We start from the raw sequence: 144,179 nt of genomic DNA, 5'->3' as shown, positions 1-144,179 counted from the left end.
AAACATTATGCTCAATGGACAGGACTTAGCTATATAGATTGTTAAACAAAGATTATCATTATACAGATATTCATAGAGCCAGAAAATACTACAGGACAAATGCAAAATATTAAAAGTACATGTTTACTTACAATTTTAATTATTATGAAATATAAATCCCTTACAAGGCAATCATTTTGTGTTGTACATCTATTTCTAGGCAAGAGGCTTGCCCAGGGTTGGCACATGTGTGCACTCACCAAGACGATGGTAACATGCACAAGGCTTGTTCACACTCAAGCCAGATGGGGTCCAGCGTTGACAAGGAAAGTCAGACACAAGCCCTTAACTCTAACCCAGATGGCCCTTTTTAGACCATTCATGTTGAAACTAAAATAAATTAATTGAAAGAATACTTCATTTTTCTGTATGTTTAAATTTAAATATAAGTTTTATTGATATTTTGGTGATGCTTTAATATTACTTTATATTATCTCACTTAGAACATATTTCCTTTATACTTTCAAGTAATATATACTGATTCAACTACATTGTGAAAATGTTCGCTTACAGCTTTTCCACTGTAATTTTTACATATTTTACTTCTGTATGTGTTTAAAATAAAGAATAAAAACATTGTTTATATTTTTAACTGACATTTGGAGGTCGAGTTGTATAGTGTTAAAGCATTTCCTCTTCATTAAACTATTAGATAAATAATGGCCTATTTTCTAACTGTATAGTCTGGTTTTTATTGTCTTATTTAGCCAAAGGCAATGTAAACTCATCCACTAAATTAATTAGTTGTACTACAAAGAAAATCAAATTCTAGTTGTGTTATATATAGTGGTCCCATCACACAAACATAGCTATCTAGCTTCATTGTTTTTAATTTGTATAAGGAAGCATAAGTAAGATACTGGTAATAGAAAAATATTTTTTTTTTAAATCTGCCTCTATATGTGTAAGCCTCTGGCCGGGCCCCTCCAAAGACAACCATGACATGCTCATTTTTTTTTAATATTCTTATTTACTATATTCTTTGTTTACAGCCACAAATACCCACACATACATTAAATAATATATGCTTAGAATCAAAAAATAATGAGATTATCTTTCTTTGTTAGATGCATGTATGCATGTGAAGACAAAATTTCATAATTTTTTACTCAAATATTCACTATAAATTATATATTATTGATGTTTTTCCACATATGCACTAAAATTATAATGACCATAAGTTTCTCTGTGATACAAAAACATCATTTTATTCTAACCAGAAAAATAAAATCACATTAAATACAATAAATGGACAGTCATATTGGACAGATCACAGGGCTACAAAGCAATTAAATTCTATTAACAATTTAAAGTGATAAATATCAGACATTTTAATATCATGGAAATATACTGAATCTTAGCATTTTCAGGAGTATACATAATATGTTGTACAGACATAATGCTGTATCATTTTACAGTTGATCTCGTAGCATTTTACTAAAGCTAACAATAACCATAATAATCGCTATCTATGTTTCTATGTATCTATGTATCTACGTACTTACCTATCTATCTATCTACCTACCTAAAGTTTAATTTTGAACTTGTGTGCCTAATCACTATGATAATGCTAAGTGTAGTGGTTTAGATAGAAATGGCAGCCACTAGCTGATAGATTTGAATGCTTTGCCACCAGATATTGGTGCTTTTAGGAGGTGTTGCCTAGCTGCAGAAGTTGTGGCATTGTTGGAAGAAGTCCATCACGTTCAGGTGGGCATTGATGTTTCAGAAGCTCAGGTTAGGCCTAGTGGCTCACTCTGTTTTCCTGCTACTTCCTGATCAGTATGAGACCTCACTTCCAGCACCACACCTCTCTGCCCACTACCACATTTCCTCCATAATGAAAATGACTGAACACTGAACTCTAAGCCAGCTCCAATTGGATGCTTTAATTTATAAGAGTTGCTATACTCATGTTGTATCTTCACAGCAAGAGAAACCCTAAGACACTAAGTGTACATAGTCAGTACTTAGTATGGAGAAAGGTGGCGTTATTTTTCAGTTACTTTATGATTTAATTGCCATCTTATATCTATGGCCCTAATCACCCCAATTATCCTCTCTCATTACTTACTCTTGCTAACTCCCTTTGTCTTGGGTAGTCCCATACTTCCCCCATGTTCTTTTGTGCATTAAGGCCTTGTAAACTTGAAAGGAAAATTATTAGGACCCCCCAAGACCAAGTTCTCTCAGCACAAAGGAGAATTATTTGTCTCACAGGGACAAAGAGCAGAGATAAGGGACAAAGAAGGGGAAGGGAACAAAGGGTAAGAAATGGGACAAAGGAGAAGGATGAGAGGTTTTTCATCCTGGAGGGGACAAAGGACCTTCTCTGAATAAAGAGGAGACAGACACGATATATAGAAAAATGGCATTTTATAAAGGTATAAGGAAAAACCCTGTGATAGGATTAGGCATTTAATTTTAATTGAACATGTTAATTAGGTGATCCAAAAGGGGTTTTTGATTATTGGACTTCAGTATTTTGATTGCTGGGCCTTTTTAATTAGCCTCAGGAGGAGGAGTTGGCCAAATAAGGAAACAGACCATAGGAGCTTAGCTTGCTTTAGAAATCCAATCTAAGAGTTTTTAGGAAGACAGCGTATTAGAGAGAGCACAAGGCCTGCCAGAGTCACGCTTGCCACCCTTCATAGGTGGCCATGGCCAGAGGTGTGATTCAGCCCATATCCCCTAAGAGGTTCATCCCATATCCCCTAAGTAGCATTTCCTTGTTCTCTTCTCCATGCTCCAGGCCTTAAATAATGTTTAGGAAGAAGTTTGGTCACAGGCTTATTTAACAGAACATCAGTAGAACGTGTTCAACTTGGAAATTTGTTATCATTGATGGTTATGTGTGATAACACAATTTGGAGTTGAACAGATCAAATCACAAATATTAAAACATAACATCAATGCATATAATCATTCCCCAAAATCGATATAACAAATTTTACTATCAGATGCCAATGTAACACATAATATTTTAGCAATGTCTCAGTTCTTCCTCAAATAGTAAGAAAATTAATAGTATATTAAATAGCAGTAAAGGCTTAAAATAAAACTGGAATACACTAATGTTTCAGAAATTACTTTCTGTCTTAATTTGGTATGAGGACTTGAATGCTACAAGTTTCCAAGGCTAAATATTATTTTTTGTAATCTGTTAGGGTGTATCCAGATGATATTGGCCACTGAATTGATTAATAGCGCGAGAGAGTTACACTTCTAACATGTCTGCATATCAGGAGAGCCTGATACAGTGAGGGAGTCACATTTCTAACATGCCTGGGTTTCATCAGAGTCTGCCAAAATGCACTAAAGTGCTCTGCTTCCTTCCAGTCAGTTTCAGTAGGAAATCTTATCCTATCTTCTCCAGCCTTTTAACTCATTCGTATGCAAACATTAGCTTCTCAGATTTTCAGATGGTCCAGTTTTTGTGGGTCAATACCTTCCTCACAGCAGATCATGAAACTGCTTAGCCTCTGTGACTCCCCCTGTAGAATCCCAAGTAATAAATTTCTTAAGGGTAAGTGCCCCATTTCAATTTACAACCCTGCACAGTCATAAAATACCAAGCTTTGTATTCCATCTCTTGTTAAAAAAACAATAATAAACAATGTTTAGATGAATTCTAACTTTTTTTTGAAAAAAACAAATGTTTTACTATGTGTTTTTCTTTGTTTTTATTTTTATACATGCTTTATATTGAGTTACGTGCCCTTTTTCAGTGCTGCCTGCTACATGAGCATCCTCCATGTATGCGATTTTTACTTTTATGACAATGCAGTGCAGGCAAGAAAACAGCTCTTTTCTTAATTTTTTATTGACTGCAAATTTTATACTAGCATATAATGTATTTTGATCAATTAATTACACCATTTATCTCCCTGCCCTAGTTCTTCCCCTATTCTCACAACCTTTATTACTTACTAATTTTATATTTTCTTTACTTTTTCATTTTGTTTTAGACCCTAGGAGTCCACTTACTTCTGTAAGTGGACATGGGTATGTCATAGTATGTATATATTGTCTGAGTTCATCTAAGGGTTTACAGGGTTGATTTAATCTGTGTAATTTTGTTTTGTTTAAGAAGTCCTTAGTAAAAAATGCTTTAAATTCTTTCATCTTTCATGATAAAGAGTTCATTCTTTGATAGCTGAGAAATATGTCAGTGTTTAAAGATGTTTTATTTGTCCACATACTGAAGGGAAATTTTGTGGACAAAATTAAGGCATGCCTGAAACTCAAGCATTGATTTGTTAAGGAAAATACCATTAAAATTTAAATGTTTTAAGAATATCACCCTACTTGTTGCTGAGATGGCTTACCTGTTAAAATTGTGTATAGCTGTTGTATATGGCTCTATGCTACTTGTATTTTATATTAATTATGCTGTCTGAGGAGAGGCTGTCTGAAATGATGAATGAGTCAAGTACTCAGGTGGCTTCTTGTGAATCAATCCCCTAATGAATAAAGGAGCCAATCACTGGGTGAGTAGGTGGGACTTCTGGGTTGGATTGGGGAAGAGAGAAAGCAGGAGAGGATTAGGTGCTTTTGGAACAGGGACAGCATATGGATAAGATGTACCTTCAAGAGTTTCCTTGTATCATAGCAGATCCTCAAGGATTAGCTGCTGGAATAATTAGATTTTAATAATCCTTACAGATTAGGTTTTAGTTGTTGCACCCAGAGATTGAATCACCAATGTTTCTGAGCTAAGTTTTATGTTGTATTTTCCTTCACATGGTGGTGGCTCATCTGGGTTCAAGAGAGAATGGTACAGCAGCAAAGCAGATGTCACCACAAAGGCTATGGGGAATTTGAAGCATGGGGTTGTAGTAGTAGGTACCTTTAGTGGGAACCTAGTGAGGTGGGTGGAGAGATTGTGAAGTTTTCAGTCAGAGTCTCCAGGAGATAAAATCAGGTTGGCCATTGCGCACCACTGCTGGCTAGGCTGCAGGGACAGAATTGGAGACAAGAGCACAGAAATGTTGCAGATAATTTTTTAATATTTGCTGTAACATACAGCTCTTGCAAAGGACCTGAGTTACTTCTCTGCACCCATATCCTTAAGACGACTCACAGATGCCTTTCATTCCAGCTCCAGGCCACCCAATCCCCCAAACCAATGAATATTTATTCACAACATATCTGTGTTGATAGGGATCCATTTCTTAGATAGGACTGATTGTATTCAGCATATAGAACTAAAGAGGAAGCCGGTCTCACCTTCATTAAGAGGAATTGTATCTTTAGGTTTAATATTCTTGTCCTTGAAACACATACTTGGCCTCTCTTCTTTGATTATAGCCACCTTGGTAGCACAGACTGGGGTGTGATTTGAGGGCAATATTTCAAATAACAAAGATTCCTCAGCTATGAGAGAAATTTCAAATATTAAGGCACTCTTCCCAAGGGAAGCTCTCAAAGATGAACTAAGATCTTTATTGTAGTTAATATAAACCATTTACCAGAATTATGTGTGATTTCATCGTTAGTCAAAACATGCCAACAAATAAAATACCACAAAATCCTTCCTGGTATAGGGAGGGGGCTGACTGGATTAGTCCTCAGATCCTCACATACACATTCAAGATGTAGCATGGGCACCCTTCCACCCATACCCCATACTTTAAATACTAAGTTCAAAATGTATATAAACATTTAAAAATAAGTAGAAATATATTATCAACTCAGAGTTAAAACATTTCTACACTAGAATATGCATAGCTGTCTTGTCCTCATCTATTTCTAAAATGAATGATGCTCTAATTATTCTCAGGAACAAGTAGCATTTATATATATATATATATATATATATATATATATATATATATATATATATATATATATATATACACATGTGCGTGTGTTTGTGTGTGTATATATAAAGATATCAACCTTAAGACTGAGAGTAAAATATCTTCTCCAGAAGAAAACAGTTACATTTCAGCCAGCTTTATGATAGCAGCCAACAGATGTGGAATTCTGACAGGAAGACTAGAAAGGTGCCTAAGACTATAGTAGGCAGTACAATTTTCTGTGAATACAGAAAGATCCACGATTAACAGTGTCCATGTGGATTCACTGAATGGACCTGACATGCTCCTATGAGGAGTATTCAACATGAATCCAGGTTATAACTGTACTCTTTATCTCTGTGGAGGGTTATTCCCTATGCTTTGATTCAGTGGTGTAAATGAATTTCAGAAAGTCTGGATAAAATAGCTAAGAAAACAATACATAAATGTGATTGTTATCAAAATGTAGTAGTAAAAGAAAGATCCTAAAGGATTCACTTTTAAAAATAATGTGATTCTTGTATATTTGTTTGGACGTCATGGGTCTCATGGATTTGCATAAGAAGGTGTACCAATACAATCTTCTACCAATACAATCACAACAGTTTTCACAGTTCTATTTAACAAGAGTACCATTCACAGACCCTGGAAGCTAAGGGTGGGGCTTTCAGCTTTCAAATTCACATACTGAAAAACCTAGGAGTTTTTGTCAGATTCCAGTGGCAACGAAATTTCAGAACCTCAGCAAATAGTGAACTTTTAATGAGAATATAAATTCTCAGAAACACTTGGTCGGTGGTCAGATAGATTCAGCGAGCAGCAATATACCTGGTTATATTCCTTTAATGGTTAGGGAACTCTTTCCTAGGTGATTCTTCCATTTTGAACACCATCTGCCAATCAGCATTATCGCTCAATGATAACAATCTCAGAAGAGCAGAAATATTTGAAATTCTATGAAGACTGTTATCCCCAGATATAAAGAACTGCTTTGTGTATTTATTAGGGATTGTGGAGGGCTGGTTGACTAATCCCACATATAATTCTTTTGATTTGTTTTTAAATTAAAAAAAACTATAGGCACTAATTTCAATATAAACTTTTCCATCTTCTTTCTTTCTACCCTAAAACTATCCCAGTTTTAACACAGATGCTAGGCTATAGTTCTTGCAAAGGACCCACCACACCTGCAGCACATGTACTCATGCATTATCCCCAAAGAAAGGCCCACACTGCTTTAAAAACAAACAAAAAATGAAATACTTACATGATAAAGAATAACAATCTATAATAAATCAAATATACTGCCTCATACTTTACACATTGGCTATGCTTCTTTTAGGTACTGTGATAAAAATAGGGATTTAATGATTTCTGTAAGACTAATTGGCAACTCCAGAGTATCCTATACTTTTAGTCATTGAACAGTGAATAAAATGACAGAAAATAATGACTTTCATGACTTTTAAATCTTAAAGTCATACATGGATTTTGAAATGTTTTAGAAACTTACATATTGTCTTTCAGTTCAAGACCTTTCTTTATGCTCTGAGATTTAATTATATTTCTGATATAAACCTCAAATGTCAAACTCTGTATTATTTATTTGGAGAGGTAGACAAGAGATTTTCTCTTTTATCTTAATTCTTGAAAAAAGTTATGTTATTGAATAATTGGCTTAACATTTTGTCAACTTTAACAAAGGTAAAATGTACAGATATTCTTAGCCACAATAGGAAAATGTCAGGGCACCAGGCTTTGGTCTATTATATTCATCATTATTACAACTTAGTAGATTGTGAGAGATGGAATAGAAAGGAGAGTAAAAGCTTCCATGGGAATTCATGTGTAGTTTGAAAATAAGCTGTAGTTATTGATACTTTTTTTCATTTTTATCACATCCAATAACATTGAAAGGTACAACTAACTTAAATTTTGAACACTTTATATTTGAAGCAGTGACTAAACCTGGGCCTGGGCATGAGGGCATGATGACATTCCTATAACTATAGCACAGCAGAGGCTGAGACAGGGAAAAAGATCAATCTCTGTCTTCAGTATTTATTTATTTGTTTTGTTTACACAACTATTGTTGGAGGTTGTGGTTCCATGGTCTGCCTCTACTCTGGCAGTGTCTGGACACAGCCATTACACTGGCTTAGAGAAAGCTGGGCACATTTTTGAATGAGGAGTCCACAGTCCACATCAGGCATCTCAATATGCTAGACTGAGGAAGAAGAAGCATCTGAGATGGAGGTTCCAGAGGGCTCAGACCTTGCCAGCAATGCCTAAAGGGAGAATAAAGAGATTTAGGGGGCCTGTGAGGGCAGATATCCAGGATCCAGGATCCTATGGTGGTTGCTGTGGTGATGACAGCTGTGGCAGTGGCCATGTCAGCAGCCAGCATTCTGAGAGGAGTCTTTGCCATAAAGGAGGGCCTGGCCTGGTAGGTGAGTAAGAGATTTGCCGATAAGTACTTATGGTAGAATGCCTTCCACAAAGTGTTACAGCAAAGTAAAAACAGCTACTCTCCAAAGATCCTTGGTAAAATAAGCCGTGAACTTTATTTCTGTTGGCTGAAGTTAAGATGCTGGTGAAGGCCTGAGGCACAGGGAAGAACTCCAAGTGCTGCATTACTTGCCTGACTCTCAGTAGTCACCTCAGGGGTCATGGTTATGAGATCCAGAGCAGGCACAGAGGCAGGGAGGGGACAGCTCCACTACTGCCCTCTCAGATTCCCAGGATTTGAATATGTCCCAATTCACCAGTTCTTATGTATGTCTGGTGGCATGGTCCACTTGCCCTACAAGAGGTATGCAATATATTTAAACCATGAGTCACATGATATAACTCTGGGAATAGGAAATGATAATATTCTTTATACTAGGGTGGTTATCAGTTATCTTAGACGTACATGACTGTTCTCAGAACCTACATAAATTTCTGTTACCTTACTGGTTTAGGATTTGCAGTATGACAACTCTGGATATAATAATTGTCGAAGCTAGAATCTTTGGGAATCACAAATTTTTGAACTGTTCTATTTTGTTTTAGTGTATTTGAAAGGCTTGATTGAATCTAAGATATTTCTTGTTAAGGATGTGCATTCCTTTGGTTGTGCCTATAGTGTCCAGGAAAATTAGCTCTGAAGCCTCACCTGGATCTCAAGCCAATTACATAAAACATCCTTATAATACTTCTATATTCTACAATGAACGCTAGGTGAGAAGCATAGTCACCCAATAAAGACCGCACAAATGTTCAAAGGCCTCACCAAGGAAGCTTTGAGCTACTCAGCAATAATATGAGCTGCAATTAGCTGAAGACTCACAGAGGACAAGGAGGGGGGATGAAGACATAAAAAAGATAAAACCAATCAATAACCACACTTCGGTAGTATTCTGAGTTTATTTCCTTTGGCTTGCTTTTGAACTTTGATCTGTTGTCATCAACTTTGAAGTTAATTCTGTATCTTTACTTTTACCTCCCTCTGAGGTTCTTATTTCTGTAAGGTCCAATTATTATTTTTTTTTTTACCTAAAGAAATTGGCTTATTAATTGTGTTTGTGATTTTGTTTTTTACATTATCACTCCATCTTCTGTTTTCTCTTACTTCATTCTCATCCCATAGGTAGTTCATTAACTCAGAAAAAGTAATAAGAGGCCTTCAAAACTAGTTTTACTATCTCATACTATAGAAGATGTTTGAATTTGTCATCTCCTCTAGTATGAGATAGTAAAACTAGTTAGGAGTTTTACTATCTCATACTAGAGCAGATAAAAAATTCCTAGGAGGAAGTAGGAGAGGAATAGAGTGTTAACAACTTACTGTGGTGGTTTGGATATGCTTGGCCCAGGGGGTGGCACTATTAGGAGATGTAGCCTGGTTGGAGTAGGTATGAGCTTGTTGGAGGAAGTACGTTACTATAGGAGTGGACTTTAAGACCCTCTTTCTATCTGCCCATTACATGTTTACTCTTGGCTTCTTTTGCATTAAAATGTAGAGCTTGGGGTTCCTCCAGCACCATGTCTTCCTGCACACTCCCATGCTTCCTACCCCAATGATAATGACTGCACTGCTGAACAGGTAAACCGAACCCAATTAAATGTTGTCTTTTATAAGAGTTGCCTTGGTCATGGTGTCTCTTCACAGCAGTGGAAACAGTAACTAAGGCAATACTGTTGATTTTTTAAAAGAATCCCATAAGAAGTACTGTGTTTTCTTCATTTCCTCCTCTCCTCTGAGATGCCCCTTCACATTCACTTTCAAATTTATGATTTCTTCTTTATTTATTATTGTTATTGTTTATATGTTCATGCATTTACGACTGACCAGTTGGGATTAGATAACCTATCAGTGAACTCATTTCTGGAGGAAAAAAAATCCCTTTGTCAGCTTCTTTGACTGTCAATAGGTACTATCTAGAGATGGACCTTGTTACAGAAATCCACAATTTGTTAAAAGGCAGAGAATTTGTGATTATGAAGTGCCTCTACCCAGTGAATATATATACAACTCCCAAGACTCAGGAAGCCTCCCAAAGCTGGGCTATTGTGGCACACACTTTTAATTCTAGCACTCAGTAGCCAGAGGCAGGCAGATCTCTGAGTTTGATGCCATTTTGATCTCCATAGTAAATTCCATTTCATCCAGGGCTAAACAGAGAAATCCTGTCTCAATAAAATGAAGAAGGAGGAGGAGGGGGTTAGAAGGAGGAGCAGGAGGAAGATAAAGAGGAAGAGAAGGAGGAAAAGGAAGAGAAGGAAGAGAAGGAGGAGGAGGAGGAGGAGGAGGAGGAGGAGGAGGAGGAGGAGAAAGAAGAAGAGGAGAAGGAGAAAGAGAAGGAGAAAATTCATACTATATGGGGTAAAAAGATTGTAAGTGCCAGAGGACCAGAATGCCTACTGCTAGATAATGTCTTAGACTTTACATGAAAGCTGTACCCATGCAGTCTTAATAATTTGGTTTTCTATGTATTACCTGCATAACAACACCACCATAGTCTGATGGACCCCGTTCTGCTTTCTCCCTCAGTGTATCCAGACACTGCTGTACACTGATCTGGAAAGAAGATGGGACTGGCCTGGGTGAAGGTATCAGGATTCAGGTCCATATGAGAGTGAAGTAGTGGTGCTGAGGGCACACTTCTGAGGATTTCAGTGTTATAGATCTTTTAGACTGTACTCAGTGAAACAGTGCTCTTAGATAACCATCAATGAAACAGCTTGTGAACATATACATTTTTAAGCATAGACAAGGAACCTTGTAGAGTGGGAAGGATTTTTCAGGGTAAAAGTAAATCATTGGCTGGAGTTTACAGAAATAGAAATGTCTCACTTGCATATAGAGGCTTTCTAAGAATCCCTGATACTTGCCCTGCAGATTTTTATTGGGAACAAGGAAGTTGAACCTGTAGGTTTGCCAAGGGCTACATGACCTTGCTAGCATAGAGAAGTGGAGATCAGGCTTCCCAGTTAAAGTCTGGCAGAGAAAAGGAACCCTGCTGGAAAAGTGAATCCTCCTTTGAGCTCTGGACATGTTATGGTGTGACCTTAAATGGAAGGGTTTCCCACAAATTTTGTTTCCTTTATACAAAATGATGTTCTATATATAAATACTCAAAGTCATAACTCTCATCCTTCAAATAAAAGTTACCTCCCCATGTCTGTGATCATTTAAGAGAATAAAAGATCTGAAGTGCTAGCTGACATGAGATATGCACAGGAGAGAAGAAAATGTATGAGAGAATAAATGAGTACCAGACAAATTTTCATGGATGGTCTTGGATCAGAAGAACTGCACAACAATAAAAATAGATTCTTCAAACATTGGCCAAAGACATGAATCACATTGCTATCTTTTATTTTCTTATATTTATTACAGTTATTTTCTGTAATAAATTGAAAATATTAGTTATTTTCATCTTTCATAGTTTCTTAACTAAATCATAAAGGATATAGTTAAGGATAAATGATAAAGTTAACCACTATGAGAGCTGCTTTGCTCTCAGAGTGATTAACTTTATCCTCTAAATAAAGGTAAGAGAGACAAAGACCAAGAGACAGAGAGATATCATATTTTACCAACAAAAATTATTTATCTCAGGATCTACATTTTATAGAACTGATGCATTACATCTGACTCTGTACTCACTATTAGGTGATATAAAAATATACTGGTATAGTCATGTTCAGTTTTATTAGTAAATGATTGTCCTGGTTCAATATCATTTCTATTTCTACCTATGATTCTACATAGATAAGAGAGAAATATGCCAAAACTTTCAGGAAATTCTTTTGTCACCTGTGAGAGAACACTATCTGGAAAAAAAAAATGCCTATAATGGCTTTGGAAGAAGCATTTATCTCCATAATGGTAATTTGAGATTGTGTCTCCTGGCTTGGTGGTTAGCATGGTGGATTTAGGGAGTCAAAGGAGCTCTTGAGAGGTAGGGGGTAAATGGGCTGATTAGTTATGCAATGGGCTTACAGAGAAAATGGAAGACTGTAAACTGTCAGAATGGCATGCTTAGGGGGAGGGGACTGATGCAGGAGGGCCAGTAACAGATGAGGGCTGCGCATTCTCTAGGGCCTTACTTTTGTTGTTGTGGCAGATTCACCTTCTAATTACAGTCTGTAGGCACACCATGTTACAAGCAATAAATCCAAGATAAACAATTAGTTAGTCATGCCTCTCTTAGCCAAGGCTCACTCTGCACCTTGTATTCACTAAGTTTAGAAAACAATGGTCCATTTATCCCCTTTCTATTCTACATGCTGGGCAATTCCTTGAGCATTCCTTAGAAAAGTTATCAATCAATCAATAGTAATAGAATTTTATGTAAATACATACATGGATACTTTTTAAATTACAACCTTTAATACTAACAATGTGAATTATTTTCTGTGAATATTGGTAAATGAGGATTTGAAATATTAACTAAAATACCTAAAGGCAAAGCACTGACAAATAAGTTTAGTTTACACTTATTTCTCATATTCTACAAATTATAAAAGCAGATTTTATTCTGCTGAGAGAATTGCCAAAACACAATGTGTTTAGATACATCAATGAAGTAGGTCAATAGGTGTCTGAGAAGGTCCATGGCATGAGCTGTAAAGAGGGAATATTCTTTCTGTCCCATGAGACAAAACTGCCTTGTGTAAGTAATACAAACCAAAGTATGAATTAGTGATTAGAGCAAAGATCTCTAGTTATTGTCACCAAGATTACATGTTTATAGCTTTTTTGCTTTTTATTTCACCATGGAAAATTCTTAATATCAAGTGAGTTATCATGCTTACAAAACTCAAAATTTTAACTTTGAGGAGAAAGTTTGTCTTGGTATCTTTATCATATTAAATATGAAAAGGTCTCTGAAATTCAACTGAGAGACAGAGGTTGACTTTACCAGATAAGAACTTTCACTCTCATGTCACCTGAGATAATTTTAGCTTTTCTTCTGCCATTAGGCTTTATTTACATTAGCATTCATAGAGTTGATTAAATCCCCCGTCACCTCCACTCCTCCACATCTTCATACACATGCACACACACAGACACACAGACACAAAGACACACAGACACACACACACACACACACACACACGCACACACATGCACACGAGCATACATGCGTGTGCGCGCACGCACACACACACAGAAGCAGAGAGAGAGAAAGAGATACAGACACATAGATAAACACACACTCATAAACACATATACACATACACACACACACACACACACAATCACATATATACCTATGCAGACAGACAGTAGACTGATAGAAGCACACACAAAGACACAGATATATATATATACATATACAGGTACACAAAGATACACATATACCTAGATAATAAACATGTAGGGACATATAGATACATACATGCAGATATGCATAGACACATAGAAACACACACAAGCACATACACATGCACAGAGGGGGAGAGAGATAGAGATAGAGAGAGAAGGGAGGGGGCAGGGAAGGAAGAAGGGAGGGAGAGAGGGAAAGAGGGGGAGGGAGCAGTGGAAGGACAAGGGGGAGAGGGAAAGGGAGAGGGTGAATGAGAGGGAGAGGGAGACTTGCACATAGTCATTACTTAGGACCTTTCACTGCCTCTAACTTTTCCAAGGAATGCTCAACCTGCATTAGTCTCATGGCAAATGTTTCTTTGCAGTCTTTATTTGAATCTCAGCATTTAACAATACTTACCTGTGTTGTACTTTCTGAAATTTCATTAGTTTAACAAATATTACACCAGAAATGTTACTTTGTCTACTTTAATTTTTTTACTACAGTTTGCACAAGTCCCTCACATAAATGACAATATATTTGTGTAGTCTTATTTTTCAGTTTGTTTCTTGCTATAATATAAACTCCAAGACACCAAATATCTGTGAATTTTCACAAAAGTTCCATGGTGTCAATATTGTGAATTGTAAGATCAATTATATTTTCTACTTGAGTTACTTATTGTTTCCCACCTAGTCTGTGCTTGCTTCTTCTTGTTTAATAAATTTTAACAATGAAAACTACAACCAAACATTGCTGCATGTATTTGACATGGTCATCACATTAATTCATTTGTGTATTTAGCTTGAATGCATTGTGTGTTGAGGAGTTATCTCCATGGTTCCACAATTCTATTTTTAAATAGTTCATGTGTTTGGATGTTTACTCTTCATCTATGTATGTGCACTAAAGGGCATACATATGTCTGACACTTAAAGGGTGGAGAAAAGGTTGTTCTGTATCCTGGCCCTGTAGTTACAAGGAGTTGTTGGTACAATGTCGTGCTTGCCACTGAACTTAGGTCTTGTGGAAGAGCATCCAGTGCTCTTCAGCTTGGCCCATTTCTGCCAACCTGGTAAGAACATTTTTAAGTGACCATCAACCTTAGCTGTGTCTTCTTCCTCCATTGATGTGGTTTCATTTATGACTCATGTTCATCCTGTGGCTTAGCCACTTCATCTCACTTTTATTCCATGAAATGTATGACAACTGTTTTAGCCAGTAAGTTCTTCCCTCAGTTCTCAATCTTGAGTGAATGTTTGCTGATCAGATCACAAATTATCCTTCACCCCTACCCTGAGTGAATTTGTCTTCTATCAAGTTATCATCTCATGCTGATCCGTATCCTTTATAAAATTCCTTTCTGTGCATAACTTATCCACATTGGGAATCTAATTAGCATCTTGCTAAGCGACTGCACCAGCTAATGAAAAAACTCTCAGGACAGCATGGGACCATTTTCCTTTCACAATACAACCTTACAGAGAATCAAAATTTACACTTGAAGATCTCTTTGCTTTCACACTGTGAGATATGTTTTTCAAGATGAATTTTGTTTGGAACAGGGCTTTGGGGAAAGATTTCCCTCCAAATGATGGAAATGTCAAATGGAAATTTTCATTATGTCTGCCATCATCTTATCCAAGAATCTCAGAACAGTGTATTAATGGAAGCTTTAGATTTTCCTAGTGTGCCCTTTGGGGTGATTTGATTTTATCAGAAAGATATGGCATATATAAACTTTCCGACATTTCCTTTGAGAGATTTTAAAACTAAGCTTTCATGAAAATAATTTTAAAGTCCATGGCTATGGCTTCATGGTTGCAGCACCTTGCAATTGCAGTGCTGCTAATGCATTATTATTGAGCCTAATACTCAGTGCAACAGAAGACATACACAAATAGAAGTAATTCATCTAGGTTTATAAAGAATTTTACAATAAAATTCAATGTTGCAAACCAGTTTTCATGAATGGTAGCAGCTTTGGGACAATTAAACTCTATTTCAGGTAACCATTTTAAACAAATCTACAGTATTTAGTGAAGTTCTTTTAGTTTTCAAAGTTTTGGAGTATTAATGCATAGTAACAACTCAGCCATCTCTCATTCTTAATGTGAATTCCACTAGCATTTTCTATCCAATCGGATGTTCTAATGAGATGGATCCAGGTGCCATCACTGGCCAGGTTAACCAGTGAGCACAAGACAGCTGCCACTGTGAGTTAAATATATTTTCTCTCTTTCCATGCGGGAATTCTGGAAAAGCACATTCAACACAAGGTCAGCAAAACACTTCTGAGGTTCACAGTTCACTGGGGAAATCAGCAGAAGGGCTGGCTACAGCTGGAACATATGCAAATCGTCTTGGCATCAGTTGCAGTTTCCGCCATGAGGTATCTCTGGGTTGCCGCTATTAAAAATGCATCAGGTTCAAGCCTTCACCTTTACCTTGTACCCCTGAAGGCTACTCCTGGGACTTGGATGAGGCAATGCCAAGGGTAATGATAGAGGTCATCAAAGAGGGTGCATTTCATGAGGACTTGCATTCTACAAAATAATCAGGCCCAGGGTGCTTGTCTTTCTTGTTTCTCAGGTGCCATATACCCTTACAAGAATGATGAACAACATACTTTTATCATGCTATTGAGACATATATTCCAAAACTAATTTATCTACTATGAAGTTTCTTGGATTACTTGTTTGTTTATTCATTTGGAATCATTCATTTATTCTGGATCTTTGCATTATGATTAAGTTTACAATGACTACTGCATAAATGAATTGATAAACTGTATAAATACCTTAGAAAGCTTTCTATTTTAAGAAATAAGCACATGTTTAAAACAAAGGGAGAGGAAGAATCTGCTCGTGTGCTTTGTAGCAAGACAGCTATGAAAATGATTTCTAAATAGAGAATACTGGGTTTATGTATGCTGAATAATTCTGTTTTTCCTCCTGATCTCAGTTTTCTTCATTAATTGGAGAAAGGAATCCAACAATGAAATAAAATAAAAAATGTATATTTCTTAGCAAATTAGTGATTTCCCATAGCAGGGGGCCACAAATAAGTGCCAAATGTCCTGGAAAATAAACTATAATTTTCCCCATCATATCATGGCTCATTTGTATTATCATACAATGAAGAAGGTGACCAAATTCTGTGAATATTGTCACTAAGTACAGTATAAAACAAACACTGTTTTAAAACACACTGTGTATTCATTCCAATTCAACTCCGATCCAGTGTGCATAGTAGGTGGAAATGGATCAGGTATTTGCCAAACCATGGCTGCTATGGTATAATAACACATGGACAAGTTGACTTCTAGCTATGTTTTCATCAATACCAACTTCACTGATAAGACAAGGTCTTTCTTCTGAGTGAACAGGACTTATATTTAGTTCCCTTAGTTTTTTTTTCTTTTGGTAAATCCAAGAGGTATATTAATTTTATGCATGCACACACACACACACATACACACAAATATAATATTTAAGTAAATCCTTGTTTTGTGTTAGGTTTGGAACAGTCTTATATGTGTGCAGAATTGTAGTATATGTACCTAGTTGTACTGAGAGTCCAAAATGATCTTCAGTTTCTTAGACATCCTGGGATGGTGGAGCAGGCAACGAGTGAACCTAATACAGAGTGAACTCAGCACAGAGATCTCTTTACAAAGGGATAAAACCTTCCAACTCGTTCATAACACTGACTGCAATGGAATGTCCCAAATTATACCAACACAATTGCTGCTTTAAACATCCCATGTATGTAAATCTTCAGCCATTCCAGTCAAACTTTTAATTTTATTTGCTCTAAATGTAGCTAAATAGAATGCCCCAAATATAAACAGACATTTATGACATACTACATCTCTTTCTATGAGCTAGGTCACCTTTGTCATTGGAAAAGTTCCAAAGAATTGTGTCACTTACCAAATACACCCAGATGAGAAGGATATCCATCTTTAAGGATTGCATGCTATTTCAGGCCAGTACCCCCCCCCCCAAAATATCCCTCTAGATAAGAAGTTCAGGGTCTTCATCCCATTCTGTAACATTTGGTTTTTTCTTTGGCATTATGATTTTCTATGGTGTAAACTTTTTCACAAGACATTACTCGTAATTTTATAGCAGGGTGGGAGGGTTGTTAGGTCACTGAATTTGGCCCAATTATGTCTCAGAAAGAACAAGCCATCTGTGCAAACTATTCAGAGGACACTGTTGTTTCCTTCTCTCCAATCGTGTGGTTTCAGGCTAGGAAGTGAGTTCTGGAATAAGAGGGGTTTTGTTAAGAGTATGCTTATTTATAAAGTTTTTGCAAGATACCCTTAACACACATTTATGATAAATTAGTCTGCTGAAGTCACAGATAGGTAATGAAAGAAGTAGGTGTAAATAGTGAGTTTGATACTCAAAATAATTTGACGGACTAAACATTTGGTGGTTCTCAAAGTTTTCAATGCAAACCGTGATTGGCATAGATATTTATTCCTTTTACGCAGATTTAGTTTGATCAAACTCTAGCTTAACCAACCTTTCTTACTGATCTTTCTTCCATTATGTTTAACAAATATGTTTCACTATGGTGTAAATAGAGATATGCATGTTTGTATATATGTGTGTCTCTCTGTTCATTTCCCTATCTCTGTATTTAGAAAACATATATTTTTCTTTTGTCTTTTTCTTTATATTTTCCAAAGAAAAGTTTACGATTTTTCTTTTATGTGTCTTTTTTCATTGAGGAAGAGAGAGGTAAAGAGGGAGAGGGAAAATTGGAAAGCAATGTAATGATAAATGCTAGGCTATATCTGTCAACATAACTGTTGTCTGCTTTAATGTCTCATTAGAAAAATTAGAAAATGAAAATATGGAAAAGTTAGGCCAATAGTATGCAAATATACTAATAGGATACTATATACTACAGCCCTAAGCCCTACCTCATACTGAGTATAGACACACCAATGTTTTCCTGTATGGTCCAGACCTATGATAATCACATTTTGGTTTTGAGTGAGGAAGTACATCTGCCTATATCTCACCAGAGTGAAAAGAATATATAACAAGAAATAGATGACAGGTGATAGATGAATGAGAGTTAGATGATGATGATGATGATGATAGATAGATAGATAGATAAATAGATAGATAGAATGATAAATAGAAAGAAAGATATAGGGTAGCAGATACTATCAAAACACTAATTGGATACTCACAAAATCCAGTAGAAAGCAACAGAAGAAACCCCTTTAAAGCAGTAGCCTGGACTTCCCAATCTAGAGAGTCCACATAAGAGCAAAGGATCCCCTTTGGTGAGGTTTGCAAAGAGATGAAGAAATAATTGCAGAAAGGTAGCATCATCAAATTAGGAGCTTAAATCATCCAGCAGAAAACAGCGAATGAATTTCCATTAAGGAAGCCTGCCAGAGTTCCTGGTAGAGAGTCCTAGGTGCAGAATGTCTCTTAGCATAAACTTTCAGAGTGGAAGACCAGATACTAACACAAGAAACAAAATCATTAATGTGGATTTCCATAGATTAGCACACCTTCCGGGGAGGCTGAGGCAATCAGTTGGGATTCTCATCCTCGCTTTCTTTCCATTTAATGTGCTTCATGTGGCCGAACTTCTGTTTTTTGGGGTTCTTTTTGGGTTTTTTTGTTTTGTTTTGTTTTTGTTTTTTAATGATGGTGGGATAAACATTCTTCTCTACTGAAAAATGGTCCATCATCTTGCTGTTCTCAAAGATAGCATTTTTGCTTGGGATATTTTGCTGTTTTAGAGAGTACCAAAGTACATCACATACACAATTTGAAGAAAAATAACACAATTTTTGAAGCTTCAACACTTTGTTTTTATATTTTAGTGTGTAGAAAATAAGGTCTTTTCTATTTAGTTTAGTAAAAAATTCACTTTGATTTTCCATCATATGCAGAGTTTATTGCATGTGCCCATCTCTTTAAAACACACAAATGCATTTTATAAAGAAGTGTATAGGCTTTATACACAGACATCCAGAATTTAAATTGAAGTTGCTACTTAAAAATCTGTGTGGCTCTGGACAAGTGTTCCCATCACCAAAGTATCATTTTCTTCATTTCTAATATGGACAAAAAAGTAATTCATCCCCATGTTTATTAGACAAACTTAATAAAACAACATCAACAGGCTTCATTAAATAGAGGCCTGTGGTTCTAAAACATTAGTAAATTTGACTCTAATTATCAACAAGAATACTAATATGAATAGCCTAGTGCATATCTGATAAAATTTACTAAAAAACATTTCAATACATGGAAGCTTCAAACCTGTCAAATGTGTGTCTTACAAGAATGTTACAATTGACTGAATGAGAGGCTCAAAATAAAATACATGACAGTCAGAGACATAAATGTTCAACCCCGGAAAATGCATAAATGCTGAAAAATAGCTGACAGAAAAGTCATAGCAATACCCTGCTTTCAAGTTAATTACTTATCTATTTTCTCTACATTCCTTACTGACCAGTACTCCCTACAGTGTCTAAGATGATAGAAATTCTTGCAAATCAATTCTTTTGGATTTTCAAGAAGTATAATCATAAATATGGAGTTATGAATTTAACATTACATAGTGTCTTTATATTTTTTCTGTTAGGGTGTCAATGATTATTGGTCGAATTTATATGTTGTACTAATGTCCTGACATGAACACTGGAACATTTAAATATCATTAAATGATTCCAAGAATCATTGTTAAAGGTTCAGTCAATATATTGTGAATGCTTGGGAGGGAACATTAGCAGCCAAACAGCCTAGAAAAGGGATCCCAGGAGGAAGAATGCTCATCAGTCTGAGACTAGCAGGAGTTGATGATAATCTTAGCTGGATATTTGAAATAACCTGATGTTGTTATTTGATTCATTAAATTAAATAAATGAATTTAAACTTATTTGAATGCACTGTAATACATATACACATTTAATGCTATAATTTTCATAATTTTAAAACCTTGATACTTTGTTGTAGTTTGAATATGCTAGGCCCAGGGAGTGGCACTTTTAGGAGGTGTAGCCTTGTTGGAGTATGTGTGGCCTTGTTGGAGGAAGTGTGCCATTGGTCACTTTTGCGGGTGAAATTTGAGATCCTACTCTTAGCTGAATAGAAAGTCAGTCTTCAGTTTGCCTTTCAAAATGAACTCTCAGCTTCTCCTGCACCATGACTGCCTGGACACTGCCATGCTTCCTTCCATGATGATATTGGAATGAACCTCAGCATCTGTAAGCCAGCCCCAACTAAATGTTGTTCTTCATAAAAGTTGTCTTGGTCATGGTGACTATTCATAGGAATAAAATTCTAACTAAAAGAGCCATATTAATATTTTCACTAAAACAAATTAATTTAAATGAACTTTGGTAAAACTGAATTAAATAGTCACAAAGGGCAATATAATACAATGTTTTCTTATTTTTTTTAAATAAAACTATTGGAAATGTTTCTGTAAATCATCTGCTGAGGGAGTACCATGTGAATTGTGATCAGGGACAATTGAACATCTTGCATATATTATTTAATATCTCTTATTTTCAGATATCAATGTTCCATGACTGGCTCATTGTATTTGATTAATTATTTTATGAAAAGTATTTTAATTATTATTAGTATGTGTGTGTGTTTGGTGTGTGTGTGGTGTATCATTGGAGGAGTTGTGTGTGTATGTGTATGTGTGTATTTACAGGCACAGGTGCCAGAGTAAACATGTGGATATGGGGACAAAATGGTGGATCTGGTTCTTTTCTTTTGTGCGTCATGCTGTGTGACAAGTATTTATGCACCAGACCATATTGATGGGCCTGTAATATTAATTTACTTTTATTATTTGGTTGTACTTTGCTCAATAGGAGTTTTGAAGTCAATGGTCCCTCACTCATGTACTCAACACTTTTCAGAATGAATTTTGGTATAAATTAAAAATTGTTACAGGAACTAGAGAAATAGAAGACAAAATACTGCCTTAAGGGAAATTACGATTAAAGTATGTGTTTATCCAGTGAATTGTGACACCTTCCTGACATTCTCAATATTGTTGTTTTAAATATGCTGTGACAACAGAGGCAGGAGATAATTTTCCATCAATTTACGTATTTCTTCACTCTACATAAAGGACACAGCACCCCTCTACTTTCAACCACCCCCTCAAAAGCTCATGCCCTTCACCCCTGAGAAGGTACTGGCAGATCAAGCCACTGCAGGACTGGGCACATACTCTTCCACTGAGCAAAGCAGCTCAGTTAGGGAAACAGAATCTACTGGCAAGCAATAGACGCAGGGATAGCCCTTCTTTCAGGTGTAGGGGGACCAACATGAAACCAAGCTGCACATATTGGGAAGGACTTGCTCCAGACAATATATGCTCTTTGATTGACAGCTCAGGCTCTACAAGCCCCCAAGTGTCTAGGTTAGTTGATTTTGTTGGTTTTCTTGTGGAGACTCTATCTGTTCCAGGTCTCTTAATCCTTCCTCTAAATTTTCCATGAGACTCACTGAACTCCATCTAAAGTTTGGCTGTGAGTCTCTGCATCTGATTTAGTCAGCTACTTGGTAGATCCTCCCAGAAGGCAGTTATATCAGGCTCCTCTCTCCAAGTGTAACAGGGTACCATTATTAGTGTCATGGATTGGTTTTGCCATAGGAAGGACTCAAGTTGGGCCAGTCATTGGTTGTCCATTTCCAAAGTCTCAGCTCCATCTTTGTCAGGCAACTTTTTGTAGGCAGGACAAATATTGGGTTGAAGCTTTAGTGGGTGAGTTGGTGTCCTTATCCCTCCACTGGGACTGCTGCAGGACTACAAAACGTGGCCACATCAGGCTCTATGTCCCCCATTGCTAGGAGTCTCAGCTAGAGTCATACTGGAAGACTCCCTGGAGTCCCACGCATCTAAAGTTTCTGGCATGTCCTACAGTTGCCTACACCTTCATCTCCCCTGACCCTTACCCCAGACAATTTTTTATTTCCTCTCTGAATCCTGCCTCCTGGCTCTCCTGTCCCTATTTCTGATTCAACCCTACTATTCCCCTCATCATCCCTTGTCCCACTCAGTTCCCTTCCTCCATCTACCGCCAAAGATAATTTTAATTACCATTCTGAATGAGGTTCAAACATCCTCTCCTAGGCTCTCATTGTTATTTGGCTTCTTTGGATCTATGGAATAAAGCATGTATATTCTGTACTTTATGGCTAATATCCATTTATAATGAGTACATAACATGCATGTCCTTTGGGGACTGTGTTACCTCACTCAGCATGATATTTTCTAGTTGTATCCATTTGCCTAACCATTTCATGGTGACCTTGTTTTTAATATCTGAGTAGTATCCCATTGCGTGAATGAACCTCAGTTTTTATTCATTCTTCAGTTGAAAGGCATCTGGGTTGTTATGATTAAACTGCTTTGAACATAGTTGAACAAAATATCCTTGTGGTATGTTAGAGAATCTTTTGGGTATATGCTCAGGAGTGGTATCCCTGAATTTTGAGGTCAAACAATTACCAATTTTCTGAGAAACTGCCAAATTGATTTCCAGAGTGCTTGTACAAGTGTACAATTACCAACAATTAAAGGACTGTTCCTCCTTCCTCCACACCCTGGTGAGGAGATTTTGAATGGTTTCAGAGAATAGAGGGTCTTTAAATTTAAGTGAAAACTGAGGCATAATATTTAATTTCATCTGATTTTCTTTTCAATCATGAAAAAGAACTAAATTACAATGTAAAACTTAAGTCAAATTGATTTGTATTGCCAGGAAAATAAAATGCATAGGAATTTACAAATGAGTGGTCACAGGTAATAAAAGATGAGGATGATGATGCCTTTATACCATATTTGGATGACCTTTGATAAAGCTGACCTAACTGCAAATGAAATAAAAACAGTGGCGACAGACTGAGATATAAGCTGAGTCATTAGAAAAGGTGAGAAAGAACATTTTTGAGAAAGTATTTGCTTTGCACTGTAGAATTTTTTTCAGACTTGCATTCTTGTAATTCAAAACTTCTGCAGGATCTGAAAATTAAAGCTTACCTTGTGACTGTAGCAATAATTATTGACTTATACTTAACCCTTGTTAGGAAGGATTATTCTTAGAAACAGGGTAATTGAGCAATCCAGGCCTCCAGCTTCCATTCTCTGTTCTCCATGATGTACAATGAGAGCTATGGTCTTCATTGGCATGTCATAGTGTACATGCTCCTGTTATTTGGAAGGCAATGGAGATAATCTATAAGATTCCACCTCTGTGAATCTACGATTCTAGAACAAACAAATTGCAAGTTATACTTTCATTGCTCTTGGTTGGTGAAAAAGGTGTGATCTCCCAAGTTATCAGGAGGGGATGTGCAGGCTAATCAAATAGTTTTACCCTGTTCTATTTTCCTCTTTGCAAACAAATCTCTCACCCCACCATAGTCTCTGTTCTATTTCTGTGAAGAGACACCCTGACCATAGCAACACTTACAAAGGAAAGCATTTAATTGGGGCTTACTTAGAGTTTTAGACATTTAGTCTATTGTCAGCATGGTGGGAATCATGATCACATGGGGCAGAGAAGTAGCTAGGAGTTTAGGTAGCAGGAAGATAGAGACATAGGCCTGACTTCAATGCTTAACCCACAGTTCCTTCATCAAGGCCATACCTCATAATCCCTCCCAAATGGTGACACTTCCAGATGACTAAGCATTCAAATAGATAAGACCACTGGACCACTCTTATTCAAGCCACTATGTAGCCTTATTACCATTTCCCAGATACCCCAGCCTCTATTTACAGATGTCCAATAAGTAACATGAGAAAACTGCCATTTCCAACTTTCTGCATAGTTCACAAAGAGGTTCTTAACTCATATAAATGATATACTGCCTATGACTCTGTGATTACTTGAAAAACCTGAACAAAAAGATAGCTCCATTTGTACAACAGACAGTACAGATGTTTCTTCTGTGCCTACTTCTAATATCAGTTATTTCTAGAAAGAAACCACATGCCAACCATTATCACTATAAACTAATCTTCAATAATTATGGTGGTTTGAATAGGTATGGCTTCTTGGACTTATGTGCTTGAGTGCTTCATTTATAGCAGTGGCACTGTTAGAATGTATAGCATTGTTGGAGGAAGTATATGACTGTAGACATAAGCGTCGAGGTTTCCTAAGATCAAGGTATGGCACAGTATGGCATATGGTCTCCTTCTGGTGCTTGCAGATGAAAATGTAGAATTCTCAGCTCCTTTCCTAGCACTATGGTTCCCTGAAATCCATCATGTTTCTGGCCAGGATAACCACGAAATTCTCTGAAATTTTAAGCCAAAACCAATTAAATGTTTTCCTGTAAAAGAGTTGACACAGTCATAAAATCTCTTCACAGCAATAAAACTGTGACTAAGACACTAATTGATTTTAATCACAGAGCAGCTTACAGTTTTTTTGACTTTTCTGTTTTGGTTTCTATCAAGTATTTTTAATGAAGGGATTATTTTCTCTTGATTCAAGCAGTAATTGCTTTATTTACATGTTTTAAATAATTAGCATAACAGTAATATAGTAAGATGTCATAACTTTTAAAAATAAAATCATTGTTTTGTTTTTGTCAAAATCTTTCAAATGTTTATATTTTCTGGCAATCTGAGTGCAAATAAGGTTCCTCTCAGAAAGCTCAAACTTTATTTCACCCCCAGGTGAGAAATGTTCCTGTGTCTTATTCTTTTACCAGAAATTAGAGCTCTGCAGGCTCTGCCTTTGGTCTTGTGAAGTACTGTAGGAGAAAAGTTTAACTCTGGGTTTCTCTGATGACTAGCTACAGACTAGGAACACACTGACTACCTCAGATCATTTCTCAATGTTCTCTGAGCTGCCCAAATCTATGTCATATTGTCTGCAGTGAATCATCAAAAGACTGTGAACTTTAATATTAAAGAATATTTTTTCTCATCTTTCTTCCATTAGGCCCTTTACATCTATCTATCTCTCTGTCCATCTGTCTGTCTATGTATGTATGTATGTATGCATACATGTATGTATGTATGTATGTATGTATGTATCTATCTATCTATCTATCTATCTATCTATCTATCTATCTATTTACCATTTATCTATCTATCTAATCTATCTATAATCTATTTATGGTGTGAATTTATACATATTGGATGTCTCTTTCTGTGCCTGTGGTTCCTAGTGTAAGTTATCCTGTCCTTACCATATGGGCGATTTATGTTGGCATATCTTTCTCCTCACTTATTTTCCCTCACCTATGTGCTTCCTTGTGACGAACATCTCAAAGACATTTGTTATTGTTTGTTCACAATTGTCTTTTCTCATAGTACTTCACTTGATGCTTAAATTACATAACCATAACTGTATGCTTTCACGTTTTCTATGTAGGTCTTAATATATTAATCATAGCTTCCTAGATTTCCTGTCATATATTTACAAAATTTGTATCCTAATCAATCCATTATTCTGCATGCTTACTTTCTGAAGTTGTGCTGTTCTTTTACCTTTTGAGATCCACAATAAAATGGAAACATAATGTGCAGATTATACAAAAGAGACATAGTATAAGGACACATATGTTATTTGATGTATTTCAAAAAAGACACTTTAACTTTAAGAAGGTATGCTTGTTTGATGTTTGCTGTCAATGAAACTTCAACACCTTTGTTCTTGATCACAGCTAAATTTTGTACTGGATCTTGTAGCTTTTCTAGCCTGGGTGGATTGTCAACAGGACAGAAAACTGTGGAGGTCATGACACAATGTGACCAATGACACAATGTGGCTTGTCTTAGTTAGGGTTACTATTGCTATGATGAAACACCATGACCAAAAGCAGTTAGGGGAGAGAAGCTTTTATTTGGCTTACATATCCTATACTGCAATCTATTCACTGTTGTTATCTTACAGGAGATTCTACCAGGCCCCTCCCAAGGGACCTAGCAATGACTGATGTCATCACATGCCGCCATTACCTGCCACTGTCAGGTTCAGGTGGACTGGCATATACAAGGACTACTCACCACTCCAGTTGGCTCTCTCTTCATGTTCCCGTGTGTTCGTCACCAGTCAATCTTTCCCTATTTCTGTCTGTCTCTGCCCCACCTTCTCTGCTCTCGTGGCTCTACCCCCATCTGTCTGTCTCTATCACATATCCAGGCCCTCACTCCACTCCCTTCCCTCCAATAGACCTCCTTTATACCAAATTTGTTACATGGGATGATGTTTCAGGGGGTACCTTTGCATGGGTCCACCAGATACGCAAACCCTGGATACTCTTATTATATTTCATAACAATTGCAGCCAATGCAGAAACTCAAACTGGGCAGGCACCTAGAGGCTCTGAAGGAGGGTCTTGACTTGCTCCTCCTGGTTTATGCAGCCTGTTTTCTTATAGAATCTAGGGACATCAAGTTAGGAGTAGCAGCCCCCCAAAAGGGTGTTCCCACCTCATCAATAACTATTTAAGAAAATGCCCTACAGGCTTGCCTACAGCCAGATATTATGGAGACATTTTCTCATTTGAGATTCCCTGCTCTCAGATTACTATAGGTTGTGCTAAGCTGACATGAAACTTGCCAGCACAATTGATCCCTTGATATTGTTAAGCCTCAACCTTTTCTTCCTTACTCATTTTAATATCATACATTAATATGAATATCATAATATAAAACATTTTACAATCATAAAATTTCCCACAAACTTTTTCAAATACTGGATGTTAATTCAGTGTCTTTAAAAATCCCAAGTCACTTTTAAAATTCAAAACCACTTTAAGAAGTTTAAGTCTCTCAACCATGTGCTCTTGTACAATCATAATTTGTTAATATGCTAATACTTTGATACTTCAAAGGGAAGAACTAGGGAGCAATCACTGTATGAATAAAGTAAAACCAAGCTCCAACAGTGTAAACTTAATGTCCATTGCATGGAAATCACTCATGATTTTATGATCTCTTCTAAAGGACTGGGGTCACTTATCTGGTTCTGCCCTCCATAGCATACACAGCATTTCTTCTAGGTGTGGGCTACCGCTGTTCCACTGTTACTGTTGATCTTGGAGAACATCTGTCTTAGTCAGGGTTTCTATTCCTGCACAAACATCATGACCAAGAAGCAAGTTGGGGAGGAAAGAGTTTATTGAGCTTACACTTCCACGTTGCAGTTCATCACTAAAGGAAGTCAGGACTGGAACTCAAGCAGGTCAGGAAGCAGGAGCTGATGCAGAGGCCAAGGAGGGATGTTTCTTACTGGCTTGCTTCCCCTGGCTTCCTCAGCCTGATCTCTTTCTTATAGAACCCAAGAGCAGCAGCCCAAAGGTGGTACCACCCACAAGGGGCCCTCCCCACTTGATCACTAATTGAGAAAATGCCCCACAGCTGGATCTCATGGACACACTTCCCCAACTGAATCTCCTTTCTTTGTGATAACTCCAGCCTGTGTTGACATACAAAACTAGCCAGTACAACATCTCATGGTATTGTCATCTTCTACTGCAACTAGACTGTATGTTCTCCAATAGTATCCCGTCTTGTACTCTTTCCATGTTCCTAAGTATCAGCATCTCTCTATGTTTTCTTCAGGACAGAGGCTCAGGCTATACCTTCACTAATGGCCTCTTATGGTTTCAGAAAGTGTCAAACTTCAGCTGATCTCAGTGACCTTTTCATACCTTCAATACCAGTATCATATGGGAGATTTTTATACATTACCAGGATTGGCTGCCAGCACAAATGACCAACCTTGACCACTGAGGAAAACACCTGTGTGCTAACTCTAAGGAATCACTTCCCAGAAGATTTTATCTTAATGATGCTAGTTTCTTCTTAAAAACTCCTAAATTCTCAGCTACAATCAAGCATCGTAGCAAAGGTTTTACTTTTTTACCCTTGTATCTTGGTACCTACAGCAACCTCTTCAACCCCATCTAACTAGAACTATAAACTCTTAAATCAAAATATGTAAAGCCTTTACAGAATCTTTCAGTGACTCTCAAGCTCTCCAAAGCCTTTCTACAACTGCCAAAACCAATACAATCAATCCTTTCACTGCAATACCCCACTTTTTGTATTAGCTAGGATTATTCTTGCTGAAATGAAACATCATGGCCAAAAAAAAAAAAAAAAAAAAAAAAAAAAAAAAAACTGGGGAGGAAAGAGTGTTTTTGTTTGGCATACACATCTTGGATAGCTATCTATTGAGAAAAGCCAAGGGAAGAGCTCGTTCAGTAGAGGAACCTGAAGGCAGGAATTGAGGTAGAGGCCACGGAAGAGAGCTGATTGGAGGTACTTACTCCATATTCTTTCTCAGCCTGCTTTCTTATTCCCAGCAACAATTACATAGGTGGCACCACCCCAATTGTCTGGAACCTCTTCCATAAATTACTAATTAAGAAAATGCCCTTTAATATTGCCTATAGCCTGATTTCAATGGAGTCTTCTTTTCAAATGTGCTTCCATTCTTGAAGACTGTTTTAGCTTGGGTCAAGTTGATATAAAACTATCCAGCCCAAGGCTTATAGAATCTTATAATTAAACCAAATGCTGCAGATCTTGTGTCCAGCAGTCAGAGAGACATGTATGTATCTAAACATATTATTTGTCAGAGCACAGATAGTAAAGTAGCTTCAGACAAAGCGATACCCCATATCTTGAAAGGCTAAGGCAAAAATGTCGTATTGCCAACAAATCAAGTATTTGAATCTAGTGGAGTTATTTCAAAATGGTGATTTTTCTTTCATGCCTGGCTAGGAATTCCAACAGAAATCTGTGGTGTTTTTTGGGGGGTAAGGATGGGGTTTGCTAACTACAAGACTGCTGAAACTGAAAGGCACAAAATTGCAAGGCACTCCAGACAGCTGTGGCCCTCTGGGTCTTCATTTCATCATGCTACACCACCAATGCCTGGCAGTGCCAATAATCCTACTAGGAATAACTCCAGAACCTTCCCGAACCTGTGCTTTTTCCAAGCTACACCTTCCCTAGGCTTTGCTTGTGTGTAGTGCTTTGCTTCCTCGAAGGATGAAATGGTGGACACTGGGTTTTTGGTACACCAGCGATGCAGTTGCCTTTTGAATTTGGATGGTTATTTCCCAAATGTGCCTGTGATTAGTTAGAGTCATTAGAAAATGGAAGTGTCTTAGAAATTAAAGACCTAATCAAGAGCTTTAAAAGATGTTGTTGTCTGTTCAACCCTGTGTATTAAACAATAGAAGTGATAGGATATACAGACAGATTAAGGGTTTTTTTCTATGAGGCAATTTTAAAGACATGAAAGAAATATCATCTATATTGTATAAAATAATTTGCTAGAGGGAATGCCATCATTTGTCAAATGAAGGAACAGGTTTTATAAAAAAGGCTGCAGTATGCTTCAGTGAACAACGAGTGCTGAGCAGAACAGATAAGCAGGAAGATTTAGTTCTTAGTGACTCTCAGATGGCTCTGATGATGATACAGTACAGGTAATTGGAAAACATTACTGGATAAACATGATATGCTGAAAGTGGTGAGCAGAGAAGAGGGATTCCATTTATTCTCCTAAGTTCTCAGCCTGGGCTAAAACTGACATGGACATAGAAATAACAGGAGGGGAAGTATATTTATATATTTTAATTCTAGTGTGCACATTCAGCACACTCACAAAAATATTCTTTTTTTTTTTTTTTGGCTTTTTCGAGACAGGGTTTCTCTGTGTAGCCCTGGCTGTCCTGGAACTCACTCTGTAGACCAGGCTGGCCTCAAACTCAGAAATCCACCTGCCTCTGCCTCCCAGAGTGCTGGGATTACAGGCGTGCGCCACCATCGCCCGGCTTACACTCACAAAAATATAAGACGGAGAGAAGTGTCAGTAAGTGACTTAAACAGCACTCAGAGCTGTAGAAATGTGAAAGGGGTGGCTGGGCCTCCCCCAGGTGTTTAGAGCAAATGATTAGGTAATGAGAGTGAGCAACATTTGGAGAATGCAGGTTACCTTGTGCTGCAGGGAAGCTCTATGTGGTCCCTGAGCAACCTTTTCCCAGATACAAATACTTTAACAAGCAAAGGTTCCTTTATCAGTATAAAATTCTTCTGTAAGGGACAGTTCTGAGGAGCAGGAGCTGGGCTGCCCTGGGCTGTCTGACCACCTGGTAATAAACAGAATCTCAGAGGTGCCCTTGAGATAGCATATTCTGGCCACTTGTCATTTTAAGGTGGTGAGTCTTGAGTACCTGACAAAGTTTGCTTTAGAAATAAGACCTTGGAGGATATGGAGGACACAGGCGTGAACTTTGTGTGTGACTTTTAATCTGGGTTGAGCTTTATGAAACAGGATGGATGCATTGTCTTTTTCTACAAAATCTTTGTGATTGTGTCTCCTCAAAACACCCAGACAGAAGGAACAAGAAGTATTTTGGACATTCACCTGTGTCAGTGTACCTATTGCTACTGTTTTATTTTCAATTTCAACATATTTCCTGTCTAGACCTAGTGTTCTTCCCTTATGCTGGGATCATGTTATTGTCAGTGAATCAACCTCCTTCCCCTCATCCCATATTCAATCTTTCCAAAAAAAGTAAGGATATCAAACCTCTAAGTCTGTCTCAGAGGTACAGCACCATTCAGATTAACCATCTCTGATACCACTAAATATCTTCCATTTCCCCTTCTTCAATTTTAAACCCTACATGATGACACAATTTCATCCTCTGTGGCTATATCCTTGCCTTATAGGTTCATCCTATTTATCACCCAAACTCTACAGTCCTCTTTTGATGTTATTAAACAATATTTTTGAACAACTATTTTCATAATGTTATAGTGTTAGTTCATGATAGTACACCTTGACAGAATGTTTTATGTCTGCATTAATCACAAGTGTAAGCCAGTGTAATGACCAGTGAAATTTATGTGTCACAACATAAATAGATATTTTGGTCACTCAAAATGTTGTTTTCATGCAAACTGGGAATCATCTCTCAGCCTTCGTTTTTTTCTTTCTAGTTAACAATTGCTTTCTTATTGTCTAAAAAGAGAAAATAACATTGCTTTCACTTATTTTGATTGGATTCGGCAGAAAGATTGAAGACCACATGTTCTGTAATATATATAGCTGAGTCTAAGCTGTGCTTAGGGATTTTGAATGGAAACACATCAAGATAAAGGTTTTTCCAGCATCGTGAGGAGTGGGGAGTGCAGATGTTGCACTGAATAGCTGTCGTCTATCATGCCTGGGTCTTTCGTTTGGACATGACTAATGCTTGAGATACTTGAGCTCCTCAACTGCCCTAGGCTCTAAAATGTTAGCTTAATGTTTGTTGTGGTTACTTGACAATTCTTCTGGTAGCAGTAATAGCAATAATGCTCACATAAGTATCTTATATTTTGCTTTAATATGTAATGGAGTGTAGTCCTCCAACTGCGGGATTTGAAAATGTCGGTATTGTGTTGTTGAATCTCTCTATACCTTCCCTGGTTCAGAAATAAAAAAAATTCATATGGAGATTTATATAATTATGAAAACATATTCTTTTTTATAGTCACTTGTATCAAATCAACTTTATTTTTATGATAAAATGCACAACTAAACTAATCTGTGTTTGATTCAAATGTAGACATTTTTATTTAAAGAAAACACAGTGAAAGGCTCAACTAGACTTGAATTTTAGGGTTAGCAAAAGCTCAGCAATATTTATTCTTAGATGTAATTCTTAAATAGGGGAAATGTTCAATGGATATAATAATTAAAAATAAAGTATCATGCAATATTGAATAATAGTTTTCAAGAGTAAAATAGACATGAAACCTCATGAGGCTATTATGAATGAAAAATACTTTTAAAAGAGGAAAACTTCTCAAATTGAAAATCACTAGGCCCTCTCATTTTTTAAGGATCACTTCATCAATTGTTTTCTTAATGTTATTCATTTATCTGAGGACAAATTAACTCCAAGGTCAAGAACACCTAATGCTAGAAGTTTCCAAACAGACATAGTAAGTGAATCCCTATCACTTCCTGGTTCATTTGAAAAAATGCACTCTTGAGAGAGATTTCTCATACAAAGAAATACTGATAGAAAGCCAAAGCTTATACTTGAACAGGGAAATTATTAACAGAACCTGCCAGAACATAAAAATAAAAAGTATGGATTGCACAGAAACAGGATACATTAAATGAGATTTCATGAGTCTTGAGTCTTGCATGAAAAATATATTTTGTGTATATTGTTATCAAAGTACATGTACTTGATAGGTGGGTTCTCATAGGACTCTATTTAAACAGATATAAGAATCACTATATAATGGATTGAATTGAAATCTCCTTTAAGTTGAGAAAATTAGAACAATAAGGTTCAGAAATATAAGCATGGGAAAAGTCATTCACTGGAGGTAATGGAGAAACATTTGTAGAAAAGCAGCATGCCATCATGTGCAGAGAGCAGAGCATCTGGAGAGACCTCCGGGGATCTAAAAGAGGTCCCTCCGGGACTTCAGCTTGGCTGTCATTAAAGCGTGCGGGTAATTAAACTGTATGATGTTAGAGAAAGAATCAGCTCCAAAATCACACAAACTACCTGAGGCCATCTAAGGATAAGATTAGATCCTGTTTTCCACATAGGCACCAAAATCCTCACAAATCACAAAATACCTAACAAAGTACTCAGCAAAGTTTAGTCAGTGAGAGGCATTACTCCCAAGTTAAGCATACTTCAAGTTTTTTCACGTAATTCTTTGAAGAAAAGCATAACAAACAATTATCTGCCAAGTACAAGTAATTAAACCAGACACAAAAATAAATCACGATGCTATAATAACTTAATTGATTATTTACTTGTTTGCATGTGATGTATGTGTGTTGGAATGCGTGTAGACACCTGCTGGAATTGTGCTTTCTCCTTGCAACCTTACCTAGGATCTAGGAACCTAACTCTGGTCAAGCTTCTTCAGCACCACTGAGTGGCCACTAAGCCATCTGACTAGCCCAGCAATGCTGAAGACAAGGTAACTTTCTGGGAGATAGCTCAGTGATTAAAGCGTTTGCACTGAAAAAATTAAGACCTGCCTTCAGGTCCCAGAACCTACATGAAACCTTCCCAGGGTACCTTTAGGAAGAAGGTAGACACAGTCAGTAAAACCCAGTACAGGCTAGCAAGCTTGGCACAAGCAGATGTGTAGTGGCTATTCCTGGTTGTCAACTTGACTATATCTGGAATGAACTACAGTCTAGAATTGGAAGGCTCACCTATTATCCTAATTTGGAGGCTCAGAGATATAAGTTTATGACCTGGATTTTGGCATGGAGACCTCGAAGCATAATGGCTAAGACAAGGAGATCTCTGAGTTCAAGATCATTTGGGATTAAAGGCATGGATGCACACACCTTTAATCTGGGCCACACCCTCTGCTGGAGACCCACACGCCTTTAATCTGGGCTACACCTTCTGCTGGAGATATATAAGGACATTGGAAGAAGGAAGACTCTCTCTCACTCTTCCTTGCCTGCTTGCTTCGTGGGACTGAGAAACTGCTAGATCCTTGGACTTCCATCTACAGCTGCTGCTGAACATTGTTGGGGAGTTGGACTATAGACTGTAAGTCACTGATGAATTCCCTAACTATATAAAGACTATCCATATGTTCTGTGACTCTGGAGAACCCAAACTAATACAGGAGTCATTGACGAATTCCTTAACTATATAAAGACTTGTTAACACTTAGTCAAACAACTTCCGTTAAACCCAGATGATTACAAAGAGGAAGATGACATAGAAGTAGCCATGGGGATTGTGGGGGAGAAAATGAGTTTCAGTGAGAAAGGAAAAGGGATGAGAAAGAGCAGGGGATAAATGAGTAGACTTTATATCCATGTGTGGGGAAAAAGAGTGAGTGAAAAAATGTTTCAAACTGTAAGGCAAAGACATGTAAGATCATTTTCTGACACACATTCACAAACACATGCACAGCATACACACACACACACACACACAGGGGTGGGGGAGAGGGGAAGAAACTTGATAAGAGACTCATCCACCAATTGAAAGAATGGAACAACAAATTCAGCTGTTTATTGAAGGATATAAAATAAAAATTAGGAGAATTATACAAACTATGAGGCAATGTAGTTACTAGTATCAAGAAAAAAGATATCATCAAAATATATATAAAAAATAAGTAATGGTCAATAGAGCTTCAAAGACAAATAGTCAAACCAAATAAGGAATTTGACATGAAGAAAAAAATTAAGTCAGGAAATTTGGTAGCTAAATAAAAATGTAGAAAATAGCCACAGAGGGAAATTATTTTAAGAAAAAACACTAAACTTCCAACCAAAGAGTACACATGGAGCATCTCATAGCTCCAGCTACATATGTAGCAGAAGACGACCTTGTCATGCATCAATGGAAGGAGAGGCCCTTGGTCCTGTGAAGGCTCAATGCCCCAGTGTAGGGGAATAAGAAGACAGGGAGGTAGGAGTGGGTGGGTGGATGGGTGGGGGAGCAACCTCATAGAAGCAGGAGGACAGGAAATGGGATAGAGGGTTTCTTGAGGGAAAACCAGGAAGGGGGATAACATTTAAAATGTAAATAATTAAAATATCCAATAAAAAACACTAAAATACAATATGAAAATTGTAATTTAGTATTTTCACAAAAAGGCCATTAAAAAAATCTTATTTTTAATTTTTAATTTTCCCATAGTTACAAAGAGCAATTTGAAAATTAATTTGAAATAACAAACACCCAGCATAGCGAAAATTATTCTCAACAATAAAAGAACTTCCAGTGCAAACACTATTTCTAAGCTCAAGCTATATTACAGACAATACTTATACAAATTTACACACCTATGGTCACTGTATCTTTGACAAAAAAATCTAAAACCATTCAGTGGAAAAAAAGACAGCATTTTCAACAAATGGTGCTGGTTCAACTGGCAGCCAGCATGTAGAAGAATGCAAAGGGATCCATCTTATCTCCTTATACAAAGCTCAAGTCTAAGTGGATCATGAAACTCCACATAAAATCAGATACACTGAATCTAATAGAAGAGAAAATGGAGAAGAGCCTGGATCACATGGGCAAAGGGGAGATGTTCCTGAACAGAACCATGATAACTTATGCTCTAAGATCAAGAATTGACAAATGAGAGCTCATAAAATTGCAATGTTTCTGTAAGTGTTCTGTAAGAACACTGTCAATAGGACAAAATAGCAACCAACAGATTGGAAAAAAGATCTTTACCAATCCTACATTCTATAGAGGGTTAATATCCAATATATTCAAATAACCTGATAAATTCGATGGCAGAGAATCAAATAACCCTATTAAAATGGGGTACAGATCTAAGTAAAGAATTCTCAAGTGAGGAAACTCAAATGGCTGAGAAGGACCTAAAGAAATGTTCTACATCCTTAGTCATCAGGGAAATGCAAATAAAAATAACCCTGTGATGCCACCCCACACCAGTCAGAATGGCTAAGATCAAAAACTCAGGTGACAGCAGATGCTGTGGAGGATGTGGAGAAGAGGAACACTCCTCCATTGATGGTGGGATTGCAAGATGCTACAACTACTCTGGAAATCAGTCTAGGGGTTCTTCCGAAAATTGGACATAGTATTACCTGAGAACCCAGCTATACCACTCTTGGGCATATACCCAAAAGATCCTCCAACACATACAAAGGACACCTGTTGCACTATGTTCATAGCAGCCTCATTTATAATAGCCAGAACCTGGAAAGAACTGAGATATTGTTCATCAAAATATGGATACAGAAAATGGGCTACATATACACAATGGAGTACTACTCAGCTATTAAAATCAATGAATTCATGAAATTCTTAGGCAAATGGATGGCCTAGAAATATCATCCTGAGTGAGGTAACCCAATCACAAAAGAAAACACATGGTATGCACTCATTGATAAGTGGATATTAGCCCAGAAGCTCTGAATATCCAAGATAAAATTCACAGTACAAATGAAGCTCAAGAAGAAGGAAAAATACTCATGTTCACAAATACAGAGACAAGGTGTGGAGCAGAGACTAGATGAAAGGCCATTGTGAGGCTGGCCCACCTGGGGATCCATTCCATATACAGTCACCAAACACAGACACTATTGTAGATGCCAAGAAGTACATGCCAACAGAAGCCCGATATAACTGTCTCCTGAGAGGCTTTGCCAGAGCCTGACATACAGAAGTGGATGCTCACACCCAACCAGTGAACTGAGCACAGGCTCTCCAATGGAGGTGTTACAAAAATGACTGAAAGAGCTGAAGGGGTTTGTAACTCAGTAGGAAGAACAATACCAATCCCAGGGACTAAATCACCAACCAAGGAGTACAAATGGAGAGACCCATGGCTCCAGATATATATGTAGCAGAGGATGACCTTGTCAGGCATCAATGGGAGAAAAGGCCCACGGTCATTTGAAGGGTTGATGGCCCAGTATAGTGGAATGTGAGGGTGGATTGGCAGGAGTGGGTGGGTGGGTCAGTGGGGCGCACCATCATAGAAGCAGGGGATAGGGGAATGGGATAGAGGGTTTCTGGGGAAACCAGGAAAGGGGATAACATTTGAAATGTAAATAAATAAAATAGCCAATAAGATAAATTAATGAAGAACAGATTAATAATAATAATAATAATAATAATAGAGAGAAGATACCTATTCATATATATATATGAATAGGAAAATGATTTAACACTTTTGGTTAATACTGAGAAAGGATTACTTTCCAGTATATCTGTGATATCAGAGCATGGCATGATTTATAGACATCATGAAAGTAAAGTTAGGAAAGACACATGTACAACTGTGGCCCCAGTTACAACAGGGATATGAATCTTTCTTTGAGATGAGGCTCTAAGTCTATTATTACTTCTGTTCTGGCATTTTGTATTGTGAGCTGGTTCTAGATCAAAGAGTCAATTTTTGATCCTAATCCTTAGGTGCCCATTATATATTCAAAAACACAGTCTTCTGTGACTAGAATAATTTTTTTCTTTCCTACTTTGGAGACCACAGTTGCTAAATTGTGTTATGGCTTGCTACAGTAACTGTAATGAATATACTTCTCAGTAAGTTTCTTCATTATATTTAGATGACAGTCTATAGAGATGGCCCTGCATTATGCTCTTTGGTTAAAGCCTGTGTTTTTCTCCTTGAGATAAATAATATAAGACTCAAAAGACCGTAAAGAAGTCATACTTAAATTCTTACAATTCTCCATAAGTACATTGTGGTTACATACTCCCTGACTCCATTAAATATTTAAAAAACCGATTAATAAATGCTCAAACATTAAATTAAAAGTTTAAACAAAGTCTGATCTTTTTTCTTCCTTGATTGGGACTGTGTCCAGTAACTGGGCTGTAAACTGGCTTGTTACATAAAACAGTAGTTTCAGGGTGAGCATAGGTTGGACACTCATTTTCATGCACAAGAAAGTCATAAAAATCTCTCAGCACCTCATAAGGAAAACAGTATACTCTGTCCACTTTTTTAAAATAGTTTTTGTCCATTTTTTTAACCAGTTAAATAAAGTAGGTGCTACACACATGTTTAGAGAACAGAAAAACAGTAAAAAGCACTGCATTTTGTGTCTATTCATCTAAGTTTGTATCCATGATTGAAAAAGTCCTTTATGCTTGCTCTTAAAAGGCGAACTTTTGCCTGTAATTAAGGTTCTAATTATTATGCTACAGTTTGTTTACAGTGGCGTCTTATGGCCTCTAGTGGTGCATTGTATGTGTGCATTTTGAAGGTGGACTTAGGTTCGCATGCTAAAACACTGCATTCCAGGGTGCAAGAGAATAGATGGAGTTCTACAAACTGACACCTGTTCTGGAATCCTCTGAGATTTTTCTTACTGTCTTACTTTCCACATGTGTTCTAAGAAGTGGGAAACTCTCCCTGTGAAGGTTTAACAGGGCAGTTTGCACAGTTAAAGGAAGGATCAGATCCAGGAAGAATGAGAAGAACATGGCAATTCTGCAGGGAAGAAAGGGAGAAGGTGATTTCAAATACACAAAGAACAAACTACTGGATATTTCTTACTAATAGAAGAGCTACAAACTCTATCGCTGGTGTTCCATTTGCTGAAGAGTACTGAGGTGAAGTTCTTTATTGATATTCAGAGCATTATTAATATTGTGGCTCATAGTATCAACACTTACTAAAACCCTTCCTTCAAAAAGATTCTTTCAATTTTTTTTTGTATCCTTCCTAACAGGTCTGCCATCAGTCTTTGATTACTTAACCTTAGTAAGGATGAGAAAATATAACAGTTTCCCAGTGTAAAAGAATTAATAAGGAGAAGATACAAGGTTTACATGCATGGTTCTGATTTCAAATGTATCTTTTCAAGGGACTGTTCCTATTCTATGATTTGAATGTAGAGTGGGCATGGCCATATTGATCTTGATGTTCCCAGTTCCTTGGTATCTTCTCCTGTAAATCCTGAACTCCAACCACTCCAGTTTTTTTCTACCTGACCAATATATTTTCTTTGTCTACTCTGTCCTTCTTATTTTAAGTACTATTCTTCTATATATCTTGATATTCCTGAAATACTATTTTGGTACGTTAATACTATTTTGGTATTTTAAACAATATTCCTTCAGCAAAGCATGCTTCCATTCCCAAGAAACAAAGTCAGTATGTGCTCATAAAACATGTTTATTAATTTTGTTAACACAAGTATGCTTGACTGAGTCATACAATTCTTTAAAATCAGTATTCTTTGGCATTAATTGTCCATTAATTCATGATGTTACATACCATGAGTATTTCATTACACAAAGAAGCCTAATGCCATTTATGTTATACAATGAATAGCAAATGTCAATGAACATTTCTTGGAATAAGGCAATGATATTTTAAATACCCATGCACAGAAAGATTGCCCATTCTATGCAATGAAAACATAAAACTAGTCTAGTTCTGGTTTGGATACTAGAGTTTCAACTATAATTTTTCTTTAAATGGCTACCTTGGTCTCTGACATCTTTAAACTTATAGCCAGACTCTTGACCCATTAACATTTAACTCTATTTTACTCTCTCAAAAAAGTGAGTGAACATTCCCATTTGCAAAATGTGCTAAACTCATATCTAATAAGCTTATTACTAACTTCTAATTTCCTACCATTGTGTAGAGGTTCAGCTACCAAACAGAAGCAGAATGATATCTTAAGCCTTTCTGACTTGGCACAGACAGTACAGACCTTTCCACATAATCTCAGTGGATTTCCTTGACAGGTAGAAGCAATTCCAACTGTGCTTTAGGGAAAATTCTGTTTGCTAAAACATCAGCACTGGGGGATTGTTCCAGCTCACTGGAATTCTATTATTTAGAGGATAATGCTTAGACCTAGAAAAACAAAGCTTGGTGATATTGAAATGTCACCATTTTAAATTAGCTATAAGCCAAATTCCATGGAGAGTGCTTAAGCAACTTTTGAAAAAGATGCAAAGATCACCCTTCTCTTTCTGTTTGTCTCTTCTCTCTCTCCATGTCTCTCTCTGTATTGTCTCTGTCTCTCTCTCACTTTCTCTCTCTCTTTCTCTCTCCCTTTCTCTCCCTTTCTCTCCCCCTTCTCTCTCTCTCTCTCTCTCTCTCTCTCTCTCTCTCTCTCTCTCTCTCTCTCTCTCTCTCAAATTTCCAAAGACCAGAAGAAAAAGAGAGAGAAAAGGAGCAAGTCAAATATTTTTGGTCATTCACCACAAGGATTCATAATTATATTCTAGAGTTTTATTTTTTCACATGTCTCATTGGATATATGTTTCTTCTATAGGACATGAAATTAGTATAACACTCATATTAACTTGTTACAGTATGGCAAGAGCATATATCTCTATCTCTACCTACATATAATTTAATTGTTCAGCCTTCACAGGCATTTGACTGTAACAAGATAGCTATGTTAACTACATATGATTCATGAAAATAATTTCTGTAGACATATTAAAATATATTCATGTACAAGATCAAGCCAGTCAACATTGCAGCATGGTAGGTAAAGGACTTCCTGACCCTCTTCTGACTGAGAGACTACTGACAATTGATGGCTGCCTGAGAAATGAGATTTGGGCTTCTTTAAGAATGTTTTCTCTGGTAGGTTGAACATCCTTCAGAAGAAGACCCAACACACATATATAAGCAACATTAATTGGACTCATTCATCGGGTTATAAAAAACAAAGGACATGAATTTAAATGTTGATAAGAGAAGGGACAGAGGAGGAGTTGAAGGCAGCTTAAGGAAAAAATATGATCATATACATTGTGTTCTTGCCTGGGAATATTAAAAAAATAGTGTCTTAAGTATTTGAGAAACAAATCAAGGTTTATTTATAATGATTGTTTTGCATTACAAGTTGTCATGTTGTCAGTTGAGGTTATTGATCATCCCCCACATTTTCTATGAAGAAAAGTCTAAATACCTTTACACATTTACAAAATGAAATTAATATTCTCTTTGGTTGGTGGCTTAGACTCTGGGAGCTTCCACAGGTATGGATTAGTTAACACTGTTGGTTTTCCTAAGAAGTTCCCATCCCCATAGGTTAAAGAAATATGGAAGCAGAGTGAGGAGGGAAGACAACACTTGAATGGTAAATAAATAAAATAAGTAATTACAGAAAAGAAAGAAATTATTTTCCCACTGTGTGTTCACAGTCACAATTAATATTTTCCCATATCAGGGGACAATAAGTGCTTCTCTGCAAACACTGACTGATGCTATCAAAACACTAACCTTTGCTCTTCAATTCTGTATGTTCCCACAATACATAGTGTTATTTGCTTTGTTGACAACAAGCAGTCAAGGATTTGACATTATATCACTTTCAATTAAGTATGAAAGAGTGGCAGACAGAAACTCCAGGGAAGACACATTTTGACTTAGTGTCAATATAAAGCACCGCGGTTCTTATTCTAGAAAAGATGAGATATGACATATAAAATCTCTGACACTCGAAAATCAAAGCTGGCATGAAATGTTTTCATATCTTCACACTGGTGACCAGCATGCTTTGGTTTTTCTCTTGTGCTGCCATTCTATTTAAGCCCAAAATTGGAAAGCCAGTCTGTGCATTTGAGCCCCCCCCTAAATATCCTTGCTATTGAAAGAATATTCTCAACTGCACAATAACCAAATATCATTTAAAACTTGTTTTATTATGTAGCATGCAATTGCAGTAACAATGACTACAAGAAATGAATGTCTGCGACCTAGAGTAATAAAGATGAAGACTATGATGAGGAATGTGATGAAGGCAAATATGATTAAGGAAGAGCATGAATTCATTACATCGTTTAAAAATTACATGTCTCAGCCATACAATGTGACAATAAAAGGCTGAAAACTTGACATTTAACAAGCACAGACCACCAAATGTCAAACAAGCAGACTGACTCCACTTTTTCTAACACCAATAGGAGTTTCACTGTATTTTTAAATAAAAATTACCTTTTCCTCCTTTGCTATATTCTGAATGCTCATTGGATGCTCTTTTGGCCAAAAGCTTTCTAAAAGTATTTAAAGTATCATCTGGAATTTCTGCTACTTTGTGTTTATACTTAGGGATCTTCTCACATCTACTTTAGGGCCTTTTTATGAGGGTCATTTTGTATGCACATCTCTCTTTTTTTAATTTATTGATATATTTATTTACATTTCAAATGATTTCCCCTTTTCTGGACCCCCACTCCCCGAAAGTCCCATCAGTCCCCTTCCCTCCCCCTGTTTTCCCACCCAACCCTTCCCACTTCCCTGTTCTAGTTTTGCCCTATACTGCTTCACTGAGTCTTTCCAGAACAAGGCGCCACTCCTCCGTTCTTCTTGTACCTCATTTGATGTGTGGATTATGTTTTGGGTATTCCAGTTTTCTAGGTTAGTATCCACTTATTAGTGAGGTATACACATCTCTTTAGAAAGATGAGTTTGAATATAGCAGATGCCGCCTGCTGCTGCTGCTGCTGCTGCTGCTGCTGCTGCTGCTGCTGCTGATGATGATGATGATGATATTGTTTTTAAGATAACACATTCTGGTGCCTTCAAGCTAATCGGTTTCTTTCTGTTTTATTTCAGAATCAGGTCTATCCTCTTTGCTGTGCAGCTCAGTGAGTCTTGATCCATAGTTATGTATTTATATTACAGTAGGATGTAGAACACTTCCCAAGCCATAAAAACATACCTGGCGCTTTTTACCTGTTCAACCTTTCCCTCTTCCTTAGAGTATAAAGAAATCATTTTAGTGTTTTCATTCCATTGTCTTTCTGGAATGTCATAGGCTTTGATTCATTAAGTCTATAACTACTCAGACTGTTTATATTTCCTAAGCAGTATGCAGTTTTAAATCTCTTTCTTTTCTTAGAGGGTTTTGCTGCTTGCTGATTTTACAAAGGAACAATGCATCATTATATGGATGTTCCAGACCTTATCCAAGCTTACTAATTTAAACACCACTTAGAAATTCTGTAGCTCTGGATCTGCATCCAGAACAGAGGTAACCCCGGCCTTACAGAATGATTTGGGGTGTTTTCCTTATGATTCCAAGGTTTGCAAGATGTATTAAAACAGTGGCATGTGTTACGTCTTAAGCATTTGGAGAGACACCAGTGAGGCTATCTGCCTTACTTCTTTATTTGAGAGTCTCATATATATATATATATATATTGTAATAATTATTTTGTGCACATTTTTCTGTAACAGTATATGTTTCTCTGTGAACATTTTCTTGAATTTCTTTCAAAGATAGTCTCCATTTGAATTAAAAATTTATATTCATGGGCATGAAGTTGTTCATGTTTTCATTTACTATTACTATTCTCTTGCAAATAGTACAATGACAATTTCATTTATTGGGTCTTCAAACTATTTTCTTCTTTTGTTGTTCAAGTTCCTGCAATATATCAATTATTTTGATTATTCTTGAGAAGCAATATTGGTTTTATTGTGAAAGCTTTACTAATGGACTCTTACTTTTGTTGTTTTTGTCTTTTATTTTACTCACAGATGCTGTGATTGTTATCAATTCTTAACTTCTGCCTTTTAACTTTGCTCACTTTTTGCTGTCATGTTTCTCAGGGTGGAAAATCTGTTAACTCTGTTTTTTTTCCCAGCACATGAAATCAACACTATTAACTTACTGTAAATCTTGCTTCTGTTTTCTTACAAAAATAATGTTAGGAGACTGTATATATAGCTTAGCAGATAAGAGCACTTTCTGCTCTTTCAGAAGACCCAGGTCTTGTTTCCAACACAAGATGCCCAGAACTGCCTATAATGCCACTTCCATGTGTGGGACACCTTCTTTGGGCCGATGTAGGTATGTGCACATGCACACATACTTATAAATAAAATTATTTTAATAATTAATTGGTAAAATTATGGTGAAATATGGACAATGCAATAAAAATAAAATATCGATGACTGGCTAGTGCACCGATGATATTGTATAGGGAATTTAATAAGTAGGGGCAAGATAATAGCCAATTATAGTTGATATTAGCAAGAAGAAAAGAATGAATTATGTCCATAATGTGTTGACAATGTGACGGCTTTTTCTTAATATTTTCCTTTTGGTTAGATAACAAAAGGCATATGTATTTGCGTTCTCTCTCTCTCTCTCTCTCTCTCTCTCTCTCTCTCTCTCACACACACACACACACACACACACACACACACATACACACACATACACACACATACACACACAACCCCCCCCAACAGAAATACACTTTTCTATAACTAAGTCCAAGTATTCTTCCCACGGAAGAACACTCCAGACCCAAATAACTTAATTTTTGATTTTTGTGCATATCTTGTGGGTGTATTTTTGTTGTTGTTGTTGCTGTTGCTGCTGTTTGGATTTTAGACAAGGGTCTTGCACTGTGGTCTAGGATTACCTGTGCCTGCAGGTGTGAGTTTCCATGCCTGAGCTACTTGATGAGACTGATCTCTTTAGAGAGTAGAGAATGACACTCCAAAACTCTTTAATGAGAAACATTCAAATGTGAAGGAAATGTGAAGTAAAAATATTACACTGTTGAATTATTTTAAATTGTGTAAATTGTTATATAAAATTACATTCAAAATTATACTATTACATTTTAACTCTATCTTATAGTCTAAAGAAAATAATCACTAAAAATATTGCATGTAAAGTCTAACTAATATGCTAAAGACCAGTTAAGAGAAAGTTAAGCCATTCCACTATGAATGTGCCCATTCTAGTCTGATCTCAAGAAAGGAAGTTAAATGATAATTATAATAATGATGCTCAAACCAAAAGAAGGAAGGAATCCAGGATATACTAATATCAATGGAATAGGTTTAAAGAATGCAAACTGTCCTGGAAATACAATCAAAAGGTATCAATGGTGAATCAAAATGGATTCACCTTTTACAATGAAGATAATTTATTCTGAAATATAAAATGATATGACATGAAAGTAGCAAATGTTTGTTGCTGAATCAAAAAACATTATGAAGAGTCTATGAATGAATCCCTTATGAGTTATTTCTTTTGTATGAAGTTCCGAGTCTAGGTAAAGCTGATTTTCACAGAAAGTTAATCAGATATAATTGATGATGGAATGATTTTGGCAGGGCAGTAAATTCGTGGCTTTGTAAACTTGTCCAAAAGTATTGATGTGTACATTAAAAGTCACTACATGTAAACAGAGCTTCAACACACTGAGATATTTAAAAAAGGTGTATCAAATTTAAAAAGCATAATTTATGTTCATGAATTCTGGCTGAGATAAGAATTATGCCAGAAAAAATATAGATTAGTTTTTACCTAGATGTTGGCTATTACAGATAAACTAGTAAAATGATTGGTAAACTAATTACTTTAGTTGAATACGGTACTTTAAGACACCATGTCACGCTCTCTAACTGTAAGGAATTCTTGTCAATTTATAAAGGGAAAGTTTTTAGCTCTAGAGGGATCACTATACAAGTGATCGCTAATTCTGTCATTAACACACTGTCAGTTCATCGTTATCTCTAGGTTTGCCAGGTCCTCCATCCATTTGTGTTTAGCATCCATGCCATTTTCTTTCTGCGAACATCAATAGAATCTCAGTGGAGCATCAGTACTTTGATTTAGTACATATTTGGTAGATTTATACAAATTCTGACTTGGTAATCTCTTTCATATTTTTTATCAAACCATAAAATCCCACATACACAGAGATACCTGTATTTGCTATGTTCATTTCACAATTTTTCTTTGGCCTCCCCTATCTCCAGGACTTATTTAAGTCCATTTCTGAATGGTGGTAAATATATTGCAAGTGTTCAGTGAGTTAATGCTGAAAGAGCAGATGTGTGCTATGTACTCCCAGTTAACTTGTCTGTTACTTCTAGACCTAAATTAGTAAATTCAGATTTGTCTTTTAAAACACAGACTCTAGAAACTTAATTCTTTTTTAAAATTTAGATCGCCTACTTTCTTTTTTTATTTTTTTATTAATTATTTTTATACACTCCATATTTTATTCTCCACTCCAGCAACCACTGTCCACCCTGAGACTGTTCCACATCCCATACTACCTCCCCTCTCCCTGTCTCCACTGGGATGTCCCTACCCCCCACCCCACCTGATCTCTAAACTTCCTGGAACCTTCAGTTTCTTGAGGATTAGGCACATCATCTCTGAATGAACTCAGACCTAGCAGTCCTCTACTGTATGTGTGCTAGGAGCCTCATATCAGCTGGTATATGCTTCCTGTTTAGTAGTCAAGTGTTTAAGATCCTGGGGTTCCAGATTAATTGAGACTGCTGGTCCTGCTACAGTGTCACCCTCAGCTTCATTCAACATTCCCCAATTCAACTGAAGGGGTCAGCTGCTTCTGTCCATTGGTTGGGTATGAATATCTGCATCTGAATATTTCAGCTGCTTGTTGGGTCTTCCAGAGTGCTGTCATGCTAGGTCCCTTTTTGTGAGTGCTCCATAGCCTCAGTCATACTGTCAGGCCTTGGGACCTCCCCTTGCACTGGATCCCATTTTGGGCCTGTCGCTTTCAACTTAAAACAAGTGGGTTTTGTTTTTGTTGTTGCTAGTAGGGGTCTTGGTGGTAGTGGTAGAATATTTTTAACTCCTGTTTGTTTATATTTGTATGGATGGATAAGTAATAGATACAGATAGATAGATGATAGTCAGGCAGAGAGACAGATAGATTATACATATGTAGATGATAAATAGATGATAGAGAGGTGACCAATAGATAGAACAATAGATCAACAGTCTTATAAGTTGCTAAGTAAAGTCTTTAGAAGATTTTTGGTACCTAGCCAAGGCCTTATAAATACTTACTTCTAAAACTGTAAACCTCACATTGTCTATCTTCTTCAAACAGGTCTACATTTTACCACAAAAATTTCAGTGATAATTTTATATTACCAATTTTACTAATGCTTTTGAGTATAACCATTAACCATATGCTTAAATAATTAAACCAAACTTGAAATATTATTTTAATACAGAAATGTACACATTAATTCATTAGAAATACTAATGACTTTATCCTAAAAAAATTATACCCACCATTATTAACATGAAATACAGTGGCAGTCTCTCTATGTCTGAGGCTTAAATGGTATCTCTTTTCTATCGTAAATATATGAATTTGATTTGTGCTGTGTCTTGGAATTTACCAGGTTTTATAGCCATTAGATTTTCTTTTGTAAGCTTTTACAATTGAATAACTGTTGCAATTCTCTAACTCAATTTATTTAACTGTAAAACAGATGAGATTGAGCTAGTTCAGGGTGATAGAGCCACAGAAAGTCTTCACATTGTTATGTTGGTCCTATTTCTTTTATTATTTTTATTTTTTCTATCATGGTACCATTTTTATTGGCCATTTTATTTTTTTACATTTCAAATGTTGACCACGTTAGCTATTTATCCCCCTCCAGAAATGCCCTATCCCACCCATTCCTTCTGCTTATATGAGGGTAAACCCCCATCCACTCCCACCTCCCCACCCTCACATTTCCTACACTGGGGTATTGAGCCTTAACAGGTCAGAGGGCCTCTTCTCCCATTGATGCCCAATCAGACCATCCTCTACTACAAATTTGGCTGGAGCCTTGGATCCCTCCATGTGTACTCCTTGGTTGGTGGTTTAGATCCTGGGAACTCTGGTAGGTTGTTACTGTTGCTTTTCCTATGGGGTTGCAAACCCCTTCAGCTCCTTCAGTCCTTTCTCTAACTCCTTCATGGGGGACTCCATAATCAGTTAACTGGATGGCTGTGAGCATCCACCTCTGTATATGTCTGATTCTGGTGGAGCCTCTTAGAAGCAGATATATTAGACTCCTATCAGCATATACTTCTTGGCATCCAAAATAGTGTCTGCATTTGGTGACTGTATATGAAATAGATCCTCATGTAGAGCAGTCTCAGGATGGCCTTTCCCTCAGTGTTTGCTCCATACTTTGTCTCCATATTTGCTACCATGAGTATTTTGTTCCTCTTTCTAAGAAGAACCAAAGCATCTACATTTTGGTCTTCCTTCTTCTTGAGCTTCATGAGGTCTGTGAATTGTATCTTGAGTATTCCTAGCTTTTGGTCTAATATTTACTTATCCCTGAGTGCATATCATGTGTGGGTTTTTTTTTTTTTTTTTGATTGGGTTTCCTCACTCAGGATATTTTCTAGATCCATCTATTTGCCTCAGAATTTCATGAATTCATCAATTTTAATACCTGAGTAGTACTCCATTGTGTAATATAGCACATTTTCTGTATCCATTCCTGTACTGGCTGGTTTTGTGTGTCAACTTGACACAGGCTGGAGTTATCACAGAGAAAGGAGCTTCAGTTGGGGAAGTGCTTCCGTGACATCCAGCTGTGGGGCATTTTATCAATTAGTGATCAAGTGGGGAGGGCCCCTTGTGGGTGGTACTATCTCTGGGCTGCTATTCCTGGGTTCTATAAGAGAGCATGCTGAGCAAGCGAGGGGAAGCAAGTCAGAAGAAACATCCCTCCATGGCTCCTGCTTGCTGACCTGCTTGAGTTCCAGTTATGACTTCCTTTAGTGATGAAAAGTTGTATGGAAGTATAAGCAGAATAAATCCTTTACTCCCCAACCTGTTTCTTGGTCATGATGTTTGTGCAGGAATAGAAAAACTGACTAAGATGATTCCTCTGTTGAAAGACATTTGGGTTATTTCCAGCTTCTGGCTATTATAAATATGGCTGTGATGAACATAGTGGAGCATGTGTCCTTGTTATATGTTGCAGCATCTTTTGGTTATATGCAAAGAAGTGGTTTAGCTGTCCACAGGTAATAACTATGTCCAATTTCCTAAGGATCTTCCAGACTGATTTCTAGAGTGGTTGTACCATCTTGCAATCCCACCAAAAATGAAGGAGTATTCCTCTTTCTCCACATCCTTGACAGTGAAAACTATTTTCAACAACAACAGAAAAAAAAAAAACTTCTGGAAGAATCAACAGCCCTGACCTCAAGCTTTACTGCAGAGTAATAGTGGTAAAATCTGCATGGTATTGGTACAGAGACAGCATTTTCAACAAACGACGCTAGTTCAACTGGAAGTTAGCATGTAGAAGAATGCAAATCCATCCATTCTTTTCTCCTTGGACAAAGCTCAAGTTCACACAGATCAAGGACCTCCACATAAAGCCAGATACTCTGAAACTAATAGAAGAAAAAGTGTGGAAAATCCTCGAATCCATGGGCACAGGGGAAACGTTCCTGAACAGAACACCAATGGCTTATGTTCTAAGATTGAGAATTTACAAATGGGACTTCATAAAATTTCAAAGCTTCTCTAAGGCAAAGGACACTGTCAATAGGACAAAATGGCAAACAAAATATTGGGAAAAGATGTTCACCAATCCTACATTTGATAGAGGGCTAATATATAATGTATACAAAGAACTCAAGAAGTTAGATTCCAAACCATCAAATAACCATATTACAAACTGGATGACAAAGTGTAGAGCAGAGACTGAAGGAAAGGCCATCCAGAGACTGCCACATCTGGAGGTTCATCCCATATATAGTCACCAAAACCTGACATTTTTGTGGATGCCAAGAAATGCTTACTGACTGGAGAGGCCCTGTCAGAGCCTGACATATACTGAGGTGGATGCTCATAAGGAACCATTGGACTGAGTGCAGGGTCCCCAATGTAGGAGTTAGAGAAAGGACTGAAGAAGTTGAAGGGGTTTGCAGTCACATGAGAAGAACTACATCAATTAACCAAACCCCAGATCTCCCACATACTAAACCACCAGCCAAGGAATACACATTACTCCAGGAGAGTTTGTAGCAGAGGATGGCCTTGTCAGGCATCAATGGGAGGGGAGGTCCTTGGTCCTATGAAGGTTAGATAGGTCCCCTCATAGAAGCAGGGTCAGGGGGAATGGGAAAGGGGGTTTCTGGGATGGAGGGAAACCAAGATAGCAGATAACATTTGAAATGAATGCAGGGTTGGTTCAATACGGAAATCCATCAATACAATCCACTACATAAACAAACTCAAAGAACAAAACCACATGGTCATTTCATTGGATGCTGAAAAAGCATTTGACAAAATTCAGCATCCTTTCATGCTTAAAGTCTTGGAGAGAACAGGAATTCAAGGCCCATACCTAAACATAGTAAAAGCAATATACAGCAAACCGGTAACCAGCATCAAACTAAATGGAGAGAAACCTGAAGCAATCCCACTGAAATCAGGGACCAGACAAGGCTGCCCCCTTTCTCCTTATCTTTTCAATATTGTACTTGAGGTACTAGCTCAGGCAATTCGACAACATAAAGAGGTCAAAGGGATACAAATTGGAAAGGAAGAAGTCAAACTATCATTATTTGCAGACGACATGATAGTCTACCTAAGTGACCCAAAAAACTCCACTAGAGAGCTCCTACAGCTGATAAACAACTTCAGCAAAGTGGCAGGTTATAAAATCAACTCAAGCAAATCAGTGGCCTTCCTATACTCAAAGGATAAGCAGGCTGAGAAAGAAATTAGGGAAATGACCCCCTTCACAATAGCCACAAACAGTATAAAGTATCTTGGGGTGACTCTTACCAAACATGTGAAAGATCTGTATGACAAGAACTTCAAGACTCTGAAGAAGGAAATGGAAGAAGACCTCAAAAAATGGGAAAACCTCCCATGCTCATGGATCGGTAGAATCAATATAGTTAAAATGGCCATTTTGCCTAAAGCACTATACAGATTCAATGCAATACCCATCAAAATCCCAACTCAATTCTTCACAGAGTTAGAAAGAGCAATTATCAAATTCATCTGGAACAACAAAAAACCCAGGATAGCTAAAACTATTCTCAGCAACAAAAGAAAATCTGGGGGAATCAGTATCCCTGACCTCAAGCAATACTACAGAGCAATAGTGTTAAAAACTGCATGGTATTGGTACAGTGACAGGCAGGAGGATCAATGGAACAGGATTGAAGATCCAGAAATGAACCCACACACCAATGGCCACTTGATCCTCGACAAAGAGGCTGAAAACATCCAACGGAAAAAAGATAGCCTTTTCAACAAATGGTGCTGGTTCAACTGGAGGTCAGCATGCAGAAGAATGCGAATTGATCCATCCTTGTCTCCTTGTACTAAGCTCAAATCCAAATGGATCAAGGACCTCCACATAAAGCCAGACACTCTGAAGCTAATAGAAAAGAAACTGGGGAAGACCCTTGAGGACATCGGTACAGGGAGAAAGTTTCTGAACAGAACACCAATAGCGTATGCTCTAAGAGCAAGAATTGACAAATGGGACCTCATAAGGTTACAGAGTTTCTGTAAGGCAAAGGACACCATCAAGAGGACAGATCGGCAACCAACAAATTGGGAAAAGATCTTCACCAATCCTACATCAGATAGAGGGCTAATATCCAATATATATAAAGAACGCAAGAAGTTAGACTCCAGAAAACCGAACAACCCTATTAAAAAATGGGGTACAGAGTTAAACAAAGAACTCTCACCTGAAGAACTTCGGATGGCGGAGAAGCATCTTAAAAAATGCTCAACTTCATTAGTCATTAGGGAAATGCAAATCAAAACAACCCTAAGATTTCATCTTACACCAGTCAGAATGGCTAAGATTAAAAATTCAGGAGACAGCAGGTGTTGGAGAGGGTGTGGAGAAAGAGGAACACTCCTCCACTGCTGGTGGGGTTGCAAATTGGTACAACCACTCTGGAAATCAGTCTGGTGGTTCCTCCGAAAACTGGGCACCTCACTTCCAGAAGATCCTGCTATACCACTCCTGGGCATATATCCAGAGGATTCCCCACCATGTAATAAGGATACATGCTCTACTATCTTCATAGCAGTCCTGTTTATAATTGCCAGATGCTGGAAAGAACCCAGGTATCCCTCAACAGAAGAGTGGATGCAAAAAATGTGGTATATCTACACAATTGAGTACTATTCAGCCATTAGAAACAATGAATTCATGAAATTCTTAGGCAAATGGATGGAGCTAGAGAACATCATACTAAGTGAGGTAACCCAGACTCAAAAGGTGAATCATGGTATGCACTCACTAATAAGTGGTTATTAACCTAGAAAACTGGAATACTCAAAACATAATCCACACATCAAATGAGGTACAAGAAGAAAGGAGGAGTGGCCCCTGGTTCTGGAAAGACTCAGTGAAACAGTATTCGGCAAAACCAGAACGGGGAAGTGGGAAGGGGTGGGAGGGAGGACAGGGGAAGAGAAGGGGGCTTACGGGACTTTCGGGGAGGGGGGGCCTAGAAAAGGGGAAATCATTTGAAATGTAAATAAATTATATCGAATAAAAAAAATTAAAAAAAAAAGAAAGAAAATATCCAATTAAAAATGGGGAATGGAGCTAAACAAAAAATTCTCAACTGAGGAAACTTGAATGGTCAAGAAGCACCTAAAGAAATGTTCAGCATCCTTAGTCATCAGTGAAATGAAAATCTAAACAACTCTGTGATTCTATGTCACACCAGTTAGAATGGCTAAGATCAAAGCCTTTGGTCCTATTTCTTTTTAGTCATTGACCTCTTACATTTATTTATTTATTTTAAGTATGTGACAATAACAGCATCTATATTGCACTATATTTTAGCTTCAAATTTTCAATGTTTCTTAGTAAATAAGTGTTTGATTCATCCTCTTAATTAATTAGTCCAGGTAACAATTCTCACTGCATGTCAAGAATTAGAATGCTGCAAACAAGGAAATAAAATGATAATAGCATAAACATTCATGATTCATTGTTTTTAATTGCTGATTAGTACTCCATCGTGTATATATACCACATTTTCTGTATCCATTCCTCCATTGAGGGATATCTGGTTTCTTTCCAGCTTTTGGCTATTATAAATAAGGCTGCTATGAACATAGTGGAACATGTGTTCTTATTGCATGCTGGGGAATCCTCTGGGTATATGCCCAGGAAAGGTATAGCAGGGTCCTCCGGAAGTGTCATGTCCAGTTTTCTTAGGAACTGCCAGACTGATTCCCATATTATCCTAAGCGAGGTAACACAATCACAAAAGAATACACATGGAATGCAATCATTGATAAGTGATTATTAATTAGCCCTGAAGCTCTGAATACTGAAGATACAATTAACATATCAAATGATTCCCATGAAGAAGGAAGAAGAGGGCCCTAATCCTGGAAAGGCTTGATCCAGCATTGTAGGGGAGTACTAGGACAGCGAAAAGGGTGGGGAAAAGATAGGAGAATGGATGGAGAGAAGAGGACTTATGGGACATATGGGGAGGGGGGGGGACTGGGAAAGGGGAAAGCTTTTGGATTGTAAACAAAGAATATAGAATATATATATGAAGAAAAAGTAGGATCAAACAAATGCTTATAAAAATGATGATAGCAGTGTTTGAAAATGGGAATTTTAGCTTTCAATTACTTAACTCAGTATATTGTATGCCACATGAGTGTGGCAAGGCTTCCCACCTGGTCATGCTCCTCATGTCTCATTCGACAAGCAGTGAGTATGAGACTCTAGGCTTCACCTTTTTCTTTGAGACACATTCTCTCTACTTAGCCTAGATTGTCTCAATACTTCTGCTTTCAATGCTGGCTTCAAACAAGTGATTCTCCTGCCTCCATTTCTAATGTACTGGAAATAAAGTAGAATGACTCCATACTCATCCTCATGGCTCACTTTTAAATATCAATGTAGTTTCCAATTGATTCTCTTGGAAATGCTCTTACTTCCAGTTTTAAACAAAATAAAAGCAGTTTATAATTTGATGATTATATATATATATATATATATATATATATATATATATATATATATTTTAACACATAAGGAAGTCACTTTATTCAGTGATAGGCATCATAGGGTTGTTTTAAAGATTTTCATACTTGCAGGAACTTTGCTGCAGTGTGACACAGGTCACATATGTAGTATCGTGATAAATGTCTCACGCACATGTGCATATGTGTACCTGCTGGGTACACATCAGACAACATAAGAGGTATCTTACAGAAGGTCCTGGTAGTTCCCAGGCAGGGTCCCCAGGCCACAGCTACAGGACAAGTCCCAGGATACTGCTGAAGGTGCTCCCAGCGTTGCCTATCCTGGACATTCACTGCATTTCACATGCTTATGCTTCTTAATGGGATTTTGCTTTGATTTTCTTAACCAATGTTCTGAACCACTTCGACTACTCTCAAGGACTTCATAACTTCAAAAAGGCATATTCCTCTATTCTTAATGTACGTATGTATTTAGGAAGGTGCAGAAAAAGTAAAATCTCAACTAGACTAGTATTTGTTATAAATATTATCTAGTCTTTCATCAATATAGAATGGTTTTTCTTAGGACCTACACATTATGAACTACATCTCTATTAAGTAGACACAAATAGTCCAGTGTTCTATTCACTAAGCTCTGATATCTTTATTAATGTCCATATTTTCCTAAATCCTAACCTTAAAGACATTTCTCCCTTACATCTTTGATGATTATATTTTTAATTAAATTAATATTACATATTTATGCCAGGTATGGTGGTTCATGCCTCTAATCTCAGCTCTCAGAAGGCAGAGACAAGAGGATCTCCATGAGTTCAAAACCATTCTGGCCTACAAACTGACTCCAGGACAACCAAGGTTGCACAAAGAAACCCTGTCTGGAAAAACAAAAACAACAACAACAAAAAATTCAAAAAGAGATTCCATATTTCTTTCTCACACGTTCTTCCCTCCTGACGCTGCCAGGAACTACACCCATTTGCTCTCTCTCAAATTGATGGCCTCATTTCTTTGTTATTGTTACACATTTCTAAATTCATAAATATGGAAATAGCATCTGCTGAATATGTTAAGGGTTGCTCATATGTGTTCGATTTCAGAGATGACTACTTGGTATAGGATAATTCAATCAGGGCTCATCCCGAAGGCTCATCCCTCTCTCAGTAGCCCTTAGCTACCTGGGGTTGCTTAATTCAAGAGTTGTTCTCTATGAGAATTCACTCTTCCAAACAGCATGTCTTATTTTTTGATATTATTAGAGTCAAAGGATCAATATGCTTTCTTTTATCATAGCTAGTAGCAGAGGATTTATTAAAATGGTACTCAAACCTCTTATTTGTCCAATTCCATATCATATTTTTCTGTTTAGGTTAATATTGATTACACAATGGGATGTGGTCTAAATGCATACAAATCTCTGCAGCTTTATTAGTCACATTCTCATGAATGTTAAAATCCAGGCCACAATAGATGCTGAAATAAATCATACATACATGTAAGTGTGTATAATTCTATATAACATATATATGTATATATAAACATATATCATATAAAGTCATGTGCCACTTAACAATTGGAACACCTTATGAGAAATGTACTTACCTGTGACATTATTGCCATGTAAGTATTTCTTGGTAGGATAGCCCCTACATCTTAGGTTTATTCCTCCTAAGCTAAAGGATACTGCAGTTGAGACTATTGACAACTGTAAAAAGTGGGACTAGTGTAAGCAAATGTATGAAATATAAAAGATGTGTCAGATAAGTGTAAAAACAGGTTAAGAATAGGTCAGCGATTCTGAAGGTACCTTAAGAAGCTTCAAGTTGCCTGCACCTGGAGCTGGGTTACTTAATGAGGGAGTAATGCCAGAAGAGCGAAGCCCATGCCACTACAGTATGCTGAAGACAATGAACATACCCAGACTATTTTAAAATTATTTTTGAAATTCTTTTAACAGATATATGCTAAGATTTTAAATTACAGCTTACAGTACACATTTCCTTGCTTTACTATATACAGTCCTTTTCATTTTGTAGACTTTTATTTCTCAATGTTTTTGTTTTTGAGAATTTCATAGATGTATGCAATTAATTTTTATAACACCCACTATCACTTTTTCTATCTAACCACCCTGGATCACTAGACACCTTGCCTCCTAACATGACATGCTCTTTTAACCTGCTCACTCTGATTAGCAAATCATAGTTGGAAGGAAACAAAGTGTGCAGACATAGCAAAATACTTTGAATCTTTATTCTGTTGTTATTCGTTATTGTTCTAAATTTAGCCATCTTACCTTTAAACTATTTAGGACTCTGAGGGTCAGAGTCATTTTTATCTGTCTTCCATATCTGCTCATAGTCAAAGGGGTTGTTAGCCATATATATGTATGTAAGGTGTGCATTTGCATGTGTGTGTGTGTGTGTGTGTGTGTGTGTGTGTGTGTGTGTATGTGTAGGAGGAAGAGGAGGAGAAGGGTTGCAGTCTAATAAATATCCATATCACAGCACTTACACTGGTCAGTAACATGGTTTATTATCGAATCTTATATAATATCCATGGTTTTGAATACTATATGTATACATAATTGTAGTAATTACAATGTTGGCATCAGCATTACCACAGACATAAGACATGAGCAATGAATACCTTGTACAACATGAGAACTTTGGCAACTTGGAATTCCATGCCAATCTTATGGAATTATCAAGCCTGTATGAAGTACTTGCTAACCTAAATGTGTCTTTATATCTGCTTTTAATCACATTATCTAACAACATTGATTGCACCTTTGTCACTGTCTTAGTCAGGGTTTCTATTCCTACAGAAACAACATGACCAAGAAGCAAGTTGATGAGGAAAGGGTTTATTGAGCTTACACTTCCATGTTGCAGTTCATCACTAAAGGAAGTCAGAACTGGAACTCAAGCAGGTCAGGAAGCAGGAGCTGATACAGAGGCCATGGAGGGATGTTTCTTACTGGCTTGCTTCCCCTGGCTTTCTCAGTCTGCTCTCTTATAGAACCCAAGAGCACCAGCCCAAAGGTGGTACCACCCACAAGGGGCCCTCCCCACTTGATCACTAATTGAGAAAATGCCCCACAGCTGGATCTCATGGAGGCACTTCCCCAACTGAAACTCCTTTCTCTATGATAACTCCAGCCTCTGTCAAGTTGACACACGGAACTAGCCAGTACAATTGACCCCTTGTCAACTTGACACACAAACACATCACTATTAAGCCTCAACCCTTACTTTCTTATTCATCCCCAAGATCTAAATTACTTTAAAAGTCCCACAGTCTTTACATATTAAAAGTTCAATAACCTTAAAAATTCCAATATCTTTAAAATTCAAAGTCTTTTAAAAATTCAAAGTCTCTCAACTGTGGGCTCCACTAAAATACTTTCTTCCTTCAAGAGGGAAACATATTAGGGCATAGTCACAACCAAAAGCAAAACTCAAACTCCAATGGTTCAATGTCTGGGATCCAACTCACAATTTTCTGGGCTCCTCCAAGGGCTTGGGTTACTTCTTCAGCTCTGCCCTTTGTAGCACACAGCTTGTCTTCTAGGCTCCAGCTGCCTGTACTCCACTGCTGCTGCTGTTCTTGGTGGTCATCACATGGTACTGGCATCTCCAAAACACTGCTATCTTCCACTGTAATTAGGCTTCACCAATAGCCTCTCATAGGCTTTCTTCAGGGTGACAAGCCTCTGCTCCTATGCATGACCCCTTCAAGTCCTGGACCATCAATTGCAACTGAGGCTGCACCTTCACTAATGGACTTCCGTGGCCTCTCACCATGCCAAGAGCCTCAGCTGCTCTTCATGACCCCTTCATGCCTTCAAAACCAGTACCATCTGGGTGACTCTTACACAGTACTAAGTCCAGCCACAGCACAAAACACAACTGTGGCTATCTCTGGAACACACTCTCTGTGCTCTCAGAAAACACTTCCAAGAAGATTTCATCTCAGTGATGCTGGTCTCTTCTTAATCACTGCTAATTTCTTAGCTCCAGCTAACCAGCATCAATAGTCCCAGTAACACAAAGGTTTGCTTTAGTGGTTCTGGTATATTGTTACTCACAGCTGATTTTTCAGCCCCAGCTAACCAAAACCACAGAATCTTCACAATCAAAACATGGCAACTTTAAGAGTCTTTAATCTTCCCTCTGAAATTTCACAAGCCAGGCCTCCATCTACTGCACTGTTCGTAACATTGTCTTCCAAGCTCCTACAGACCTTTCCACAGATTTTCTAGCTCAAAGTTCCATAGTCCTTCCACAATCCTCCCCAAAACATGCTCAGGTTGTCACAGGAATACCCCACTACACTGGTACCAATTTCTGTATTAGTTTGGGTTCTCTAGAGTCACAGAACATATGGATAGTCTTTAAATAGTTAGGGAATTTGTTGATGACTTACAGTCTATAGTCCAACTCCCCAACAATGGTCAGAAGCAGTTCTGGGTAGAAGTCCAAGGATCTAGCAGTTTCTCAGTCCCACAAGGCAAGCAAGCAAGGAAGAGTGAGTAAATCTTCCTTCTTCCAATGTCCTTATATATCTCTAGCAGAGGGTGTAGCCAAGATTAAAGGCTGTAGGTCTCCAACAGAGGGTGTGGCCCAGATTATAGGCATGTGGTTCTCCAGCAGAGGGTGTGGTCTAGATTAAAGGCATGTGCCTCCATGCCTTTAATCCCAGATGATCTTGAACTTGGAGATCTCCTTGTCTTAATCTTCTGAAATTCATAGCCACTATGCTTCAATATCTCCATGCCAAGAGCCAGGTCAGAAACTTATATCTCTGAGCCTCCAGATTAGGATAATAGGTGAGTCTTCCAATTTTAGATTGTAGGTCATTCTAGATATAGTCAAGTTGACAACCAGGAATAGCCACTACAATCACCTCTGTCACTACCTACCCCTGATGACTTTTGTTAATATGTTTAAGATTGGGGGTGTCTGAGGATTGATAGCCATCTCTGTTTTGCATAGATATTTACGTATTTTCTAAGACCGTTTCACTGTTACTTTAATGTCCTGTGTCTATGTCACTCACATCCAATACTCTAGCAAGCATCAACTATTGTCAACACTGTAGTCAGTTGATGATGTTTACTGAGCAAATAGATGAAACTATAAAAGTAGTATTAATGCCTCTGTAGGATGTAGGGTTGGTGAAGGTCTTTTCCCAATTTGTTCATTGCTGTTTTGTCATTTTGACAGTGTCCTTTGCCTTATAGAAACATTGTAATTTTATGAGGTCGCATTTGTCAATTCTTGATCTTAGAGCTTAAGCTATTGGTGTTATGTTCAGGAACTTTTCTCCTGTGTCCATGTCCTCAAGGGCTTTCTTCAGTTTCTTTTCTACTAGTTTCAGTATGTCTGGTTTTGTGTGGAGGTCCTTGATCCACTTGGACTTGAGCTTTGTACACGGAGATAAGAATGGATGGATTTGCATTCTTCTGCATGCTGACCTCTATAACCTTCAGCACCATTTGTTGAAAAGGCTCTTTTTTTTTTGTCCACTGCATGGTTTTAATTCCTTCTGTGAAGATCAAGTGACCATAGGTGTTTGGGTTCATTTATGGATCTTCAATTCTATTCCATTTATCCACCTGCCTGTCACTATAATAATACCATGCAGTTTTTAACACTATTGATCTGTAGTACTGCTTGAGGTCTAGGATACTGATTCCCCCAGAAATTCTTTTACTGCTGAGAATAGTTTTAGCTATCTTGGGTTTTTGTTTTTCCAGAAGAATTTGAGAATTGCTCTTTCTACCTCTATAAACAACTGAGTTGGGATTCTGATGGGGATGGCATTGAATCTGTATATTGCTTTTAGCAATATGTCCATTTTTACTATATTAATCCTGCCAATCCACAAGCATGGAAGATTTTTTTCATTTTCTGCGGTTTTCTTCCATTTCCTTCTTCAGAGACCTGAAGACCCTACATCCAACAGGGGGCTAATATTCAATATATAAAAAGAACTCATGAAAGTAGACTTCAGAGAGTCAAATGGCCCTATTTAAAAATGGGGTACAGGGCTAAACAAAGAATATTCATCTGAAGAATTTCGAATGGCTGAGAAGAAACTTAAAAAATGTTCATCATTATTAATCATTAGGAAAATGAAAATCAAAACAACGCTGAGATTTCATCTCATACCAGTCAGAATGGCTAAGATTAAAAACTCAGGAGACAGCAGGTGTTGGTGAGGATGTGGAGAAAGAGGAACTTTCTGGTTGCTGGTGGGATTGCAAGCTGGTACAACCACTCTGGAAATCAGTCTGGCGGTTCCTCAGAAAACTAGACATGACACTTCCGGAGGACCCTGTTATACCATTTCCAGAGGATTCCCCGGCATGCAATAAGAACACATGCTATACTATGTACATAGCAGCCTTATTTATAATAGCCAGAAGTTGGAAAGAACCCAACTGTGCCTCAATGGAGGATTGGATACAGAAAATGTGGTATATTTACACAATGGTATACTACTCAGCAATTAAAAACAATGAATTCATGAAATTTTTAGGCTTGGTTGGAACTGGGAAATGTCATACTAAGTGAGGTAACCCAGTCACAAAATGATACACAGGGAATGCAGTCACTGATATGTGGATATTAACTAGCCGAGAAGCTCTGAATACTCAAGACACAATGAACATATCAAATTATTCCCAAGAAGAATGAAGGAGAGGGTCCTGGTCCTGGAAAGGCTTGATCCAGCAATGTAGTGGTGTACTAGTACAGAGAAATGGGAGGGGGGTGATTGGGGAATGGGAGGAGCAAAGAGGGCTTATGGAACTTATGGGGAGGGGGGAACTGGGAAAGGGGAAAGCATTTGGAATGTAAACAAAGAATATAGAAAATTAAAAATAAGAAAAGGAAAAAAAGAAAAAAGAATAGTATTAAATGAAATAAACATTTTCATTCAATAGACTAAAATAATAATTTTACATTAAATACTTTAATTTATTCTCATAGCAAGAATCAGGTTTTTTTTAATTTTTTTTTATTCAATATAATTTATTTACATTTCAAATGATTTCCCCTTTTCTAGCCCCCCCACTCCCCAAAAGTCCCGTAAGCCCCTTTCTCTTCCCCTGTCCTCCCATCCACCCCTTCCCACTTCCCCATTCTGGTTTTGCTGAATACTGTTTCACTGAGTCTTTCCAGAACCAGGGGCCATTCCTCCTTTCTTCTTGTACCTCATTTGATGTGTGGATTATGTTTTGGGTATTCCAGTTTTCTAGGTTAATATCCACTTATTAGTGAGTGATTCACCTTTTGAGTCTGGGTTACCTCACTTAGTATGATATTCTCTAGCTCCATCCATTTGCCTAAGAATTTCATGAATTCATTGTTTCTAATGGCTGAATAGTACTCCATTGTGTAGATATATCACATTTTTTGCATCCACTCTTCTGTTGAGGGATACCTGGGTTCTTTCCAGCATCTGGCAATTATAAATAGGGCTGCTATGAACATAGTAGAACATGTATCCTTATTAGATGGTGGGGAGTCTTCTGGGTATATGCCCAGGAGTGGTATAGCAGGATCTTCTGGAAGTGAGGTGCCCAGTTTTCGGAGGAACCGCCAGACTGATTTCCAGAGTGGTTGTACCAATTTGCAACCCCACCAGCAGTGGAGGAGTGTTCCTCTTTCTCCACACCCTCTCCAACACCTGCTGTCTCCTGAATTTTTAATCTTAGCCATTCTGACTGGTGTAAGATGAAATCTTAGGGTTGTTTTGATTTGCATTTCCGCTATGGCTGTTTGGAGGTGTTGACCCTGGAGAGAATTCCTTCACAGTTCTTTGCTTGTGTTCATTTCTATACTTGGCACACTCTTGGCTTGTTTGTTGGTTTGTATGTTAAGTTTTTTCCTGCTGTAACCTCTATACTTCCACTAATTACACTCCAAACTATAAAAATATACCTTTCAAATAAAAAGTGTGTGTGTGTGTGTGTGTGTGTGTGTGTGTGTGTGTGTGCACATGCATGCACATGCATTTTTGGTATCAATATTATACATTTCTGTTTGTATGGTCCCATTTCATCATGAGACTGCTTATGTTTCTTTCATTGTGGTGGTTGAATGGAGTGGCAAAAGAAAGGTAGAAGCATTGCTATAATGGTCTACATTTAATGGGTATCTAAGCTACTCATAAAATATTGGGTCTAAATAAAATGTACACTATCTCATTTGAACGTAACAGTAAAGTGCAGAGGAACTGAGAGTTAGTTCATCTTAATTTTGAGATAAATACAGTTACATTTGTATGTAAAAATGAGAAGTTCATCTACTGAATGAAAGTACTCCAAAAAAGAAAGATGGCAGCTTATCTACACCGCTGTCTATTCAGCTGTCCTGTATTGAGTAAGAATGTCCTCCATAGTTTGTGATACTTGAATGTTTGGTTCCCACTAAGTGGCACTGCATGAGGAGGTTTAACTACTACAGTCTTCCTTGGTTCCAATTTACACTCTCTGCTTCACAGTGTACTTTAGGATGCAATCTTTCAGCTTCTGCTCCTGCTGTCATGCCTCCCCACTCTGATGGACTCTCACACATCTAGAAGAGTAACTCAAAATAAACTCTCTTACAAGTTGTCATAGTCAAAGTAGTTTTATCACACTAACAGAAATATATTGAATATACCATCCAAGATTTCAAAATAGATAGCTTATACAATGAGACAAACCTGACTAGAATCCTTTGTCATTATTTCTGAAGTTTTTTGCTTGTGCAGAGTCTGATGGAGCTGAGGCCAGCCTTGAACACAGTATGCAGATGAGACTGGTCTTCAACGCCTGATTCTCAACTATACATCTCCTGGGGGGTTTCAAAGTGTGCATCACTATGCCCAGTTCCTGCAGTGAAGACAACCAAACTCAGACTGATATAAATGCAAGAAAAGAATTTGTGAAATGTGCTACATCGCTATTTTTATGATTATACTTAAAACTTGGAAATGTTATAACTTAGATTTAGGATTAGGGTTTTCCACCTGGGTTAGGTTTTTATGACTTGATTTATATTGAAACTTGAAAGGAGTAGAGATAAGAAATTATTCTATCAACACTAACTGCATATGAGTAGGTAAGAGCATTTATAAATATGGAAGATACTTCAGTCTGAGAAGATGGCTCAGTTGAAAACTATTTAGCATTCAACATGAACATTCAACATGAGGACCTAAGATTTATCACCAGATTTCACAGAAACACTGGGCACACAAAGACAAGAGAGAGATAGTTCTGTGATTCAAAGCACTTCCTGGTTTTCCAGAAGACTTGGGTTCAATTCCTAGCACCCAAAAGGATGGATGCTTACAACCAGTACCAGGTGGGAGATGTGGTTAATCCTGGACAGCGTTCAGGCCCAAGAAAAGCAAGAGTTCTGGTGGGAAGGAACACCCTCTCAAAGGCAAGGAGAAAAAGAATGGGATAAGGAACTGTGGGAAGGGTGACTGAAGGAGGGCCAATGACCAGAATGCAAATAAATAAAATAATTTAAATAAAAAATGATTCTTGAACAAACAAATGAACAAATCTAAACCTACAATGGCAGCCTTTGAGAGCCAGATACAATGAGAACATTTGAACTCAGTCTTCTGTCAGTTTAGTTGAATATGATGTGAATGGAAAATTCTGTAAGGGACCCTATCCAAAAAGGAAGATGGAGAGTCACATTTACTTCTGGCCTCTGCATATGTGGCTTGCAGCTACATATACACCTATAATCATCAGCACACACATATACCATGCACTTCCAAAATTATTTAAATATAAGAATGGTCATAAAATGCTAGTTTTTATCATGAATCAGATACAGAGTATGTACTAGCAGCCTGTTTTAAAGCTATAAATTATGACTATTCACATTTTCAATTTAAAAGTACATATTTTAATCTAGAATTGAAATCCATTTTTCATATATCTCATCCATTTAGTGTTGACAATAATTTTCACATCTACATAAGCTTTACATATTTAGCAAAACAATTTTGAAAATTGATGGGATTGGACTGAAAACATATTATTGAAGAAAAATGATGTTGCTTTTCCAATAATTTAATGTAAAATTAAAAAATATTTTTGCGCATTAAAGCAACACCAGACATTTTTCATCTCTTTGACTTTTTCAAGTGTATGACTTTATTTCATATCTAAGATGCCATACTTGATAATCAAATTGAGAGTTCAAAGCATATGAAAAAGACACAAATAAATAAAATGCATAATGCTTCTACTTGGAGTTAGATTTACTGAGAGTAATTGTGAAAGGAAAGATGGCTTATTTAATAACATACACTCAAATCTATGTGAACTTTAAAGCACAAGGTTTACATATCTGCATAGAAATGCATAACAGCTGCTTCTGAAAGCATAATTCAGAGAAATTGGGAAAACAGTATCTATAATTCTCTTCTAAGAGGCACTATGGTTGTTCATGCTCAATGAATATTTGTTGACAATATTTCTGCAATGACATAATATTTTCTGTATTCAGCTGGACCATTAGCCTGCTGTTCTACATTTACAAATAAATGTTCTCAATAGGGTACTGAGGTTGACAGGCTTACTGTTTAGAAATGATTTCTGACTGCTCTATAGCCAAAAAGCCAGCCAACAATTTTTACAATAAAAACTAATTGATATGCAATAATTTTTTATTGATGCTTATATGTTGCTATAAATAATAAAACTGTTTTCAAAAATTAATAAGAAAAATGTCTTTTCTAACCTGTTTCAGTATTTAAATTTTTCTTTCAAATTGATTTGTGTAAGCATATCTAAGAGTTAACTCAATCAGAGCACAGTTCGAGGACAGTAATCACTCGTATTATCAAGGCAGTATGTCTCTCCTTTGTAATGGTAATTGCTCAATTTTGCTGTAATGTCAAAAGTGCTTTCTGGGTAAACAACTCTGAAAGCATCAGTGGTAACCAAAACATTTTACGATTTGTTTTGTCACCCCTTGTAGAAATATTTCAACACTTTCATTCTGGTGAGTGAAAACTGATAAGTCGTGGGCTCCAGACCTTAGTATACGGAGTGCATCTTTATTAGGAGTGTGCACCATCATTCCACTCTCTCCCATGAATTCATCTCCTGATTTGAAACATTTGCTGAATACTTAATTGTGTTGACTCAGTACTAAGTATTTTGTAAACATGAAGAACATATTCTCTTTTCTATAAAAATTAAAATAAGGGGTGAAGTAAATAAATTTGTAAATGTAATAGCCATGGAAACAGAATGAATGAGTTATATTAGTGGTGATCAAAATGCCTAGTTCTCAAAATCTCTTTTACAAATTTCAACTTCACATACATTGCTGGAAGTAAACAAGAGGATTCTTCAAACTCTAGTTTCATAACCATGCACAGTTAATATAGGCAAACAAATTTAAATTCTATAATGTCAACTTATATGTTGTTTCAATTTTCCTTTTTCTCATTTTACTTGTAAAATCAAGCCGCGTGTATGAAATATGGTCAGATAATCTTATCCTGTTGCTTACCTACTACTTCAGAATTCTAAGGTTTAGACATAAACTGGTTCCAGATATGACTTTCAGGTTTTGTTTCTCATGATGGTATGTCCTGAACCAAGAGTCTTGGACATTCTCAGCTGAAGTTCTGTCATGTTTTCCCACTGACCTACACTTGTAGAAATGGTTCTTTATCCTTTCACTTTGAGATAAGCTTCACTATTTTCTTAGCATTATGTTAAACTCCCTCTGTAGGTTACACAGTCTTAAACTTGCAAATTCTCTGGCCCAGTTACCAAAGGACTTATAATTTCCAGCCTGTGTCATGACAATGACAACAAACACGATAATACTGTCAAATTCCACATTCCTGGAAATGTAGCCTGTCCCTAAGAAGTAAGGTGGATGATATTTATGATGTTTAAAGAGAATAAATGATATTTTTATCAGTGTCTGAGTTACAAAGGAACAAAATGTCTATTTTATAAGACTTACATTTTTTTTGTTTTTTGTTTTTTTTGTTTGTTTTGTTTTGTTTTATTTTGTTTCTTGAGGCAGGGTTTCTCTGTGTAGTCCTGGCTGTCCTGGAACTTACTCTGTAGATCAGGATGGCATCGAACTCAGAGATCTGATTACCTCTGCCTCCCAACTGCTGGAATTAAAGGTGTGTGCCACCACTGCCAAATTTTAATGTGTAGCACAGTCTGGCCTAGAACTCTTGATCCTCCTACCTCTGCCTCCTTCAGCAAATCATGTGACCCCACAACTGGCTAGTTTATATCCTGATTAAGATAATAATAGACTAATTGAATGTAATAGGAACACTGATGTGGGGATCATGAAATAAGGGTACCTAAGAGCTTCATGATGTGTGATCATTAATACTGATTGACAACGTGGCAAGTTCTAGAATCACCCATGAGCCAAGCCTCTGGGCGTGTCTTTAGGAAGGATTTGTGGCTAGGTTTTTTGAGAAGGGTAGACAACCTTAATCTGTATGCTGCCATTCCCTGGGCTGACATTGTGGACTGAATATATAAGAAAAATAAAAGATAAGTGCTGATGATTGTCTCCCTATACGTCCTAACTATGGGTAACATGCGACCAGATTCATCACTAACATGCCTTCCATACCAAAATGCCATGAAAATCTATAGGAATAATGTTAGCCAAACTAAGACTTTTTTCATTAAGTTTTTTCAGGTATTTTATAAAAGAAATTTGTAGAAAAGTAGCTAATATGAGTAGTCATTGGTGGTACAATACTCTGTTCAAAAGTTGAATGGATTGATTTTCATTAAAAAGTATTTTTTAAAAGTTCTGGAATTAGCAATAATGTATTTATAGTTTTCAGATTTCCCAACAACAGTTTTAAAGTTAATCGTTTATAGCTACATAATAAGAGTTATTTTTTTCAGATATTGCAGCTATATGTAAAATTATGTTAGGTGGCTACATATTATGTTAAATATAAAGAGAAGTTATTGACAAAGGTGATTTTCTGTCCTGTGGTCTCTATCATACAGAGATGAACTTGAATAATTAGTATTTAAGAATATAACCAAAGCAAATGCTTATTGCTACCTAGCTGTTAATATCACATGTCAAACTTTAAGGACTAGTAGTGTCAATTTTTTAGTGACTTAGTTTTGTGTTCTTCTGGATGGATGAGTCTTTTAACTTATTAGGAGAGGCACTTTTGATTGTTGCCTAGTCCTGCCTAAGAAATCAGAGGTAGGGCAGAAAACTGAGCATGAGGAAGAGGTCTACCTTAGAGGAACTCTAAGACTCCTTGAAACATTGTTACCTTATGATTTAAGACTGACAGGTGGGACCTGGGAGACGCAGACAACCGAGCAGTGGGCTGCTGCCTGCACCTAGGAAATGGGAGAACAGTGGTACCTCTGTGGGCCGCCAGAAGGGGTACTTTGCCCTGCAGAGAAGGCAGAGTCGCCACCTTTGTTCCCAGCCAGATGAGACAAGCCACCCCAAGTAATGAGCTGTCCCCAGTGTGAGACCTTGGAGGACACAGAAGACCAAGCTGCGGGCTGCCACCTGCACCTAGGAACTGGGAGAACAGAAGTGGCTCCATGGGCTGCCAGAAGCTGGCACTCTGCCCTGCAGAGAAGGCAGAGTCACCATCTTTGTCCCCAGCCAGACGAGACAGGCAACCACAGGTACAGAGCTAGCCTGAGTGTGGGACCTGCGGGCTGCCACTTGCACCTGGGAACTGGGAGAACAGCAGTGCCTCCATGGGTCCCCAGACATGGGTACTCCCAGCCAGACCAGACAGGTCACCCCAGGTACTGAGCTATCCCAAGTGTAAGACCTCAGGGATGCAGACAACCGAGCTGTGGGCTGCCTACTGCCCCTAGGAACTGAGAGAACAGTGGTTCCTCTGTGTGACAGCCAGGCATGTGGCCAGTGCCCTGAGGGTTCTATGCTGCCATCATCTCTGTCTGACAAAACAGATGGGCAGTACCAGGTTCAGTCCACAAAGACAACCCAAGCATAACATTGCTTAGGGCAGGACACACCAGGGCTCCAACATCACTGAAGAAGAGGACAGCACATCAGCAATCTCTGACAGGGGAAACCCAGCCATCCAGTGTTATAGAAATAGCCCTACAGCCTCACAGGAGGCTCAAACATCAGCCAGAGACAAGACCAGCTAAGACCAGAGATAACAAGATGGCAAAAGGCAAACTCAGAAATACTACTAACAGAATTCTAGGCAATATGGAAGCTTCTGAAACAACCTCTCCAACATCAGCAAGTCCTGGTTATGCCAACACACCAGAAAAACAAGATTTGTATGTAAAATCACTGGTCATGATACTGCTAGGAGAACACAAAAAGGACATAAAGGAATCTCTTAGAGAAATACAGGGGAACATGAATGAGCTAGAAACCCATAGAATAGAAACACAAAAATCACTTAAAGGAGATAGAAGCCAATAAAGTAGAAATGCAAAAAAAAAAAAAAAAAAAAAAAAAAGGCAGAAGTCATGAAAGAGGAAACACAAACATCTCTTAAAGAAGTAAAGAAAAACACAAACAAAGAAATGAAGGAACTGAGCAAAACCATCCTGGATCTAAAAACAGAAGTAGAAACAAAGAGAGACCCTTGAGAAGAAATCAGGAGCCATAGATGAAAAATATCAATAACAGAATACAAGAGATGGAAGAAGGATCTCAGATGCCGAAGATACCATAGAAACCATAGACTCAACAGTCAGAGAAAATGCAAAATGCAAAAAGCTGGTATCCCAGAACATCCAGGAAATTCAGGACACAATGAGAAGACCAAACCTAAGAATTATAGGTATAGATGAGAGTGAAGATTTACAACTGAAAGGGCCAGTAAATATCTTCAACAAAATTATGGAAGAAAATTTTCCCAACTTAAAGAGATGCCCATGAATATACAAGAAGCCTACAGAACTCCAAACACACTGGACATAAGCAGAAATACCTCCTGTCACATAATAATCAAAACCCCAAATGTACTAAACAAAGAAAGAATATTAAAGGCAGTAAGAGAAAAAGGCTAAGTAACATATAAAGGAAGACCTATCAGAATCACACCAGACTTCTCACCAGAGACCATGAAAGCTAGAAGATCCTGGGAAGATCTCATGCAGACTCTAAGAGAACACAAATGCCAGCCAAACTACTATACCCAGCAAAACTCTCAATCACCATAGATGGAGAAACCAAGATATTCCATGACAAAACCAAATCTACACAATATCTTTCCACAAACCCAGCTCTACAAAGAATAATAGGAGGAAAACTCCAATACAAGGAGGGAAACTACACCCTGGAAAAAGCAGGATAGTTACCTTCTTTCATCAAACCCAAAAGAAGATAACCAATCAAATATGAAATTAACATAAAAATGACAGAAGGTAATAATCACTATTCCTTAATATATCTTAACATCAATGGACTCAATTCCCCAATAAAAAGACATAGACTAACAAACTGGATAAGGAAACAGGACCTTACATTTTGCTGCATACCGGAAACACACCTCAGTGTCAAAGACAAAAACTACCTTAGAATAAAAGGCTGGAAGAAAATTTTACAAGCCAATGGTCTCAGGAAATGAGCCAGAGTAGCCATTCTAATATCAGATAAAATTGACTTTCAACCTAAAGTCATCAAAAGAGACAGGGACAGACACTTCTTGCTGTTCAAAGGAAAAATCAACCAAGAACTATCAATTCTGAACATCTATGCACCAAATGCAAGGGCACCCTCATTCGTAAAAGAAACGTTACTACAGCTCAAAGCACACATTGCACCTTACACAAAAATTGTGGGTGACTTCAACATTCCACTCTCATCAATGGACAGATCAGGAAAACAAAAACTAAGCAGGGACACAGTAAAACTAATTGAAGCTTTGGACCAATTGGATTTAACTGATATTTATAGAATATCAGTTAAATTTCACCCTAAAGCAAAATAATATACCTTTTTCTCAGCACCTCCTGTTACTTTCTCCAAATTCGACCATATAATTGGTCACTAGACAGAACGCAACAAATATAAGAAGATCGAAATAATCCCATGCCTCCTATCAGATCACTATGGAGTAAGAGTGGCTTTAAATAGCAACAAAAACAACAGAAAGGCCACATACACATGGAGGCTGAACAATACTCTACTCAATGACACCTTGGCCAAAGAAGAAATAAAAAAAAGAAATCAGAAACTTTTTAGAATTTAATGAAAATGAAGACACAACATACCCAAATCTATGGGACACAATGAAAGCAGTGATAAGCAGAAAACTCCCTGAGTGGCTCCAAAAAGAAAATGGAGAGAGCATATACTAGCAGCTTAGCGATACACCTGAAAGCCCTGGAACAAAAGGAAGCCATTTGACCCAGGAGGAGTAGAAGAGAGGAACTTATCAAACTTAGGGATGAAATCAATCAAGTGGAAACAAAGAGAACCATACAAAGAATCAACGAATCCAGGTGCTGGATCTTTGAGAATAGCAACAAGATAGATAAACCCTTAGCCAGACTGACCAAAGGGCACAGAGAAAGTATCCAAATTAACAAAATTAGAAATGAAAAGGGGGATATAACAATAGAAACGGAGGAAATTCAAAAAATCATCAGATCCTACTACAAAAGCCTATACTCAGCGCAACTGGAGAATCTGGAGGAAATGGACAATTTCCTAGACAAATACCAAATACCAAAATTAAATCAGAACCAAATAGATCATCTAAACAGTCCCATAACCCCTAAAGAAATAGAAGGGGTCATAGAAAGTCTTCCAAACAAAAAAGCACAGGATCAAATGGTTTCAGTGCAGAATTCTATCAGACCTTCAAAGAAGACCTAACACCAATACTCTTCAAACTATTCCACAAAATAGAAACAGAAGGAACACTACCCAATTCCTTCTACTGAGCCACAATTACGCTGATACCAAAACCACACAAAGATCCAAAAAAGAAAGAGAACTTCAGACCAATTTCTGTTATGTACATCGATGCAAAAATACTCAATAAAATTCTTGCCAATTGAATCCAAGAACACATAAAAACAATCATCCACCATGATCAAGTAGGCTTTATCCCAGAGATGCAGGGTTGGTTCAATATATGGAAATCCATCAATGCAATCTACTACATAAACAAACTCAAAGAAAAAAACCACATGGTCATTTCATTGGATGCTGAAAAAGCATTTGACAAAATTCAGCATCCTTTCATGCTTAAATACTTGGAAAGAACAGGAATTCAAGGTCCATACACAAGCATAGTAAAAGCAATATGCAGCAAACCGGTAGCCAACATCAAACTAAGCAGAGGAAAACTTGAAGCAATCCCACTAAAATCAGGCACTAGACTGGACCCCCTTTCTCCTTATCTTTTCAATATTGTACTTGAGGTACTAGCTTGGGCAATTACACAACATAAGGAGGTCAAAGGGATACAATTTGGAAAGGAAGAAATCAAACTATCATTATTTGCAGATGATATGATAGTCTACCTAAGTGATCCAAAAAACTCCACTAGAGAACTCCTACAGCTGATCAACAACTTCAGAAAAGTGGCAGGTTATAAAATCAACTCAAGCAAATTAGTAGCCTTCCTATACTCAAAGGATAAGCAAGCTGAGAAAGAAATTAGGGAAATGACAGCCTTCCCAATAGCCACAAACAGTATTGCCTTGGGGTGACTCTTACCAAATATGTGAATGATCTGTATGACAAGAACTTCAAGACACTGAAGAAGAAATTGGAAGAAGACCTCAAAACATGGAAAAACCTCCCATGCTCATGGATCAGCAGGATTAATATAGTTAAAATGGCCATTTTGCCAAAAGCAATATACAGATTCAATGCAATACCCATCAAACTCCCAACTCAATTCTTCATAGAGTTAGAAAGAGCAATTCTCAAATTCATCTGGAATAACAAAAAACCCAGGATAGCTAAAACTATTCTCAACAACAAAAGAAATTCTGGGGGAAATCAGTATCCCTGACCTCAAGCACTACTTCAGAGCAATAGTGTTAAAAACTGCATGGTATTGGAACAGTGACAGGCTGGTGGATCAATGGAACAGGATTGAAGATCCAGAAATGAACCCACACACCTATGGCTAATGATCCTCGACAAAGGGGCTGAAAACATCTAATGGATAAAAGATAGCCTTTTCAACAAATGGTGCTGGGTCAACTGGAGGTCAGCATGCAGAAGATTGTGAATTGATCCATCTTTGTCTCCTTGTACTAAGCTCAACTCCAAATGGACCAAGGACCTACACATAAAGCTAGACACTATGAAGCTACTAGAAAAGAAACTGTGGAAGACCCTTGAGAACTTTGGTACGGGGGGGGGGGGGGGATATTCCTGAACAGAACACCAATAGCGTATGCTCTAAGATCAAGAATTGACAAATGGGACCTCATAAAATTACAATGTTTCTGTTAGGCAATGGACACCATCAAAAGGACAAATCGGCAACCAACAAATTGGGAAAAGATCTTCACCAACCCTACATCAGATAGAGGGCTAATATCGAATATATACAAAGAACTCAAGAAGTTAGATCCCAGAAAACCGAACAACCCTATTAAAAATTTGGGGACAGAGTTAAACAAAGAATTTTCACCTGAAGAACTTCAGATAGCTGAGAAGCATCTTAAAAAAATGCTCAACTTCATTAGTCATCAGGGAAATGCAAATCAAAACAACCCTGAGATTTCATCTTACACCAGTCAGAATGGCTAAGATTAAAAATTCAGGAGATAGCAAGTGTTGGAGAGGGTGTGGAGAAAGAGGAACACTCCTCCACTGCTGGTGGGGTTGCAAATGGGTACAACCACTCTGGAAATCAGTCCTGCGGTTCCTCCGAAAACTGGGCACCTCACTTCCAGAAGATCCTGCTATACCACTCCTGGGCATATACCCAGAGGATTCCCCACCATGTAATAAGGATACGTGCTCTACTATGTTCATAGCAGCCCTATTTATAATTGCCAGATGCTGGAAAGAACCCAGGTATCCCTCAACAGAATAGTGGATGCAAAAAATGTAGTACATCTACACAATGGAGTACTATTCAGCCATTAGAAACAATGAATTCATAAAATTCTTAGGCAAATGGATGGAGCTAGAGAACATCATACTAAGTGAGGTAACCCAGACTCAAAAGGTGAATCATGGTATGCACTCACTAATAAGTGGATATTAACCTAGAAACCTGGAATACCCAAAACAAAATCTACACATCAAATGATGTACAAGAAGAAAGGAAGAGTGGCTCCTTGTTCTGGAAAGACTCAGTGAAGCAGTATTCAGCAAAACCAGAACGGGGAAGTGGGAAGGGGTGGGTGGCAGGCTAGGGGAAGAGAAGGGGGCTTACGGGACTTTCGGGGAGTGGGGGGCTAGAAAAGGGGAAATCATTTGAAATGTAAATAAATTATATCGAATAAAAAAAAAAAGAAACAATGAATTCAGGAAATTCTTAGGCAAATGGATGGAGCTGGAGAACATCATACTAAGTGAGGTAAACCAGACTCAAAAGATGAGTCATGGTATGCACTCACTAATAAGTGGATATTAACCAAGAAAACTGGAATACCAAAAACATAATCCATACATCAAATGAGGTACAAGAAGAATGGAGGAATGGCCCCTTGTTCTGGAAAGACTCAGTGAAGCAGTATAGGGCAAAACCAGAACAGGGATGTGGGAAGGGTTGGGTGGGAAAACAGGGGGAGGGAAGGGGGCTGATGGGACATTCGGGGAGTGGGGGTCTAGAAAAGGGGAAATCATTTCAAATGTAAATAAAAATTTATCGAATAAAAAAATAAATGGAAAAAAATTACAAAAAAAAAAAAAGAAAAGAAAAAGAAATGACTCCCATGAAGAAGTAAGGAGAGGGTCCTGATCCTGGAAAGGCTTGATCTAGCATTGGAGGGGAGTACCAGGACAGAGAAAAAGGGGAGAGGTGATTGGAGAATGGATGGAGAAGAGAAGGTTTATGGGACATATGGGGAAGGGGGAACTGGGAAAGGGGAAATCATTTGAAATGTAAACAAAGAATATAGAAAATAAAAATATATAATAAAACAAAAAATGCTTGTATCAAAGGGTATAATATTTGAAATGTAAAGAAGAATATATTTAATAAAAAAGAACACTTGGATGGATGGAGCTGGAGAACATCATACTAAGTGAGGTAAACCAGACTCAAAAGATGAGTCATGGTATGCACTCACTAATAAGTGAATATTAACCAAGAAAACTGGAATACCAAAAACATAATCCATACATCAAATGAGGTACAAGAAGAATGGAGGAATGGCCCATTCATCTTAAAAGAAAGAAAAGTGTCATCTTAGATAATACTTGATAAAAGTGGTATCTTAGATAAAATATACAGATTAACAGAATGAATTGGAAAAGAGGATCCATCTTCCAGCTGCACCCAAGAAATACAACTTAACATCAAGGATAGGCATTACCTCTGGGTAAAAGGATGGAAAAAGACATCCTAGCAAAAGAATGTAGCCATTTTTTTATCTAGCACTAGTAGCAATGTGGAAGGATACTACATACTCATCAAAAGAAAAACATCCACCAACAGGGCATTGCAATTCTTAATATCAATGTACCAAATACTAGTGTACCATATTCATAAAAGAAATATGACAACATAAACTCTTATTGGCCATCCAAAACATATAATGTGCAAGAATTCAGTGCCCTACTTTCTGGGAGGAATAGAATGAGGAGAAACCATAATTGGAATATATTATACAAAAAATTCTAGTTTCAATAAAAGAAACAAACAAATGAGGTAAGACCTAAAGTCACTTAGGATATGGGTTAATATAGAAGGGTTTGGTGTCTATAGTCTTGCTGCTTTCAAGGCTTTTGAGGATTATCAGAGAAACCCAGATAAAGTTAAATTTAGGCTTCTGCATGGTGAATAACTAAGATTAACAAAAGTAAATAAAGCTAAGCCAGTAGTCCAGTACACAAAATACAAAGATTCCTAGCATCACCACTAAGATTACTATGGATTAGCCCACCTCTATCATGAAAACCCAGAAGCAAATTACAAAGCCATTTTCCAAGGAAGTCCTTCACAGGCATCTTAGTAAAGCAGGGAAAAGGGTAAAGACAAGTTAAAAGTGGAAGTTAGGGTGAATCTGGAACCTTTTGATAGAGGAAACAATTCCATTCCTCTGTCAAGCAGGCATGAGTAATAATTCAAGCTGTAACCAGAGAAGCAGCACAAGCCTAAACAAAGAACATTTAAACACAGACACACCAAAGCACTTTGTAAACCCTTCACAGGCTCTGAAGAACATCTTTCCATACCTAACTTTAGGGTTCTCTCTCTCTCTCTCTCTCTCTCTCTCTCTCTCTCTCTCTCTCTCTCTCTCTCTCTCTCTCTCTCTCTCTCTGTCTTTTTCAAGGCTTGATTCAAGAATGATGAGTCCATAATCTGCTTTCAAGCATTTTGATCATTATTTCATTGGATAGCATTACAGTGTGAAGGTCTGTCCTGGTAGGCTATGGGAAGAGAAAAAGAACAAAAAGAGCTATGAGTTAAAAAAAAAAATACAGCATATCTATCTCTCAAATTTATTGTTGATGGGCTGGAGAGTTGGCTCAGCAGAGCAATTAAGAGCACAACCACATGGTGGCTCACAACCATCCATGATAAATCGGACTCCCTCTTCTGGAGTGTCTGAAGATAGCTACACACATAATAACTAAATAAATCTTTAAAGAAAAAAAAAAGGAAACTGAGCCAAATCCATGAAGTCCAGTATCTAGGCAACAATTCTTTCTCCAAAATAAAATCATCAGGAAGAAATAGTTGTCAATATCATATCTAATATGAATCCACTATCTAGGGAATATGATTACAGAGAATATAAAAAAACATTTAAATTTTGGATCTACTTTTATGTTAGGTGTTTAAGAATATGTAGGTGGCCAAATTAAGCCATTTTTTTCATTCAAAGCCTGTTTATGGACCAGTTTTTAATGGTCAGTTGAGACTTGGCCTTTGACACAATGAACTTTACCATTTACCATTCAGGGCATCTGTTGGAATTATTGAGTGTGTGCTGACCTTGCTGCTTATCTTGCAATCACTGAGGCCATTTTTCTCTGTTTTGGCTTTTTTCCCTTGTAGTCTATGCACTGGTTAATGTCAAAAGTCAGAGAACAGGTTTATTTTACTTGTCAACCTACCAGAACGTTGATTTGGAATGACCACTTTCTGATAAGTTGAAATTTTATAAGGCTGTGGATGTGTGGCCATTGGTTTCAAGAAACAAACAATCAAATAAAGTAAGACCTAAAGTCACTTAGGATATGGGCTAATATAGAGAGGGTTTTAGTGTCTATAGTCTTGCTGGTTTCAAGACTTTTGAGGATTATCAGAAAAACCCAGATAAAATTAAATTTAGGATTCTGTATGGTGAATGCTGATGCTCAAGGAATATCAGATCCTTCATAGCCAGACTTCAGATAACTAGATGGAAGGCCACATTTACAATCAGCAAGTGATTATAATGCAGAAGCTGGCAACCTGACAGCTTAATAAATGATTGCCCTCCTTTCTACAAAGAATCAGGTTGCAGGATAATATAATACTATGGTTGATATATTTTTTCAATGTATTCTTTTAGAGTCAGTTTTATGCCGTCTTCTTGTTTATATTTAGGTCAGGCTCAAGAAATACAGGCATTCTTTTTAAGGTATAAATGCAATGTTAGAATATCTCCTGGATTCCTTCTTTTCCTCACCCCTATTTAAGTCTTCCTTTAGAAATCTCTTTTTCTCTTCCCCTATTAGTAACCATGAGAAAAGAAGGTTTTGTTTTGTTTTGTTTTGTTTTAGTTTATCCATATTTACTCATATGACTTACATCTGTCTTCCCTCCCCACATTGTGACCATGGAGAATGTAAATGCCTTTGAATTTGAGTCATCCTTATGTATACCTTTCTACCCAGTAACCTTGTGTTCTTCATTCTGCCTAGCTTACTATAAGTAAATAAGTGATGTAAAAGAGTCAGAAGAAACTATAGATTAAGTGTTAAGAGTAGTGTGTATTCCACTATTCGATAGTTACTTTGATTAGTTTAGACAGAGAGCCACACATTTCAGGAAGGTGCTGCTTGCCTACACTTTTTGATTAGTAGGTCCTTACAGACTCACAAGTTACATTACAAAACATGTATGATTGTATCTGTCAGAAATGCTAATAATTTCCTTCCTGTAAGGATCTGGAATGATTGAGAGGGAACCATGAAAGAAAAGACCAATCACAGTCAGTGTTAAAACAATCTCTTAAGTTCCCTTTTGGATCGTACAGATGACATTATACAGATGTGTAATCCTTAATAAGGAAACCATTATGGAGTTATGGTGTTACATTCTTAATCTGATATAGGAAATATGTTGGCCTTATTAACTGGTAATAGGCACACTCCAAAACATTTCATAAGCATTGCTGACAACTAACCAAGAACACATCAAAATGATCATCCAACATGATCAAGTAGGCTTCATCCCAGGGATGCAGGGATGGTTCAATATATGGAAATACATCAATGCTATCCACTACATAAACAAACTCAAATAAAAAACTACATGATCATTTCATTAGATGCTGAAAAAGCATTTGACAAAATTCAGCATCCTTTCATGCTAAAAGTCTTAGGAAGAACAGGAAGTCAAGGCCCATACCTAAACATAGTAAAAGTATTTTTATAGCAAACTAATAGCTAACATCAAACTAAATGGAGAGAAACTTGAAGCAATCCCACTAAAATCAGGGACTAAACAAGGGTGCCCCCTCTCTCCATATCTTTTCAATATAGTTCTTGAAGTCCTAGCTAGAGCAATTAGACAACATAAGGAGGTCAAAGGGATACAAATTGGAAAGGAAAAGTCAAACTATCACTATTTGCAGATTATATGATAGTATACTTGAGTGACCCAAAAAACTCTACCAGAGAACTCCTACAGCTGATAAACAACTTCAGCAAAGTGGCAGGTTATAAAATCAACTCAAGCAAATCAGTTGCCTTCCTATAGTCAAAGGATAAGCAGGCTGAGGAAGAAGTTAGGGAAATGATACCCTTCACAATAGCCACAAACAATATAAGGTATCTTGGTGTGACTCTAACCAAACAAGTGAAAGATCTATAGGACAAGAACTTCAGGTCTCTGAAGTAAAAAATTGAAGACCTCAGAAAATGGAAAAATCTTCCATGCTCATGGATTGGCAGGATTAATATAGTTAAAATGGACATCTTGCCAAAAGCAATCTACAGATTTAATGCAATCCCCACCAAAATCCTAACTCAGTTTTTCATAGAGTTAGAAAGAGCAATTCCTAAATTCATCTGGAATAACAAAAACCCAGGATAGCTAAAACTATTCTCAACAGTAAAAGAACTTCTGGGGGAATCAGTATCCCAGACCTCAAACATTACTACAGAGGAATAGTGATAAAAACTGCATGGTATTGGTACAATGACAGTCAAGTGTATCAATGGAATAGGATTGAAGACCCAGAAATGAATCCACACACCTATGGTCACTTGATCTTTGACAAAGAAGCTGAAAACATACAGTGGAAAAAACATAGCCTTTTCAACAAATGGTGTTGGTTCAATTGGAGGACAGCATGCAGAAGAATGCGATTGATCCATTCTTATCTCCTTGTACTAAGCTCAATTCCAAGTGGATCAAGGACCTCCACATAAAACCTGACAGTGAAGCTAATAGAAAATAAATTGAGGAAAACCCTTGAGGACATGGGCACAGGGGAAAAGTTCCTGAACAGAACACCAGTAGCTTATGCTCTAAGATCAAGAATTGACAAATGGGCCCTCATAAAATTACAAAGTTTCTCTAAGGCAAAGAACACTGTCTAAAGGACATCAACTAACAGATTAGGAAAGGATCTTCACCAACCCTAAATTCGTCAGATGGCTAATATCTAATATATACAAAGAACTCAAGAAGGTATACCCAAGGGAACCAAATAACCCTATTAAAAAGTGGGGTACAGAGCTAAACAAAGAATTTTCACATGAAGAATTTCGGATGGCTGAGAAGCACCTTAAGAAATGTTCAATATCATTGATCATTAGGCAAATGCAAATCAAAACAATCCTTAGATTTCACCTCACACCAGTCAGAATGGCTGAGGTTAAAAACTCAGGAGGCAGAAGGTGTTGGTGAGGATGTGGAGAAAGAAGAAGACTCCTCCACTGCCCGTGGGATTGCAAGATGGCACAACCACTTTGGAAATCAGTCTGGCGTTTCCTCAGAAATCTGGGCATGACAATTCAGGAGGACCCTGCTATATCACTCCTGGGCATATACCCAGAGGATTCTTCAGCATGCAATAAGGACACATGCTTCACTATGTTCATACCAGCCTTATTTATAATAGCCAGAAGCTGGAAAGAACCAAGGTGTTCCTCAACGGAGGAATGGATACAAAAAATATGACATATTTATACAATGGAGTACTATTCAGCCATTAGAAACAATGGATTCATGAAATTTTTAGACAAATGGATGGAGCTGGAGAACATCATTCTAAGTGAGGCAATCCAATCTCAAAAGATCAATCATGGTATGCATTCACTGATTAGTGCATATTAGCCTAGAAACGTGGAATACCCAAAACATAATTCACATATTAAATGATGTCCAAGAAGAACAGAGGAGTGGCCCCTGGTTCTGGAAAGACTCAGTGCAGCATTATAGGGGAATACAGAACAGAGAAGAGGAAGAGGTGGATGGGGGAATAGGGGGAGGGAAGAGGGCTTATGGGACTTTCAGGGAGTGGGGAGCCAGAAAAGGGGAAATCATTTGAAATGTAAATAAAAAATATATCGAATAAATAAATAAAAAAGAAGAAATCTGAGTTATAGTAGACTCAATGTATCAGAAGACAGGATGGGAATTGGGGCAAGAGTCCCATTGACTCAAAACAAAAAGCAATGAAAAAGAAAGCTTCAGGAAATTTCAAGGTCAATCACACCAAAAGAGGAAGTTGTTTTGTCTTTTGGGAACACCACAAAATGAGTTCTAATTTCAATTTGTTCTCTTCCTACATATAAATAAGCTGTTATTGTGGCAGAAGCCAATGAAAGAAGCAGAGATGGGAAAATATGCCCAATGAGCAGCTTCAGTATGGCATTGTTTCTTTGTGTACACATGGGGAATCCTATGAAAAGAAAGTATTCAAATGCCCACACTTCATGTGAGCAAGGCTTTGGCTGAAAACAAGCAGGTCTGTGATCTTCTGTATTGGGAAAGGATTATACATCCACTGTGAGCTACAAACAATGAGTAGCTCTGCTCTCTCTTCTTTGAATTTGAGCAGAGATACCTTTGGTTCTAAGTGAATGGTAACTGGAGGAGAGAAGGGGAATCCCTTAAGCCAGGAACAAGAGATAGGGTGTCAAATATAGTACCCCTATCACAAAGCCATCAGGTGCAGAAAACAAGAGGAAAAGAACCCAAGAAGAAAAGACTGGTGACCGGAACTTTGGTAAGGAAGGGGTACGTAGTGCTAGTCTAGTTGGCTACTATGAGGTGTCCACTTGTATCTTACTTGCAGTTAGATGTTTTTGTATAGTTTTCACTGGTGCTTATTCCAAGAAAGAAATAACAAGACCAAAACAAGCAAACAAAAAAGAGTATTTAACTGTGCCACTACAAACCTGTAGCAAGGAAAGAATTGCTGATAAGATCAGGCACATTTCCAAAAGTGCAACTTTTCAAGTCCTTGACATAAAAACTGATCATTCTCAGAAAACAGAGGTAGATGATGGTCAGAAAGCCACACTAGGACCTTTATCATGCCAACTGGTTGTTTCTTTTCCTTCCTTCCTTCCTTCCTTCCTTCCTTCCTTCCTTCCTTCCTTCCTTCCTTCCTTCCTTCCTTCCTTCCTTCCTACCTTCCTTCCTTCCTTCCTTCCTTCTTTCTCCTCTAGAACATGCTGATTTTTTTTTCATTTATTTTTTATTTGATATAATTTTTTATTTACATTTCAAATGATTTCCCCTTTTCTAGCCCCCCACTCCTCAAAAGTCCCGTAAGCCCCCTTCTCTTCCCCTGTCCTCCCATCCACCCCTTCCCACTTCCCCGTTCTGGTTTTGCCGAATACTGCTTCACTGAGTCTTTCCAGAACAAGGGGCCACTCCTCCTTTCTTCTTGTACCTCATTTGATGTGTGGATTATGTTTTGGGTATTCCAGTTTTCTAGGTTAATATCCACTTATTAGTGAGTTGCTATGTTTTCTGTCTTTTATATCTTCATCAAAAAACATAGTAACATTAGCAGAACTCTACATTAGGGAGGGGGTACAGAGGCCTTCAAAAATTACAAATCTAAACAATGCATTTTACTGAACATCTCAACCATCCTCCTATACTTTCTGTTAGTTTCAGAATGAAAAGCCTTTAAAGAAATCTGGGAATGACAGCTATCTACAACACCTGCTCTGTCTCAAGATGGTTGGTGCATGTTTGCTTCTTTATCAAGTATTTTTTTAACTTATCCATTCACTCATCAAAACTCCCAGTTGGGTAATTTTGTTTTCTTTTATTGAAACTAGATTTTCTTCATACAATATATTCTGATTATTTCTCCTCTCTCTACTCCTCCCAGTTTCCCCTCATCTCCCCTCCCATCTGAATCCACATCATTTTGTCACTGCTTATAAAGCAAATAGGCATCTAGGAACAGTAATAAAATAAGATTAAAAACACATGTATACACACAGACACACACACACACACTCACACACAAACCAGAATAGGCCCAAAAATAAAAATAAAAATCAAAGGAAAGAGAAAAAGGAAATAAAAGAAAGAGGAAAAGAATTCAAGAAAAAGGCAATAGAAACAAATACAGATGTGGAGATCTACTAATTTGCATATACAAAAATCCCATAAAATCACAAATCAGAAGCCATAAAATATATGAAAGAAATAAAGAAAAAAAGAAAGGAGTTTTAAGAAAAATAAAAATGCAATAGAATATAAAATTAATACTGGGAGAGAACGAATCTCCATAGTTGCCATTGAGTCCATTTACGGTTGGCACCTTGGAATGCATCCTACACTTAAAGGAATTTTATTTCTCCAGTGAAGTTTCCTTGTAGAAAACTAAAATTTCATTTGTAAGTCCCTCTGAATTGGACATTGACTAGGGATAGGGTTTCAGAGAAGTCCTAGTCCATGGTTAAGTTTCATAAACGGCTGGAAGCATCATGCAAGGCCTGGGAGTTGAACTTGGGATCTCTGAAAAAGCAGCCAGTCCTTTTAACCACTGAGCTATTTCTCTACCACCATGATGAACTTTTTTAAGAGCTGTTTTCCTTGAGAGTAAGGAAATAAATAGACTGACCTTTAAACTGTGAATATTGAGCATCATTGATTGGAACAACACAGTCTAGGATTCTTAATCATTGTTATTATTTCAACTATTTGAGATGGCTGGATAATTAAGTTTGAATTTTAATTTGTCTTGCCTACTAAAATAAAACATTTATTGAACCTGTTGAAAGGCATAACTATTTTGGGTTGCTTCCATTAGCTCACAGAAATGATGTTCAACAGTCAACTGGAAGAAGATAATTTTGAATTTTGACATCCAAATGAGTACCATTATATTGCCTAAGAAGATTGTATTCAGTTACACATATATGTGTATGTATGTATGTATATATATATATATATATATATATATATATGTATGTATATACATATGTATAATAATATTGTATGGATACATATGTAATACATATATGAATATGTATATATAAAACATATATATGCAATTAAAAGGAAAAGGAAAATGTCTAAATTTGAGAGAGGTGGGAAAGGTTGGAGGAGAAACAAGAGAGGGTAAATATAATTTTATTTAATTTAAAAAATGAAAATTTTAATAAAGAAAAAATTTAAACTTTATAAAGAATATATGTACAACTTTCCCAGTGAGATACTATTTATTTGTCTAGTAAGGAGTAATCTGTTTTATTCAATGAATTGCACAATTCTTCTGTTATCAGCAACAGAAGCATAGGTATTGTGCCACATATACCGCACCCTGAGATTTCCCCTAGTCATTTAGGGACCTTGATACAGGCAAATCCCAATTCTTTGTTTTAACACAGAAAAGGATCACAGAACTATAGCTTTAGTGGTGCAGAACTAGGGATTGGTAAGAACAGACTACACACTGTTTAGCCTAACAACAAGAGTATGGCTGTAGGCTTCCCAAAGAAGAGTCCATGTGTTGCAAAGCATTTTTAGCATAAATTTTTAAGCACAGGTTTCAGTGTAAGAGATAAACTGAAGAAAAAAGAAGGTACGCATATGTGGGTGCAGAAATTTTAATGGAGATTCAAAACCGAGTTTCTTTGCATTAGAAATATATAACATTTTGTTAACTCTGAACATGCATTTCAAAATGCTGCAATACAAGTTTTTTTGTTTTGTTTGTTTTGTTTTGTTTTGCTTAAGTGAGAGGGAGGCTGTGGAAGTTCCTTGGATGCGATCATAACCTTTATTTTCCTTTTCAAAAAAACATGAAGAAATGATGCTATAACTAAAGTATTTTACAATACAACACTATGTGCTATGCTAGCTGATTTCAGTGTATTAAAATAGCTTGCTGAAGCATCCTAAGCAAGGAGATGTTGATTTTGATCATCATTTGGGTCCACAGAGTCCATCATTATGTGTACACATGGCAGCAGATCTTTCTGTGGCTATAGGAGCATATGGTAACTGGCTGATCACTTCTCAGTAGACCAGGAAAGAAAGAATAGACCAGGCAGATCATGGAAGTGCAAGCCCCATGGTGCACCCTCTAGTGATATACTTTTTCTAGCTAGGATCGAGCTTACTATCTGTTCTTCTTTTTTTTTTTTATTCGATATATTTTTTATTTACATTTCAAATGATTTCCCCTTTTCTAGCTCCCCACTCACCGAAAGTCCCATAAGCCCCCTTCTCTCCCCCTGTCCTCCCACCCACCCCTCCCCACTTCCCCGTTCTGGTTTTGCCCTATACTTCTTCACTGAGTCTTTCTAGAACAAGGGGCCACTCCTCCTTTCTTCTTGTACCTCATTTGATGTATGGATTATGTTTGGGGTATTCCAGTTTTCTAGGTTAATATCCACTTATTAGTGAGTGCATACCATGAGTCACCTTTTGAGTCTGGGTTACCTCACTTAGTATGATGTTTTCTAGCTCCATCCATTTGCCTAAGAATTTCATGAATTCATTGTTTCTAATGGCTGAATAGTACTCCATTGTGTAGATATACCACATTTTTTGCATCCACTCTTCTGTTGAGGGATACCTGGGTTCTTTCCAGCATCTGGCAATTATAAATAGGGCTGCTATGAACATAGTAGAGCATGTATCCTTATTACATGGTGGGGAACCCTCTGGGTATATGCCCAGGAGTGGTATAGCAGGATCTTCTGGAAGTGAGGTGCCCAGTTTTCGGAGGAACCGCCAGACTGCTTTCCAGAGTGGTTGTACCAATTTGCAACCCCATCAGCAGTGGAGGAAGCAGCACCACCAGCTGTGGACAAATGTTCAATCACATGAGCTGTAAAGAATTTTTTTCTCTCAAACCGTATCACACAGAGGGTTTCATCCTCTCAGTGTTATTACATATTGGGTTTCTTTTGTTGTTTTCTATCTGAACAAATCTCTCCTCCAGAATTTCTTATCAAATGTGGTCTTATTATAAATTTTAAAAAGTGTGGTTTGATTTTTCTATTGGTGTGATAAAACACTATGGCCAGCTGAATCAAATGACCCATGAGGCAGAACATATGTACAGTAGTCTGGACACACTGAAGAGCCTTCACCTATTCTAGGTACCATACATTGCCATCAGTCTTTGATGTTACTTTGCTCATGGGCTGGGGTAGTACACCAGAATGAAGGTGTACTGCCTTCAAAATCCAAATAGGCTCACTAATTATTGTGCATTTTTTTCTGATAAGAAAGACCAGGTAGAACCAGTTATCCTTTGCTGTACAAGAAATAGTTGTGTACCTTTAGCATCCTAGAAGTTTCACTAAGGTAGAAAGCTTTTGAGTTTGGTTGTGTTTAGCTTCCGTCTGATGTTCTTGCTACCAAGTCTAAAGCAGTTGGCTCCTCCTACATCAATACACTGTACCAGTGTGTGATATTTGTGGAAGAGACAAAAGCTGTTCCTCTTAAGATGGCCAGGTAAGCTCTGTTTACAGTGTTCAACAACTTTTCTAGTTCAAAATCTCCGAGTTTCCCACATTCCTCCAACACACTTCATGGTCAAACCTGTCATAGCAAGAGCCCACTCACTGGTAGCAACTTCTGTCTTGGTTTCTTTTTTTCTTTTTTTTAGTGTTGTGATAAAACTCCACAACTAAGAAAACTTTTCGAAGACAGAGTTTATTTGGCTATATAGTGCTGAAGGATTAGACTCTATGACTGTTGAGTGAAGACAGGCATAGAGGATGATACAGCAATCTGAGGGCTCACATTTCAAACTACAGGCAGGAAATTGACAGAACAAACTGGGAATGACACAGGAATGGCATAGTTCCTTCACTTGCTTCTTCCTGAAAAAGGTATTCATGATTTATCTCATTTGCATACACTGTTTCTTCTCTTCTTTTTTTCTCTTTATCCGTCTCATATCATAGGGGCTTAAAGTTCTCATAACTCAGCTGCAACATTTACACAGCCTTTCCCCATCATGTTTTGATTCACAAGAAACAGAACTGTTTGATGTTCAAAACTGAAAGTATTACAATTGACTAGCCATGATAAGGCCCCAGTCATAATCACAAGACCCTGATGGCTGATCAACTTCAGGATTACCTTTAAAGCCAGAAATAAGGTTCAATAGCTAAGGGCCTGAATGATCTTATAGAGGATTTGAGTTTGAAATTCCTACAGCAGTAGCTCACAGTACACTGTAAGCTCTAAATCTACAAGATGCAACAACAACCCCTTCTAGCTTCCATGGACAACTGAATTTACATGAGAAAAGAAAGATGCATACAAGGAATTAAAAATAAAAAATACATCACAGAAAACACTTATTTTTGGGCAGCAATGTAGGCATAATATTTTAGAGCACTGTGTAAAGATTATCCTTGTGTTATTCAAATGCTGAATTCTCTGCCCTCAGGTCTTCTTTGAATCCAGACAGAAATGGCATTGTAATGTTCATGTCAAGAATCTCCTGTCTTAAATTTGTGTGAACAATGCTTTCCCATTTATTCTCTGTGGATAGGCAGAAGAGAGAATAGAGTGGGGCTTCTGGGTGGAAATGGAGATTAGGACACAGTCCACTTTGAGGAAGAAGAGGAAAGAAATCATGAGACTTCAGCTGGAGCTGAAATACAAATATTATGTGGATTCAACTGGGAGGAAGTCAGATTAGTTTAGAGGATTAAAATACATCAATGACTGTCCAGGTATTATGCTAAAGCTTGATTAAATAAATCTTGGTCTCTCTGTATCATTATTAGGAAACTAACAAGAGTAAAGTAAAAACTTTGCTATATTAGTGCACTGTTTACATTTATACTAAAATTAGTATTTATGCAACAATTCTGCTCGTGCTTTGTTATAGGCACAGGCCATAGACAGGAGAAATAAAGCCCAGGACAATCAAAGCCTTGTTACCTCCTGCTATTGTATACTTGGTCTTCCTTTATCTTCTATTTATCTTCCACATAATTTTAGTGAAAACATGGTGAGGGAATGTATTGTTTCCTCCTGTACAGGCTACTCCTTTTATGGACAATATCATATCTATCTTTTATAATGGCCTCATGCAGATACAACATACTGGATTTCAGCCTGTCCTAGGAGCATAGGCTCTTTTACTGGGAGGATGGAGAAGGTGATGTACAAATTGCACAGACACTGAAAGTGGCCAATGGTGCAGCACATAGAAATTGTTCTATGTCATTGTGGCTTCTTGCTTAGCATAAGGGGAGAAAAGCAAATAAAATATGGTATTATCTAATTGAAATTTCTGAGTCTTATCATTCTTTTGTGTTTTTTATTGTGAATAGTTGAGAATGATGAGCAGAAAAATGTTTAGGGAGAGTAAGCAGTGTTCAACTCATGGCTCAATAATTAAGTGCAGACAAGTGATAAGATAACTGATTCCTAATTTACATAGCTGCTTTTTATAGTTACAGGCTTCCATCGATATACAGAGTAGAGTTGAGATAGCAGGAAAACAGAGTGATATGTAAAGGTCTATGTCCACCTGTAGCAGGACTGTAGAACTTGTGCTTAGCATAATGTAATATAAGAAGGACCCTTCCTAAGCATGAACATGGACCATTCGTGTTGATATGACATCACCTTGAATGAGTGGTATCAAAGAGCAGGGTCTCAGTCTGTTCTTCTCTTCGCTGTCAGGCTCATCAAGTGACATGCTACCTGGAGAGTCAAATATCTCTGTGCATCTTGTAAAACAAAGGAGCATGCAGAGCAGTTTGTTTGTTAATTTGTTCCATCCTTTTTTCTGAAATCATAGGGATGCCAGAGAGTTATAATTTTAAGGAAGTATAATATGTTTGTTAAATCCACCCTTGATGAGAGCATAGGGTTGTGACCTGAAATGAAATTGTCACAAATTGATATTTGGATATTGTCACCATTTTTTAATCCATATATCATATTAATATATCTAGTTCTAATTCGTAAATGTCACCTTCATTACCTGTGAAGGAGGTGTGATTCTTTCTGCCTATACTGCTGTGTGCTTGTGTGTGTGTCTGTGTGTGAACTAATGTATTTCCATGTCAACTAATAGACACTGAAATACCTGTGAAATTAAACTGCATGCATATATATATATATATATATGATATTTCTTAAAAATCTCTTTAAATAACATTTTAAGTAAAGAAAAATTGTTCAATATTCAAAATGCATGCATTCAAGGAAGGGAATAGAATACAAATCACAGATATGAAATATATTAATTTTATACTGCTGTAAGTTACAACAAGTATAGTAGATTAACTTCCCCAATGTTCATTGCTTCATGGTTTCTGGTATTAGGAGTTACTGATTTTTCTGTATGGTATCCTAAAATACTGGTGTCAAGGTGCTGTTTTAGGAGATGAAGTGATAGACTCCTTTGAAGATACATTTTCTCCCAAGGTAATTCAATTTTTGTTGGCAAAGTCTGTGTTTTAGACAGACTTCAGTTATACAGCGCTCTGATGCCTCCTGGCAGTTATCCATGGAATGCCTTAAATAGCTCTTTGTAACATAGACTCTCACCTTTGCAAACCACAACATAGCACATTGATTATTTCAAACCTGCAGAAGTAAATAAATCAATGTACCAAAATAAGCTTACTAAAGTGTTACTCAACATAGCAGAACAAGTCATGTCTTAACCATCACACATCATAAATACCCACACATTCAGAAGCAATTATCAGGGATAACAAAAGCTGTTTATGATAGGATGAGGCTGGTATGCATACATCAGAACCTAGCTTCCTATACTTGAGAGTAGCATGTAGGCTAAGGACACTTCTCAACTGATTTTGCCATCAAAGCAATGTAAGAATGTGAGTAACCTCCTTATTGACAGATAATCTTGTTTGTTTTCCATGGAGAATCCCTGGGTATACAGGATAGATTGATGTAATGTCAACAATGTCTACGGTAGTGTTTGAGTGTGAGCAGTGATCATTCACATCCAGATACATGCAGGAGTATTCACAGGAAGTGCCTGTTTATGCTGAGTACAAGAACAGTTATGGGAAGCATTTGACTATTCTGTTTGAAGAGGCAATACAAAGACCTGTTATTTATTGCCTGCAAGATTTGTCAATATTAGATTTATTATGGGAGCAAAGATATTTGTGTGCCCACAGAAGCATTATCATTCTAAACTCTTTGTATTTCCAACTGGATTCATACCTAATTTCTTTGTTTTAAAAATCTAAGCACAGGATCTCACTTTGAAAACATATTTTGTTACTGCTATTTTGGGGCAAGGTGGTGCTTGCCTGTAATCTCAGCCTTCAGGAGATCATGTCCAAAGAATCATGAATTTGAAGCCATGCTTGCATATATAACATGCCTAAGGCAAGCCTGGGCTGCACAGAAACACTCTGTTGAAAGAAAGAAAGAAAGAAAGAAAGAAAGAAAGAAAGAAAGAAAGAAAGAAAGAAAGAAAGAAAGAAAGAAAGAAAGAAAGGAAGGAAGGAAGGAAGGAAGGAAGGAAGAAAGAAAGAAAGAAAGAAAGCAGAGACTTTATGCACTTGGGGACACAGGGGTAGGGGACTTACCTCTCAGAGGCAAAGGGAGCATGAAGGAAAAACTCTGGGAGAGGGGACTGGGAGGGGGTAATGTTTGGGATTTAAATAAATAAATTTTCTTTTTTTTATATTTTACTTTTTGTTTTATTATGTACATAATAAGTATTTACAAGAATACAATTTTCTCAACATTTGAGCTCCTTATTGTTCCATAAATAGGACACAGATTTGCAAGGATGAAGTTTTCTTTCTCCTTTAAGGAATATTTTAGTGATTACCTTTGGCTAAAACACACAACACATTTTCTGCTTGATGTTGTTGGGATCTTGTCCTGAGTTATTTGTCCAGTCCTTTATGTAAGGTTAATATTAAAATGGCATTAATGAAAACAGGAGGGAGAAACCCATTAGACCATTTAGAGTAAAAAAACCCAGAACTAAAAAATATCACTGCTTTGGTTTTTGGCTTAATGACAGAAATGCCCAGTGGGTCTGTAGGCAGCCTCATCTTTGCAGAAGGCCAGAGGAGCCAGAAGTGCTTGAGCTGACCAACAAAAAAACCAGGATAGCTAAAACTATTCTCAGCAACAAAAGAAAGTCTGGGGGAATCAGTATCCCTGACCTCAAGCAATACTACAGAGCAATAGTGTTAAAAACTGCATGGTATTGGCACAGTGACAGGCAGGAGGATCAATGGAACAGGATTGAAGATCCAGAAATGAACCCACACACCTATGGCCACTTGATCCTCGACAAAGAGGCTGAAAACATCCAATGGAAAAAAGATAGCCTTTTCAACAAATGGTGCTGGTTCAACTGGAGGTCAGCATGCAGAAGAATGCAAATTGATCCATCCTTGTCTCCTTGTACTAAGCTCAAATCCAAATGGATCAAGGACCTCCACATAAAGCCAGACACTCTGAAGCTATTAGAAAAGAAACTGGGGAAGACCCTTGAGGACATCGGTACAGGGAGAAAGTTTATGAACAGAACATCAATAGCATATGCTCTAAGATAAATAAATTTTCTAAAGGAGAAGTTCTTCATGCTTCCTTGAATCTGGACTTCTCACAATTATAGTCTGGAAATCAGATTTTGAACTACCACTGTGGTAAATTTTATGTACCTTGCGCTCTGAGACCAATATCAGAAGAGAAATTCAGGTGCAATCCCCTAATTTCCTGCTTTTATTTATGTGTTTGCTTGTGGGTGTGGGTGTTTTGATTGTATATTTGAGGAAAGGATGTCAAGTGTGTATCCCTCCTTATGAAGACAAAGCTCACATAGGAGGATGAACCATCAGACAACTTCTCTGGATCAGTTTATTGCAGATTCCAACCCCACCCATTCCAGTGCTATAGTTACAGAATGTACAGTAATGCCAGCTTTCTTCCTGGCTCCTTCAGATTCACATTCAGTCTTTGCACTTTTATGGTGAGCATTTTATCGCTGAACTCTCTCACTAGCCTTCACTCTGTCTTTGAGAGTTTTAGTTTTGCATTTAAAACCAGTGGCTAATGGTATCAGGACTGACTTTGAATTCTGGATTCTCTTGCACCCATCGCTAATTTCTTGGCTTAGTGGAGTGGAAAAGTCCTAAATTCTCCTCCCACTTCTCAGGTACACATCCCTGACCTTTATTTCACACCACACGCCCAGTTGACACTGTTCTCTCTTGTTCAGGCTGCAAAATCACCTCATAATGTCATCTACTTTCCCTGTGTGGTCACATCTTTGCTTTCAGGATCCTCTCTATAGTTGACTTTCAGGATTTTCATTGTGAGGTAGGTGGTGTTGATCATTTTTCCTCTTTTCTACTCAAAATTCTTATAGCTTCTTGGATGCATAGCTTAATATTCCTCTTAAACCTTTTCCCAGTGTTTTATTGCCTCCAAGGTTTTTGTTTATTTATTTTCTCCTTTGACTTGTGTCGTCCTTTCTGGAAATCCTGCTGTGTATATATTTGAAACTTCAAGGGAAGATTCTCTTCTTTGTGTCTATGCTTACTTCTCCATTCTGTTTTCTTTCCATGAGTCACTTTGACAGAGCTGAAAGTACGGGGCCAGTCTTCTGGTGAGCTCCAGTCTTCTTGTTCCTGTATAAAGCTCTGCTCAGTGACAGACCTCAACTCAGGACACCTGTGTACCCCCTCCATTGAATCTTGCCCAGAATAATATTAGATATTTTGGGTAGACAATTGTTTCTTAACAACTTTATACTCATTATACCTCCTTGAGATGCAAGGTAAATAACTAAATGATCCAAGGTAAATAATTATATAACATACATAAAAATCAAATACTTCTTTAAAGTACTTGAAAAAATAAAGACATTGTCTTTTATTGTGAAACAGTGTCTTACTAATCTATGCGGGCCCCTACCTCACTACACAGCTGAGGATGATGTTGAAATTTAGATTCTTCATCCATCTGCTCAGATCACATACTTCTATGCCTTATTTTTTTAAAAAAATACTCTTAAAAGTTCTTGGCTATGCTTATAATTTTATCATTTACAAAATATTAAAACAAATTTGCATTTTAATCAGATGTACATCCTTATCTTTTTATATTAACAACTAAAACATAGCTGAGTAATTTATGTAGAATTTCTTCAATATTTCTGATATTTGATCAATTTTGCATCTTATGATTTTCAATATTAAGAATGCCATTTTCCATAAATTGGCAGAAATATATTTAGGGCCATTTCAGAAACTGATGGAAATTCTGTTTCATATAACGGGACAAAAATTATAAGATTTTCATAATGAAACTCAAATAAGAAATGCTACAACTACTGCATAATTAAACATTCTAATACAATAGACTCTAAAGTGTAGTGACTTAATAAGTAAATGCTGAGGTTCATGCAAGTATTGTTTGTATTGGAAGAGAAATGTTTGTATGTTTGATAAGAACACTGCAGTTCATTGCAAACAATAGCCTGAAATCTGAACTGAGTAGTTTCAGACTTTATTCAGAAGCATCATGTGGCAAGAGAGCACACTGCTAATGGCAAATGTGTGTTCAGTTCTAAGAACACAGTGCAAGTATGTGATACAACACAGGTAGACATTGCCAAATTTACCTTAGATTCATTACTTACCTGATTTTTGATTTAAGCGTTGGATCTATTGCATACAGAAACAATTTACTGTTACAAAACCTTTAACACTATTACTTGTGGTATCCCTAAAATCATCAGAGCCCACAGCTTACAAGGCTGGGCAACTGAGAAAGCTGTATCACTTCTCACTTGCTTGTGTTATGAACTTATCCTTGTCAGCTCGGCTGGGATGAGTTTGATGCTAGCTCCCTTGTCACAGTCAGATTGGATGGCCTTGGTTAAAACAGAGGAGAAAATCCTGGTCTTTGGACAACACCCATTGAGGAGTATAGGCTCTATAAAGCTGAAAAGTCAGTAGTTTTTGGTTTCAGGCTCAGTGCTTCACAAACTTGAGCAGTTAGCAAGCTTTAGTTTATTTCATACAGTAATTATTTTCTTAACTGTGGGATTCCTTTGGGCTGGAGTTGGCTCATGCACTAAGAGCACTTGCTGTTCTTGCAGAAGACCCGGGATTCATTTTCATAATCTACATAGTAGCTTGAAATCACCTGTAACTCCAATTCTAGGAAATCCTATGACCTCTTCTGAACTCTGAAACTTTCTTAATGAAGACTATGCACATCAACTAATAGATAAATGAAATGAATAAATTACAATAAATAAAATACTTAATTACAGGATACCCGGAAGAAAGCAAGTTTTGCAAGACATTGTATCAACTTTGTTTATGTTTCTAGGGAGAGGGTCTACAGATCTCCTGAATTTATCATTTAAGAAGTAGAATTACTGGCTTTAGCTTTTCCCATTCAGGATATAAAAATGAAGTACATAGCTTGCAAAGAAAGGTTAAAGACCAAATATAATGTTATATGCTTAATGTTTTGTAAGCATAAACAGATATTATAGACTGTAAGTATAAATAATAATTAAATGACATTTAGAAATGTTTATTTTAGCAAATATGTGTCATCTGAATTAATACAACATTTTGAGTATTGCTTTAAAAAGAGAGATATAGGGAAAAATGGAAGGACAGGAATTTGAAATGAAGATCACAGTAGTTTCCATCACCTTTACATTTGGCATGTATATAAAGAAGTTATTTAGAGCCAGGAGCATATTGGCACAGGGAAACATTTCCTGAACAGAACACCAATAGTTTATTCTCTTAAATCAAGTATTGACAAATGGGACCTCGTAAAATTGGAAACCTTCTATAAGGCAAAGGACACTGTCAATAGGACAAAAGAGCAACCAAAAAAATTGGGAAAAGATCTTAACCAACCCTACATCCAATAGAGGGCTAATATCCAATATATACAAAGAACTCAAGAAGATAGAGAAACAAATACCCTATTAAAATGGGGTACAGAGCTAAACAAAGAAACCTCAACTGAGGAATATTGGATGACTGAGAAGCACCTAAAGAAATGTTCAACATCCTTAATCATCAGGGAATTGCAAATCAAAACAAACTTGAGGTTTCACTTCACACCAGTCTGAATGGCTAAGATCAAAAACTCAGGGAACAGTAGATGCTAATGAGGATGTGCAGAAAGAGGAACATTACTCCACTGCTGGTGGGATTGCAAGTTGGTACAATCACTATGGAAATTAGTCTGGCAGTCCCTCAGAATATTGTCCATAGTATACTTGAGGACCCAGCTACACCACTCCTGGGAATATACCCAGAAGATGCTCCAACATGTAATAAGGACACAAGCTTTACTATGTTCATAGCAGCCTTATTTATAATAGCCAGAAGACGGAAAGAACTCAGATGTCCCTCAACCGAGTAATAGAAAAAGAAAATGTGGTACATTCACACAATGGAGTACTACTCAGCTATTGAAAACAATGAGTTTATGAAATTCTTAGGCAAATGGATGGAACTAGAAAATATCGTCCTGAGTGAGATAACCCAATCACAAAAGAACACACATGGTGTGCACTTGCTGTTAAGTGGATATTAGCCCAAAAGTTCAGAATACCCAAGATACAATACACAGACTGCATGAAGCTCAAGAAGACCAAACTGTGAATACTTTGAACCTTCTTAGAAGGGGGAACAAAATACCCATGGCTCACAGCCAACCAATAGACTGAGTGTAGAGTCCCCAATGGAGGACCTAGAGAAAGGACCAAGGAGATAAAGAAGTTTGCAGCCCCATAGGAGGAACAATAATATGTACCAAACAGTACCCCCAGAGATCCCAGGGAATAAACTACCAACCAAAGAATGCACATGGAGGGACACATGGCTCCGGATACATATATAGCAAAGGATGGCCTTTTCAGACATCAACGAGAGGAGAGGCCCATTGGTCCTGTGAAGGCTCGATGCCCCAGTGTAGGGGAATGCCAGATCAGGAAAGTAGGAGAGGAGGTTGGTAAGCAGGGGGAGGGGGAATGGGATAGGATATTTTAGGAGGGGTAATGATGAAAGGGGATACCATTTGAAATGTAAATAAAGCAAATATCTAATAAAAAAGAAGTTATTAGAGAGAAAGATGCCTATTAATCTATTTATACACAAGTTTAAATCAAGGCTAGAAGTTGCTATGAAAATGACCCCATAGATAAAGTACATGAGAGCACAAGAAGGATAATCAAACTCAGAAATATTTGACAAGTGATAGAAAGACTGTGAGATGTGTTAGCTGTGTGGAAGTTTAGTATAAAATTAGCTTTGTTTCATATTTAGGCTTTTTCTAGATCTAAATTAATTTAAATATACATAGTTATTCATGAAAGGAAGATCTTCGAATCTAGTAGTAATCAAAATTCAGGTGAAAACTCACTTCAGCCAGATAATAATGAGAAAGTGGTAACAGTTCAAAGATATTTCCTCATCAGGCCCTTCTTCTATGGACACATCACTAGCCTGCACATGGGTATATAAAGTATCGTTTCAAAAATCCACAAAATTCTAAAACAGAAATTCAAATATTGTTAAAGTTGTGAAATTTTAATATTTAAGTTATCTTTCTAACAGGTGAATATTTAATCATTAAGTTAGATGATATTGGTAGATATGTGAAGATGTGGAAGTAAGCTTATGAATATCAAAAGCAAGATAACTCATCATGTCTATGGGCACCCTATTCCATGGGGAGGAAAGCATTCTATATTGTATGTGAGTTTTCTCCTGAATAGATGTCTAGAGATATGTACTTCATTCCCACTCCTTTCTCTTGTAACCATCATTTTATCCCAATTCTAGATCTCAGAAAGTGGAAATGATTATCTAACAATATTTTTAGTTTTTATTTGAGTTCTGGTTTGTCTTATTGGTACTTTTGTAGTCAGGACTCTTGCACAGGAGCCTGGATTCCTTTTACTTCAAACCTCACAAGTGCTGGGTAATAAGTGTAGGCCATGATGTCTAGATAAAGGATTTTTATAATTCACAAGAGATTCAGAATCATCACATTAGCTGATCACTGGAATTATATTCATTCCCCTTAGTAAATAAACAAGAAAAAATTGAAACATAAAATTCAATTTATGTGTCCAGATTTTTAAATACCAACAGCATATTACTGAGTGATTGTAAAATAAGATGCCCATTTTGTCTGCCAGTAATTTAAACCCATGAATTTTAACTACTGAGACCATAAATGAAAGGATTGTGTAATAAAAATTGGGAAGGGGTTGTCACTCAAGCACAAGATAGAAAACAAGTTAAAATTAAAGTGACCCTGGGAACATAAGGAAATTGAAGCAACTTAAGGATGTTTTTAGTTTTACATGGCTGCACAGATGCTAGCTATTTTCTCATTTTTTTTAATAAACTGCTTGGAATTCTCTTTATTCACTAGGCATGGTAATCTATTTCTCAGAAAAAAAAAAAAAAGGAAACACCTGAGCATGGGTCATGTGTAATGAGAAGAGGTTCAGTCATCTCTACCTTTCCTCCTTCTTTAGGAAGGGCCCAAGGCTGATGGTTTCTCAAGGTCAAGAGCGTGATTATGGATCACTATGTTGAGAGAAGTAACGTAATGTAGAGTCAGGACAGATGGCCCTTTCTTTTGTAACTACTGACTCTCCAGGAAGCTAGAACATGGTTTCAACATTGATCTTTTCCTGAAGAGATGCTCTTAATTGTATATCTAACTACATCCCTTTAGATACTTTTCAAAGCTCCTTCCATCCCAACATGACTATAATATAGGCCAAACTTATAGCACATGAAGCCTTCTGGGAAAAAAATTGATCCCAGTTCATATTTTGTTACTGAGTAGACACTAACATAAAGTTGTTAAAGAATAATAAACAACAGTAGTTAATTCATCATGCTAATCATTCTGCTAACATTACTTTAAAAACTCTCTAGATAGAGCTTGGTTTGACAAATATATTCTATTTGATTTAGTCCTGTGAAAGCACTGGTGAAGCACTGGTGAAGCATTTGTGTATTTACCTCTTAGACTTTCATTTTTTAAAAAGAATTTGCCTGAAGATACTGGCTTCTGAACTGCATTTGGAGTTTTCATGGCTCTGACAAACTCTTCTGAGTAACACTGACAAACTTGCAGAAACAGCTATCTACACTGTGATCTAGAAACTAAGTGAATGGCTCTCAACACAGGTCACTAAAAATAGACAGGAGCTTTCTCTCCAAAATCAGGTTCATCTTCACAGTTTCAGAGTTGAGTGTGGATAAACATAACATGCAAAGGTGTCATTCACCCAATGCCCATCTTTAAACTCACTGTGCATGGCACCTCTTATCAGTGCAGTAAATACCCTTTAGCTACATGACCATTTATCTAAGTATATAGCAAACTACAATATGCACACACACACACACACACACACACACACACCTCTTCATGGTATAGTTAATGACATGAACTGAAAGGAAAAGAATCTAAATGCCATTTTCCAAAATCTAGTGCAATGCTGATTATTATAGATTAAAATTATACATTAAAGGTAAGATTGGAAGCCATGAACCACTAAAAGAAAGCTTCTTTTGAAAGGATAAATGACCCAATCTAAAGTCCGTGGTCAGTTTAACCACAGCTCACTAAAGCACACAAAAATGATTTGTACTCAAGTAACTGATTTTCATTTTAAATGCCAACTAAATCTAGCACTAGAATATTTTAAATTGTGTGTTTGTATATTTTCAGGGCTGACCATTTGGTACTTGAAGAGCGAGTAGACATGCTCCTGTCCCAGTTTCTTTCATTTGCCTGTAGTTTTGTGTGCCTTGTAAGTTTTTATCAATCAATTTTGGGCATGTCCATTGGTGTTCTCCTTGTTGAACTCATAATTGAGCAGCAGTGTTGGAGAGAATTTATGGGTGTAAATTCTGATGTTACTAGAAGATGCAATCTTACAACAAATACACCAATCCTCTGGCTTTGACAATCTTTCTTCCCCCTCTTTGTAATTCTCCCTGAGTCATAAGCATGGGAAACAGGTTAAAATTAGAAATATATATAGATATAGATTGAAATAGAGATAGAGATAGATACAGTAACAATTGCAAAATAAATAGACAACATATTTGAAGGAACATGTATAAGGGTGCAAGGGAGTGTTTGAAGAAAGCAAAGGGAAAGGAAAAATGTTGTAATTATTATAATCTCATGGACTTTAAAAAGATGTTGTGCTATTTAAGCCTTTTAAACTACAAATTATCCTCATGATTCATGTTTCTTCTAAAATTACTGTGAATTAGATAATTTAAGAATAAAGCCCATCTGAGGTGTAATAAAAGAGCTTATATGGGAAACATATAAATGTTTGAACTTATTCATGTCATTTTAGAATAGTTAATAAATTAAGAATTTAACTTTTGGTTATAATAAAGCATATTTACCAAAATAAGAATCTTCTAAAATTTGAAAATAAACATTTTGGTGTTTTGAAGTGTAGAGATCTTGTCCGTGCCATAGAAAAACTAATACAATCAGTGTATGGAATACATTTCTGTAGTCTAATCACTTATTAGGTAGAGGCAGATGGATTACAGCTAATTTCAGGCCATCTTGATCTACATGGGAAATTCCAGTATAGCCTGTACCAGAGAATAAGATCCTATCTATAAAAACTTGATTTCCACATTAGTATGTGCATGCCCATATGATCTAGCAGGTTGTAGTTGTTGTTGCTTGATTAAAAGGATGCTGAAAAGTTCTCATTTTGTCATCTGGACCTCAAATTCATACTCATTCTGTCTTGGCTCCTTGATTGATAGTTCTAGGGAAGTGTGCCACATGTCTGTTTTCTGCTTTTCTTTTCCACAAACAAATATTCAGTTGAGAAAACAAAGGAACATAACAAAAAAAATAATTAATGAGAATGCTTACAAATTGGCTTAGTTGTGATAGGAGATGTGCAAAGGAATCAGTGATGTGCAGAAACATCCTATAGAAAAGAAAAGCCACAGGCCCTGCCTATGTAGAGGACAGCAGTTATAAAGCAGAGTGGTCTTTTTTCGAATCTCAATAATAATCTGAAATGAGGTGAGGCAGCCACTTCCGGATTATTTATGCCAAACATACTTGACACTGGGGTACTCACCATAAGGACATTTATTTTAAAGAAGAAAAAGAAATTAAAGAAAAATTACAAATCTGTTTATTTAACAGATCATACACTTCAATAAAATAAGTAAGGACAAAAATAAACTCAAAAGGCCCAGGAAATAATCAGGACTACATAGAAGCCACATTAGAAGCTGTGCTACAATTCAGAGCATCACCAGGATATACCACAACAGACAGGGAGACTCCAGACGATCTTCCTAGAAAGAACTCCAATGAATTACTTGTAGGAATAATTACATAGTTCAGTGGATCTATAATCATTTTAGGAAACTATACAAGGAAAAGGAAAGCATCATCATATCTCCCACTTTCCTTAAAATTTTAACAAATCATACAGAAGGGAGAGATGATCAAGGAAACAAAGTGGTTGGGTTTAGAGGAAAATGAATAATTTCTTTACAAGAAAGGAAACACATTCACCTTTTGGCTTGTTAAAATGGTGACTAATTCTATTACAAATCAAAAAATGGATGTAATCAAGAGGTAGATCTGTTTGTTTAGAAGGGGAATGTTTACATATAAAAGGGATGTGTCTAAGTATCTAACTGCAATACTAATGATGCAATAACCACAGCTAATTCAATGCTTATAACAAGTGACATATGTATAAATAATTTAAATGTATTAATCCAGCTCAGCAGAATAAAAGATAGAGATACAATTACATGTGTAAATGAAGAACGTGATGTGGGGTAACATTAAATAATAGCTGCAATCTCACTGGCAGTATATAATCTAAATTCATATTCAGTGTATGATTCTTATCCAAATTATTTTTTATAAATGTAAGAGTACACTCATATGAATGGAATAGTTACCAGCTATTCTCTTTCAGTGAAGGCCAGATATAATAGGCAGTACAATATCCATCTACTGATAGTTCTAAAGAAGTCTGTCTAATAGGGTTTGTCATAAACATTGTTAAATACTTTCAATTAATCTTAAGAAATATTTTGATAATGGTTTAATCTATTAGGACTTGGTGAAATAATCTCCTATTTGAATCTTTTTGAAAGCAAAATAAATCTTAGAAAAGGAAGCTGTGAATCAAAACTAAGCCTGATACAGTCAATTCATCTGTGATAGCAATTGTAAGGACAGTACAAGCCTGCTTTATTTGTGAATTTCATTATTTCATTTGGTAAAGTATTGCATTTATTTATACCTATAGATTTTTCATTACTTACTACACCAACACTGTAGTGGGGATTATTAAAAAGAACCTGCCCTGTTCATTCCTGCAAATGGCTGAGGGTCTTAATGGTGTGAGACCTGCTAAGATATTTCACTCTGCAGTGGCCTGCTTAAGCCACTCTCGGGCTTACCTCCACCCAGTGCCTCACTACCCATGAGCCACCAGTTCCCATGGTTCTCTGACTGCAGTTCTCCAGATTACCTGGTAGAACAGACCCTCAACACTTAATAAATTTGCTAATTAGATTTAAATACATTAAACCACAAGTTCAAGATGCCCATACAGTAATAACAGAGCCAATCAAATATAGTAAAAGTTCTATCCCAATATTCTAACCTTTGGAAAAATGAGTATCTGACTCCATTGGTCCTTGGTCTTCTCCCCTGCCAAGTTCCTCTTCTTTTCCTCATGCTCCTGCATCCCCTTCTGACCTCCCAGCCCTTCGTTCCACCTCCTCTTTTCATTCCAATCACAGGCCTCTCACTGCCACAATGTTTTTGGATAGGAAATATCTTGCAACACATCACTAATTTCAAATATGTTAGTAGCATATTTAAAGTTGTCCCTTTGAAGCTGAGTGATAGCTTAGCAGGTAAAGGAACATATTATAAAGGCCGATCACCTGAGTTCAATCCCAGAATCCATGTGGCTGATGATAATCTTGCAAATTATTCTAATAAATTCACAAGTCTGACTCCTTGGCATGCACACAAGCATGAGACAGATAGAAAAGACAAAAAAAAAAAAATGAGGAAACAGAACACATAAGATGGACTTGGTGCCATGATACTAAGTCACTGTTTTTAGCTGGGAGTGACTGAGGGTTTCTATAGTAAGAAGCAGATAAATTTCCTAGCAAGCTGACATTCCACCCAACGTTGGATTTAGTACAGAACTAAGGAAGTACCTTGTCTGTTGGTCTCTGAGATATAGGAGACAACATCTATGACTTAACAAGGGAAGAAACCTGGCATACTAGGAAAATAGAAATACAAATCATAGCATTGCCCAATTTGGCAAGCCAAACTGCCAAGTCTCAATAGCATGCTGCCATAAACATTCCATAGAGTGGTAGAAATATGTGTACTGAGTTCTCAAAGCAGGTGCTAGTGTCCCATACTTCTGTGCTAGAATTATTGCTCATGAAAACTCTTCAGTTTTACTAGAGTACTATAAAAATATACTTGGCTGCCTTTATCAACATTATAGAAATTTTGAAAAGTTAGGATTCTAGAGTGGAATAAGGGAAGTGCAGACAAGGTCAAAGTCAGTTTATATACTACCTTGAATTATGTTAAAATGCACCTAGTATTTAGGTGGACAGTTATTTTAAAAAGAGGGAGGTGAATTAATTTAGGTTTGATGAAATCTGTCTAGCTGTTCTACACTGAAGTCCCAAATAAAAGCATAAGTATCCAGAAGAATTCCATATGGCCATTAAGGCAACTTTTGTCACTTACTTGTGGGAGACTTGAGGTTCTTATGGGATCAGCAGAGATTGCAACCTCATCCTGGGGTCTCATCACAGGTGTCTTTTGATGGAAAGTTGAATGACGTCATTGGATGTTCTGAGGACGACTCAAAAAAGGGAAATGGTTAGTTCTGCTACTGACACCACACATCCGAAATGTCAGTTATCTCCTAGGGATCAGTGTGTGAACAAGAACTGATTAGTACATTAATCCTCTCAGAAAGATAACTGGGATTGTGAAACCTGGGAGACAGTGCTGACACTGATTGGGTCCCATTTGCTATGCCAACTCAGAATAAAGAAGAAGATTACTTGAAAGACATATTCACCCATGATATTTTCTAGTAATTATGTTTCTTGAATAAACCACAGAGCTGTCTGTAACCCCATAGCTGACAGGACACTAATCTCCTTGATGCTAAGTTGAACTTTCCTGGCTAAGTGTTTTAGAAATAAAACATGATAGGAGTTGGCAGACATGCCTGCAGGTGTGGAGCAGATTCAGGTATCACAGATCTACATTCAGTGACAGTTCCATCTACACACACACTATGGACCCTCTTCTCATAGTCCTTAAACTATAAGCACTTATTTCATCTTTGTTTAATGATGTTTCTCAAACAAATAGAATAAAGTATCAATTTCTTTCCTTTAACTATTATAAAATATCATGATAGTAGCCATTAGTTAAAAGTTCTGATCTTTTTATTTTTTTTATATTCCAAAATTTGCCACACTTCCTGGTCCTCCCTTCATGAATTCTTTACCCCATTCCTCTGTCTTACTTCTGAGAGGGTGCTCCCAGACACACCCACCAACTCACACCTCACAAGCACAAGCAACCCCCTGCCTTTCCCAGGACATCAAGTTTCTACAAGATAAAGGGCATCCTTTCCCACTGACACTAGACAAGGCAGTCCTCAGCTACATATGTAGCAGGGGCCACCAACCATCCTATGCATGCTGTTTGTTTGGGGGCTTAGCTTCTGGGAGCTCTGAGGGGGTCCTAGTTAGTTGTTATTGCTCTTCTTCCTATGGGCTTGCAATCCCATTCAGCTCCTTCATTCTGTTCCCTAATTCCTCCATAGGTATCCCTGATTTCAGTTTAATGGTTGGCATCTGTCTCAGCTGCTGGTAGAGCCTCTCGGAGGAGAGTCATGCTACACACCTGTCTGCAAGCAAAACATACCATCAGTAATAGTGTCACACATTTGGTGCCTGCACATTGGATGGATCCCAAGTTGGGTCAGCCTCTGGATGGCCTTTCCTTCAGTTTCTGCTCCACTTTTGTCCCTGCATTTCTTTTAGACAGGAACAGTTCTGAGTCAAGAATTTGAATATGTGTGGGTGACCCCATGTCTCAAATGAGGAACATGTCTGTCTACTGGAGATGGTCTCTTTAGGTTCCATCTCCGTACTGTTGGGAATTTCAGCTAAGGTCATGCCCATTGGTTTCTGGGAGTCTTTCTTATCTCTGGTGTCTGGCACTTTCTAGAGTTCCTCCCTGACCCCTACCCCACAGAGCTGCAAATTTCCATTAATTCTTCTGACCCTCTGGACTTCTCCCCTGTCTCCATGATACATAATCTGCCCCCCTTGTACTCTACCCCTTCCCTTTCCGAACCAGGTCCCTCAGTACCTCCTCTGTCTCCAAAGATTATTTTGTTCTACCTTCTAAGTGGGATGGAAGTATCCATACTTGGATCTTTCTTTTTGTTAAGCTTCAGATGGTCTGCGAGTTTTATCATGAGTATTTTGAATTTTTTTACTAATATCCACTTATCAGTGAGTACATACCATGTATGTCATTTTAGGGCTGGATTTTTAATAGCTGAGTAGTATTCTATTCTGAAAATGAACGATATTTCTGTGTCCATTATTTTGTCCAGGAACATCTGGGTTGTTTCCAACTTTTGGCTATTATGAATAAGGCTGCCATGAACATAATGGGCAGGTGTTCTTGTGGTATGGTGGAGCATCTTTTAGGTATATGCCCAAGAGTGGTATAGCTGGGTCTTCAGGTAGAACTATTTTCCATTTTCTGAAGAGTCTACAGAATGATTTCCACTGTGTTTGTACCAGTTTACAATCCTACAAGCAATGGAGATGTGTTCTTCTTTCTCTACCTCCTCATCAGCATCTGCTGTCACCAGAGTTTCTGACCTGAGCAATTCTGATTGGTGTGAAGTGAATTCTTAGGGTCATTTTTTTGGTTTGTAGTTACCTGATGACTAAGGATGTTGAATATTTATTTGTCAGCCATTAGAGATTGCTCATTTGAGATTTCTCCATTTATCTCTATTACTCATTTTAATTGGGTTATTTGGTTTTCTGGAGTCTAATAACTTGAGTTCTTTGTATATTCTAGATATTAGCACACTATCAGATACATGGTTTGTGAAGATCTTTTCCCAATCTGTAGTTTGGAGTATTGTCTTATTGACAGTGGACTTTGTCTTACAGAAGCTTTTCACTTTCCTGAGGTCTCATTGGTAAATTGTTGATCTTAGAGCCTGAACCACTGGTGATCGGCTCAGAAATATTTCCCCTATGCCAATGCATTCCAGGCTATTTCCCACTCACTTATCTACTAGATTCAGTATAACTGGCATTGTGTAAAAGATCCTGATCCACTTAGATTTGAGTTTTGCACAAGATGATAAATTTGGATCAATTTGCATTCTTCTACATGCAGAACACCAGTTAGACCAGCACCACTGTTGAGTATGTTTTTAATTTTTCCACTATGTGGGTTTGGCTTCTTATGGATTAAGCATCCATAGGTATGCAACTTTCTTTCTGCTTTATCCATTCTATACCACTGCTTGACCTGTGTATTTCTGTACCAATACCATGTGGTTTTTAATCACTATTTCTCTATCGTACACCTTGAGGTCAGGGATGGTAACTCCCCCAGAAGTTCTTTTATTGTTGAGATTTATTTTTTGTTACCCTGGGTTTTTGTAATTCCAGATGAAGTTGAGAATTGCTCTTTTTATCACTGTGAATTATCAAATTGGGATTTTGATGGGGATTTCATTTAGTTTTTAGACTACTTTTGGTAAAAATGACCATTTTTACAATGCTAAGTCTACCAATCAATGTTCATGGGAGATATTTCCATCTTCTGAGATCTTCAGTTTCTTTCTGCAGCAGATTGAATTTTTTATTATATAAATCTTTCATTTGCTTGGTTAGAGTTACACCAAGATATTTTATATTGTGACAGATGTTGTTTCCCCTATTTCTTTCTTGGCCCCTTTATGATTTTTATAAAGGAAGGTTACTGATTCATTTACGTTAATTTTGTATCCACCCACTTTGCTGAAGTTGTTTATCCGCAATAAGAGTTCTCTGGTTGAATTTTTGGGGTCACTTATATATATTATCATATCATCTGCAAGCAGTGATAACTTGACTTCTTCCTTTCTAATTTGTATTCATTTGATCTCATTTTGTTGTCTAATTCCTCTAGCTACATTAAATAAATAGGGAGAGAGTGGAAAGTCTTGCCAGGACTCTGATCTTAGTGGGATTGCTTCTGCCTTTGCTCCACTTAATTGATGTTGCATATTAGTTGGCTGTACGTTGTTTTAGATATGTTTAGCTATATGCCTTGAATTCCTGATCTCTCCTAGACTTTTAACATTAAGGTGTGCTGCATTTTGTTGAAGGTTTCTTTAGCATGTAATGAGAAAAACATGTGACTTTTTTCATGAGTTTGCTTATATAGTGGATTACCTTGATGAATTTCAATATATTGAACTGTCCCTGCATCTCTGGCATGAAACCTAGTAGATAATGGAGAATGATCATTTTGATGTGTTCTTGGATTCAGTTTTTGATAATTTTTTGAGTATTTTTGCATTGATATTCATAAGAGAAATTAGACTGATGTTCTCTTTCTTTGTTGGATCTTTGTGTAATCTAGGTATCAAAGTAACTGTGGCTTCATAGAATGAAGTGGGTCATGTTATTTCTGTTTGTATTTGTGGAAGAGTTTGAGGAGTATTGGTATTAGCTCTTATTTGAATGTCTGGTAGAACTCTGCACCAAAGCCATCTGTCCCTGGCTATTTTGGGTCGGGAGAATTTTAATGATTGTTTCTGTATGGGTCGTGGGACTATTTAGATAGTTTTTGTGATATTAATTTACTTTTGGTACATGGTATTTGTATAAACAATCTCCCATTTCATGTAGATTTTCCAATTTTGTTGAGTATCGTATTTTAGTTACATCTAAATCATTGTCCTCTTTCTTTTAAACCACAGCATATATATTTTAAAAAAATGGGCAGGTGAAAAATGCTAATGAGATTTAGTGACTCTCTGGATTTCCCTAGTCTGGAGTAGGAGTTGAGGAGAAGAACACATAGAATATAGAACAGAAAGGTGTGCTTATGTAGGGGAATGACCTTCTTGCAGATCCGAGTGACACAAAAGCACTGAGAATGAACTCCAGATCTTCCACAGAGTCAAAGATACTTTATCTATTATTGCAGAAGACAAAAAATATATGGCGAAGTTATGCATGGGATGATATGGGGTATTGAGAAGATGTACATCCAAGGCTTAGGTGTTATGAGCAGCATATTCAAAACAATTTTATGTTAAACCTAAAATGCAACTGACCTGAAGGGAACTTTTGTCAAGTTCTTATAATATTTCATAAGTACCAATTTTTACCTTAAGTACAATAAGTATTAAAGGAAACTATACCATAACAGTAAAAATCTAAGGATGCTTTTTAGTAAGCACGTGGCTTAATAATGTAAAAACATCTCTAATCTTAACAAGCGCTCAATTCTCACATCAAGGTGTGCATTCACAGTTATAGTGGAGAAGAGATGAGAAGAATGATGGCTTCAGTGTGGTGGTAAGAATGGCACTAAGCCTTCTACTCAGGGAATTTCACAGATGTATTTCCATGTTAGGTTTCACTTAGCCTGCTGATGAGCCAGCATCCTAGGCCTGGGTACCCTGTTCCTTCTTGTGTGCAAGACATTCTCTCTGCTCTACTTCTAAACATGGCTGAAAGAAACCAGGTAATTTCAAACCAACCAAGATATATGAGCTCTCCCTTTTTTTTTATTCGATATATTTTTATTTACATTTCAAATGATTTCCCCTTTTCTGGACCCCCATTCCCCGAAAGTCACATAAGCCCCCATGCCTCCCCCTGATTTCCCACCCACTGCTTCCCACTTCCTCATTCTGGTTTTGCCCTATTCTGCTTCACTGAATCTTTCCAGAACAAGGGGCCACTCCTCCGTTCTTCTTGTACCTCATTTGATGTGTGGATTATGCTTTTGGGTATTCCAGTTTTCTAGGTTAATATTCACTTATTAGTGAGTGCATACCATGATTCATCTTTTGAGTCTGGGTTAGCTCACTTAGTATGATGTTCTCCAGCTCCATTCATTTGCCTAAGAATTTCATGAATTCATTGTTTCTAATGGCTGAATAGTATTCCATTGTGTAGATATACCACATTTTTTGCATCCACTCTTCTGTTGAGGGATACCTGGGTTCTTTCCAGCTTCTGGCAATTATAAATAGGGCTGCTATGAACATAGTAGAGCATGTATCCTTATTACATGGTGGGGAATCCTCTGGGTATATGCCCAGGAGTGGTATAGCAGGATCTTCTGGAAGTGAGGTGCCCAGTTTTCGGGGGAACCGCCAGACTGATTTCCAGAGTGGTTGTACCAATTTGCAACCCCGCCAGCAGTGGAGGAGTGTTCCTCTTTCTCCACACCCTCTCCAACACCTGCTGTCTCCTGAATTTTTAATCTTAGCCATTCTGACTGGTGTAAGGTGAAATCTCAGGGTTGTTTTGATTTGCATTTCCCTAATGACTAATGAAGTTGAGCATTTTTTAAGATGCTTCTCCGCCATCCGAAGTTCTTCCGGTGAGAATTCTTTGTCTAACTCTGTACCCCATTTTTAATAGGGTTGTTTGGTTTTCTGGAGTCTAATTTCTTGAGTTCTTTATATATATTGGATAGTAGCCCTCTATCTGATGTAGGGTTGGTGAAGATCTTTTCCCAGTTTGTTGGTTGCCAATTTGCCCTTTGATGGTGTCCTTTGCCTTACGGAAACTTTGTAATTTTATGAGGTCCAATTTGTCAATTCTTGATCTTAGAGCATAAGCTATTGGTGTTCTGTTCAGGAAATTTCCCCCTGTACCGATGTCCTCAAGGGTCTTCTCCAGTTTCTTTTCTATTAGCTTCAGAGTATCTGGCTTTATATGGAGGTCCTTGATCCATTTGGAGTTGAGCTTAGTACAAGGAGACAAGGATAGATCAATTCCCATTCTTCTGCATGCTGACCTCCAGTTGACCCAGCACAATTTGTTGAAAAGGCTATCTTTTTTCCATTGGATGTTTTCCGCCCCTTTATCAAGTGACCATAGGTGTGTGGGATCATTTCTCGATCTTCAATCCTGTTCCATTGATCCGCCTACCTGTCACTGTACCAACACCATGCAGTTTTTAACACTATTGCTCTGTAGCATTGCTTCAGGTCAGGGATACTGATACCCCCCAGAATTTCTTTTATTGTTGAGGATAGTTTTAGCTATCCTGGTAATAAGGATACATGTTCTACTACGTTCATAGCAGCCCTATTTATAATTTCCAAGCTGGAAGGGATGGGAGGGAGGACAGGGGAAGAGAAGGGACTATCGGGGAGTGGGAGAGCTAGAAAAGGGGAAATCAATTGAAATGTAAATAAATTATATTGAATAAAAAAAAAGAAACAATGAGTTCATGAAATTCTTAGGCAAATGGATGGAGCTGGAGAACATCATACTAAGTGAGGTAATCCAGACTCAAAAGATGAATCATGGTATGCCCTCACTAATAAGTGGATGTTAACCTAGAAAACTGGAATACCCAAAACATAATCCACACATCAAATGAGGTACAAGAAGAATGAAGGAGTGGCCCCTTGTTCTGGAAAGACTCAGTGAAGAAGTATAGGGCAAAACCATAACAGGGAAGTGGGAAGGGTTGGGTGGGAAAACAGGGGGACGCATGGGGGTTGATGGGACTTTTGGGGAGTGGGGGTCCAGAAAAGCGGAAATCATTTTAAATGTAAATAAAAAATATATTGAATAAAAAATAAATAAATAAATAAATAAATAAATAAATCTTAAAAAAAAAAGAAAGAAAGTGCATTATTGTCAAGGGAACTACAGAGGATGAGAATGTGACCTTATTTATTTTAGGGAAAAGCACTTAAAATTAGATTGTGCACTTATCATCCCGAAACATGTTATACTACCACATTTGCAAAGAAGACTTAAATGCAAGAAAGAGTAACAATCTCACCCTTGTTCTCTATCTGGATTTTAAACACTACTAAAATATATTTTTGTCTCATTTTCCCCATGGTCAATAATATGGCCTGATGTATCTATCTGTCTTTTGTGAATGTTAAACAGAATTGAAGCTAGCAAACCTATTTTTAAGAAAGAAATTAATAGGCATTATGATTTCATACATATCTCATAATATCCAGTGATTTATTATTTTATATATCACTATCAGCCTTAGATATAATTCTAAAGTTAAATAACTCATAAGCGCAAAGATAATGCATTAACTGGTATAACTGAGATTTACTTAGTCATTAGAGCACAAAGAAATACTCAAATATAAAAAATTATTAGAATACAAAAAATACTGTTTTAAAAGTAAAAAAAAAAATAAAATGACAAAATCTAACCTTCGATTGAATTTTTTCTTCTTTTCTTTCTTCCTTCCTCCTTCCCTCCCTTCCTCTCTGCCTCCCTCCTTCCCTTCCTTCCTTCCTTCCTTCCTTCCTTCCTTCCTTCCTTCCTTCCTTCCTTCCTTCCTTCCTTCCTTTTCTTTTTAGTACTTATGTTTTGATGGTCTTGCACTTCTGATTCTTCACTTTGCATCTACTGAGTCTAGGGTGTGCTCCAAGATGCCTGGTATCAGGAAGTGTTGTGAATTGAAACTATTGCTCCCTCCACACTGAGTAAACACTTTACAAGCTGAACTTTGCTACAATTCCATATATATCTCTGAAAATTTGTCTGTTCTTGCTAATTCTTATGAATGACGCCATTCTAATTTTTCAAGTAGGCTTAACTGACAAACTAGTCTATATTTTCATAACCACACTACAATGAATGGTTACAGTTTGAAATGAATTATGTTAAAAAGGATAAAATATCAGTAGAAGAGAAATAAACAGTATAATATTCTTTTAAAGGCAGTTCTGTGTTGATAAATGATCCCTATGCTTTGCTTGAAGTTTAGTTAGTAAACATGTTCTTAATATTTCTGAATATTAATAGGCCTAGTTATACCATGCAGTGTATGTGAGTTTTAATTATTTTATTTTGAATTTCTCTTAAGTGTTAACTAGATTTACTTAAGTTATATGTACTTTGACATTTCTGTGGTTGTTGTTTCCAAGTATAGTTTCATCGTGTTTTGAAAACATACCTTAAATAATTTTAATCCACGTAAATTTATTGACATTTAATTGAGAAAATTATACATATTTATGGTACATTGCATGATGCTTTGATAGTTGAAAGCAAAGAAACAGATAACTGAGGGTAATTGCATAACCATTATCTTACACACTTGCAATTTTGAGAGAATGAGTACACTTAAAAATCTCCTTCTAATTCCAAATGCATAATATATGATTATTAATTATCACCATCAGGCTATCATTAGATCTCAGAAACACTTGGAAGGTGAATGATTGTGAACTTTTAGACTGTTGACTGCAGTCCTCCTGACCATACTATGAATCCCTGAAGGTGTCTGTTCTAGCTTCTTACACAAGTGTAATACTTTAGATTACACATGTGTTTTACATAATTTTGAACTGTTGTATAATGGAATTGGATACTGGGAAGTTTAATGACTGTGACTTCTCACAGTGAATTTCAGTGCAGATGGGCCTGCATCTAACAGAGCTGTTGTCCAGCAGAATACATGAAGTGAGGAGAACATGTTGCATGACAAGGATGAGGTCACAAAGCTCACTCTTCCTGTGATAGTGGAAAGAATTTCACGCATGTGGCATTAGCTTGCATGTTTTTTAATGGCCCAAACTCTCTGAACGAACACTGAGTTTCTAACACCCAAGCATATGGAAGTGCATTTGCACCCTAGCATTATGTTGCTGATCAGTGAGTTTTATTTTCACATATAAAATATTGATTATATTCCAATAACCTCAAACTCATTCCAACACAAAATCAGAAACTCAAAAATCTAGAGTTTTACCTAAATTAGATATAGAATGAATCAAGGCTTTATGCTTACTGAGGCAAACCCATTGGTTCCCAAGGCACTAAGTGCTTTACGATACAATTTGAGTGCAGGTAGGGAAAAAGTAGCCCAATAGCAGCAAAGGAAATAAAAAAGGTGACCTGTTCAACCGTGTCCATGCAATGAGGGAAGACAGTACCATCCTAAGCTTCTTTGGTTCCATGTTCCATGTTCTCTGTGAAGACACGAAGACCTGTGGAGAGATGAACACAGACATCATGGCAGAGATGAGCATCCCTGTTCCCTGCTGGCTGAGCTGAGTTCACTCAGCAACTGTATCAACTAGGTATCTCACACCCACAATTTCTGAAAGGTGAAGAGGCATATTAAAGACCTGCTCTCTGGGCCTCAGTGGGCTTCAGTATATGGCCACTGAGGAGGTCACCATTCCCTGGACTTCATTGAATATTAACTTGTGTTATTTTTTTTTCAGTCTTCTCTTCTCTGTGATTCATTCATTCTATCCCTGGAGCTTTTCACTGGTGTTATTTTTATTTACCTTAAGTTTTACATCTCTACCTTCGTTTTATTTTGAATACTTCCTAGTATTCATAACTTTGTTGAATTTTATTTTGAGTACACTATAGCTGCCTTCAGACACACCAGAAGAGGGCATCAGATTCCATTACAGATTGTTGTGAGCCACCATGTGGTTTCTGGGAATTGAACTCACACCTTTGGAGGAGCACTCAGTTCTCTTAATCACTGAGCCAAGAATTCCAGCCCAAATTCTATTTTGATAATCTGATTTTCCTTCTTACTTCAATCATTGTTTCTTGGTGTCACTTCCTCTGTAAATTCATTGAGATTCTTATCAATGATTAATGTATTCTGTGAATTTTTGAAGCTTTTGGAAGGTTAGACTTGATTTTTAGTCTGTTGTCCTTAGTTTTATCAATGTTGTACCATTTTGGAATTGGTACTACGGGTCTTGGCTTGTGGCAGGATAACAGGTTCATAGCTGGTAGCTGGTGGCTTTGGAGAGTCCTGAGGGGAAGAATTAAGCCTGGAATCAGCAAGGACTTCACTGTGCTGAAAGGACCCATGAGAATGTGCCAAGGGACTAACTAGATGATGCTTTGGGGAGGCCAAAGGCCTGAGGACTGCATGGAGCAAGAGGGGCGTGCTTACCTGCCCTAGAGCAGTGCCTGGAGGTAGAAATGCAAACTGAAGCCATGATCCATTCAGTTCTCAGACATACTGTCAATGTGAGTTCCCTGTGTGTGTTCCCAAGTGATTGACTGTGCACAATACTGATGAAATTTCTAAGTCCTGTCAGGTTTCCTACTTAGGAATACAGGCTGAATAATAAATTTGCTGTTGAGCTGTTGTTTCTCCTTTGTCCCTTGTTATGTGCTTCTCTGTGGAGGCCAGGCTTCACTTTTTGTGTATACTTCACAACACACTCAGTCACAGTGTCTTCAACTAGAATACTTGCTCCTCTACTACCAATTCTAGTTCTGTTTTATTCTTTATTATTATTTTTTTAAATTATACTTTCCTCTTATTCTGCCTTCACCAATTTGTACCTAATGGATATTACTTATAGGTACTGAGAAGTTGTCACTACCTTACCATTTCAGTGGGAGACTGGTGTGATTCTAAGGCAATTAATTGGACTTAATCCACTTTTTGGTTCTTTATTTCTACATAAAGTTATATCATTCATCTATTTTATATTAAATAATTTCCTTTAGTATAACATGATACACCTTTAGACTTTTTCTTAATTTCTAAGATAGCTCTGGACTTCATCTGTCTTATGTTTCATCTTTCTGTGACTTTTATTTATATATGTATATCTGGTTTTCACAAGTTCTCTGTCATGACTTTTAATTCTTGATTTCTTTCTATTTGAAGCTACATTTTTCTACTTACAGGTATATTTTCCACTTCTCTGAATTTTTCAGATTTTATTTGTTTGTTTGTTTAATTATTTATCTCTGTATTTATTTCTTGAGACATATACTCACTGGCCAGGACCATGATGTATAGACTAAGGTTGCCTCAAACTCATGGAGTCCTTGTGCTTTTTTTTCTCTCAAATGTATAAAAACTCCTAAGGTGATTAGTAAAGGATAAATTGAAAAGTGTTATTCATTGGCCTCTGCTTTTTAATGTGTGATTTTAATTGTGATCAAATATAGAATTAAATTACCTAGTAAGTTTGTTACAACCATGAATCATGTTAAAGTTAAAAATAGGATGTCTGTATGTCTGTCTGACTAACCCAACTGAAATCTTGTGATCCATATATCCATGAACAGTACACATTAACAGGCAGTTTCCTAAGAGTGTGGCCTCCTTAAATGAAGCATCTGGTCCTTAGTGTATTCTGCACTATTTCCCGTGTGATGCAGGGTAGAAACCTTCTCCTCTACACATCACTGCCTTCATGATCTTTCTCCATACCACACACCCAGAAACAAAGTCTGATACCTCTGAAACAGAGTTGGAATAAAATGCCCCCATCCCTTACATCCCTCTAGCAAGTACTTTTGCACAGTAATTGAGAATCTGACTACCATATAAAGTTGGTGCTGGTGAACTGCATTCTTGTTGTGACTAAACAACACAACTCTGAAGCCTTTGGAACTCGTTTGAGGAAATAATTCAGAAGGGCTGCATTAAACAGAAAAGAGAGCCAAGAGTGTTTAAGCAGAACTTAGTGGGGATCTTTCTTTCTTTCTTTCTTTCTTTCTTTCTTTCTTTCTTTCTTTCTTTCTTTCTTTCTTTCTTTCTTTCTTTCTTTCTTTCTTTTCTTGCTTGCTTGCTTTCTTGCTTTCTTGCTTTCTTGCTTTCTTGCTTTTTTTCTTTGAGCGGAACTCCTTCTGTTTTTATTTATTATTTAAGTTTTTCATTTATTTCCTTGTCAAATGGTGCTCCCTTTCAAGGTCTCCCCAGCAGATTTCCCTCTCCCCATTCTCTTCACCTTGAGAGAACAGTCCCCTCTCCCCAGGTATCTCCCCCATCCTGGTGTATCAAGTCTCTGAAGGATTAGACACATCCTCTCTTACTGAAGCCAGATGGGGAAGCCTTCTACTACATATGTGTTGGGGGCCTTGGACAAGCCTGTGTATCCTCTTTGGTTGGTGGCTCTGTGACCGGACCAGAGATCCGGGTTAGTGGGTGTTTCTGATAGGAGCTCAGCCCAGCAATATACCAATCAAATCAGAAGATAAAGAATGGGCCCATGCACTCTCAGAATCAGAATACCTTGGAAATCAGATCTAACGTCATTTTTGAAGAAAGAACTTATCTCTAGTTTATATTTTTGAATCGTTGAGTAAGGGTGACTTACTCAACGATTTAAAGTAATAGCTAAACTAATCAGACTGAGAAGATGTTGAAACAATCCAGGAATCATGCTGTGGCTTGGGTATTGCTGGCTGCTTTTTGATAGATTTACAGTGAGGGTTTGTAGTAAAAGATTCAGAAAATGTGTTCTTTGGGATAAAGAAACATTGTTAAAGCTAGAGTTAAGAAAGCTTCTGAAAAGATTATCCAACTTAAACCAACCACATTGCATGAGGACAATAAGAAAGGAGGTATTTGGAGGGCTGACCATATTAGTCAGTCAAGCTAGAGGGGATGTAAGAATAGATTGACTGGGAATGTAGAACCTCAGCCTATTCTGCTCCTATCAGAAAGTGTTTCCGAGATTTGTTTCCGTCATGCTCAAGTGACCAGGTGCCTAGGATCATCCTTAGCCACAGTCTAAGAGGAACTGCCATTGTTTGATCTATGGCATCTTAGTATAGTTATGTCATAATTTGTCATAGCAAATTCTATAAGGTCAGAGGGGATTTTATTATAATTTCAAAGGAATTGGTAGCCTAGGCATTGTATATCAGGGTCAGAATTTCGGTAAGGAGTATTTGAGAAGATGCTTTCCCAAAGCTGTGAGGGAGAAGCCTTACGTTACGGTAGATAAGTCAGAGTGCTGGACCTACTATGAATGTGGAATATCTGCTGAAGAAAGCCACAGAGAATGATTAGTGTGTGATAGAGGCTATGCATGCTTCAAGTGGCAAGACTACTGCTGGAACTTCCAAAGCACACTGAGCTACATCCACAATACCCCATGTCTTCAATCCTGGATGTGAAGACATTAAATGACTTCCCTGCGGGTAGCTCTTCCTGACTCTCCTTGCTTTTTTTGCTCATTGATTAAGGAATATTTACTGTGTCATTCTGTCTTAGAAGTGACAGAAGTCCAATGACAGGAGTAGCACACACAGACATATTTTACTTAATCATAAAAGGAATCTTTATGAACACAGTACTCAGGGTTTGTTTGCTCTAAATTAAACTTCAGTCTTGGTGTCACTGTCTACAACAGAGGGCAGACAATAAGTGGAAATATACCTGAGCCACAGTTTCAGAAATGAGACTGATGGCTGAGCAGATGGATGAGGGAAATTTTTGACTTCTGGCATCTGTCCTTATTATAGGAGTATAATCTGTTGGCTAAAACTATAAGACATATAATTTGAATGTTAATGCTTTGGATCATGAAAACTGTTTTCTTCTTTAAATTAAGCCATTTATTTACTTTACAGGTTCTCCTCCCTCTTCTCCTCCAAGTCGCTCTCTCACACCTCACTTCTTTCCCTCAATAAGCCCTTCCTCCTCCCATTCTCCTCACAAAAGGGTGGCCTTCTCATTAATCAACTAGCCTTTTCATATCAAGTTGCAGTAAGACTAACAGTATCTTCTATTGAGGCTAGGCAAGGTAGTTCAGTTAGGGGAAAGGGATCCAAAGACAGCCACTGTAATATAAAACAGGCCCTGCTTCATTTTATGATTCCCTCTTGAAGACCCAGCTGCTCAATAGTTACATATGAGCTAAGGGCCCAGGCATGCTCTCCGGTTGCCATTATAGTCTCTATGAGTGCTTGTAGGCCCAAGTTAGTTGATAACTCTCTGGCTTCTTCAATCTTTCTTCCACTTCTTACACAGGCTTCCTTAAGTTCAGCTTAATGTCTGCCTTTGAGTCTTTGCATTCTTTCCACCAGTTTCAGAATGAAGCCTCTCAGATGACGGTTATGCTAGCCTCCTTTCTGCATATATAGCAGAATATCAATAATAGTGCCAAGTGTTGGTGCCTTCTCATGGCATGGATCTCAAGCTGGGCCAGTAATTGGTTTTGCCCTTCCCTCAAATTCTGCTCCATCATTACCCCTGTATATCTTGAAGGGAGGGGATTAATAGATTCCTGTGAGTTTTAATTGCCCTAGGTTTTTAGCTCATTCTAGAGTTATCACCCATCCAATCCAGTACAGTCTTCTCCCATCCTACCTGTACCCATTTCTCCTGTTCCCATCTTGTACTAGTTAGGATTTTATTGCTGTGAACAGACACCATGATTAAAGAGACTCTCATAAGGATAACATTTAATTGAGAATGACTTACAGATTCAGAAGTGCAGTCCATTTTCTTCAAGGCAGGAGCATGGCTGCGTCCAGGCAGGCATGGTGCAGGCAAAGCTGAAAGCTCCATTTCTTCATCTGGAGGCTGGTAGGAGAAGAATGGCTCTCATGTTGTTAGGAGGAAGGTCTTAAAGACCATGCCCACAGTTACCCACTTCCTTCAGCCATGCCACAACTACTCCAACAATGCCACTCCGTAGGCCACGCATATTCAAACCATCACACATCGCCACCTCCTCACCAACCATCTCCCCTCCCTCCATCCACCCCCAATATATAAAATATTTCTCTTCCCTTGGGCCATGCTTTTAATAGAATTTCTCTGGATCTGTTGTTTGTAGCCCCATCATCCTGTACTTTATGAATAATATACAGTTATAAGTAAGTACATAATATGTTTGCCTTTATGGGTGTGGGTTACCTCACTCACGATGATCTCTTCTAGTTCCAGCTATTTGTTTTCAAATATTATGATGGCATTGCTTTTAATGGCTGAGTGTACTCCATTATATAAATATACCACATTTTATTCATCTCTTCTTCAGTTGAAAGACATCTAGGTTGTTTCAAGTTTCAAGCCATTATGAATAAAGCTCCGAATGACATACTTGAGCACGCGTCCTTGTGGTGTGGACTTTTGGGTTTGTGGCCAGGAGAGGAAGAGATTGTTCATAAAGTAAATCTATTCATAATTTTCTGAGAAACTACCAAATTGATTTACAAAGGAGTTGTACAAAATTACAATTTTACCAGTAATGAAGGTGAAGGTGTATTCTCCTTGCTCTACATCTTTGCTATCAGGAGCTACCTCTGGAGATTTTTATCTTTGCCTCCATTCTAAAGGATGAAAGTTGGAATATCACAGAAGGTCTTATCCGCATTTCTCTGATGACTAATGTTGAACAGTTTTTATGTGATTCTTTGTTTAGCTTTGTACCCCATTTTTTAATGGGTTATTTGGTTTGATGATGCCTAATTTCTTGAATTATTTCTATATTTTGCATATCAGCCCTCTCTCAGATGTGAAGCTGGTAAAAAATATTTTCTCATTTTGTAGGCTTCCATTTTTTTGTCCTATTGATAGTACCTTTTTCCTTAAAGAAGATTTTCAGGTTCATGAGGTCCCATTCATTAATTCTTGATCAAAGTGCCTGAGCTATTGGTTCTCTGTTCAGAAAATTGTCTTCTGTGCTAACGCACTCATGAATATTAGCCACTTTCTTTTCTATTAGATTTTGGGTAAAAAGCTATAGGTTGATCTATTTTATTCACTTGGACTTGAGTTTTGTGTGGTATGATAAATATGAATCCATTTGTATTCTTCTACATGCAAACATAGAATTAAGCAAGCACCATTTGCTATAGATGCATTCTTTTCATTTTTCAATTGTATGGTTTTTGCTTCTTTCTTAACAAATCAGTGTCCATAGGTGTGTGGGTTTATTTCTGCATATTTGATTCTATTTCATTGGTCAAATTGTCTGCTTTCAGGCTAATGCCATGTGGCTTTCATTGCCATTTCTCTGTAGAAGAGCTTGAAATAAAGGATGGTGATAGCTATAAAGTTTCATTTATTATACTGGATTGTTTTAGATGTCATGTTTTTTTCCAAATGAGGTTAAGTATTGTTGTTTCAAGTTCTGTAAAAAATTGTATTGGAATTTTGATGTGTATTATGTTGAATATGGCTTGCTTTTGGTAATATGAATATTTTTGCTATGTTAATCCTACTGACCCATGACCATGGGAGATCTTTCAGTCTTGTGATATCTTCTTCAATTTCTTTCCTCAGTGATTTAAATTTCTTATCTTACAAGTTGCTTGGTTAAAGTTATAACACTATGTTTTATAATATCTTTTGTTATTGTGAATGATGTTTCTTTTATTTCTTTCTCAGTCCATTAATCATATGTCTGAGGGCTAGAAAATATTACAAGAACAGTCTCTAGGCAACATACTAAAGTTCTCCTCTGAAACATCTTGAGTCAGGTACCTACAGTTTAAATTATCCTCAGCATAACTCTCTTTCATGCTTCTACTAGTTTGGCCCACTAAGTAGCACTTAAAGCATTCAACTGCTTTCCTAACTCGATGTTATCAGATTCACAATCCTTTAATAAAAACATGTTCAGACATATCATAGCAATACTACAGTCCCTGGTACCAACCTCTGTCTTAGTTAGGGTTTGATTGCTGTGAAGAGACACCATGACCAAAGCAAATCTTATAAAGGCAAGCATTTAATTGAGGCTGGCTTAAAGTTTGAGAAGCTTAGTCCATTATCATCATGGAAGCATGCAGGGATGCATGGTGCTGGAAAAGAAGCTAAGCATTCCACATGGTCACACCAGGTATAGCTTGAGCATAGAAGACCTCAAAGCCTGATCCCATAGAGACATACTTCTTCTAACAAGATCATACCTACTCCTTGAAGAATGCCACACCTCCAAATCGTATCACTCCCTATGCTCATGAATTCAAACACACGAGACTATGTGGATCATACCTATTCAAACTACTACAACAATAAATATAATTACATAGATAAATATCAAGTGAAAAATTTAACAAAATATTATATATTTAAACATGCCATTTTAAAGTAGAATAAACAGTATTTTTCAATGAAAATAAACTCTCATTTTCTAACATTTTCCTCATGAAATTAAATATAGAATATATTTAGTAGCAAGCAAGTAGTACCTCTCTGTAACTTTACAGATAAAACACAGAATACATTTTCATAAGCCTATTTTTGTTAATGACTTTTCATAAAAGCTAAGGTTATGATAAAAGGAAACTCAATAAAGAAGAGTTAGTATAATGAAGAGATGGCAGGTTGTCAACCCTTGACATGGAATGCTGCAAATTCCAACAATACACCTTGTGTTTGTTTCAGAAATTGTATGAGTTGAACTAAGTCATACCTAGTAAATTTGTTGACAAATAAGTGAGGGCTTTGGAAAAACATGTAATAGGGTTTTATTCCTGTACTAATACTTATGAGGTCTTATGGGTGAAGAACAGAGGACAGAGAATAATGGAAGAATTATTTACAGACTCTGAATCGTAAAATTCAACCTCATTAAATAGATGAGTTATTCTGAAAAATATTTCTTCCTCACAGAATGAAAAGGAAAGAATTTTAATATGATTACGTACAAAGTAATTTGGAATAGAATGTGTAAGAACATCATAAACTTGTGTTTGCTTTTGTAAATTAATCACAGACCTTGAAAGATAAAAATCAGGTGATAAATTTGAGATTAAAAAACCAGTAGAAAAGATTCAAATTCTTGATTTTATAAAATGTATTATCTCCTGAGATATGGGTTAAGATGTCAGTTCTCCTTTTTAAAGCTCTAAAATATTGTAATTTATTTTGTTCATCTAAATCTGGGATTCTTAGACTTTTTCTGCTTTTATTTCCTTTCTGCCCAGTGAAATTTTACATGACATTGGTACATTGGTAGATAGGTATGTAAAATACAATGCAAATAAAATATTTATTAAAAATGATCTACAAAAATGTTTACTTTAGGACAATTCAGTGTATATATCAGTACAAGAATTAATACAATAAAATCAAATTTGCATAATAAGAATTATGTACTTGTCTTTTCATAGAACAAAGGAATTATTGGTTGAATATTTATTACTGTGGAAAGCAGAATACTTTCAATGTTTTTTAGAGATGATTGATATTTTGATTTATATTTTTAAAGGCTGAGATTATCACTTTACATAAATATGTAATATAATTCTTCCTTCAGTTTGCATCTGTGTCTTAGAGCAGATCCTGTGCTCCAGCACCCCACCCCTGCATCTGCCCATTTCCAGAAGCAGCTTGACCCCCAAGAGATCTGAAACACCTAGCCTCACATGTTTTTCCCATCCCCAAAAAATGGTCTTGGAGACCAGATGATGCAGAACCTCCAGACTTGCTAGAGAGATACTTTCTACCTGGTTTACATCTGCACTGGGAAGAGATCCTGTGCTCTAACCCCACCTTGCCCAAATGAAGAGACAGATTCACCACCACCACCCCAGGTGTTCTGATACCCCCAGGCTCACAGCTGAGTTCTCCCTGCCCTAACTGTCCTAACTGGGACCCCCAGAGGCCCAGAAGACAGATGACCTCTCACCATGCCAGAGATACATCTTTCTTCCCACTTTTATTGTGTAGATCCTGTGCTCCAGCCCCCTTCCACACACCATCCTCATCCAGAGACAACTTGACCCCCAGGATTTCTGGCATAGTCAAGCTGACAGATCAGGCTCTCCAGGTCCCCTCCACACCCAAATACAGCCTGACCCAAGGAGAACAAACATAACCAGGTTCACAAGAGGTACAGGTTCTAGTAAAAAGACATCAAGCCTAGTTAATACCAGAGACAACCAGATGTCAAGAGATGAGTACAAGAATAAAAGCAACAGAAAACAATACTGTTTGACATCATCAGAAAATAGTTCTCCCACTACAACAATCCCAGGATATGCTAACACACATAAAAAAAGAGGATTCTGATCTAAAATCCCATTTCATGAAGATGATAGAGGACCTTGAAGAGGACATAAATAACTCCCTTAAAGAAATACAGGAGAACACAGGCAAATAAGATAGAAGCCCTTAAAGAAGAAACACATGAATCCCTTAAAGAAATACAGGAAAACACAATAAAACAGGAGAAGGAATTAAGCAAAACCATCCAGGATCTTAAAATGGAAATAGAAACAATAAAGACATTACAAAGGGAATAACACTAGAGTTGGAAAACATAGGAAAGAGGTCAAGAGTTGTAGTGGGAAATATTTTAAAATGTATTTTATGCTATTGCCAGCAATGCTCACCAAGTTCTCTCAGGCAGGTCACTACCACTCCAGCCTCATGCTTGAAAATTCACATGGCCTATTGGGGTACACTTCTTGCAAACACATCCTTTACCACTGTACCTTTACCACTGTACCTTTCTCTCTGGAACCCAGTCAAGCATGAAGGAAAATACCACACAAACTTAGGTCTGAACCAATCGTAACTCAATCACTGGGCACAACAAATAACATCCTAATTTATAAACCATTCTAAGTTAAATCCTCCAGTAGTGGATTCAAATGGATCTGCCACCTAAAACGGAGTCTCCACTATCTACATTTTCACCTCCATTTCACCAGCCCACTCTCCTCCTTCCTCTTCTTTTCCTCTCTATGACCTGGAAGTTTTGCCTACTTGCCCAGTGACTGGTTTCTTTATTCACTAGGATAGTAACATGAAGTCCTGAGTATGTGATTCACACCTCATCCCAGCTAGCCCCTCTTGGGGAAGCTGAATTAATATCAAGACACAAACAGCACTAGGGCTATCCAAAATACTTTCCTTTTCTGTCCAATTAAAAGAATCTTTTATCTCAGATATAAATTGAGCACAACTATTACAATTCTGTAATTTATAAAGTATGAAAATCCACATAACATCCAGTTCATCATTTTTTCAATTAAATAGAATACTGTCATCTATCGTAATATAAAGAACTTATAAATCCATGTTATGACCTGGTTTAGCTTGTGTACTAGCTGAAAACCATCTTCTCAAATGTTCTCTCAATGCTCAATAGCTTGAGTTGGCTATGAGACTAAAACTAGATGGCAATCCCATCAGAAATATGAGAATGACCAACATTTTCTGAAAATATAGGAAGCCTAACACAGTTCCAGAACTGAGATAACTGTCAGAGACAGATGACTACCTATACAACACCAGTATGTCAGGAAGTTGGAGCAATGGTCTTCAGCTTCATGGCCCAGGGTAATCTGTCAGACATTTGTAATGCAGAATTTTGAAGGACTGATTACACTGATTTTGCAAAGATGATCCATCAACTATTCTGCATAGTGTGTCCTTTTTCTGGACAGTATTTTTTCTGTAGATAAATAACCAATTTCTACTCTTGCCTACCTAGCAACAATGTATTACCTCGCCTGGAGATAAAGGCATTCAATTTCTTCTTTAGATCCAAAAAAAGGGAGCTACTAAGGGTATATATATATATATATATATATATATATATATCAACAACAAAAGAATACATAACATTAAATGTCACATCCTGCAGATTTCTGATGTTTTCGAAAACCAGTTATCTATGTAGCAATCTGGATTAGTGTCTATTAACTACTCTGAGCTATGTCCAATTAAATTATCTGAAAACACCCTAACAATAAACTCAGAGCCATTAATTTGCTCTCTGGCCCTTAACTCACAGGCTTAAATATCTCAGAAAATATCTTATAAAGGGACTGGGTCCAAGCTTAGTGCTTTGAAATTTTTTGTATCAATAGAAGAAATGTATACCAATGAAAACCTTGATTCTGCATCAAACTAAATTCTGTATCAAAATAAGAAATTATAATTTCAACTTAGTAACTATTGTAAAGATTTCTACCAAATGAGATTATGGCTACACAATCAATAAAAAGACATAGGCTAACAAACTGGATACATAAACAGAACCCAACATTTTATTGAGTACAAGAGACACACCTCAGGGACAAAGACAGACACTACCTCAGAATAAAAGACTGGAGAAAAATTCCAATCAAATGGTACCAGGAAACAAGCTGAAGTAGCCATTCTAATATCCTATAAAATAAACTTTCAATAAAAAGTTATCAAAAAAGTGGGGAAAGGAAAAATCAATAAGAATGAGCTCTCAATATCTGAATATCTATGCCCCAAATGCAAGGGTACCAATATTTATAAAAGAAACATTACGGAAACTCAAAACACACATTGAACTACACACAATAATAGTGGGAGACATCAATACCCCACTCTCACCAATGTGCAGATCATGAAAACAGGAAATAATATAGACACAGTAAAACTAATAATTTACGAACCAAATGGATTTAACAGATACCTATAGAACATTTCACCCTAAAACAAAAGAATATATCTTCTTCTCAGCACCTCATGATACCTTCTCCAAAACTGACCACAAAACAAGCCTCAACTGATACAAGAATATTGAAGTAATCCTAGGCATTCTATTAGATCACCACGGAGTAAAGCTTGTATTCAGTAACAACAGAACAATAGAAAGTCCATATACACATGAAGGCTGATCATCTATATACTCAATGATAACTTGCCCCAGGAAGAAATAAAGAAATAAATTAAAGATATTTTAGAATTTAATGAAAATGAAGGTATATCATACCCAAAGTTATGGGAGACAATGAAAACACTGCTAAGAGAAAAACCCATAACTCTGAGTGCCTTCTTAAATAAACTGGAAAGATCCTACATTAGCAGATTAACAACACATATGAAAGCTCTAGAATAAAATGCAGAATACATCTAAGAGGAATAGACTGCAAGAAATAATAAAAGCCAGGGCTGAAATCAACCAATTAGAAACACAGAACACTATACAAAAAATATTAATAAAACTAGGAGCTGGCTGGGCCATGGTAGAGCACGCCTTTAATCCCAGCACTTGGGAGGAAGAGGCAGGCGGATTTCTGAGTCCAAGGCCAGCCTGGTCTACAGAGTGAGTTCCAGGACAGCCAGGGCTATACATAGAAACTCTGTTTTCAGCCCCCCCCCCAAAAAAAAACAAAAAGGAGCTGATTCATTGAGAAAATAGACAAGATAGAAAAATAAAACCTCAGCCAAACTAACTAGAGGACACAAAATCAAAATTTAAAAATAATCAGAAATGAAAAGAAAGACATAACAACATAAACTGAGAATTTTTTAAAAAAATCTTTAGATCCTACTACAAAACCTATTCTCTACAAAACTAGAAAATCTAGAAGAAATGGATGATTGTCTATACAGACACTAGGTACCAAAGTTCAATAAGAATTAGATAGACAACTTAAACAGACCTTTAACCCCTAATGGAAGGAATTAAACTTCACCCAACCCCACCTCGCCCCCCCCAAAAAAAGATTCAGATGGTTTTAGTACAGAATTCTATTAGACTCTAAAATAAGGCATAGTACCAATATTTCTCAAAATATTCCACAAAATAGAAACAGAGAGAACAATAACTAATTTTTCTGTTTGTTCTATAAAGCCACATTTAAACTGAAATCTCTAAACCTCACAAAGTTGTAACAAAGAAAAGAGAACTTCAGGCCAATTTCCATTATGCATATCAATGCAAAAATACCCAATAAAACTATTGTAAACTGAACACATAAAAACAGTCATTCACTATGATCAAGTAGGATTGATCCTAGAGATGCAGCAATGTTTGAATGTATGAAAATCCATCAATGTAATCCACTATATAAACAAACTGAAAGAAGCAAAAAAAAAAAAAAAAAAGCCCACATGATCATCTGATTCGATGCTGAAAAAGTGTTTGACAAACACAGCACCGCTTCATGTTAAAAGTATTGAAGACATCAGGAATTCAGGACCCATACAAAAATATAATAACAGCTGCATACAGCAAACCAAGAGCCAGCATCAAACTATATGGAGAGAAAATTGAAGCAATCCAACTAAAATAAGGGACTAGACAAGGCTGCCCTCTCTCTCTCTATCTCTCTACTTATTGAATATAGTACTCAAAGTCCTAACCAGAGAAATTAGACAACAAGAGGTCAAAGGGATACAAATTGGAACAGAAGAACTCAACATAACACTATTTGTAAATGATATGATAGTATTCATAAGTAATCCCAAAGATCCCACCAGAGAATTCCTAAACCTGGTAAAAAACTTTATCAAAGTGGCTGGATAAAAAATTAACCCAATGTGGAGAAAGAGAAACACTCCTCCACTGCTGGTGGGGTTGCAAACGGGTACAACCACTCTGGAAATCAGTCTGGCGGTTCCTCCGAAAACTGGGCACCTCACTTCCAGAAGATCCTGCTATACCACTCCTGGGCATATACCCAGAGGATTCCCCACCATGTAATAAGGATACATGCTCTACTATGTTCATAGCAGCCCTATTTATAATTGCCAGATGCTGGAAAGAACCCAGGTATCCCTCAACAGAAGAGTGGATGCAAAAAATGTGGTATATCTACACAATGGAGTACTATTCAGCTATTAGAAACAATGAATTCATGAAATTCTTAGGCAAATAGATGGAGCTAGAGAACATCATACTAAGTGAGGTAACCCAGACTCAAAAGGGGAATCATGGTATGCACTCACTAATAAGTGGTTATTAACCTAGAAAACTGGAATACCCAAAACATAATCCACACATCAAATGAGATACAAGAAGAAAGGAGGAGTGGTCCCTGGTTCTGGAAAGACTCAGTGAAACAGTATTCGGCAAAACCAGAACGGGGAACTGGGAAGGGGTGGGAGGGAGGACAGGGGAAGAGAAGGGGGCTTATGGGACTTTCGGGGAGTGGGGGGGGCTAGAAAAGGGGAAATCATTTGAAATGTAAATAAATTATATCGAATAAAAAAAATTAACCCAAACAAATCAGTAGCATTCCTATGCTCAAATGATAAGGGGGCTGAGAAAGAAATTAGAGAAAAGATACCCTTTACAGTAGTCACAAATAATATAAAATACCTTGGAATGACTCTAACTAAACAAGTGAAAAGTCTATATGACAAGAACTTCGAGTCTCTGAAGACAGAAATAAACAAGATCTCAGAAGATGGAAAGATTTCCCATGTTCATAGACTGGCAGGATTAATATAGTAAACATTTCCATCTTACCAAAAGCAATCTACTCACTCAATGCAATTCTCATCAAAAGTCCAAATCAATTCTTCATAGAGTTAGAAAAACCAATTTCCAAATTCATCTAGAATAAAAAAAAAAACAGGATAGCAAAAACTATTTTCATCAATAAAAGAACTTCTGGTAGAATCCACATTCCTGACCCCAAGATGTACTGCAGAACAATCATGATAAAAATTGCATGATATTGGTACAGTGACAGGCAGATAGATCGATGGAATAGAATTGATGACACAAAAATGAACCCACACACCTATTGTCACTTGGTCTTTGACAAAGGAGCTAAAACCATTCCATGGAAAAAATACATCATTTTCAACAAATATTTCAACTGGCAGTTAGCATGTAGAAGAACGCAAATCGATCCATTCTTGTCTCCTTGTACAAAGCTCAAGTCCAAGTGAATCAAGGATCTCCACATAAAACCAGGCACACTGAAATTAAAAGAAAAAAAAAGTAAGGAAGAACCACAAGCACATGGCCACAGGGGAAAATTCCCTGAACAGAACACCAATAGCTTATGCTCTAAGATCAAGAATTGACAAATGGGACCTCAAAATTGCAAAGCTTCTGTAAGGCAAAAGACACTGTCAATAGGACAAAACTGCAACCAACAGATTGGGGAAAGATCTTTACCAAACCTATATCTGACAGAGGGCTAATGTCCAATATATGCAAAGAAATCAAGAAGTTATACTCCAGAGAACCAAATAAGCCAATTAAAAATGTGGCACAAAGCTCAACAAAGAAATCTCAACTGAAGAACCACAAATGACTGAGAAGCATCTAAATAAATGTTTGACATTCTTATTCATCAGGGAAATGCAAATCAAAACAACCCTTAAATTCTACCTCATGCCAATTGGAATGGCTTAGTTCAAAAACTCAGGTGACTGCAAATGCTGGCAAGGATGTGTAGAAAGAGAAACACACACCCCCACACACACACACTAATGGCAGGAATATAAACTTGTACTGCTCTGGAAATTTTCCTCGGAAAATTGGAAGTAATTCTAGCTGAAGACCCAGCTATATCACTCTCGGGCATATACTCAAAAGGTACTCCAACATGTAGCAAGGACACATCCTCTACTATGTTCATAGCAGCCTTATTCATAACAGCCAGAAGCTGGAAACAAACCAGATGTCCATCACAGGAAGAATGGATAAAGAAAATATGGTTCATTTACATGATGGAGTACTAATCAGCTATTAAAACAATGACTTCACTAAATTTCCAGGCAAATGGATAGGACTAAAAAATATCCTGATTAAGGTAACTGAGACTAAAAAGGACACATATAATATATACTCACTTATTAGCTCATAAGCTCAGATTACCCATGACACAAATCACAGACAATATGAAGCTTAACAAGAATGAAGACTAGAGTATGGATGATTCAATCCTAACTTAGAAGGGTAAGAAAATCCCAAGAGGTAGAGCGAGGAAGGGACATGTGAGGGAGAGAAGAGGGGGAGTGGAAAGGTGGGAAGTATCATGTATGGGAAACAGAGTTCAGAGTTTCAGGAAAATTAATCAAAATACATGGCAGTGGGGATGAGGAACATGACAGGGAGCCACTAGACAGTCCCAGAGGTCAGGAAAGAGAGGTTACCAGGATCCAGCACAAATGATATTAGCTAAAATACCCAACAATGGGGATATAGACCCTGTCAACATTACTACCATTAAATAGACATTGGCTCCCAGTTATTGGGGCCACCCACACATTTTAAAAATTTTAAATCAGAGTGTTCCTCATTAAAGAAATGCTGTGACAAAAATGGAGCAGAGACTGAAGGCAAGGCCATCCAGAGACCAATCTTTCTTGGTATCCATCCCATCTGCAGATACTAAATGCCAATACTATTGCTGATGTTATAAAGGGCTTGCTGATGGGAACCTAGTATAGAGGTCCTATGAGAGGCTTCACCAGCCCCTGACTAATACAGAAGCAGATACTTGCAGCCAGCCATTGAATTGAGCAGAAGGACTTCAATTGAAGAGTTAAGAGGAAGGATCTAAAGCTGCTGAAGTGGACTTTGTCTCTATAGGAAGAACAACAATATCATCTAACTGGAACCCCCTAACTCCCAAGGATTGAACCACCAACCAATGAGTATTCATGGGTGTGTCCATGGCTTCAGCTTCATATGTAGTATAGGACTGACTTATCCGGCATGAATGGGAGGGGAGGCCCTTGATTCTGTGGAGGCTTGATGTCCCAGAATAGGGGAATGCTAGAGTAGTGAAGTGAACATGGGTGGATGGCTGGGGGAGTACTCTCTTAGAGGCAAAAGATAGGAGGTATGGGATGGGGGCTTTGCAGAGGGAGACAGGGAATGGGGACATTTGAAATGTAAGTAAATGAAATAGCCAATAAAAAGGATAAAAAAATGTATTACAAAATGGCAAAGAGTGTTTGAGGGCATTTCAGAAATTGTTAATTCTTTAACAATGCCAAGCCAAAATTAATTTAACATTTTTTTTCAAAATTCAAGTCAGCAACTCAAATAAGAATTATATAATCCACCAGTCTAACACAATATATTCTTAAGACATAATAATTTGGTATTTTCATGCAGAGGAGTGGCAATAGGCAACTAGTTATTTTCTATGTTTCTAAGCAAAATATTATGTTCCTATGCAACAGCAGACAATTTTGTATCTGAAGGAAAATTACTTTTTAGAATACAATGGTTTAGGCAGTTTTCTTTGGTGTTGTATGTGGTGATAGTATATGCAGAGTATGAAGGTCCCCTGGAGTGTTCAGAACCAAGGCAGTGGTAAAGTTGTACAGTACACCAGGGAGAACACTGCCAGAAGTGACATGAGTCATGATTCATTTAATTTTGGCTTTAGTTTTATTTTCCTCTTGCCAAAATTTTCATGATTTCTAGACTCAATACATGCAAGGTAATTTTATTTTCAGTACAATAAAATCTCCAACTATTCAAGACTATGTCCATGTATACACAGGTGATGATTTTATTATTCTTTTATTGAAAAATATTTTTCATACATTATTAACCTCTTCCAGTTTTTATTCCATGCTGATCATTGTAGATAATCAGGTCTTACTCAAAATTTCAAACAATTTATTTCCTATCTTTCCTCTCAATTGTCTAATCTTCTATTTGATACTTTTATCTCTATCAAGAAACAGACTTTTTTCTTTTGTTTCAGCCCCTTATTTCTTAAGTATTTCAATACACTTATCCTGGGATTGGACTAATAACAAGCTCTTGATTTTGCATAAAACCCATCAAATTGCTACAGTCACTTTGAAATAATGTAATTACGAATCAACAACATTTGGGATTATATTTAGAACATAAATATTCTGTCTTAGTATTCTCTCATGTTTCCAGACATTTTCATTGTGCTTTCATAAAACTAGATAAAATCTTCAAAAATATTCCCAGGCCATGGTTACATTATGGTTTTTGAAACTATTGTTGATTATTTCTCATGTTTGGCATGAAGTACATAGTCAATTTATTTTATTGAAATATTAATTTTGTTACTAAAATATCAGGCAGCCTCTGTATAAAAATACAAAAGTTCATTAATGTTCACAACATTTATTCTGTGTACAAAAACAGGAAGGAAATGTGATGAGCACAGAAAACTGTGCATCATAAAGAAGTAATATTATAATGGGGGAGCTTTACTACACTGGCAAGGGTCACTTGCTGTTTGCATGTTTTTAAAGAGTTGGGTACAGAGGCAATATCAGTAGGGCTAGTGTCACTTCTTTTTTACTGTGTGTGTGTGTGTGTGTGTGTGTGTGTGTGTGTGTGTGTGTGTGCACATGCCAAAGACTTTCCTCCCTTTAAATAGAGCAGGGCTAAGCAAAAGCGAGCATACTAGTTTGGGCCTATTCTTACAGGATATGAATTATTTATGTGCACCTCTGATGTAAGACACCAAATTGTCTTGCTTGATGAAAGTTGTTGTAGTATTGGCCTAAAATAAGAAACTTTCCTGTCTATTTTGGCTTCTTTCTAAGTGTATGCACAAAAATCTATCATATATTCATTCTGTATACTTATCCACAATCAAAAGCAATTTATGGAAGAAAGAGTATCTTTGGCCCATGGTTCCAGTAAGAGTGACTATTATTTGTGAGAGAACTTTGGTAGTAGATAAGGTGACAGGGGCAATCAGATCACATTTTTAACTCTGTACATGAGGTAGAGAGAAAAAAACCTGCAAGTGATAGTATAACCTTTGCTCAATGATATATGTTCCCCAGCAAGGCTCTTCTCCTAAAAGTATCAAGATGTCCCTAAACATTGATAGCATCTGGGGCCCAGGTGTTCAAATGGGAGCGATTTCTCTTACAAATACTACACCTATTCTAATTTCACCAGATATACAGGTTGCACCTCGACTTATGTTTTATACCTCATTTCATGCAATACAGTCACAATCTACATAAAATATTCTAAATTCAATGATGATAGCAGCAAATATTTTCTGGGAAACAGGAAGAAGAAAAGCCAGTTTGTAAAATGTTGGATTCTTCATAGCTCAAAATAACTCAATGAAAGTGCAGGACTTTTCAATCTTAGTTCTTTTCTTACTGGTGTCTACTGTGCCAAAAGCCAAGGAAAGCTATTAGAGATCATTCCCCTCTAATGATCTCAAATAATTCTCAAATATTATAGACAGCATATATTGTATATAGAATAAATTCAATTGTGAGATACATTCACTTCATTCCCCTAAGGGCACAGAAAGATGTGGTGTGGTCCCAGTTTATATAAAAGACAATGGTTAGTACATCAAAAGTGGTTAGAGGATTAAAACTACAAATTCTTGCTATCTCAAAATCAAGGGTCTGAATACAAAATACAAGATGATTCTATGGAAAAATAGAAGATAATTAAGTGCTTGACATAGCTACTTACTCTGTATTTATTTTGATTCTGGTTAAGAAAACCTTTATTTCCCATTGAGAATTAGCATTTCTATAATATGAAAAAGTACTACACTAGAATTAGATGAGGTTGACTCTTTTTCATGCTTTCTGTCTATTAAACTATTGAAATAGATACTACGCCCCAAAACTCACCACTCATAGTGTTACACTGTCTAAGCAAAAAAAAAATTATTCTAACAGAGCAATAGATGAAAACAATATAAATGAGAATTAATTCTCAAATTTTTTGGAACAAATATAAAAGAAACTATTTACTTCTGTTAATGATACCAGTGCAAAAAGCTTGTAACCCAAAACATCCAGGAAATCCAGGACACAATGAGAAGACCAAACCTAAGGATAAGAGGTATAGAAGAAAGCAAAGACAATTTATAACTTAAAGGCCCAGTAAATATCTTCAACAAAATTATAGAAGAAAACTTCCCTAACCTAAAGAGTGAGATGTCCATGAACATAGAAGAAACCTACAGAACTCCAAACAGACTAAACCAGAACAGAAATTCCTCCTGTCACATAATAATCAAAACACCAAACAAACTAATGTACTAAACAAATAAAGATTATAAAAAGCAGTAAGGGAAAAAGGCCAAGTAACATATAAAGGAAGACCTATCAGAATTACACCAGACTTCTCACCAGAGACCATGAAAGCAAGAAGATCCTGGGTAGATCTCATACAGACCCTTAGAGAATGCTATGCCTTGTCTATTATAACCTACAGCACAAAATTCTAGACAGCTTGCCTGAAAATATTTTACTTTGTCACTGAGGTATGGTTGCTAGCCCAGACTACTATACCCATCAAAACTCTCAATCACCATAGATGGAGAAACCAAGATATTCTATGATAAAACCAAATTTACACAATATCTTTCCACAAATCCAGCCTTACAAATGATAATAGATGGAAAATGCCAATATAAAGAGGGCAACTACACTCTAGAAAATGCAAAATAGTAATCTTTTTTCATCAAACCCAAAAGAAGATAGCCATGCAAACATAAAAATAACATCAAAAATAACAGGAAGCAACAATTACAATTCCTTAATATCTCTTCACATCAGTTCACTCAATTCCCCAATAAAACGACCTAGACTAACAGACTGCATGCCTAAACAGGATACAGCATTTTGCTGCACACAGAAAATGCTTCTCAGTGTCGAAGTAAAATATTTTCAGGCAAGCTGTTCAAGAGTTTTGTACTGTAGGTTGTAATAGACAAGGCATAGAATTCTCTAGGTGTTTGCATTTAGGTATCTAATGGTGTGTTGTGAACTATCTTTTCCTGAGTTAAGTAAACAAACCCTATGACTTATGATTAACACAAGAGTTTTGGTATAGACTCCTGTCACATATACATAATTATGTTCTCTTTAGAGATACACACACCTAAGCTATAAATAAATTGGTGCTTAGAACAGCTTTGTTAGGTGACACCTATAATAGTTCTAATAAAAAGTATTAAAGATGAATAGTGAGGAGTGGGTGCCATAAGTGGAAAGTAATACTTGGAGGTAAAAGTCCAGAAGAACTGGTGAGACACTTCCTGGAATGGTTGATAACCCAGAGTTTCAGGCATAGATCATTTGTTACAGAAACAGTTGGATTTCTCCTGGGACAAGACACTGGGATTTGATCTTATGCACATTATGTATAACTAATTCCACAAATTCAGAAACAAATGTGACCAAAGTTTCTGTTCAAATAAATTAGCAACTTTGAGAAAACTGAATTTAATAGTTTGATTACTTAAATATCACAATGATACAATGATTCAAGCCTACTTTCCAAATGCAGTTTTCTGGCCTTGATATCTTACTGTATTTTTATCAAATATAAATAATTGGGCTAGAATGAGTGATATATCATGACATATCTCCAAATGACCTTATCAAATTTCTATGAATCTCTAATTATTCAAAATAAATTTCTAAAATTACCATTTAGATGAAAGGATTCAAGAATAAGTGCAGGAAGGTCAACAGGTTGATCTAACAAAGTAAATGAGATAATAGTAACTTTGAACAGCTCATTATTTTTTTAAATTAAGGAAAATTTGACAGAAATGTGTTTTGGGGAATCAGCAGAAAGAAAAGAGTAACTGGAGTTATCATGAGCAGTTGATCATTGGGTAAATGGGTTAGAGGCAAGGAGCATGGTACTGTTCCTGGCCCAGTGTTAAAGAAAGAGTACTCATCAGTGGTAGTTAATATGAGAAGCTCCAGAAGTAATGAAATAGCATTTGATTTCTGGAGCTACTGGACAGGTCGAAGCAGCTAATGGATTTCTTGGTTTAAGAAGCAAGATGGGAAGAGAAATGCAAGCTATGGAAGAAATGGGCCAGATGGAAGAATGGGAGGTAGAAGCAACAAGGGTGATGTTTTATCATTCAAGGTGAAGATTGTATGCTGACAAATCCCATATTTATTTTTTTTTATATCCTTCCATGACTTTTCTTTTTTTCTTAGAGGTTTTTCTTTATTTCTTTCTTTCTTTTTATTGATATATTTTTATTTACATTTCAAATGATTTCCCTTTTTCTGGGTCCCCACTCCCCACAAGTCCCATAAGCCCTCTTCCCTCCCCCTGTACCTCCATCTACCCCTTCCTGCTTCCCTGTTCTGGAATTCCTCTATACTCTTGCAATGAGTCTTTCCAGAACCAGGGGCCACTCCTCCATTCTTTTTGGACATCATTTAATATGTGGATTATGTCTTGGGTACTCAAAGTTTCTAGGCTAATATCCACTTATCAGTGAGTGCATATCATGATTGATCTTTTGAGTCTGGGTTACCTCACTTAGTATGATGTTCTCTAGCTCCATCCATTTGTCTAAGAATTTCATGAATTCATTGTTTCTAATGGCTGAATAATACTCCATTGTGTAAATAAACCACATTTTTTGTATCCATTCCTCTGTTGAAGGACATCTGGGTTCTTTCCAGCTTCTGGCTACTACAAATAGGGCTGCTATGAACATAGTGGAGCATGTGTCCTTATTGCATGTTGAAGAATCCTCTGGGTATATGCCCAGGAGTGGTATAACTGGGTCCTCAGGAAGTGTCATGCCCAGTTTTCTGAGGAATCGCCAGACTGATTTCCAAAGTGGTTGCACCATCTTGCAATCCCACCAGCAGTGGAGGAGTGTTCCTCTTTCTCTACATTCTCACCAACACCTGCTGTCTCCTGAGTTTTTGTAATCCAGATCTCAAAGTTCATGGGAGCATTGATTAGGTGAACAATAGATGGAGTTAATGTAAGGATTAAACAGAACCACAAGAACTAATTCTTGACTACAAGTTTGTAGCTGGCATCACAAGCATTGGCTCGTAATATTTATTAAAAGTAAATCTATCATAGAAAATATTTTACCTTTAGAAATTTGAGCACATAATAATAACAACATCCTTTATTGGAAACAGTTGTGTTGAAGAAATTCAGACTTATAGAACAAGGACAAAAGTCTTTAGAAGTTATGTAGAAATTCGGTAGTAAAACATTAATTTTAGAACCTCAGAATCAAATATCCAACTCACTGGAAATCAGTACAAGGACAGATATTAAATAGAACCCAACTAAACGTAAGTCATTGAGAAGAGAATGTAAAGCATTTCAAAGGGGAAATGACTTTTAATCTATTCTCACACTGAAGATACGTTGACTTTAGAGGGAATTTAATGCACAGCAATTTAATTTATGAGGAGGTTACCATTTTTAATTTTAATTTTTCCTGAGAATTTAATAATAGGGAACTACATTCAGCTATGGAACATCTCTATTTTGCTATCTTATTTCAGAATGATGTTAAATTGTAACATACTACAGTATCCCTGATAGACTCTCTTCAGTGATATGAATGAGATCCAACAAAGAAAGAGAACTTCAGAACAATTTCCCTTATGAACATCGATGCAAAAATACTCAATAAAATTCTTGCCAACCGAATCCAAGAACACATCAAAACAATCATCCACCATGATCAAGTAGGCTTTATCCCGGGAATGCAGGGTTGGTTCAATATACGGAAATCCATCAATACAATCCACTACATAAACAAACTCAAAGAACAAAACCACATGGTCATTTCATTGGATGGTGAAAAAGCATTTGACAAAATTCAGCATCCCTTCATGCTTAAAGTCTTGGAGAGAACAGGAATTCAAGGCCCATACCTAAACATAGTAAAAGCAATATACAGCAAACCGGTAGCCAGCATCAAACTAAATGGAGAGAAACTTGAAGCAATCCCACTGAAATCAGGGACCAGACAAGGCTGCCCCCTTTCTCCTTATCTTTTCAATATTGTACTTGAGGTACTAGCTCGGGCAATTCGACAACATAAGGAGGTCAAAGGGATACAAATTGGAAAGGAAGAAGTCAAACTATCATTATTTGCAGACGACATGATCGTCTACCTAAGTGACCCAAAGAACTCCACTAGAGAGCTCCTACAGCTGATAAACAACTTCAGCAAAGTGGCAGGTTATAAAATCAACTCAAGCAAATCAGTGTCCTTCCTATACTCAAAGGATAAGCAGGCTGAGAAAGAAATTAGGGAAATGACCCCCTTCACAATAGCCTCAAACAGTATAAAGTATCTTGGGGTGACTCTTACCAAACATGTGAAAGATCTGTATGACAAGAACTTCAAGACTCTGAAGAAGGAAATGGAAGAAGACCTCAAAAAATGGGAAAACCTCCCATGCTCATGGATCGGTAGAATCAATATAGTTAAAATGGCCATTTTGCCTAAAGCACTATACAGATTCAATGCAATACCCATCAAAATCCCAACTCAATTCTTCACAGAGTTAGAAAGAGCAATTATCAAATTCATCTGGAACAACAAAAAACCCAGGATAGCTAAAACTATTCTCAGCAACAAAAGAAAATCTGGGGGAATCAGTATCCCTGACCTCAAGCAATACTACAGAGCAATAGTGTTAAAAACTGCATGGTATTGGTACAGTGACAGACAGGAGGATCAATGGAACAGGATTGAAGATCCAGAAATGAACCCACACACCTATGGCCACTTGATCCTCGACAAAGAGGCTGAAAACATCCAATGGAAAAAAGATAGCCTTTTCAACAAATGGTGCTGGTTCAACTGGAGGTCAGCATGCAGAAGAATGCGAATTGATCCATCCTTGTCTCCTTGTACTAAGCTCAAATCCAAATGGATCAAGGACCTCCACATAAAGCCAGACACTCTGAAGCTAATAGAAAAGAAACTGGGGAAGACCCTTGAGGACATCGGTACAGGGAGAAAGTTTCTGAACAGAACACCAATAGCATATGCTCTAAGAGCAAGAATTGACAAATGGGACCTCATAAAATTACAAAGTTTCTGTAAGGCAAAGGACACCATCAAGAGGACAAATCGGCAACCAACAAATTGGGAAAAGATCTTCACCAATCCTACATCAGATAGAGGGCTAATATCCAATATATATAAAGAACTCATGAAGTTAGACTCCAGAAAACCAAACAACCCTATTAAAAAATGGGGTACAGAGTTAAACAAAGAATTCTCACCTGAAGAACTTCGGATGGCGGAGAAGCATCTTAAAAAATGCTCAACTTCATTAGTCATTAGGGAAATGCAAATCAAAACAACCCTAAGATTTCATCTTACACCAGTCAGAATGGCTAAGATTAAAAATTCAGGAGACAGTAGGTGTTGGAGAGGGTGTGGAGAAAGAGGAACACTCCTCCACTGCTGGTGGGGTTGCAAATTGGTACAACCACTCTGGAAAGCAGTCTGGCGGTTCCTCCGAAAACTGGGCACCTCACTTCCAGAAGATCCTGCTATACCACTCCTGGGCATATACCCAGAAGACTCCCCACCATGTAATAAGGATACATGTTCTACTATGTTCATAGCAGCCCTATTTATAATTGCCAGATGCTGGAAAGAACCCAGGTATCCCTCAACAGAAGAGTGGATGCAAAAAATGTGGTATATCTACACAATGGAGTACTATTCAGCCATTAGAAACAATGAATTCATGAAATTCTTAGGCAAATGGATGGAGCTAGAGAATATCATACTCAGTGAGGTAACCCAGACTCAAAAGGTGAATCATGGTATGCACTCACTAATAAGTGGATATTAACCTAGAAAACTGGAATACCCAAAACATAATCCACACATCAAATGAGGTACAAGAAGAAAAGAGGAGTGGCCCCTGGTTCTGGAAAGACTCAGTGAAACAGTATTCAGCAAAACCAGAACGGGGAAGTGGGAAGGGGTGGGTGGGAGGACAGGGGAAGAGAAGGGGGCTTATGGGACTTTCGGGGAGTGGGGGGCTAGAAAAGGGGAAATCATTTGAAATGTAAATAAATTATATCGAATAAAAAAATTAAAAAAAATGAATCATGTTTCAGCCCTAGGACCAGAATGATTTAATTAATGTCTCTTTACACATATTTGTAGATTCAACTGATGAACAAAGGTTCAGAATTTCTGCTAAAAAAACTATGCATAACTTTTTGTCCTGGTTGATTATGGAAATTTTTTATAATTGAAAGAAAAATATTTAGACTGCTTCATACTGATGCTTCTTTTCTGGTGATTTAGTCAGTTTGTTTCCATTTTAGTGGGGTTCCACCTACTCTTTGTGAGATTTCCCTAGGGTAGGTAAGAGAGCATACTCTCTTACCTACCCTAGGGAATTACCTAGAAATCAAAGATAAATGTAAGCATCTGGTTCTCTCATTCCTACTTTTTGTTCTAAACTAAATATTGTATAACACAATACCAGATCATTCAAAGCCAGTGTAGCGCAAAACGGACACTAAATCCTTCTTTATGAATCATTGAGTTCATAGATAACTTTGTTACCACAAATTATAAGTTGATAAGACAAACAGCATGCCAAAAATTTAAAACATATTTTATGCAGCATGATAAAGAATCCTTCACAAATAAAAACCTAAAAATGTGTAGGAAAGTATGCATTTTTATACTTGGATTTGAGGATGGGCATATGCGTGTAAATATGATTGAAAAGAGGGTGATATAATTAGTGCTGACAGACTGAGAGAGGAAACCTAGCCTATCCCTGCTGTTCAAATTCTGTTTGACATCCCTAATAGCTCACTTGCTCTAGGAACAAGGCAAGCTTCTTAGAACTGGGCTTTTAGAATCTACTATCATATAATGGTAAGCTGAAGTTTCTTCACTGCCAACACAGGCATGTGGAGAAAATTCACAAGGATACTTTTGCAGTTTATGGTTAGGGCTGGCTTTGGGAAAGGAATCAAATTTCTATTGGAGAACCTGGGGAACAGCAGACTCACCTTTCACAGCCTACCTTGTAGAAGAAAGTGCTGATGGCAGAAGGGGCTGGGGTCAAGATCCTTCTGATTCCCTTCACTTCAAGGTCATCAGCATTGTGAAGCTCTGCTCTGGGTCATCATTTTCTGAACATTGAACATATCCAGGTTCTTTCTTCTGTTTCTGAAATACTTCAGATTTTTTTTTGAATAGATGGTAAATACTAAAAACGGAGATCAGACTCTCTAAAAAGATGAATCTTTGTCTACCAAGAAGTAAAATTTATGGATAGAACAAAAGCATATACTAAGTACCAAATAAGGTACTTTTTTGTTGCTGTGGTAAAACATGATCATAACTGCATGGTATACAAGAAAAAGTTTGTTTGGATTTGTGCTTCTAGATATGTGGTCCATCATGTCAGGAAGTCATGACAGCAAGAGAAAGGCATAGCAGCAATGACAGGAATATTAGTAATCACCTACTAAACCTAACTTAAGCACAAAACAAAGAGAAAGAACTGGGTATGGGGTGAGAATACATGCACACACACAAAGCCTACTCACAGTGACACACTTCCTGAAGCAAGACTATGTCTTCAAAACAACCCAAAGAGAGCCACCAACTGGGGAAGCATTCAAATATTTGAGCCCACGTAACATTCTCATTCAAGCTATAATATTAAGTTAGTTGGCATCTAAACTAGTTTTCTGTTGCCATAATGTAGAAGATCTGCACCTGTAAAGAAAATTTTAATGATGTTTTAGGATCAAGCAAAAAGATCTCAGAAATGTCATGATAAGAATGAATCCATTGTGTCTGTTGCTGTGCAGCTCCTCTTGAGGAAATTTGGACAAAGAGAAATAAACCCCAAATATGGCACACAGACAATAGGCCATGAAAATAATTTGATTAAGATATAGCTTACTGAATTCCTATATTTGCCAAGGTTATTTATAGAAGTGTGTGTACTACAAAGGCATCTAATCATCCAAGAATGGGAGAAATCTCACTGAAGACACATCCTGGAGTTCCTGGAGAATTTTCAGGCTACCTATTCACACTACCACCCCCACTCCTAATCTGTAGCTACAAGATGTTACTTTTCAGGTACCCTTGCAGGGCAGGGAACTTGGTGAACATCATGAGTTTTGATATTTACTATTTAGTTCCTGAGTCTGTAGTGCCTTCATGCAAGGATGAATGTTTCAATTAACAGGAAGTACCTACAAAATTATAACTATGGATTTCTTCTTTCTTTCTCTTTCTTTCTTTCTTTGTTTCTTTGTTTCTTTGTTTCTTTCTTTCTTTCTTTCTTTCTTTCTTTCTTTCTTTCTCTTCTCTCTCTCTCTCTCTCTCTCTCTCTCTCTCTCTCTCTCTCTCTCTCTCTCTCTCATTCTTTTGATTTTGATTTTTTTGGGGGACTGAGTTTCTCTGTATAGCCCTGGCTGTCCCGGAACTCACTCTGTAGACCAGGCTATCATCGAACTCAGAAATTCACCTGTCTCTGCCTCCCAAGAGTGTGTACCACTACTTCTAGGAAACTATAGATTTCTAGAAAAGAAGTAAAGATAGAAAGCAGAAAAGAGATTAAAAACAGAAGGTGCCCCACTATTGCTGCACCAACTCTTTGGAGAATTGTTTTTTTTTTTTTTGTTTTCATTATCATCCTTAGACTGATATTCTGTGCTTATGATGCTGTTTAAGATTCTCCATGAAAAGATGATGACTTTTCTCAGTGGCTTTGCTTTCAAATGTGTATTGGAAGGCAGCACCACTAGGTCCAAGAAAAGTAGAGCCTGGATTGTTGATCTCTGTTTGAAAGCACGACCTACTGGGTAATTGAAACAACTGTTCACATCAAGCCACATTAGAGGCAACAGATGAATTCCAACAGGAAAAGCCTGATGTTTTCTGAGTTCTATTTACAACAAGCACTTTGTATATTACTGTTCTCTTTATCTGTGAACAAATATGGAGAGGAAACCAATACATTATGTGGTCAATGATCACTGTTATCCCAACACAGAGATTAAAGGTATGATTCACAATTTCCCAAATGATATTTACAGATCAAGGCACATCAGCAAAACCTCAAAGCATCCTGTTATACAGAGTAACAACACTAGCAAGTTCAATGATGATAGCACACCATAGATGCATTTTCTATCTAGTTGGCAAATGGCTGATCCTCAAGTCACATTATCCACATCTGGTATAAATGTAGAGTGATATCAAAAAACCTTCTATAGGTAGGAAGTTTTAGAAAAATGAGGAACAGGTTTCATGTCACTTATTTTGTGTGCTACAATACTCTAAACTCCTGTCCTCAGTTTATCTGCCAGGTAGCTGTGAATCATTAATGCATTTTAATCCATTTTCTATCTAGATTTGTCAATGAAATCTGAAGATTTAAGGTATAACCAGAAACATTATAATTCTTTTGACAGTCAAGTATACTATCTGTGCTTCAAGAGAGAACCCACTGTTGTGATTTCTATTCATCAGAAATGGAACAAATTCCATGTGCACTGACATAATATTTAAAGCCAGATGAGGAAATCAGACCATCTTCATGATAGCTGGTCCCAAGTCACACTGACCAGCAAATGGTTGTTTTCCATTCAGAAAGTTATTGGTGCTTATAATTTTTTGAGTCTAAGACATACCAAGCATTGTCTTCAATGTATCAGAGTTAGAATGCACTCATTCTCTCTGCTTCTTTCTTCTGCCTCTCAAGTCTCTGTGTTCTCCTTTATCTTTTCTCTTACCTCTCCCCATTTTTTTGTTTTTCTATGTCTCTTTTCTCTCTGTGTGTTTCTCGCTCTGTGTGAGGGTGGGGAATTCTCACATAACCCAGCCTGGTCTGAATATCTTGTGTCTATGAAGATGAACAAGAACTTCTGATCTTTCCACCTTTACCTCCCAAGAAATGGATGGCAATCATGTTTCCGAAGCTGGTTTTAGAATTTATAACCTTTTCTTAGAGATTCCTTTTTATTTTTATATTATATACTGGCTCCTCTCTGTCATAGGTATACACAATTACAATGTACATTTAAAAACATAAAAATATGTATACATACAAAATGTAAGTCAGAGCAACTACTAATGATCCAGGAAATGCACATATGCTCTTGACAGTCCATCTTCCTGGACCTCATTGTTACTGTTCTATGTTTTTTGTTATTATCGTTGCTTTTGCAACAGGGTCTCATGTAACACAGACTGTTTTCTAATTCACTATATAGGCAGGGATGACTTTGCTATTCTTTCTTCTGGGTTCACCTCTAGAGAGCATGTGCCTCCAAGCTGGCTTCCCTATGTCATCCATGCTGATTCCTCAAATTTAGGCAAATACTATTTCCTTACAAGCATAAAAATCACTCTCTTGTAGTTTTCTGTTTCTCCATATGTTTTGTCATATCTGCTCCGAAATACACTTCTAAATATTATATTTATACATAACATGGCCTGTACTCTATAACCATCTGCCCTGGATATTCTGATTCATCCTTTCAAATTTTAGTAACTTGTGAGCAATACTCTGAAGGATATCTCTAAACTGCTTTTTCTTAGGAAGTAGACACAAATGAACAAGTCTCAGTTTTCGAAGCTACAATTATAACATTAAGCTTTCTGATTTGTGTTTACCCTGCTGCCTTCTCCTCAGCAAAATCTGCTTTCCAGTCTTTTTAGCTCTTCCATGGCTCCACTCATTGGGAGGTATAGAGAGAAATCTCAAGGCTGATGATGACACCTATTTTCATTAAGACCCCACAGAATCTTCATTGATTTTGTATACAGAGTGACTGTCAAATATTCCTTTTATACTTGTCCACTCTGATACGAAGGCATGTGGTCTTTAGTGTAGAATCAGGACAGGAGAGGGAGCCCTGTTGTCTGAGGTCGCCACCATCTTGGCTTCTGTGACCAAGCAGCCAGTTCAGTCAGGTACACAGGGAACACCAGAGTAAAAGATCACTCGGGACACAGTCCTATTCCTTCTGCACATAGGAGCTGGGCAGCTCTACAGCTCTCTGGGCATGTATCATGCAAGAGAGCATCTGACCTGCAGGGAGTGCTGCATTTAGAGGGAGTCCTGCTTTCAGAGACCTGTGCCACATCTGATACAGGGAAGATCCCACTTCCTGATATTCTCTAGAGACCTGGCAGGAGCAGATTATTTGGTAAGAATCACCCCTACAGCTCCAGAGTTTTTCACTACCCAGCAACCTCCAGATCATGACTCCTCTTTCTTCCCTTCTATCCCTCCCTCCTCTGCTACCTCCTCCCCCTGTCCATTTGATGTGGTAGATCTGTGTCCCTTCAGACACGGGGGTGGGGGGGGGAGTCTACTTCCTGATACTATCTAGAGAATGGATAAGATCAGGGTATTTGGGAACTGGCACCAGTAGGTACATTCAAACTGGTAGAAGCAGGGCATTTGAGATCTAGCATCAGCGGAGAGTTTGAAATCCAGCAGCAGCAGAACATTTGCAAAATAGCAACCTGCAGGGTATTGACCTTTGCCAAGTCTGCCACAGGAGAGACCCCATCACCTGATACTTCCTGGAGAACCATCTGCTTTCAGGGCATTGGAGAGAAAGGGAATCCCAGGAGTACAGAAACACAGGCCTGCAGGACAGAGAAGACTGAGACCGCAAGACCAGCTAACACCAGGGATAATGAGATGGGCAAAGACAAATGCAAGATCATTACCAACAGAAACCAAGGGAACATGGCACCATTAGAACCCAGTTCTCTCACAACAGCAAATCCTCCATACTCCATCACATCAAAAAAGCAAGAACTAGATGTAAAATCGCATCTCATATTGTTGATGAAGGACTTCAAGAAGGACATAAATAATTCCCTTAAAGAAATACAGGAGAGAGGGTGTGGAGAAAGAGGAACACTCCTCCACTGCTGGTGGGGTTGCAAATTGGTACAACCACTCTGGAAATCAGTCTGGCGGTTCCTCCGAAAACTGGGCACCTCACTTCCAGAAGATCCTGCTATACCACTCCTGGGCATATACCCAGAAGACTCCCCACCATGTAATAAGGATACATGTTCTACTATGTTCATAGCAGCCCTATTTATAATTGCCAGATGCTGGAAAGAACCCAGGTATCCCTCAACAGAAGAGTGGATGCAAAAAATGTGGTATATCTACACAATGGAGTATTATTCAGCCATTAGAAACAACGAATTCATGAAATTCTTAGGCAAATGGATGGAGCTAGAGAATATCATACTCAGTGAGGTAACCCAGACTCAAAAGGTGAATCATGGCATGCACTCACTAATAAGTGGATATTAACCTAGAAAACTGGAATACCCAAAACATAATCCACACATCAAATGAGGTACAAGAAGAAAGGAGGAGTGGCCCCTGGTTCTGGAAAGACTCAGTGAAACAGTATTCAGCAAAACCAGAACGGGGAAGTGGGAAGGGGTGGATGGGAGGACAGGGGAAGAGAAGGGGGCTTACGGGACTTTCGGGGAGTGGGGGGGCTAGAAAAGGGGAAATCATTTGAAATGTAAATAAATTATATCGAATAAAAAAAATTAAAAAAAAAAAGAAAGAAATACAGGAGAACAGGGGTCAACAGGTAGAAGCACAAAAATCCCTTAAAGAAATACAAGAGAATATGGATCAAAAGGTAAAAGCCCTTAAAAAGGAAACACAAAAATCTCTTAAAGAAATATAGGAGAACATGGGTCTACAGGTAGAAGCCCTTAAAGAGGAAACATAAAAATCCCTAAAAGAAACACAGGAGAACATGGGTCAACAGGTAGACACCCTTAAATAGGAAACACAAAAATTCCTTAAAGAATTTCAGGAAAAAAACAAACAAGCAA

Source organism: Apodemus sylvaticus, chromosome 7, assembly GCF_947179515.1.
Source record: "Apodemus sylvaticus chromosome 7, mApoSyl1.1, whole genome shotgun sequence".
NCBI lineage: Eukaryota > Metazoa > Chordata > Mammalia > Rodentia > Muridae > Apodemus > Apodemus sylvaticus.
This window is presented reverse-complemented; position numbering follows the sequence as displayed.